The sequence below is a fragment of the Brachyhypopomus gauderio genome, chromosome 12 (assembly GCF_052324685.1).
Source record: "Brachyhypopomus gauderio isolate BG-103 chromosome 12, BGAUD_0.2, whole genome shotgun sequence".
Taxonomy (NCBI): Eukaryota; Metazoa; Chordata; class Actinopteri; order Gymnotiformes; family Hypopomidae; genus Brachyhypopomus; species Brachyhypopomus gauderio.
Window position 1 is genome coordinate 1,671,574 of NC_135222.1, and position 140,111 is coordinate 1,811,684.

The 140,111-nt window shown below is 42.5% G+C and overlaps 5 protein-coding genes and 3 long non-coding RNA genes across 11 annotated transcripts; 6 read left to right on the forward strand and 2 right to left on the reverse strand.

Annotated features, from left to right (window-relative positions):
• The first annotated feature begins 32,054 nt into the window (after positions 1-32,054).
• LOC143528486 (uncharacterized) lies at positions 32,055-33,446 on the forward strand. The gene is made up of 3 exons (XM_077024178.1): positions 32,055-32,651; positions 32,755-33,023; positions 33,143-33,446. Exons 1-3 carry the CDS (start codon positions 32,328-32,330, stop codon positions 33,255-33,257), a joined length of 708 nt encoding a protein of 235 aa, XP_076880293.1. The 5' UTR covers positions 32,055-32,327; the 3' UTR covers positions 33,258-33,446.
• Positions 33,447-40,622: 7,176 nt separating this feature from the next.
• LOC143528467 (uncharacterized) lies at positions 40,623-58,701 on the reverse strand. The gene is made up of 5 exons (XR_013134462.1): positions 58,398-58,701; positions 46,373-46,520; positions 44,721-44,971; positions 44,318-44,585; positions 40,623-41,420 (listed from the first exon to the last, which is right to left on the reverse strand). It is a non-coding gene; the product is annotated as an uncharacterized LOC143528467 (long non-coding RNA).
• Positions 58,702-59,304: 603 nt separating this feature from the next.
• clcc1 (chloride channel CLIC-like 1) lies at positions 59,305-65,994 on the forward strand. The gene is made up of 10 exons (XM_077024319.1): positions 59,305-59,919; positions 60,017-60,136; positions 60,565-60,675; positions 60,755-60,979; positions 61,174-61,314; positions 61,541-61,640; positions 62,034-62,131; positions 62,218-62,364; positions 62,600-63,142; positions 63,940-65,994. Exons 1-10 carry the CDS (start codon positions 59,770-59,772, stop codon positions 64,030-64,032), a joined length of 1,728 nt encoding a protein of 575 aa, XP_076880434.1. The 5' UTR covers positions 59,305-59,769; the 3' UTR covers positions 64,033-65,994.
• A 781-nt stretch (positions 65,995-66,775) lies between these two features.
• On the reverse strand, positions 66,776-75,568 carry LOC143528568 (uncharacterized). 2 transcript variants are annotated; one of them, XR_013134491.1, is made up of 3 exons: positions 75,467-75,568; positions 71,509-71,644; positions 66,776-68,345 (listed from the first exon to the last, which is right to left on the reverse strand). It is a non-coding gene; the product is annotated as an uncharacterized LOC143528568 (long non-coding RNA). The 2 variants fall into 2 exon arrangements; XR_013134492.1 differs by lacking the exon at positions 75,467-75,568 and having other exon boundaries at positions 71,509-71,768.
• Positions 71,273-72,704, forward strand: LOC143528566 (uncharacterized). Its single transcript, XR_013134490.1, has 3 exons — positions 71,273-71,311; positions 71,390-71,442; positions 71,521-72,704. It is a non-coding gene; the product is annotated as an uncharacterized LOC143528566 (long non-coding RNA).
• Positions 75,569-75,745: 177 nt separating the features above from the next.
• On the forward strand, positions 75,746-84,279 carry mcoln2 (mucolipin TRP cation channel 2). Its single transcript, XM_077024320.1, has 14 exons — positions 75,746-75,909; positions 76,502-76,661; positions 76,845-77,018; positions 77,212-77,365; positions 77,570-77,648; positions 77,734-77,830; positions 77,933-78,032; positions 79,217-79,329; positions 79,527-79,676; positions 80,583-80,684; positions 80,883-81,005; positions 81,314-81,520; positions 82,074-82,234; positions 84,037-84,279. Exons 1-14 carry the CDS (start codon positions 75,872-75,874, stop codon positions 84,071-84,073), a joined length of 1,695 nt encoding a protein of 564 aa, XP_076880435.1. The 5' UTR covers positions 75,746-75,871; the 3' UTR covers positions 84,074-84,279.
• Positions 84,280-85,124: 845 nt separating this feature from the next.
• lpar3 (lysophosphatidic acid receptor 3) lies at positions 85,125-92,717 on the forward strand. Of its 3 annotated transcripts, none has more exons than XM_077024322.1 (3): positions 85,125-85,651; positions 85,992-86,771; positions 89,831-92,717. In XM_077024322.1, the coding sequence occupies exons 2-3, from the start codon at positions 86,030-86,032 to the stop codon at positions 90,163-90,165; spliced, it is 1,077 nt and encodes a 358-aa protein (XP_076880437.1). In that variant the 5' UTR covers positions 85,125-85,651; positions 85,992-86,029; the 3' UTR covers positions 90,166-92,717. The 3 variants fall into 3 exon arrangements, with proteins under 3 accessions (XP_076880437.1, XP_076880438.1, XP_076880436.1); XM_077024323.1 differs by having other exon boundaries at positions 86,015-86,771; XM_077024321.1 differs by having other exon boundaries at positions 85,277-85,651; positions 86,012-86,771; positions 89,831-92,714.
• A 30,263-nt stretch (positions 92,718-122,980) lies between these two features.
• On the forward strand, positions 122,981-125,540 carry LOC143528415 (uncharacterized). The gene has a single exon (XM_077024127.1). It carries the CDS (start codon positions 123,108-123,110, stop codon positions 125,538-125,540), a length of 2,433 nt encoding a protein of 810 aa, XP_076880242.1. The 5' UTR covers positions 122,981-123,107.
• Positions 125,541-140,111: the final 14,571 nt, after the last annotated feature.

Here is a 140,111-nt window from a genome sequence, read left to right on the forward strand (position 1 = left end):
AAAATGGCCAGAGCGTGCGCTCCCTCACGGGGGTGGGGATGGGCTCTCCTCCACGCCCGCAAAACCAGCAAGCTGATTGGCTGTTTCTCCTGAAAGGCGGAACTTTATCCTTGAAGCGGCACTATGATTGGCGTCAAGAGATTTCCTATTCTCACAGCAGCACATTAGCCTCCTCATTAATAGGAGGCTGAGCGAAAAGGTTCGGGGCTACTGGATAATCATTCGGGGCTGAAGCCCCGGAAGCTCACCCCAGGCGATGCCCCTGGCACTGAGGCCTAGCCTAAAAGTGTTTTGTTGTGCTGTATAACCCTGTTTCTAAGGGAGGTAGATTCTGCCAATATTAAAACTGTAATGAAAACACTAAAATGAAAATGAAAATACCATTTGCCATTTCTTTTACATGTGTGAAAATATTATGACAAAATTAAAAATAAAATGAAATCACTTAATTTGCAATTTAATGTTTCACTCGAGCACGGGTCATATGTGACAAAAATAAAATTAAAATAAAAAAGGAGGATTGGCGCTACCTGCTGGTGGTTTTCTTTTTCATTTCCCACTTTTCATTTTCATTTTCCACTTTTCTTTTTCGTTTTCAACTTTACCAGCATGCACTTACAACTGTGATTGGCCAGGTAGTATTCATGCTGTGCAGTGATTGGCTAGATAGAGGAGGGCCATGTACTGAGTTAAACTACAACACAGTCACTAGAGCTGCCTCAACAAGCCAAACACAGGATTACAGCTGCATGTATGAACATCACACACTGATAATGGAGTCAGACTGTGTTGTGGTGTTTTATGTGAGCAATGTTGTGTGTAACCGGCTGGTACCCGCACAACAGCGGGAAATACAGTGGTGGATAGTTAAAGTAAATACAGAAATCTGGAGCGCAGAAAAGAAAGGAAAACATTTACCTGACGAATTTTAATGTTGCATTTAGCGCTGTCAATTCCAGGTGCCGCGATTAAAAGTCCTCACCAGGATTTTGCTCAGGCTTCCTGGATTGTGGTGATTCCACTAATTTTACCTGGATTGCTAATTAGAAAATCTAGCAAGCTTGAGCAAAATCCTGGTGAGGACTTTTAATCGCGGCACCTGGAATTGACAGCACTAGTTGCATTGTGTTCCAGGATTGAAAAGTGCTGGAATTTAGGCTAAAGTACTTGAAAATGCTTGAAATTGTAACTACTTCGTTTCACAACAAATAGCTGTCTGACTGAACAGTTCTCGTGAAGACGTTAAGATTGGGCGTTTTGAAAATAAACAACCATTAAATAATGTGATAAAAAGCGAATTATTTCGAGTATAGGTATAAATATTTAACTTAATTAAGTTTAACGTGCTGGAAAATATTGAAATGGACCTTTAAAGTGAAGTACAAGTGCTTTAATTCCACATTATAAAGGTGTATGAACCCTGCAAACATGACTTTGTTCATTGCGCTGAAGCGCGTTGCGCGCGAAGTTACAAAAGTCAAGAGGTGCACGACCTCGCGAATGGACAGCGCCCGAGGCCCTCGCACACGGGCGGTGCCACTGCGATTACGTCATTTTCGCGCGAACCCTCGCGCTGCTCGCGACGCGTAAAGTATAAACCAGTCAGCTGTCAGAAACAGCTTTGACGTGTGGCTATATTGACACAATAATACACGAGAGGGAGTGCTATAACGGGTAATATCGGCACTGCTGTGCTGCGGTCGTAGGCACGAGGCCGCAGGCCCGTTATAGCACGAACCTCGAGTGTATTATTGCGATTATACCACAGTTCCATTATCGCTGTTTATTGAAAGATTTTGAGTAAAAGAGGACGAGAAAATACGACCTGTTTGGTTAAAAACACTCCGCCAGTTAAAATAGTTCCATTCAATGGCTCGCTGCTAAACTTACACAACACTGGAACAGCCTTACCCAATAATTATTATAGAGGTAAATATACACAAAACAACTGTTGATAAAGTTGTATTTATTAAAAATAAAGTACAATTATTGACCATCCACGGCTGATTCGTTCAGGTATATGTTCAGTCCAGCTCTAAACCAACGAAGCTGCTGATGCCATATAACTCTCCCTTCACGTTTCTGACGGATCCATAAAAACGTTGTAAAATCTGATTCATTTCATTTTTGTTGATAATACTAAAATCGACTGCAGTGTTGTTGCTCTTTAACCAGGATGTAAATACGTTAAGAGCCCAGGATGTTTGTTTAACGGTATTAATTTCGTTTTTCTGCATTTCCAGCTCATCCAAATCATTATTTGTAAGCATGACAAACCTTGGAGGCTCATTGGAGGAATCAGGCTGGTCATTTATAACGTCATCCTCCAGTTTCAGATCGAAACAAATGGTTTCGAAGCCAATTGATTTAATTAAATCCGTGTAATTCATTTTGATACTTTTGATACTTGTTTGTAGTTGCGCTGTTTGGCTTGTAAACGCCGCTTCGTTGCTAGGTTACCTGTATGTGGCGGAGTAATACATGGAGAGCTTCGGTTACAGTGCTATAACATGTAATATTGGCACTCCTAGATCGCCTCTCAGCCAATCACATTGTAGGGTCGGAACTAACTGTGGTATAATATATACTATATGTGGCGAGCAGAACTAACAAAACCCAAAAAGAAGATGCACGACTACGCCACCTAGGGGAATTTCACCCCAAGGAATTATACTGGGGCAAATGAAAGCCTCAGCACCAACTAAGACCATTAAAGAAAAGGACACAAGTTCAAGACCACTGGACCAGAGAGGTAGTTCCAATCATTTCTTTAATATAAAAATATTATTTTGAGCAACTCTTTATAAAAAATATAATTTGCACAGACTCACAATGACAAGTAAAACAAGAGGGAACAGGGCTGCAGCCTTGGTAATTAAGATGGGAGCTAGCGGATCACCTCTATACTGTACGCTCATCGTGACCACACTTCACACTCAATACTCTTCACTCCCTACCAAACCCGTGCACGAGATTCCACCACCTGGGACATCTGCCTCTGTCCGGCCTGCAGCTCCTGCCCTGCACAAACAATCAAATAATTACACAAAACCAAGACAATGAGAGGACCAGTAAATAAACAAACAAAAGAAAACTTCCTCAAACACACCAACACGACACCCTTCACAAACACGAAAAACCAAACGCTTTGCAGCGCAGTTTGGCACAAACACTATTTAAAGAAACCACGAAAGAAATCACACCACCAAATCACTGCAAACGAATAAAGGGATAAAGAAATAAAAACCACACACACTCAACCACATCAAACATGTAAACTAAGAAAAAGGTCGCCGCCAAACTAAGCCTAAAAACGTAGCAAGAAAACAAATAGAAAACACGAAACACACGATCACTCGGACAACGCCCCCAAACAAAACACAGCACAAAACAAAACTGACTAAAAACGAATCAAAGCAAAACAAAACAGCAGCACTGCTGACTACTGGAACCACGCAGCAAACTATCCTTGGGTGAAAGTCTATAATGCTGTTGTCTTCTTTCCCCATTATGACTGGAATCCGCTCATTGCTCCGACAGCCACTGCGAATTCTTCAGAACAGCGTGATGACTAACCAGGTTGTTCTCAAAGGGCATATAGCAACTGCCCACCCGTGGTAGATCAGCGCAGTAATTCTCATGACGCGCCCACCGAACTTGACGGTATTAAGCTGGTCCACCAAAGGAAGCCAGGCCCAACAACAATAACTTGGCACCACTAAAGGTGCTGGAGAAGCGGGATGACAGAAGGGAGTCTGCCCCAGTAACCACACCCCCGCTATTTATAACGCCAGGATAACCCTGCCCCGCGACTCGCACGGCTCCACCGCAATTTATAATTAGGGAGGGAATTAGTGAGATTGCCCCAACAATCTCACTCTGCCACATATATGACCTAACAGAAGGATTGTCAAATGACGAATTTCAAATGACGTGCGCCGGGGGGAGGGGGGGGCACATTAAACTTTCTTGTCCCGGGCCCTAGCAAGACTGTCAGCGGGCCTGTGTGTGTGTGTGTGTGTGTGTGTGTGTGTTTCCCCAGGATCTGGTGTAAGAGTAGACACAATGCATAGGGACGTCAGATACAGTTTGTGAGCCACTGGAGAGTCACTACTGTACTGAGCAAGTCCGGGGCAGCTGTACACAAGCAGAGAAGCACACGGCATGCAGCCCTGGACACTACATACAGCAGGAACGTTGGTGTAATGTACCTGCTGTAAACTCTCAGTCATACTGTGGCACTTTTTAAATTTACTGGGTAATAAGAGCTGCCACATTATTCACTCTGACCCAACAGACCTGTTGTGTGTGTGTGTGTGTGTTTTTGCAGGTACAGCCCTTAAAGACACTGTATGTGATGTGTGTACTGCTGGTACCTACTCAAATTGCTCTCTTCAAACCTGTCAGCCACATCCAAAGTGAGTTCACTTGTCTACTGTCACTGAATTATTACAGTGATCAGTTGTGAATTTTCCAGTGCTGAGTAGTTTAGAGCTGTGGTATGCTGGGTGTCCAAGGACTCTATTGATATTATAGAGGACTACAACTACAGTGTAAATACAGTAATGAGTAAAGAGAGAAACAGGATCATCAGAGATGCAGCTTGTAGTGTAGAAACTGATCCCATCAATGATTTCGGAACCAGTACAGGCAGAAATCTTTGTTATACTTCATACAATTTGTATTCAATATTACTTCATTATGCTTTTGATTTCACTCTGACAGATGTGAAGATTTTGGTCTTGTAGAAAAAAAGCCAGGAACCTGTTCTATTGATGCTGAATGTGGAAAGCAAACCTCTTATTCTGTAATAGCTACAATCCTATTTGGGGTTGATGTGGTGATGGTGGTGGTGGTGGCAGTATTCATGGTTCTTAAAAAGACGCATAAGCCCGTCCAACATGCAGGTAATGATTTGACACTTATGTAACTCTTAATTCAGTGTCTTTTACATGCTATTGTTAAATTATGGAACTTATTAATGGGATTTTAAAGGAAACGTTTACATTTACGGCATTTAGCAGACGCTCTTATCACAGATGCTGTGTCATCATCTGTGGATGAAGACAAGTTGAGAAGGTGAGTCTCTGATTGTGAGGAAGTGTTAAGTATTTTTTTCTTGGTAGAAAAAATCAAATAAATAAAAAATCGAAACAACTATGGAGATGGAGCCAGTCATGACGGTGTTGTTCATATTATCTACATAATCAGTCAGTGGCTTCAGCAGGATTACTGCATGCCTTGTATATTTTATTTCAGAAACCGGAATTAGTTTTCTAGTTTTCATACTGAATTTAGGCTACAGAAACATTTTATTTGTGAAGATGTCACAGAAAATCAGCTCTCTGTAGTGCAACTTACCATTCCTTTATGTTGTTTTAGGTTTGTCATTGTTTGTCAACAAACAAACTCATCAAAAAACAGAGGAACAGCTACTCCTGTCCAACTAAAGACGAAAGCCAGCTACAGCATGAGCAGAGACACCACACACCCTGGACACTGGATTCACCCTCCACGACAAAAGTGATTTGACCTACACAACTAGCTGAGATCAGCACTAGAGACAAATTATGACAAAATTTGTCAGATTAAAAAAAAAATTTTTTATACCTTCTGTGACGCCGAAGGCGTCGGGACAGAGGCAGCCGGAGACGTGGATGGAACAGTAGGGTGTTTATTCTCCATGACTCAAACCGGTAATACTCGTAGAGCAGTAACGACAGCGAAGCCTTAGTAATGCTCGCGGCGCGTTCACACACACACAGCGATGCTTTAGTAATGCACGTAGCGTGTTCATCAACAGAGAAGCTTTAGAGATGCTCGTAGCGCAAACACGGGAAGAGAACTCTTGTGAAAAGCTCGCCGGATCCAGAGACGCTCGTAACGGCAATGTGCAGCACTGGACCGGTACGACCTGCGGGCTTAAAAAGAGCAACATAATAGAGAACAGGTGTTTCAGTACTCTGGTGATTGTGACTGTGGGAGTGGTTGCGTGCTCGGGGGTGTGTGCTGGGATCGGCTGCTGGCCGGGATGCGCGCCGTCCTGTGGCGACCCGGCACCCTCACCGTGACACCTTCAAGTAGCAGAAAAGAGCTTACACAATTCAGTTTCCCACAAATACATAATTAGATAAATTGACATGACACAAAATATACAATTTTTTAAATCATTTATTGCAGCCACTTCTCATTGGCTACAGAATTTCATCAACTTTAATAAAATATTTACTTTGCAGTTCAGATTTCCTGACAATAACAACACAACTTTGAAATCCAACTAAAACACAAAATCATTCTTCTCAGAACGTTACTGGCCTTTAAAAAGAACCAGGTTTGTGTACTTCTGATGCAGCTTCTGCTTCTGCAGCAAGGAAGAACGTATCCATAATTATCCATAATGTATCAAAGTATCCATAATTTATGAAATTAAACTATTTGTGTTTTTCTGTATAAAACATGATTACTCCATATTCTGTGCTGTCCTTTAATGCTTACTGTGCAGTTTATGTACCTCTATGTGCAGCTGATGCTCCAGTTCAGAGTTTATCAGGTCTTTCTCTGAAAGCTGTTCCAGCAAAGTCTTGCAGAGAGACTTTGCTCTTTTTTCTCTGCCTTTGCCATTTTTTGCCTTCTTCCTGAGCCTTTTCAAGTCTTCTCCCAGCTTGGATACCTGATTGCTGCGAACGGAATCTTGGTCATCATTTTGATAGGTATGTTCCTGCAAAAAATGACAGTATGATCAAGAATACTTGATCATTAGTTGTAAATGCCAAGCTTAAAAGCAGCTCTCAGAAAGAGGTCTAATAAATGATAAAAATTCTTGTTTGAAGTTCTAATTCTGGTGTCTGCCAATCTTTGATGCAGATCTGAGCACTGTCATGGACGGAGCAAAGGTTAGTGATGGGCTAACCATTGCTCCATCTAGTTGCTGACAATAAAACACAACCCTTACCACACATATGTATAAAGTACTTGGCTCACTGCATTGAAGGGGTATCAGGGCACATGCACTGTTATGGCTCCTTCTCTTAGCTGGTAGCTTTTGCTGACAGAAATATGAAATAAAATCCTTAAGTTGTATGATAACATGGATGACACCAGCAAAAATATTAATAGTTAAAAACACGGTAAAAATGTTAGGAATACTACCTGCAAATGGTGTGGAAGGTTGAAAATCTGCGGCACTGCTCCTTCTCTAACATGTGCCCTCTTCAGTGTACGGTTGATGATATCAGTGGGCAAGCAGTGAGCACTGCATATCCTTTCTGTGGATGACGGTCCTCTCAGACGTCCACACTTTTTCACCCACAAATTGTACAGCTGATATTTTCTTTGTTTGTTGGGAAATCTGTGTAGAAAAATGGCATTTATTAAAAAAAAAAACCCTGTATTAACCTGTTCATTTAAAAAATAATTATGACAAATTTAATTGACTTAAATTTTCATTCGGTTTCATTATTTATTCAGTTTGTGTGAGAGAGTATCTATGGGACATAATGCCAACTGGACTGAACATCGCTTCCCAGTAATACAGATTTAGAGATGATTTTAATGAACATCGTATTTACAACATTATCCTAACATGATATTAATAACAACACAATCATTTGTTGGAACAGAAAACTTGTTTTTAAGAGGGTTTACTCGACATAGCTTTATCAACATCAAGCTAGCACGGACAGTCAACATCCCTCGTCTCCGCTACTATTATTGTTTTTTTTTTTTAATAAAAATTGTTTTACTGACCTGTGAAATGTGATACCCTTTGATCTTGTGATATTGTTGTAGTTTTGACAATTTATTGCAAAACATTGAGTCCCTCTTTGGTTTTCCTTACGTGACTGTCTGCTAGATCTCATTTGTATGTCCATCCATGAATCCATGACACGAACGGAGTGAACGGAAAGTAGCTAGCGGTGGTACGCTAACGACAGCTAGCGTCGCCACAGCGGCCTACAGTTAAGGGGGCCCAATAAGACGGAAGATATGATTGGTAAATTTAGCTGTCATTTGAAACTGGTATTGAGCTGAATTATAACTGCTTGGCCCTCTGTAAACGAACAGCGGGCATCACCGTTAGCTCCTTAGTTTCCTGTTTACTTCCTAGAAACGTCAGAGGGCGTAATCAGAGCCGTAGAAAGAGAGAGTTGCGACACTCCCATAGACTCCTATTGTAATTCAGGAATGCGGAAGTAAACGTGCCATGGGGAGACCAATAGTTCCAAACATGCTATAGTTCCAGCATTGAACTGCGTATATTTGAAGCATTTCCGTTTTTGACTGAGTGGTCCAAGCAAAGTCTTGACAACAAAAGTTCTTTTAAAATGATTTATATAGAATATAATTGAATGCAATATAATAGAAGTATACGTGGTACAAACTCTTCAGTGCACTGGTGCTAGTTGCCTAGGAATCTACCTAACCCAAGTGGATCTCAGCAGTGTCCAAGCGAAAAGCCTCTCGTGCTGGGCGATGTCCTTTCTTTCATACTCTCTGTCCATAAGTTTCGATTTGTTAAGTTTCGATAACTCCCCAATCCTGGCTGCTCTCCATGGAAAATCACCTGCTCCTCTTCTCCCAGTCTGTGTGCCTGGTTATCTAAAAACTGCTTGCTACACATCCTGCACTGAATAGGCCCCTTCTGTTCTCCTCAAGGCCACTGAGGCCTCCTTACTCCTGCTTTCCCACAGTCTTCCTGAAAAACACTAAATTGACACATCAAGTTATTAGCCTTTAATTTTCTTTTTTCCAACATTCCCCCTTTTAGACCAAAACATTGGTCTAACTCTAGTCTAATACTAAAATCTATCTAGCCCAGTGCACTTATTAAAAAGAAAGACAATCATAAAAATCCCTAAATGTGTATACATTCATAGTGTGACTATGTCAGTTAGTACAACGTCTATGTGTTCTTTTATGTGATTGGTGGGTTCTGGATCACTCCCCAGTCGTGGGCCGAGACCTTTCAGACTATTCGGAGATGCCCCCCTTCATCTCCCACGGTCTCGTGACTTGACGTTGTCCCCGAGACCCAGGTCCCGCCTGGTGGGAGATCACCTCGACCCGTTCTATTAATGTGCCCATGTGTCATGCATATTACTTTTAAACTAGTGAATCAGCTTTCATGTGCTGTTGGTTGTGCTCTAATGTGTGGTGCGTCTTCATTCTTCATCAGTCGCAGACGCTGCCAATACCTACAAAGCAAGCATAATTAATCAAAAACAACAAGTTTTTCACACAGAATCGTCTTCTTCAGATGATATGTCATCATCATCCTCCGCCATCAGTGGCATAGTGTATGGTGGTGGGTTCTTTGCGTCCCCCTTCTCAATCGCGGCTGTGATCAACCTTTGGGTGAGAGATCTGATACATGGTATACAACAACATCCACAAATAACAACAATTGCAATAAACACTGCTACTGACATAAACAAGGACATAATTAGTGCCTTCCATTTCCCAAACACCTTCGTGAACCACTCCTCCATGGGGTTACTGATACCTGAGGCCTCCTGCATCTCCTTAGATAAAGCCTTCAGTCCGTCCAGAGCTCTGGTCACCGACCCGTCCGGTGCGGTGTTATTGGGAATGAAGGTACAACAGTTGTCGCCAAACATGAAACATACACCCCCTTTTTCCGCCAGGAGCATATCTAGAGCCATTCTGTTTTGTACGGCCATCAGTGAGGTAGCTCTCAGTTGTTCGCTCAGCCCCTCTATTGCGTCTCTCGTTAGGTTGGTTAATCTCAGTACATTGTAATGGACAAAGTTGATCCTATCTACATTCTTGTTCGGTGTTACTGGAAACAAGGCTGATATAATTGGAATGTTCTCAAAGCCTGTAGCTATTTGATCAACTAGCTTGTATTCATTGGGAACCCCCCGAGGCACTCCTATGGAGTCAATGTATGTTGGTGACCCTATGGACAAATCAAAGGCATCACGCTTCTTTCTCCCTTGGGCTGTAGCAGGCTGCGGTGTGATTTCCCTCAGCCCTATCATTGTTATTGGTGTGATTAGTCTAACCATAGCACAGATTCCTTTAGCTTTTCCTGGTATTAATGCCAACAGAGTGTGTCCTCTGCAGTACCACCAGATCCCTGCCCGGGCTACTCTCCCTATCCCCGGGACCTTCGTTGTGGCGTTACACCAGTCAGGCTCTATTTCTCCCACACTTATGATTGTGTCTTTCTCGGTCAAGTTAAAACATTGGTATTGCCCTGTAAGTTTTACTGGCACGAAAGGAGCGTTACCTTCCAAATTTTTGACATACGGAAAAATACTGTTTTTGGGGTTGTAATACTTTTCACCTTAGTTAAATTCAACATACACTGATATCCTACTGGATCTGTTTCAGGATTCAGTGGGGCTGGTGAGGTCATTAACGCGGGTCGGGCCGCTGCACAGGCCACACAACCTTCTAACCCATTTTCTCTACTGTTTTGTTCTAGCCATGACAACCACAAATTCGAGCCGCTGTAACCGGTTGCTAATTCTATTAACTGCTGGGACGATAATTTAGTGAAATCTGTGGTTAGAGTGAACTTGTCTGCTGAATCCTCCACCTCTTCTATTTCTGCCTCAGGTTTTGCTGGGCTGAGTGGCTTGGGTTTGGCTAAATAGCTGAGTTTAATTATTCCCCATATGTCACGTCCTGATTGCTCCACCCCCAGGGTGAAGTACAACGGTCTGTTATTACCCCATATCTGCCCATTCCATTTGACAGAAAAAGTTACTGGATTTTGGGACACGTGATAATCTCGCTGAAACGACACATCGACCCACCATTTGCTCAAAGAGGTCGTGGACGGGTTACCCTTCTTATCTCCTAATGTCGGTTTCCATCTCCCCGAGTACTTTATCACTGACCCCCAACCAGGACACCAGTCTGCACTGTAGAAACCCCCCTTCCTTGACAGCCCGCATTAACTTGATTGGTCCAACATATGTACAAATCACATCCTCTGTATGAGGCATTGGCTCCCCCGCAGTCCACTACCTCACATAAGTCAAAAGTCCAGCTCGAGGCTGTACCATCTCTATAACTCAATTCCACACCTCCGTATGTCCGTACACACCGGTCCTTGGATTGTCCTACTGGCCTGGTTCCAGCTTCTCTTGGTTTTCTTACTTTAAAGTCTATTTTCTCTGGTTTGGTCGCGTTTACTAGCGGGTTAGGGCTGTGGATCTCATCGGGCCTCACCTCTTTGCAGACAGTGTGATTGTCGTCCCACTGACACAAAGTTACGTTCACGTTATTGGGTTGTTTCTGATTTTCTACACTAAATATTACCACCGCTCCTATTATCACCGCGGCTAGAAACGTTCCCCCCCATAGCCAAGTCCATGTTCTCAAAGTTAATCTCCCTACTCTAACATATTGTTGGTACTGAGCCTCATCTGGACGTCCCACACGTCCCGACAACATGTCTCTTATTTCCCACAGTTCCATCCTAGGATGGAAGATGATGCACCACCACCTTGGTACCGGTTGGTTTAAGTAAAGTTTTAATGATTGGTTTCACAGTCCTCCAGTCTAATCCGTCTAGTCCACAACCCAGCTTCGGTATGGCTAGAGTGTTAATGTTCAATGATATTAACAATGTGGCCAGGTGTTGTATGCTTGAAATCAGATCTCCTAATTCTGGCTTCTCCCTGTAATATCTTTTGGTCACTAAATGGAATATGATGTGTGTCTGTGTGGTTTGTGTGGCACACTTGCCTATGGGCACCTTGGCTATACCTGTAGTGCCAAACGCTTGTCTGATCTGCAGAGCCACTCCAGCTCCCAGGTTCAGGTCTGCGCTCACACAGTGTGCTATAGCCTCACAGTCAGTCTCCAACAGGTCTCCTTCAGCTTCCTCCCACCAGTCCTCGGCTGTGATGTATTCTCTGTAAAAAGCTACACTGGGGTCGGTACTTACCACCAACTCCTTCCCTGGGGCTTCTCCTGTCTCCTCCAGGTGTGTCTTGATCTCTCCTGTGGTTCTTGTTGGTTCTTTTGCTGCAACACAGTGTGAAATGTGGTACCAAGTCTTACCTTTGTCTTTCCTCACTTTCACTGAGTGCTCGTTGGCACCTTCGACCTCCCACGGGCCTGTTCACCGTGGCTCGTTCCACTTCCTTTTGTGCACCTTGATCCTTACCCAATCTCCTGGATTCACCTTCACCTTGGGTGATTCCAGGTCTTCTTCTCCTTTTTCCTGTTGAACAGACTTATTGATTTCACAAAGCAACTTGGTTAATTCTCTCATGTACTCTGACATCTCCTGTTCCTGGATTTCTAAAGCTGGTCCCTCAATCCTTGGTCGAGGGCACCCTGGCATGGGTCTTCCTGTCATGAGCTGGTGTGGTGAGAGATTGTATTCTCCCGTGGGGGTTGCTCTCATGGACATCAACACTAGTGGCAGCGCCTGAACCCAGTCCATGTCTCCTGCTGCGCACACTTTGGCCAGTTTAGTCTTAATGGTCTGGTTGGCTCTTTCCACCAACCCCTGTGACTGTGGGTGGTAGACAGTGCCAAACTTGTGGGTTAGGCCCAGCTTTTGTTCTACTTCTGCCAAGTGTTTGTTATCAAAGTGGGACCCATTGTCACTCCTAATCACTTTCGGTAGGCCGTACCTGGGAATCAACTCATTTTGCAACCATTTTATAACTGATTTTGAATCTTCCTTTTTGGTGGGTATAGCTTCTACCCACTTGGTGAATCTGTCTACCATGACCAACAGGTACCTGTACCCCCTTACCCTGTTGTCTGGCCCCATGTCTGTGTAATCGATCACAATCTCCTCAAATGGCCCCGCGGGCACTGGGTATCCTCCAATTCTCACCCGGTATGGTTTCTTCACATTGTATGACTGACAGATATCACATTCGCTCACGTATTGCTTCACATGGTCTCTGAGGTATGGATGCCACCATAAACATTCTAATTTGGTCACCATGGCCGACACTCCGGAGTGAGTAGGCCCATGTGCTTCGCATAGTATCAATTTCATCTTCTCTAAGGGCAAAACTACTCTCCCCTCTGGACTCCTCCAGAGTCCTTTAGTGACTGTGGCTCCCCGGTCTATCCACAATTGCTTCTCATAGACCGTGGCTTGTTCTTGGATCTGTGCCAGGTGGCTCTCTGTCAACTCAGGCATGTTATGAGTTTCCAGCAACAACAAGCTCTGTGGGTTGTACCCTCCAGCAGCTTTGGCTGCTCTGTCAGCAGCTTCATTACCTCTAGAAACAAAACTGTCATTACCCTGATGTCCTCTTACCTTTATCACTGCCACTTCTTTGGGTAACATGATAGCTTCACTCAACTCATGTACTGCTCTCAAATGTTTGATTGGCTGTCCTGTGGCGTTAGTGTACCCATTATCCATCCACCTGACTAGTTCATGGTGGATGACCCCGTGCACGTATGCTGAATCTGTGTAAATGTTCACAATCTGTCCTGACGCGTGTTCCAGTGCTCTAGTGAGTGCGACCATTTCTGCCAGCTGAGCTGAAGCTGGTTGTGGAACCACTCTTGATTCCACCTCCTCCCACTCTTCCCCACATGCTTGTACCACAGCGTAAGAGGCCTTCAGTTCGTTACCTTGTCTCCAACAACTCCCATCTGAACAGAGTTCCCATGCTCCTGGTTTAGTAATTCTGACCTTGTGCAGTTCTGGTCTGAGCTGAATGTATCTTTCTGTGGCGTCAGCGCAGTCATGTGGTGTCGCATCTTCGGCTACTTCAATGTTATCAGTCAGATTCACAAGTTTTGACGCAGTGTTGTACGTGATGTGTGGCTGTGTGAGTATGGCTTTTATCTTGTTCTGTCGTGCTCTTGACAAAGAAAAGGCTTGTGAGTTTATGAACGCCATTACTCCGTGATTGGTGCTGACTATTAGTGGGTGACACATTACCAAGTGTGCTGTCTTCTCTATCGCTGTGGTGAGTCCTGCCATGTATGTTGTGCATGGTCCTGTTCCTATCACTGGTTGATCTAATTTGGAACTGTGAAAAAATAAAATGTTCCTTCCTTCACTCTCCCCCTTCTGAAAGAGACAAGCATGAACATGATTGTCTCTTACAGAAACATTTAAATGAAAAGGTTGTGTGTAGTCTGGTGCTGCTAATTCAGTAGCGCTAGCAAGTGCTTGTTTCAGAGTTATTAAATCCCTCTCTGCCTCAACCGTCCAGTCAAGCTCCACCTTCCCGTTACTCAGACCTTTTGACACTGCGAGTTTTCTGAGGCTGTGCGCTAAATCACTGTAGTTAGGTATGTAGTTGTGGCAGTAGCCTGTCAGGCCTAAAAATGACATCATTTGGGACACTGTAGTGGGCTTTGGAAATGACAGTATTGACTGTCTCTGATTTGGAGTCAGGATGTGACCTTTGTGTGAGATGTTTCTCCCCAGAAAGGTGACCATCGGCCTGGCCACCTGGAGTTTTGACTTGTTCACTTTGTAACCTAATTCAGCTAACAATGTTAGAATGGTTATGGTGTCTCTAAGGCACTTATCAGGTGAAGTACTAGCTATTAACAAATCGTCCACGAACTGTATTAGTACGGTGTTAGGGTCAATCAAATCATTGTCAGTTAATCTAGACAGATCTTTCAACAGACATTGATTGAAGATGCCTGGTGAGTCTTTGTAGCCTTGAGGTAGCCTGTTGTATGTGTACTGTTGACCTTTAAAGGTAAATGCAAAAATGTCTTTCACATTCTCATCAATTGGTATAGAAAAGAAAGCATTAGCTAAATCTATGCATGAAAAGCTGCAGTGTTCAGTCGTTAGGTTCTGCAAAGATCGATATGGGTCAGGTACTGGTATGTTCTCAGTTACAGTGACATCATTAATGCGCCTCAAATCATGCACCATACGATACTCATCTTTTCCAGGTTTTTTAACAGGTAGTATGGGCGTGTTCCACGGTGACGTCGTGGGTTTCAGAACTCCAACTTTGATTAAATCTGCAATGGTGTCTGTAATACCTGCCATGGCTTCTGGCTTGATTCGGTACTGTGGCTGATGAACGACTGTTTCTCCTGGCTTTAACCTAATAGGAGCCATGTGGTGTGATGCACATCCTACATCTACCTTTGTCGTGGTCCACAAGTTGGCTGGGACCGTCTCTAGTTGTTCTTTGGCCTGGGGGTGATCCAACAGTGCTCTGCCGTGTGTGGCTGTCAGGGGCTGGTTACAGAAGTACGCCAAGTCACTGGTGTCACATGCGACTCTCCAGTACTTACCATCCGACGTACCCTCTACCCCTGGCAGACAGGTTGGGCGAAACTGTTCCTTCATGGCAGTGGCCAGCATGGGGCCCAGCTCACGAGGTTCGTGTCCAGCCGAGACCAACAGCGAGACATGTGGTAGTGAATCCTGCTGGTCCGGGTTTCTCCAGTACATCATCTGTTCTCCTGTTAACACAACTAGTGCAGCCACACCTTCAGGTCCAACAATCATTGATTCACAAATTATATTTTGTAATTGACCTTCAATGTTATTCCACAGCTGTCCGTAAACCCCATCCTCCCCTCTGATGTAATTAAAAGTGCAGTGTGTGCTGTCTATTGGTGGGGTCATACTCTGAAGTGACAGGAACCATGGTTTCCATAAATTAAACGTGTAAAGCAAATTTTTAGCAGTTGCTTGTTCCTCAGGATGTTGTAGTGTGGCCCAGTAAATGTGAGCTGGGCCGTCCGCTGCTTGTTGATTAAGTATTCTGAGGCGCTCATCGTGGTTGGTGACAGAGACAGCTAATTTACCTTCACTCGGTGTGCATTCAATAATAGCTGAAAATTGACACAACAAATCTCTACCTAACAAATTAATTGGGCACTGTTCTGAAAATAAAAATGTGTGCTCGACCTGTGGGCCTGAGCCCACTGACACCTTTAGGGGCACAGTCAGTGGCTGCAGTGTAGTTTTTCCCAGAAATCCAGTAGTGGATAGTGACATCTTCGACAAGTAGCTTTTCCACTTCCTGTCTGTTAAGACTGACGTGGTGGCTCCCGTGTCGACTAAAAACTCTTTGCACCTATCTAAGTACGACATCGGGTCTTCATCTTCTTTAGGTTTAACTCCTGATAAGGCTGCCGTGTCAAACGTGTCCTGATTCTGCAATCTCAGCTGTCCCCACAAATCACTTCTTATTCTACCGAACGGAGCCTCATCGGCCAGATGCTCTGTTCCAGCCGCCTTCTCGGCTGTAGACAACATACTTAAAACTCCCATGGCTTTAAACAATGTTCTTATGTCTCCCAAACCCAACATGTCCCCAGCCGTGTACTGTTCAAATTTAGACAAGAAATACTGAATGCCCTTTTTAGGATTGGGTAATTTATCTATCATAGTGTGCAAATCTCTGTGTGTCCACGGAGCGTATGTGTGTGCGTAACTGCTCCCTGGTACCGCCATTATCGGATAATGACCACCAGGGGTCGACGTGTTCTTGGCTTTTGATCGCGTGACCACACCGTGCCTGTCATAGTAGGCGGGCACTCTCACCCATTGCTCGGATTCAGTCAGGTTAATAATACAATCATCTCCCACCTCGCTCTCCTCTGAAGAGGGAGTTTTCACTCGTCTGCTCGCCACACCCTCGTCATTCTCCACTTCCCATTCTAAATTTTCACCAGTCACAATCAATGTATCTCTTCTGTCAGGTGCACCTCTATCTCTCCTCCTATCATCCGCAGCGCATTCCTCTAGCTGTCTCGCATGCTCTTTTTCCAACTTAGCTTCTTCTTGCCTGATGGCTTTCTCCACATCACAGACCACTTTCTCTGCTCTGTTCAACGTCTGTTCGAACCGGGTGGGGGCACTCAGACTCAAACTCTCATCCATTCGCTGTTCAATTCTTTGCAATGCATTATTTATCTCTGTTTCTCCAGCTTTCTCGCGATCACGGTCTTCGAGCCTCGCTAGTCTACTCTCTATTTTATCCATAGCCACATCACTGACAACCTCCATTACCACTTGTCTCCCCTCATCACATTCACGCTCTCTCACTGATTTTGGACGTGCAGAAGCCCCGTCCACATCAACGTCACTCATTTCACTCACAGACACAGGCGCCATCAGCGCTGCACGCGGACATTGAGGAGCACTGGGTTCACATGCCTTTTCTGCATAGGGAGGGGGCACAGGGAGTTCTGTCTTTTTGGTTTCAACTCGTTCTTTATCATTAATCTTCTGACAAATTTTCCGAAATGTTCTCACATACGACAAATAAGTTTCAGCTTCTTCCAGCTGGATTTTACGCTTTTGCTTAGTTAGGGCTCCGCTAGCCTCTAATCTTTTTTTCTCTTTATTAACCTGTGTGACCCAATGCTTCTCGATCTGCTCCCAATCAACCTGAGACACACCACGGTCGTCCGGGTCTGGCCACAACCCTTCGGATCGCATCTTCTCAAAACATTTTTTCACATACATCACCGTGTCAGACCTCATTCTCGGCACAGCACAGCACAGCACAGCACAGTTTCTCCATAGTATCAACCAAATAATCCTCCAAACCCTTAATATTATCCATGATATAACTCCGATTTTTAAACTACTTCCAAATTACTTTTTCTTCGATTCAGAAAATTTTAAAACTTTTTCGTTGTACTCACTAGCACTTTAATACCCACAAATTAATTCAGTAAACTTTATCACTTTATCGTCGTGTTCGCAAGCGCTTTAATTCGCCAGCGCGCACCCCAAGAGCAGACAGACACAAGTTAATATCTCCACACTCCAAACAACTCCGGCTCAACACAGCTCGCGCGAATTTCACTTCCAGCACTTAAATCGTACGTTTACGGAGCGTCATAAACCAAATTATAATTTCATGCATGAAAATATATAATTGTTTTACACTTTAACCTCTTATGAAATGTTTCTCTTGTGCTTGTGTACACAATGATGAACGTCTTTCTTGGGGGCTCATGCAATTTACTCAGGGGTTCAAATGTCCTCACATAAGAGGCTCATGGATTTATGGGCGTGGGTTTGTAAGTCCCCCAATGAAAGGCTCTCAAGTTTTATTATAGCACGTATGCTCAAACAATTTATACAGGTCTTTATTCAACATAAAACCACACGGTACATGAAAACCAACCCAACACTGCAAATTTGCAAACACGCATACACAGATACAGCTGTAGTTTCACCAATCACGCACGCAATTTCAACAAAACACACGGGGGCCCCCCAAAACCGGCTGAGCGCATCCTCCGGGATTTCTTTTGAATAATCTATTATTCTTGGAATCCCAGGCTACCTACTCATTCATTTAACCGTGACCGAGCGCATTCTCCACCGTTCTCTTTTTTTTTTTTTTTTTTTTAGAACAATAGTTCCCCTTTTTTTTTTGAACGTGGGCTACCTACTCGTCACCTGAGCGCGTCCTCCACCGTTCTTTTTTTAGAACCAAAGTTCTTTTTAAGAACGTGGGCTACCTGCTCTTTCTCTGGGCACGTCCTCCACCGTTCTCTTTTAGAACCAAGGTTCTTTTTAGAACGTGGGCTGCCTACTTTCTCTGAGCGCGTCCTCCACCGTTCTCTTTTAGAACCGATGGGCTGCCTACTCTTTAACCGTTTACTGCAGTTACAGGGTGTCCTCCTCACGACTTTATGAGTCGTAGGGCAATCCTCCTGTCTATATATCGAGTTTGTAACACGTATACAATTTCAATACTAAATTTACAGAGAGTATTTCGCCTCGACCATTTAGTGACTAAACTTTAATTTAGCCTATGACGTAGTAACATCAGCCAATAGGAGAGAATGGCTCCTTACCTTTTTTCAGACCGCGCGGTTTAGTTCAGTCACCTCACGGACGGATTGACCTCCTCTCTTGTCCTAATTGCAGAATTCGACTCCAGCCAAAAACCATCCTCTGCTACCAATTTGTTGGGAATTTTCTTCTCCGACCCAGACGGGCCCCAACACCGCCCCGATGAACCGACTGGTTTTTGACTGAGTGGTCCAAGCAAAGTCTTGACAACAAAAGTTCTTTTAAAATGATTTATATAGAATATAATTGAATGCAATATAATAGAAGTATACGTGGTACAAACTCTTCAGTGCACTGGTGCTAGTTGCCTAGGAATCTACCTAACCCAAGTGGATCTCAGCAGTGTCCAAGCGAAAAGCCTCTCGTGCTGGGCGATGTCCTTTCTTTCATACTCTCTGTCCATAAGTTTCGATTTGTTAAGTTTCGATAACTCCCCAATCCTGGCTGCTCTCCATGGAAAATCACCTGCTCCTCTTCTCCCAGTCTGTGTGCCTGGTTATCTAAAAACTGCTTGCTACACATCCTGCACTGAATAGGCCCCTTCTGTTCTCCTCAAGGCCACTGAGGCCTCCTTACTCCTGCTTTCCCACAGTCTTCCTGAAAAACACTAAATTGACACATCAAGTTATTAGCCTTTAATTTTCTTTTTTCCAACATAAGTTAATGAATTATTCATCGTTTCCTATATAATCCTCCATAAATGTGATTAGTATTACTGTTATAGTTAAGTGGTCACTTGTTGTTAGTTTATTTCTGCATTTTAAATGCCGTTAGCTTAAATTACACTTCGCTAGCATTAGCTATGCTATTAAAAGCAGGAATCGCTTAGCGGTGCATTAGCCTCAGAGTATTCAGTCATTAGGATAATTGTTAAATTCAGTAATACCTATATAGATTTGATCATATTGTAATTAATGGTAACTATCTGAAGTAGAAAAGATGGTTGGATTGTAGTGAAGTTGCTCTTTAGTTGATTAATTAATTAGCTAGTGTTTCAGTGACAGGTGATATAACCAGCAGCTTGTACATGGATGTCCACTATTTATACAGGATGCAACAATCAACAGGTCTATATATAATCTCAACACAATTTAGTAACAAATTTTTATTTAATTACGTATGATGCTTAGGATTGTCATTACCATCATAACATTTAAAATATTTTTTTTAGGCCGGTGGTGTGATGACCAGACCAGTGGAGCAATGCAGATTGGTGATTACTGCAGTAGCTGGTGGAGTGGGGATGAGAAAAACAGATCCTCCATACCTACTGAAGTTTAAGTACCACTGGGTGGCAGGACATTTGTAGGAGGTAAAGACAGACCAAGCACATTCATGGTAACAATGAAAGTATTTGATGGGGGTGTATTTCCAGGTGTTACATGGTTTTGCTGGCTTTTCTTAGCCATTTTCATCTGGCTTTTACTTCCAAAATGCCCAGTTTTAGACAGTGTGTGTTTTTTCCTCTCAGCCTGGATGTGCTTTGCTGCGATTCTCAACCTCAGCCTGATGTATCTGTTAGTTATTTTTTGTTTAACATCATGGCATGAGGTAAGCCTACTGTCTAAGAGCCTAGCCTCTATCTCCATTAAATGTTTTGCATTAGGGAGTGCCATAAGTGAGGCACTGGTCCTAGTTCGAAACAATTGCTCGATTTTCCAAACTAGATCAAAAGCCTCCTGTGATGGTCGACAAAGTGCACCTGACTTGAATTCCTTCAACTTTAGTAAAATACTGTGCTCTTCTTCAGGGCTCTCGTTTCTGTACTTAATTGCAATTTGACATTCATTACAAATTTTGGAATATTTGATTACTTGATTCACAATGTAGCCTGTCAGATGATAGAGAGCACAGGTCTCCATTTTTGTGTAGTCAGGTGAGGGTGTAGGCACAGGGTTGTGCTCCAACAGGTCATCCACTCTGATGCCAGGACTGGGAAATTCCTCTTTAGCATCCAGGAAGTCTGCCAATAGGCTACTGTCATCCTCCTGATAGCTTCCTGATTTTAGTGTAATAAGAAACTGTCCAACTGATATTGATCTTAGTGCCTGGTGAAACTCTACAGGAGTTGGGACTGGATTCCTCTGTCTTATGCAGCTAAACAGGTTTTCAAGACAGTCTTGTGTACACCTGCTTGTCAACACAAAAAAAAGTGTCCCTGGGCCAGCATGTCTTCTTGGATTGACAATATTGTGGATGTTGCCATAATGATGTTATTTTAGTGTTGTAATGTGGCTAATGAATTAATTTATGTATTTAATGATGTTATTTTAGTGTTGTAGTGTAGACTACAGAATAAATCTATGTATTAAATGTTAAATGTGTTTTTAGTGTTGTTTTGTGGACTAAATAAATCTATGCCTGAACCTTTAATAGTGCAGGCTGCTTCAACAGGCTATTTGTAACTCTAGTTTTGTTCAAAGATACTATAATATATATATATATATATATATATATATATATATATATATATATATATATATATATATATATAATATTTTTATCAATAAAAAAATATATATTTTTTAATATATATATTAAAATTATTATTATCAAGTTATAAATTATCAAATTATATTATCAAGTTGTTCGTATGTGGAAAATGATAATTAATGCATATTGTGTTGTAATATTTACCAGAAATACGGTAACCGCTGATGTCTTTCACGCTTAAAACCATTCAGTGCTCGTGTTTGATTGGAACTATACGGGCCTCCATGAACCACGTGACCTCTGAGCGGCGAGATCACAGAGTGTCGCAACTCTCTCTTTCTACGGCTCTGGGCGTAATATGCCGAGTTGAAGCTGATTGGTTTAGGAGCCTCGCTATGCATTGTGGTAGCGAAATGTTGTTTTGCACAGGGAAAAAATGGAATAATGTTTGAGAAGTTTATAAGACTCTGACCTATCATTTGATAAATACATAGATAATACTACTAGGATAGCTTTTCTACATCTCCGCAACATTGCTAAGTTAAGAAATGCATTATCACAGGATGACGCGGAAAAATTGGTGCACGCCTTTGTTAGCTCCAGATTAGATTACTGTAACTCACTACTCTCAGGATGTTCAAATAGGAATTTAAATAAACTTCAAATAGTTCAAAATGCCGCAGCCAGGGTTCTGACCAGAACTAGAAAATTTCAGCATATCAGTCCAGTCCTATCAGCCCTGCATTGGCTCCCAGTTAAATTCCGTATTGACTTTAAAATTCTTTTATTAACTTATAAAGCACTACACGGGCTTGCTCCTGAATACCTCCAGGAACTTATTTCCTACTATGAACCCCCACGTCAACTAAGATCACAGGGTGCTGGTCTGTTATTAGTTCCACAAATTAACAAGGTAACAGCAGGGGGAAGAGCCTTTTCTTATAAGGCCCCCCAGCTTTGGAATAATCTTCCTAAATGTGTCCGGGACTCTGACACAGTAACAATCTTTAAGTCTAACCCACTTATTTAGTTTAGCGTTTGATAATTAATATCCCCCCTTAGATAAAGGTACAGATCCAGGGGTTCATATACGAAGGGTTTTATGGTAGACTGGGGTGCTGGTGCTGTCATTCTGTCACTGCTTGTGGTCACTCAAGTTTGTTGACAGTGCAGTGGATGGATGCCATTGTCTCAGGATGCCCCCAAGCCTGTGTTACCTTCTGGTTCTGCCTTTTTTTAGCTAAGCTGTAATAGTTTAACTTAATGCCGGAGTTGCTGCCACACTCCAGAAATGTTTATCATTTCACCTGTCCTGTATATGTCCCCATGCAGCGCTAATTTTCCCTGTTTCATTTCTCCACATGGCTGCCCGCCTGCTTGAGGAATAATGAGATGAGGAGACCAGTGATCCATCCTGGGCCAGCCACCTCCTGCCTAACCGGATGCCTACACCATGATGGACATTATTACATCTTTTTCCTTTTCTTTCTCTTCTTTCTGTATAAATTGTTGTTGTTGTCATGGTGACCGGTGTCGGCCAGAGGAGGATGGGTTCCCCCCCTGAGTCTTGGTTCCTCTCAAGGTTTCTTCCTCATGCAAAAAACTAGGGAGTTTTTCCTTGCCACTGTCGCCTTTGGTTTGCTCACTGGGGGCTAGGACCCGGCACTTGTAAAGCTGCTTTGTGACAACAACTGTGGTAAAAAGCGCTATATAAATAAAATTTGATTGATTGATTGAAAAGTTAATGTAGAACTAAAATATATGTGATATAGAACTATTCTGTTTCCTAAATATATATTTAGTTTAATATACTTTTTTGGCATACCATCATCGAGACATATATGAATTTCCAGTGCTTTATATAGAGTACAAATGATTATGTCTATTGGGCATTGGATAGTGCGCTCCCTTGGAAAGCAATGGAGTGGCGGGGAGCTGATGTGTAAGCACCCAATGCCCAACCGTTTTTTTTCTAGTACAATGCGCAATTGTAATCTCCACATTACGATCACGTAAGGATACTTTGTTTCATTCGTTTTTACCTACGACAAACCTCCAGGCTGTGCACTTTTCTACACTGTGCTCAATGATTTCAAGCCCGTGTTGGCTGCTACAAATCTGATCTAGAGCACAAACAAAAGTCACTCAACATTTGCTTTGTCACGTCCAGCCCCTCCCTCGTCCCTGGTCCCGCCTAGCTCCCCGCTCCCATTCGTTCCTCCCTCTGTCTGTCACACCCTCGTCATCAGTCCCTTACACCTGAGTCTCGTTTCACCATCTTGTTTCTGTGTATATAAACCCCCTAGTGTTTTACTCTCTCGTCGGTCATTTGTTGTATGTGAGTCCCTCGGTTCTCTCTGTCTTACTTCTTGTCTGTTCATGCCTTGTCTTTTGTTCTTGCTCTTAGTGCCACTCCTAGTCCTTGTTTGTTGGGTGATGTCTCTTGTGTGCTAGGTTGTGACGGTCGTGGACGGACCGCACATTTACTCCATCTTTTCCCTTTTTATTTCACGCACACACACATACACACACACACGTATACGCACATGCTCATACGTTTGCTCACATGCTGATGTTGGCGTTCAGTTCCCCAAAGGCGCTGGATGGAAGTGCTGCTCAGAAACGCTATGAGCTAATCGGCAACCGAGAGACCTTTGTCCCGCTATGGACTGCGGCGGAATGAACGAAATATTTAAAATGAAAAGAGGACGCTAGACAAATTGTTCCAATGCTTGTCTTTTATTGTGCTTACAAAGTTATTGGTGTTTCTTTTAGGTACAAAAAGAGAAAATAACGAGAGTTCATACCACTGTTTGTTCTGCAGGGGTGGTGGACTTGCGGGCGGCAAAAAAAGGGGTCGGCGAGGAACAAAGGCCTGTTTATTTGTTCCGGCCGGAAACGGTCCGGTTCAGCTTGCCGAAATGTCAGGGGGTTGACGGAGATGGGTTGTGGCTGAAGGGTCGTTTCTTAAATGTTGGCTGTAATGTTAGATTTGGATTTTCATTCATGTAAATTGTGTTTTAAATTGTGTGTAATGTTTTACTGATGCATCAGAGTCTGTCTAATGTATGTTTGGTCAGGTGAATGTTAAGTGTTCCCCTATTGTGTAGGAATGGTGCTGGCCACCTTCTTTATATGTGTAGTCTGAGTCCTATGTGAAGGCCAAGCATTTGATCTTGTATAGGGACCGACCCTCTTTTTGAATTCCGCTGCCATAGTGGTTTCTGACTCTTGGAGAGAGACTCAGCAAGTTGAGATTTTTGAATAGTATGTTTCTTTTGAGATGTTGATGCTTGATTATTGTTATTATTTTTGAGTAATTATTTGCACAAATATTCACTTTCTAAAAGAAAAATAATAAAAAGAAGAGAAAAAGAGAATTTTTGCTTGGACTTTGTGCTCCCTCTGCTATCTTGGCCTGATCCACTTTGCATTTTTTGCAAGTGCTCGTCCAATCCTTCACAGCTGGTGTCAGAAGTGGGATCAAGGCTATAGAGGGTAGCAGTTTTTTTTGTTAGTTCGTTTTGTCTTTTTCACTACCCTGGATTGCTGTGGCTTCTCAAAGTGCATGAGATGGGTCCCAAGAAATGCAGCGCTAATCAATCTAGCCGAGCCAACCAATTAGAAGGTGCCACCGGTGGGGAGGATGATAGTGGTGCTGACCCGGAATTAGCTGCGGTGGCTGAAGACTTGTCAATGCAGGAGCTTCGTGATATGTTTCGTGCACTGATGGCAAGGCAGGAGGCACGTGAGGACCAGCTTGAGCAAGAAGCGGTACGACAGGAGGGTCGATGGAAGTCCATACAACACCAGTTCAATATGCTGCAGAGAGAGGCCCATACCCGAACAACTCCTGAGCCAGACCCTGTCATCACTATACCCATAAGTGGCGCTAGTGCCGATCCGGCGGCTCCCTCGCTGTCTGCGGTGCCATCTCGTCCAGCTTCAGTTGCGCCACCCCGTCCGAACAACCAGGGGCGGACAGTTTTAGAGAGAGAACCTAAGTTGCAGTGCTTAGGTGAGCATGATGACATCGAACATTTTTTAGTTACCTTTGAAAGAGTAGCGGTGGCGTGTCAGTGGCCGACCGTGGACTGGGCAGTTAGGTTAGCGCCCCTCCTGACGGGCAAAGCTAGGGCAGCGTACGTTGCCATGGACAGCGCTGAAGCCCTGGATTACGAGAAAATGAAGGACGCCATAATGGCCGAGTTCAACATTAATAGGGAGACTTATCGGCTTAGCTTCAGGAACACCGAGGTAAAAGGAGAAGAATCACCTAGGGAGTTGTATGTCCGCCTACGGGACCTTTATCAGAGGTGGGTCCAGCCGCAGAAGAGAACCAAGGAGGAGATCGGGGAAATGATCGTCATGGAACAGTTCTTTCGCTTGCTGTCACCAGACCTCCAGGTGTGGATTAAGGAACGCGACCCGAAGTCAGCGTTAGAGGCTGCGTCCTTGGCAGATGTCTTTGTAGCAGCCCGACGAAAGAATGAGCCATGGACCTATGCCCAATGGAGAGTAAGCAAAGACCCTGGCAGACCCCGCCATCAGTTCCCACCACCAAAGAACAGCACGCTGCTAAAAGCCGGCATTAGCAACAGCACGTCTGTAGGTGGTAAGAATGCCCCCCCCTAAGTTTACCTCTGCTTTTAGGGCTAGCCCTACACCTAGACCTAGTAGCCCTAGAGTACCGGTGTGCTTTCATTGTGGGGAGGAAGGGCATATTAAACCTAAATGTCCCAATAATCCTGCCAATCAGTCCAATATATGTACAGTATCAAGGGATAGCGCTCCTTTAAAATCAGAAGCTCTTAGTTTGCATACTGTAATATTAAATGGGCGGGAGGTTGAGGCATTGGCAGACACGGGCAGTATGCAGTCTTTAGTCAGGGCAGATGTTGTTCCGGTACATCTCTATGATTATTCGGTAATGACAAATCTTAAGTGTGTGCATGGAGAGGAGAAGGCGTACCCCACTGCCAGCGTGCATGTGAAGGTGTCAGGTCAGGTTTTTTCGCTGGAGGTTGGGATAGTGGATAACTTACCATACCCCATGATTTTGGGTCAAGATTTTCCGCTTTTGTGCCAGCTTGTTGCTGGTGTTAACGAGTGTAACGTGGCTGTCACCCGAGCTATGGCTAAGAGTAGAGAGGAAGAAGCTCCACTTTCGGCCTTGCCGTTTTTCAATGCAGACATTGAGGCTCGGCCGGTTAAGTCCAGAAAGTCAAAGAAACAGAGGAGGCGAGAGAAGTTGCAATTTGGAGGTGTTGGGGAGCAGGAGGATTCTTGTCTTGCTTTGGAAGGTGTACCGGTAGAGATTTCCCAAGGCAGTGGTTCCCAAAGTGGGGGGCGCGCCCCCTAGGTGGGGCGCGGAGCTATTGCAGGGGGGGCGCGGAGCTTGGAAGTAAAACGGGATGCACCGATTCCGATATTAATATCTGAAACAATTCTAGATCGGGTATCGGTGACAATGTGACCGATCCATAAAAACAGATCTATTCAGTCTAATTCTATGCTTGTATTGCTTGCTTTTCGGAGTTAGTTCAACCTTAAATATCCACTCTGTCCCGGATAGAAGTGAACCTGGACAGTTAACAGTGAACAGTTAACAGTGAAACGCGAAGCACACAGAGGAGAGGTGAATCACTGACTCGTACTCACGCTGGTGCTATTCCACTTAGTCCGTTTATTTGCTGGTTGACCAAATTAAACCTGGGCTCCAGCACTACTTGACTGTTCATACATGAACTGGTGAGTTGCCCAAAGCTCATTGAATGCGTTACTTACAGAAATGAAATAATGATAAAATAAAGAGCAGTGGTCTGAGTCAACAATATTCCATACGCGCACTCAACTCGCTCCCTTAAAGAGACAGTACACATATTTCTGGCCGTTACATGCTTTGTGCTCTGCGTGATGTCTGCGCTTGCAAACTAGCCGCATATGAATTGCTGTTTCTCTTATTTCATCTCCTTATTTATTTTAAATTATATTTAGAATTCTTGAACCATTTAAAAGGTTTCTTGCAGTTTATTTTTTTCATGTTTGACCAAAGTTGTGAACCTATTGTTTTTGTAAGTTTCAGGTTCTTTGGTATTATTTATTTTACATTCAATGTTATATTCATAATTTCACTGACTGAACAAATGCAAGTTGTGTTGTTTTTACATGTTTTTGTGTGTGTTTAAGTGTGCTATACTGGTACAGAGTTTTCAATAAACTTCTAATTCAGTATGTCTGTGTTTAAAAAAAAAAATGTTTTAAGTCGATTCAGCACAGTTTTACTCTATCGCCGATACTAAGCCTCAGATATCTGAATCGGTATCGGAAGTGAAAAACGTGAATCGCAAAAATATTCTCATCTACTAAAGGGGGGCACGGCAGAAAAAGTTTGGGAACCACTGCCCCAAGGTATGGCGTTAATGCAGCAGCAAGACCTTGATATCGGCCTTTTGTATCGGCAGGCCCAGGGCAACGTTGATGCGGGTGAGGTGTCAGGGCAGGATTTTGTTATTAAGGATGGAGTATTGTACAAAAGTGAAGGAGCTAGTTCTAGGATGGTGGTCCCCTTGGAGGCTCGAAAGATAGTTCTTGAGTTGGGCCATTCCATACCTTGGGCAGGCCGTTTGGGCAAACATAAGACTGTGGGCAGGATCATACGGTACTTTTACTGGCCAAACATGGCAAAAGACATCGCTGAGTTTTGTAAGACGTGCCCAGAATGTCAGAAGACTGCTAACAGGTCCCCTCCTAAGGTCCCCTTAGAACCGCTTCCGGTTGTGGGTACTCCCTTTGAGCAGTTGGGTATGGATGTTGTAGGCCCCCTTGAGCGTAGCAAGTCTGGAAATAGGTTTATGCTTGTGATTACGGATTATGCTACAAGATATCCTGAGGTGTTTGCTCTTAAAGCCGTCAAGGCTAGGACTGTTGCCATGTGTTTGATCCAGTTGTTCTCGCACGTCGGGTTCCCCAAAGCTATAATAACGGATCAGGGGTCAAATTTTATGTCAAAACTCCTCAAGCAGGTGTATGGGTTGTTAGGTATTAAGAGGTTACGCACCACGCCTTATCATCCGCAGACGGATGGCCTGACTGAACGTTTCAATCAAACTCTCAAGCAGATGCTGCGCAAGTTTGTGGATGAGTCAGGCGCGGATTGGGACAGTTGGCTTCCTTACCTCCTCTTTGCCTATCGCGAGGTGCCACAGGCCTCAACGGGATTTTCACCGTTCGAGCTGCTTTATGGACGTGAGGTGCGGGGCCCTCTGGCACTGTTGAGGGAGACTTGGATGAGTGAGGAGGACCCACCTGTGCGGAACACCCTCACGTATGTGTTACAGATGCGTGAGCGGCTGAAGAACATGGCCGAATTGGTGCGGCAGAATCTGGAGCAAGCCCAGCAGCGACAGAAGTTCTACTACGACCACAAGGCTCATGCTCGCAGTTTCAAGGTCGGGGACAAAGTGCTGGTGATGTTGCCAAGCGACACCAGTAAGCTGTTAGCCAAATGGCAAGGCCCTTTTGAGGTGACCCGGAAACTGGGGTCGACTACTTATGAAGTCAGTGGGCCGGGTTCGAAGCGTTCCAGACGAGTGCTGCACATCAACCATCTGAAGGAGTGGAGGGAACGGCCAGGTACGAGTGTGGAGGCGCTGCTGATCCGGCGGGTGCAGGAAGAGGATGAGGTTGAGGAGCAGTACCTACCTTCACCAACAGAGGGCACCCTTGACCTTAACCATCTCTTCCCTGAACAGCAGGCGGCCATCAGGCACCTATGTACACCCACCCTGTTCAAGGAGCAGCCCGGACACACTCAGCTCGTCAGTCATCACGTTACCCTGTGTGAGGGGGCGGCTCCTCGCTGCATGAGTTACAGGATACCGGAATGACTTCTGGTCGGGCTGCGGAAGGAAACTGACCAGATGCTGGCCCTGGGGATCATAGAACCATCACATAGTGAGTGGTGTAGTCCGATAGTCCTAGTTCCGAAGAAGGACGGTAGTCTTCGGTTCTGTGTTGATTTTAGATATTTAAATTCAGTGTCAAAGTTTGATTCCTATCCTACTCCTAGAATTGATGATATCATTGATTCCCTTGGTTCAGCAAGATGGGTGACAACTTTAGATTTGGCAAAGGGATACTGGCAAGTCCCACTGAGTGACTCGACCAGAGAACTCACTGCGTTCCGTACCCCTTGGGGCTTGTTCCAGTTTTCAGTTATGCCGTTTGGGCTCCATGGCGCCGCTGCAACCTTTCAAAGACTGATGAATCAGGTGCTGGAGGGTACACAGGGTTACGCGGCCGCTTATCTTGATGATGTAATTGTGTACAGTGCATCTTGGGCGGACCATCTACAACATTTGAGTGAAGTCTTCAAGAGGATTGAGAGGGCAGGCCTTACTATCAACCCGGCTAAGTGTACCATCGCTGAGAAGGAGGCGGAGTACCTGGGGTATGTTATTGGGGGTGGAGTGGTCAGGCCGCAGGTGCAGAAGTTGGAGGCTATCCAGCAGTGTCCTTTACCCCAGACTAAGACCCAGGTACGGTCCTTTCTAGGCATGGCTGGCTGGTACAGGGGGTTTGTGCCAAACTTCGCCGATAGGGCAGCCGCCCTTATAGACTTGACCCGGAAAAGTTCCCCAGTGCATGTTCAGTGGACTGAGCCAGCTAAGAAGGCTTTTGAGGACATTCGGAGCGCCCTTTGTAATGAACCTGTTTTGTATTGTCCTAACTTTGGAAAGACATTTGTTTTGCAGACAGATGCTTCCGATACAGGTTTGGGGGCGGTGCTCCTGCAAGGTGACCCAGGCGAGAGACATCCAGTGGCGTACATCAGCCGGAAGCTCTACCCGAGGGAGGTGCGGTACTCAACCATTGAAAAGGAGTGCCTGGCGGTGAAGTGGGCCCTCGACGCCTTCAGGTACTACCTCCTTGGCCGTGAGTTCCGGTTGGAGACGGACCACCGGCCCTTGCAGTGGATGGACCGCATGCATGACTCCAATGCGAGAATTACCAGGTGGTACTTGGCCATGCAGCCGTTCCGATTCACCGTCCGCCATATTCCTGGGAGGGATAACGCCATTGCTGATTTCCTCCCCCGCCTGCCGACGTGAGACAAGAGGTGGGGGGGGGGGTGTGTGACGGTCGTGGACGGACCGCACATTTACTCCATCTTTTCCCTTTTTATTTCACGCACACACACATACACATACACACGTATACGCACATGCTCATACGTTTGCTCACATGCTGATGTTGGCTTTCAGTTCCCCAAAGGCGCTGGATGGAAGTGCTGCTCAGAAACGCTATGAGCTAATCGGCAACCGAGAGACCTTTGTCCCGCTATGGACTGCGGCGGAATGAACGAAATATTTAAAATGAAAAGAGGACGCTAGACAAATTGTTCCAATGCTTGTCTTTTATTGTGCTTACAAAGTTATTGGTGTTTCTTTTAGGTACAAAAAGAGAAAATAACGAGAGTTCATACCACTGTTTGTTCTGCAGGGGCGGTGGACTTGCGGGCGGCAAAAAAAGGGGTTGGCGAGGAACAAAGGCCTGTTTATTTGTTCCGGCCGGAAACGGTCCGGTTCAGCTTGCCGAAATGTCAGGGGGTTGACGGAGATGGGTTGTGGCTGAAGGGTCGTTTCTTAACACTGGAGCTCCTGAGATTTCAAGGTTCTGAGGACATCACCCCTCCTTCTCCTGCCCAATTAGCAGGACCATACACATGTTAATTTCAGAGCAAGACAGGAGCAGAAAGACAGGCAGGAGCTCTGTGGCAGGAGCTCTGTGGTGCACCAGGTCTAGTCTGTGTGCAGTCTGTGTGCACCAGGTCTAGTTTGTAGTCTAAAATAAATAAATAAAGTTTAGCCCTGTTTCGGCGTTATGTGTGAAGCGCTACATATTGACATAAGTATTATTTAGAGCGGTGAACCATTATCATTAGCGTGGTATTGGCGTTATGTATGAAGCAAGCGTCCCAGATTTTCTTGTGTATGCACTTCAATAGCGCCACACATTTACATGGCTGAACCAACCATTATCACGGGTCCATATTGTTCCCGTGAAACACATTATCATTAGCGTGGTATTGGTGTTATGTATGAAGCAAGCGTCCCAGATTTTCTTGTGTATGCACTTCAATAGCGCCACACATTTACATGGCTGAACCAACCATTATCACGGGTCCATATTGTTCCCGTGAAACACATTATCATTAGCGTGGTATTGGCGTTATGTATGAAGCAAGCGTCCCAGATTTTCTTGTGTATGCACTTCAATAGCAGCAACAAAGTAATAAAGGTATAGTAAAGTAATATTTATTTTTACATTTACTTATTTTTACTCATACAGCATAGTAACATAATATTTTTTTGCAGTGTTTATGCTTGTGTTTGACTGATATTTCGTTTGTGTAAATAAGATATTTCGTTCGTGTAAATAACTTAGCGTCATTTATTTATTTTTACTCATACAGCATAGTAATATATTTTTGCAGTGTTTATGCTTGTGTTTGATATTTCGTTCGTGTAAATAAGATATTTCGTTTGTGTAAATAACTTAGCGTCATTTATTTATTTTTACTCATACAGCATAGTAATATAATATTTTTTGCAGTGTTTATGCTTGTGTTTGACTGATATTTCGTTTGTGTAAATAAGATATTTCGTTTGTGTAAATAACTTAGCGTCATTTATTTATTTTCACTCATACAGCATAGTAATATAATATTTTTTGCAGTGTTTATGCTTGTGTTTGACTGATATTTCGTTTGTGTAAATAAGATATTTCGTTTGTGTAAATAACTTAGCGTCATTTATTTATTTTCACTCATACAGCATAGTAATATAATATTTTTTGCAGTGTTTATGCTTGTGTTTGACTGATATTCACGGATTGCCGTGAACCATTATCACGGGTCCAATCACCTTTTATTGTTCCCGTGTATGCAGGGGATTAGCCCGGTTTCGGTTTCGGCGTTATGTGTGAAGCGCCACCTATTATAATAAAGTATAATTAGTATGCGCTGTTGTGGGTGTGTTCTTCAGAGTCATGATAAAAGCTGAAACCCAAAGGCAGGCGACTTACATTTTCCCTACTATCCTGTGTGGAGACGACGCAAAACACCATGGCAAGACAGAGGACGTTCACCGGTCAAGAAGTTGCGGCTTTGCTGACCAACGAGGACTGCTGTGAGTCCGATGCGGGAGAAGGACCCTCCTGTTTTTTGACCAGCGATTCATCCGATGAAGAAAGAAGCAGTACATCGGATGAGGTACAACAGAGCCCTCCAAGGAAGAGACGGACACAGGCTGACACCACACCTGCACCAACCGTACGGGCAAAAGATGGAACTGTTTGGGAGAAGGTTGGCATCGCACGCTCTCGTGTCAGCAGCTGTTCGCCTAATTCAACATTTGTTGAGCCGTCCGGGCCTACAGAGCATGCAAAGGTATAGTAACTTCATATTTCTTTCCAGTGTTTCTGCTTGTGTTTGAATGATATTTAGTACGTGTAATTTACCTAGCGTCATTTGTTTACTTTTACTAATACAGCGTAGGATCACAAGCAGACTGCAGAGTTTTCTGTGTTTGCTCGACATGGAGATGCTGCGAATCATCACAGACTGCACTGTCCATGAAGCCCGCAGAACAGACAGCAGCTGGAGTTTGTCGGTCAGCGAGTTTATGGCATTCGTAGCAATCCTATTTCTACGAGCAGTCCTCTGTCCAGTTGGAGCGATGTCGGACTGTTGGTCGGCAATGTTCGCTGTGCCTTCGATCCAGGAGACAATGGCACGGGACCGCTACCAAGAAATCATGCGGTACTTGCGCTTTGATAATAAGGACACCCGTGCGGAGCGTGCAAAGAGCGACAGATTTGCTGCGATTTCGGACATCTGGCAGCGATTTGTGAACAACTGCATTTTGTGCTATACCCCAGGCAAGGAACTGACAGTCGACGAGCAGCTGTTTCCGACCAAGGTTCGCTGTCCATTCACCCAGTACATTGCCTCAAAGCCGGACAAGTTTGGAATAAAGTTTTGGGTTGCTTCTGAGTTGAACACAAAGTACATGTGCAACGCCATTCCATACCTTGGAAAGGACCCCGATCGTCCCAAGGGGGAAAGAGTGTCCGAGAATGTGGTGATGAAGCTTATGAAGCCATACCTGGGCAAGGGCAGAACTGTAGCCACAGACAATTTTTTCACATCTCTTTCCCTGGCTAAGAAGCTGCTGGAATGCAACACGACTCTGCTTGGGACAATGAACAAGATTCGCCGAGAAGCCGTGAGAAGTTGTCAACGGAGGTGTACAGATCCGATGATGCGCTTCTGACGGTGTATGCCTCCAAGCCCAACAAAACAGTTTGCGTTCTGAGCACTATGCACACGCACGTGGAGATTGCAGACGACCGCAAAAAGAAGCCAAACACTGTGACGGACTACAACCGGACGAAGGTATGCATGTGTTGGCATTGATAAATCAATTTATCATACATGAATGAATTTATTCAAAATATAACATGTACTTCTTTGTATTTGTTCTTTGCAGTGCGCCGTTGACATCATGGACCAGAAGGCGCGTGCATACACAGTGCGTGCAGGAACACGCCGGTGGCCCGTTGCAGTGTTTTATAACATACTTGACCTGGCAGCGATGAACGCGCATGTTTTGTACACGGCATGTACGGGGTCCACAGAGAGTAGGAGAGTTTTTATGTGTACTCTTGCTGAGGAACTCCGTCTTCGTTTCCTACAGGAAAAGGAGTTGAAGAGAACGCCACGTCCTTCGCCTGCTCCTGGAAAGAAGACTACGTGTCAGGTGCAGACAAACTGCAACCGGAACCACAGCATAACCCTGTGCGCTGCATGCGGCAAGTACACCTGTCGCAAGTGTAGGGCAGAGTGTCCCTGGCTGTGTGGCAACTGTGTACCTAAAAGTACATGAAGGTACGTCGATAAGTATATTTATATATATATGAATGAATTAATGTTTCAATTTATATAGCGCCTTATCTAAATACCCAAGGCGCTTTACAATTGTTAACATAGCTACGTTACAGACAACCAATCACACACACATATATATACACACACACTATTATTTGAACATAACCAAAAATCTCTTCTCTTTCTGTTCCACAGTCGCACATCATGAAACCCGGTGTCACGGTCTGCCCCGCATCTCCTGCCATTTCATGTCTGTTTCCGTGTTAGTCCTCTGTTTATTTCTCGTCGTGGTTGCTGGTTATTTTTCTCATGGTTGCTGGAATTGGATTCCCGTTCTGTTATGACCCATGCCTGTGATATTTTCACAGAATCAATTTATACATGAATGAATTCGTTCTAAATATAACATGTACTTCTGTGCGTGCATACACAGTGCGCGCAGGAACACGCCGGTGGCCCGTTGACCTTGGCAGCGATGAACGATGAACCTGCCGCAAATGTAAGAAAGAGGGTCCCTGGCTGGTACACATGAATAAATTCGTTCAAAATATAACATGTACTTTGTTCTTTGCAGTGCGCCGTTGACAGACATCATGAAGGTGCGTGCATACACAGTGCGCGCAGGAACACGCCGGTGGCCCGTTGCATGCGGCGAGTACACCCTGGCTGTGTAGCAACTGTTGGCTACAACTACATGAAGGTACGTTGATAAGTAGGCCTACATACGTAACACCACATATGTTACGTATTTTTGTCTTCTGAAAGATTTTATTCAAAATGTAAGGTGTACCTTGAATTGTTCTCCACAGCATCAACGCGTGTGTTGCATGCGGCAAGTGCATCTGGCGAGTACACCCTCAACTTCAAGACACCCTCAACTTTCTTGACATTCCACTTCAAGAAACCCGGAATAGACATCCATGTTTGATCAAAATAAAGTTGTTTTACAGCACATGAATTTGTTCTTCCTGTCTTTTCCTCTCCTTTTCCAGTCTGCTGTTTAGATCACAACATTTATCAGCCATATATATAATTGCGCCATATAATTTCTTAGCTTTTCAAACGCGAATTCAAACGCGGAAACAGAAAGTGTAACAAATATTATATAGTGTAGTAAATATACAAAGAGCTTCAAACAATATATAAAGAGGTTCAAACTATTTTATTTGTTTTTATTGTTTGACGGGACTCATTTGAGAAACTGTCGTCTCTACGTGCGCTTGAATTGTATCTTTTGAAACACGAGTCTACAAAATTTCCGCTGTTTGTTGTAGGATCGGTAACATATACAGTCTGCTTGTTTGTAACCAAGTTTTTCGTGAAGTATCACGTTTGGTGCTTTGTATGAGCTTGGAGGTGAGCCGCTTGTGCTTTGGCAGGCGTATGAGCTGGGGGTGAGACGCTTTCACCGCATTACCAAGACAATGGGCGTTAATCTCTTCACAGCAGGGGAGTGGGCTACATGGACCTTACTAAGCCTTGCGAAAATTTTCGCGGCCGTCGGGTTCCTAGTGTTAAATGTTGGCTGTAATGTTAGATTTGGATTTTCATTCATGTAAATTGTGTTTTAAATTGTGTGTAATGTTTTACTGATGCATCAGAGTCTGTCTAATGTATGTTTGGTCAGGTGAATGTTAAGTGTTCCCCTATTGTGTAGGAATGGTGCTGGCCACCTTCTTTATATGTGTAGTCTGAGTCCTATGTGAAGGCCAAGCATTTGATCTTGTATAGGGACCGACCCTCTTTTTGAATTCCGCTGCCATAGTGGTTTCTGACTCTTGGAGAGAGACTCAGCAAGTTGAGATTTTTGAATAGTATGTTTCTTTTGAGATGTTGATGCTTGATTATTGTTATTATTTTTGAGTAATTATTTGCACAAATATTCACTTTCTAAAAGAAAAATAATAAAAAGAAGAGAAAAAGAGAATTTTTGCTTGGACTTTGTGCTCCCTCTGCTATCTTGGCCTGATCCACTTTGCATTTTTTGCAAGTGCTCGTCCAATCCTTCACATAGGTTGTGTGCTTGTGTTTCATTGTTGTGTTCCCCATCATTGGTAGCCATTGGTGTTTGTTACCTCGTCGTCTGTTTAATTGTTTTGTTTATGCTGTAGTTCACTTCTTCCTTGTTGCCCTGTAGTCATTGCTTCTCCTGTGTAATGCACACGGAAAGTTTGGTGCGGTTCCTGCAAAAGCACAAGCCATACAGACAAAGCCTGCAGAAAGAAAGAGCGCGTGCAAAGCTATAAGTGCGCTCGTGCTGGAGATAGCGGCAGTCGTGCAGCGAGTGGTGGAGAACGGATCGGCGCGCGGAGACCCGCGGGAAACGACACCACATTCCGGGCGGAGACCGACGACACCTGCAAGCCAGCGCAGCAGCGGCAGATCGAGGAAAAGAGGCTGATCGTCGACACAGGCGCGACATCCCACATGCTGAACGACAGAAGCCGGTTCAAGACCTTCGACAGCACATTCAAACCGGAGAGCCACAGCATGGAACTGGCCGACGGGAGGCGGACATTCGGTTTGGCGGAAGGCAGAGGAGATGCACAGGTGTGTCTCATCGACAGCGATGGACAGAGATGTACAGTGACTCTTAAGAACGCCCTGTACATCCCTTCATTTCCACAAGAACTTTTCTCCGTAAAGTGTGCCACTGCACATGGTGCCAAAGTACTCTTCAAGGAAGGTAATGATGTTCTTATGTCACCTAATGGCACAAGGTTTAACATTCAAGTGTGCAACAGAATGTTTGTACTTACAAAACAGAGTGTGATGAAAATGATGTGTGCAATGTTAGCCATGATATCCAAACCTGGCACGAGATTATGGGGTATTGTAACTATGATGATATACTAAGACTCCAGGATGTAACCGTAGGCATGCACATTAAAGGTGCAAAGCGTAAGCCTGACAAAGAATGTCATGTGTGTATAGAGGGGAAGTTTACTCAGACGAGAAACAGAAATACAACTGACAAGGTGAAGACACCACTTGAGTTGGTGAATACTGATCTAGCTGGTCCAGTGACCAATGGTTCAATTGATGGTTACAAGTATATGCAATCTTTTACAGATGTGGGCACAGGAGTAGTTTTCACATAATTTCTCAAAGCAAAGAGTGATGCCGTACAGGCTACTGAAAAGTTCCTGGCTGACTTAGCGCCTTATGGTAATGTGAAATGCATTTGCTCAGACAACGGGACAGAGTTTACTAACAGAGAGTTTAAGGCCTTTCTGAGAAAGAACAAAATCAGACACGAGACGTCCTGCCCTTACTCCCCACACCAGAACGGGATAGCTGAGAGGGAAGAGCGCACTCTATTTGAGATGGCGAGGTGTAAGCTTATGGACAGCAACTTACCTAAGAGCCTATGGCATTATGCTGTTCAGGAAGCAGCCTACGCCAGGAACCGATGCTTTAACAAGCACACCGGCACAACACCGTACACAGCACTGACAGGGAAGAAGTGTGATCTAGCCAAGATGCACAAATTCGGGTCAGAATGCTACGCGTACCAACAAGACAGGGGTAAACTAGATCCAAGGTGTGAGAAGGGACTCTTCGTAGGGCATGACAAGGGCAGCCCTGCTTTCCTAGTTTACTACCCCACCAAGGGAAAAGTGCAGAAGCACAGACTGGTCACGTTTATCACAAAGACCACGTGTGAGAGCGAGACTCAGACTCAGGACCTAGGATTTGACCCCATTATAAGTAGTGAGAAGACAGACACATCTCAGCCCAGTACTACGAGCACAGACATACAGACAGACAGTCCACAATCCCCAGGAGACCATGGCGAGGAGCACCACAGGGTGACGCCACAGGTCTCAAGCAGTGGGAGATACCCCACTAGAGAGCGTAAACCCCTGAGTTATCTTAGTGACTATACTCAGGAAGATAATGTTGATGATGATAGTACACTCACCAGTGTTGACTATTGCTACCGAGCAGTGTGTGGTGTGCCACTGACCTTTAAACAGGCTATGGCATCACCACAGGCAGGTGAATGGAAGAGGGCAATGGACGAGGAGATACAGTCACTGGAAGAAAACCAGACCTTTACTCTGACCAAATTGCCAAAGGGCAGAAAAACAGTGGGAGGAAGGTGGGTATACTCTATTAAAGAGGGTGGTGATGGACGTGAACAGTACAAGGCCAGATTTGTGGCGAAGGGATATAGCCAGAGAGCGGGGATAGATTACGGCGAGACATTCTCCCCCACGGCCAACATGGCCAGTGTGCGTGTAGTCATGCAAAAGGCAGCCCAAGAAAATCTAGCACTACATCAAATGGATGTAAAGACGGCGTATCTACATGCACCCATAGACCGAGACATCTATATGGATCAACCAGAAGGTTATGAGAAAGTGGGAGAAAACCTAGTGTGTAAACTAGAGAAGTCCATTTATGGTCTGAAGCAATCAGGGCGTAACTGGAATGAGATGTTACACAGATGTTTGATAGATGACAACTTCATGCAGAACCCAGTGGACCATTGTGTCTACACTAAAGAATCTGAACAGGCAGGGAAGGTGATAATTGTCATTTGAGTGGATGATCTTATCATAGCGGCGAACAACACATGTAGTTTAGAGCAAGTGAAGGCAATGTTTTCCACCAGGTTTAAGATGAAGGACCTAGGCAGGCTGAAGCACTTTCTAGGCATAGACTTCAGCCAATCTGACGATTGTATAACAATGTCACAACAGAGGTATTTTGAAAGGATTCTCAACCGATTTGAGATGCAGGAGTGAAGAACACGTGAGACACCATGTGACCAAAAGGTTTACTACACTGATGATGCACCTAAGATGGCTGATGTAAGGAAATACAGGGAAGCTGTAGGTAGTCTCATCTACTTAGCTACTTGTACGAGACCTGATCTATGTTTTGTGGTAGGTAAATTATCACAACATTTTGCAAATCCCACAGAGGAAAATTGGATTACAGTAAAACATGTACTGCGTTATCTAAGAGGTACCACAGACAAGCAGCTGACTTTCAGGAAAAGCAGATGGTTTAGGCCTCCGCGCATACAGTGACGCAGATTGGGGGGCAGACACAAGCGACAGACGGAGCACGTCTGGCTACTGTGTGAGCATGAGCAAAGGCAGCTCACTGGTATCTTGGAGAAGCAAAAAGCAACCCACAGTAGCATTATCGACATGCGAAGCCGAATACATGGCTTTAGCGCTAACAATACAGGAATGTATCTATTTAGAGCAGTTACTGAAGGGTATGGATTCCTATGAATATGCTCAAACTGTTGTTCATGAGGATAACCAGGGCACTATTGCACTTGTGAAAAACCCTGTGTGCAGACAAAGGTGCAAGCACGTGGACATCAAGTATCATTTCATAAGGTCAACCATTAAAGAAGGAAAGATGACACTTGTTTACTGTCCTACAGATGAAATGATAGCAGATGCTATGACCAAGCCTGTCTCAAAGGTTAAATTGATTAAATTTTCGGGAGTCATGTTTGGTACAAGTGTCTGATGAATTGTAAATGTGTTAAGTACTGTATGTACTGTAAACATTTGATTTATTTCTGGGTTTATTCTGATTGTTAAAAACTGTACAGGATACAAGTCACTCATAAGTGGGAGTGTTGACGTGTATGATTGACTGATGTATTCTGTAATGTATATAAGTTCACACCACAAGGGGGGGTTATCGACTTAATGATTGTACCATGACTGGTGAAGCCACGCCCTCATACACATATATATGTATGTACTGCACTTGATGCTCTCTCTTGGCCTTCTCCCAACGTGATAGCAGTTAGAGTGATTTGTTATAGCGATTTGTTCATTAAAATGAATATGCCCTAGAGGCAGAGGAAAAATATTTCGTCCTGTTTATTTCTGTGTTGCAACCATTGAATTCCTGCTGTGTTAGTGGTGCACCTGCTAACAATTACATTTACGTTTAATAATATCTAAATATTCTGCATACGCAGTCATTAATACTTCAAGCTACAGTGGTGTGAAATACGATGTTCGGCTGATTTTCGCGTTTAAGTCCATGATTAATCCTATTTATCTGCGTTCCATTAAGAATGCCTTTAATAGTTACGCGTGAACGCGCTTCTGTCTGGGTCAACCTACTCAAGAGTTGAGCGACCCTGATTAATTTAACGCCGATCCGCCGTTTTGGAACCGAAAACTCTGAGTATGTCATATCGGGGTAAGACAACTCCGAGTTCAGGGTTAAGTTTAGAGTTTGTTAAACCCGCTTCTTGGAATACCCCCCTGATGGCAAGCATCTCATCCGCTTACTCTGGATTTGGTCAGATTTGAGCCAAAGACAAAATTTACTTTTCTGTTAGCAAAGCTTTATTTGCATTTTTTGTTTAATAAAATAGGTGGGATGTCATACATGCATTACTGTTAAATTCAATTACTACTGTTCAATTAGAACAACATTCAAATAAAACATTTCATTTACAAAAAAAGCATGTTTTTAAACTTAAACATCCAAAATGTCAAAGCCTGGAGTTGCAGTAGGTGTCAACAACGTTATCAAAGCAGAAAAACAACCAATATGTGTTTACCCTGACAGAAGAAAACACCACCATAGTAAGGAAGTGTTGTTACACTGAATTGGTTTAGAGAACTAAGGGCTGGAGTCCAGCGCAGTTTGTAGATTTCTCCGCTCCGACCAGACAACTGAGAATTACTGCGGAGTTGAAAGGGGAGATTTAGCAGAGGAATTTGGGCAACTATGCCAGAATCCAGGAATTTTAAATCATACCCAGTTTTATGCCACCATCACACATAATGAGACTACCTTACTAAAGATTTTTTTAAATGTAGCTTTGGACCAAAATTTTTAACTTAAAATTTTAATACAAACATTTAGCCAGCATGTGTGTTTTTTGTGAAAAGAACGAATACATACACTCAGTAGCCACTTTATTTGAAAAATGTATAAGACATTTCCTGCTGGTAATGGCAAAGGCAATGACCTCAACATTTATGATCCTTCAACAGGGTAGGCTACTAGGTACTATAACAGATGACCTCAACATTTATGATCCTTCAACAGGCAGATGTCTGCCTTTTAAACATCTGAAAGTATATCTGTTAACATTACAACTGTCTCACTGTACAAATTTAAAGCATTGGAAAAAGGAACTTGTGGATTTGGCAGTCTCTGCACTTCCATGTCTGATAGTGGCCGAGGAAGCTGAACCTCAGGAACTGCGACTCCTTCGTGGTGGTATCCATGTGGATCTTCCCAGTCAATACCATACTCCGTATCAACCTAGAATTATATTTAACATGAACATGTAAATGTTCAAAATGTACATAAAGAAGCACATAAAGAACAAGCATGTTTTAAAACATGTAATGTAATTCATTATGGCCAGCTTAATGGCATGCTTGAAAAGGCATAAACTGTAAGTAGTCATTGAACATTTCACTAATAATTTGTGGTAAAGCACATAATTGCTCTATTATGAACTACTTAATACATGAAAAATGCTGGTCACCATTAGTAGCAATCCAAAATCCTTGAACTATCTATAGAGGTTTACGTCTAGCCTTTGTTGTGATTGGGGGTTTTTTTGCTTAGCAATTAACACATGCTTTGTTTATTCTTTTAACATAATACAGAAGCGAAATGTAATCACTGTTTAAAAGGAGTGAAGTGTAATCATTGTTTAAGGTAGAAGTAAAATGTAACCACTGTTTAATGTAGAAGTAAAATGTAACCACTGTCTAAGATGTGTCCGAGCTGTGAACCCTAGGGAGAGGATGTTGAGCAAACCACACTGTAGAGTGAGATCTAAAAAGCAGAAGGCGTAGGCCTGATTGTGCCGATGTTGGGGAAATATGAATTTACAGCATCTTCATGAATGGTGGCCTCTTGCCGGCCTATCAGTCCATACACAGGAACCATATGTCCATGTTGGGATTGCAGAGAAGAAAGAGAAGTATTGTATGCTTGAAGAACAACACCATGTAAGGTATAGAAGAAGATCTAAGCGTTTGGGGGCGGAGAAATCATATATAAAGACGGCATGCTCAAACACTTGTTGGGTCTCTCTGATGTAAAATGTTAGAATGTGAGATCCCCAGAGATATCTCTGTTTTAATAAAGGCCTTTTTGGTATTGCTATAATTTTGGTATGGTGGTTCCTGCTATCTCCTTCCCATCAAACGAACACGCTGGGCTAAGGTGGTAGGTAGAAGTTTACAGCCCAAAACACCTTGTTTCAAACATACCTGGGGAGGGTCTTGATACGTCTAGCCTTGTTTCAAACATACCTGGGGAGGGTCTTGATACGTCTAGCCTTGTTTCAAACATACCTGGGGAGGGTCTTGATACGTCTAGCCTTGTTTCAAACATACCTGGGGAGGGTCTTGATACGTCTAGCCTTGTTTCAAACATACCTGGGGAGGGTCTTGATACGTCTAGCCTTGTTTCAAACATACCTGGGGAGGGTCTTGATACGTCTAGCCTTGTTTCAAACATACCTGGGGAGGGTCTTGATACGTCTAGCCTTGTTTCAAACATACCTGGGGAGGGTCTTGATACGTCTAGCCTTGTTTCAAACATACCTGGGGAGGGTCTTGATACGTCTAGCCTTGTTTCAAACATACCTGGGGAGGGTCTTGATACGTCTAGCCTTGTTTCAAACATACCCAGGGAGGGTCTTGATACGTCTAGCCTTGTTTCAAACATACCCAGGGAGGGTCTTGATACGTCTAGCCTTGTTTCAAACATACCCAGGGAGGGTCTTGATACGTCTAGCCTTGTTTCAAACATACCCGGGGAGGGTCTTGATACGTCTAGCCTTGTTTCAAACATACCCGGGGAGGGTCTTGATACGTCTAGCCTTGTTTCAAACATACCCGGGGAGGGTCTTGATACGTCTAGCCTTGTTTCAAACATACCCGGGGAGGGTCTTGATACGTCTAGCCTTGTTTCAAACATACCTGGGGAAGGTCTTGATACGTCTAGCCTTGTTTCAAACATACCTGGGGAGGGTCTTGATACGTCTAGCCTTGTTTCAAACATACCTGGGGAGGGTCTTGATACGTCTAGCCTTGTTTCAAACATACCTGGGGAAGGTCTTGATACGTCTAGCCTTGTTTCAAACATACCTGGGGAAGGTCTTGATACGTCTAGCCTTGTTTCAAACATACCTGGGGAGGGTCTTGATATGTCTAGCCTTGTTTCAAACATACCTGGGGAGGGTCTTGATACGTCTAGCCTTGTTTCAAACATACCTGGGGAGGGTCTTGATACGTCTAGCCTTGTTTCAAACATACCTGGGGAGGGTCTTGATACGTCTAGCCTTGTTTCAAACATACCTGGGGAGGGTCTTGATACGTCTAGCCTTGTTTCAAACATACCTGGGGAGGGTCTTGATACGTCTAGCCTTGTTTCAAACATACCTGGGGAGGGTCTTGATACGTCTAGCCTTGTTTCAAACATACCTGGGGAGGGTCTTGATACGTCTAGCCTTGTTTCAAACATACCTGGGGAGGGTCTTGATACGTCTAGCCTTGTTTCAAACATACCTGGGGAGGGTCTTGATACGTCTAGCCTTGTTTCAAACATACTTGGGGAGGGTCTTGATACGTCTAGCCTTGTTTCAAACATACCCAGGGAGGGTCTTGATACGTCTAGCCTTGTTTCAAACATACCCGGGGAGGGTCTTGATACGTCTAGCCTTGTTTCAAACATACCTGGGGAGGGTCTTGATACGTCTAGCCTTGTTTCAAACATACCTGGGGAAGGTCTTGATACGTCTAGCCTTGTTTCAAACATACCTGGGGAAGGTCTTGATACGTCTAGCCTTGTTTCAAACATACCTGGGGAGGGTCTTGATACGTCTAGCCTTGTTTCAAACATACCTGGGGAAGGTCTTGATACGTCTAGCCTTGTTTCAAACATACCTGGGGAGGGTCTTGATACGTCTAGCCTTGTTTCAAACATACCTGGGGAAGGTCTTGATACGTCTAGCCTTGTTTCAAACATACCTGGGGAGGGTCTTGATACGTCTAGCCTTGTTTCAAACATACCTGGGGAGGGTCTTGATACGTCTAGCCTTGTTTCAAACATACCTGGGGAAGGTCTTGATACGTCTAGCCTTGTTTCAAACATACCTGGGGAGGGTCTTGATACGTCTAGCCTTGTTTCAAACATACCTGGGGAAGGTCTTGATACCCCTCAATTTGGTTCTGCATCCACAGTTGAAGTGGTGACTGATTCTCTTCTGTGCGCAATCTATGGTGGTTCCAGCCATCCTTGAAGAACTGCAAATGCCTCTGAATATGTGGAAGAAAGGTCCAGTGCAGTGAATAGATGTGGATCTCTTCATCTGGGTTGAGTAAGCCCTCCCTCTCCAGGTTGCAGAAAATGGTGTAGAAAAGATCTAAAACTCCCCCAAAGACATCTCTCCACAATCTTTCTATCCTAGGTAGAGTGACAAAGAAAATGAAAAACGTAGTTGATTAAATCAAAGAAAAGGCTTTTAAGTTGTACACTACACCAAAGTCAATTTGAAAATCTACTGTATGTGAACACAAAACTTATACAAAATGGTATTACCTCTGATTGTGTGTGCTTCTTCCAGTGATGTGGGAATTCCTATTTAGGCCTCTAGTAGACACCATGAAATGTGCAACCTGAACATTTTCTCCTCCTTTGTCAGACCCGACACGTGATGGCACTCCATAGGTATTGACTGCTTCAAAGAAGCTCCCCATGACTGTTGAGGCCCGGTTGTTGGTGCCACCAATGTACTACTATTCGCCATCTGTAATTTGTCGCCAATGCCACCATGTACTACTATTCGCCATCTGTAATTTAGGAAATTGAAAATCATAACATATTCAGAAATAAAACTACTTACTAGTAGGCATTAGTTTTTTTTTTCAATCTAAAAAACCGTACTATGAAACACATACAAACCGGAAAAATTTGGGACACTAAACAAATTTAAATGATGTGGAGGTGCCATCATCTAATATTTTATTTAGAATAGAACAAAAATCACAGATCAAAAGTTTAAACGGAGAGAATTTATCATTTCAAGGGGAAAATATGTTGTTTCAAAATTTCATGGCATCAACAAATCCCAAAAAAGTTGGGACAAGGCCATTTTTACCACTGTGTGGCATCCCCCCCTTCTTACAACACTCTACAGACGTCTGGGGACAGAGGAGACCAGTTTCTCAAGTTTAGAAATAGGAATGCTCTCCCATTCATGTCTAATACAGGCCTCTAACTGTTCAATCGTCTTGGGCCTTCTTTGTCGCACCTTCCGCAAATGTTCTCTACAAGTGAAAGATCTGGACTGCAGGCTGGCCATTTCAGTACCTGTTTCCTTCTCCTACGTAGCCATGTTGTGATTGCTGCAGAATGTGGTTTGGCATTATCTTGTTGAAAAATGCAGGGTCTTCCCTGAAAGACACGACGTCTAGATGGGAGCAGATGTTGTTCTAGAACCTGAACATATTTCTCTGCATTAATGGTGCCTTTCCAGACATGCAAGCTGCCCATGCCACAAGCACTCATGCAACCCCATACCATCAGTGATGCAGGCTTCAGAACGGAGCTTTGATAACAACTTGGGTTATCCTTGTCCTCTCTGGTCTGGATGACATGACATACTAGTTTTCCATAAAGAACTTCAAATCGTGACTCATCTGACCACAGAACAGTTTTCCATTTTGCCACACTCCATTTTAAAAGACCCTTGGCCTAGTGCAAACATCTGAGCTTGTAGAGCTTGCTTAGAAATGACTTCCTCTTTGCACTGTAGAGTTTCAGCTGGTCACGGCGGATGGCATGGTGTATTGTGTTCACTGACAATGCTTTCTGGAAGTATTTCTGAGCCCATTCTGTTATTTCCTTGACAGTGGCGCCTGTTTGAGGTGCAGTGATGTTTAAGGGCCCGGAGATCACAAGCATCCAGTAGAGTTTTACAGCCTTGACCCTTACGCACAGTGATTGTTCCAGTATAAACTAAGGTTGGCTAGGTGCAGTCCTAGTGATTTACAAAGACATTTTTTAAATCAAAACCTTCAGGAGCATTTGAAAATTACAACCAGAAGTAATGAAACTAAACTGTCTATATTGCCTCACTAAGAACAAATATGGGCAGCACTGGAATAAATAAAACCATACATGCAAAATGATTATATGATTTTACACGGTATGAGTTGTATTTAAAAACAGTTCATATAAGCACATCTTACCGGATAAGCTTATGGTTGCCATCTATATGCCACAAACTGTTGGGAGCAGGCACAGAATACCTTCTGCGGCGCACTGAACGCAACTGAAGAGCACGTATTTCAACTCCTGCTGGATCTTCACGGCACATAGATTCTTGAACGCGATGCCCTTAATAAAAGTAAATTTACTGATTTTAGTTAAATGTTTACTTTTCATATAAATTAAGAATACTTCTAAAGCTCATTATATGAATGTCTATTGCACCAACCAAAAATGGCCTTCATCTAGAGATGACACTGATATAATACCAGGTACTTGTTGTAGGTTGATATAAGTAGAAAATGTTGAAGGGCTATAAGTGGGAAATTAATAAACTATATAAAATCATACCTGAAAATTAGATAATTAACAGCTTATGAGTTTTCAAAGAAAACATATTAAAAACTATGTCTGTATGCGTTGTACAAAAAATAAAAAAAAAGTGGTATTATGGCAACTCCATCTTCCTCATTAGTCTATGAGGAAGCTGAAACTACTATGGTTCCATACATTGTCCCATTACCACTAATAGTATAGAAATTTTAGTTTTAAAATGGATTTTACATAATAGATAACCTATTTACACTTGTACAATCAAATAATTGTCATTATTATTTTAATGCCTGCAAAGAACCACTCACTTTGTATCAGAATGCCTCGAGCGTTCAGATGGCCAACCATCATCTTATATCCTGTATTTGAAGAGTTTGGTTCCAAAACGCTATAAATCCATTTTGATCAATTTGAGTAAAAATGTGTTTTCTTTAGCAAGAAAGTGGTAGGCTGAAAACCACTGTTTTCTGTTTCAAACTATCAAATACCATACTAAGGTTAAAAAAACACAAACAAATCAAATCAAGATTTTAATATTTAAAGATTTATTTAAAAAAAAAAACAATTCGTTTTTTCGCAAAACGCAATAAATCCATGCCATGTTTTTTTCAAAATGTCTTGTATATCCTTTGGCATCAATAGAAATTTTTTTTTGACTGAAAATGTGCAAAATACAATAACAAATAACTGTAAATTGTACATCTTAATATAATAGTTTGACCATTGGGCCTAAAAACACAAATTTCAAAACAATTCATTAACGAATAAGACATTGTCACGCTACAGCCCCGAACCCCGAGCGTGTGTTAATGTTGTCCGTGTCTTTATATGTACGTCCGTTGGTGTGTGTGTGTGTTCACTTGTCTCGTTAAGACTAATGTGTTTCACGCGGTGCTTGTTAGGCTACTTGTATATAGTGTGTGTCATGCAATGTTATAGTTACATGGGAAAGTCAGTATATTTAGTGGCATATTTACACCGTGTGTTCCTATTGGACTGTGGACTGTTGATCAGTAACGAGACAGACATTGGGGGCGGGACCAGTGTTGTCTTTCGCGCCCTCCACGCCAGTGTATTGGTGTTATGAGAGACGGTGGCTAACTGTTCGCTAACTTGAATAAAAGTCTAACTGAGACTGAATTAATTTGTCACGCTTCATTACATGGTGTCAGAATCGACGACTTCACGTGCCTCAGGGGAGAAAAGGAATAAAGAGCTGTAATGTCGAAGTTTCACGCACCTGAATCATTTGATTTCACCCAGCCGGCGTCATGGCCGGTCTGGAGACAGCGTTTCTCCCGCTTTCGGACAGCAACAAAGCTTGACCATGAAGACGGTGATGTACAAGTTAATTCTCTTCTCTATGCAATGGGCAAAGAAGCAGAGCCTATTTTCAGTACGTTTATATTTACTGCAGAGGAAGAGGCTAACTATTATGGAGCTGTGGTGAAAAAGTTTGACGACCATTTTGTGCCGCGACGCAATATAATACACCAGCGCGCGTGCTTCCACAAACGCGCACAGCGGAGTGGAGAGAGTGTGGAGGCCTTTGTCAAGAGTTTGTATGAGATGGCGGAGCATTGCGAATTTGGAGCAATTAAAGATGAACACATACGCGATCGCATTGTGATTGGGGTGTCTGACAGCGATGTGTCTGAGAAGCTCCAGCTAGAACCTGAGCTCACTCTGGAGAAGGCAATACAGGTGGCACGCCAAGCAGAGTTAGTTAAAATGCAAAACGCAGGCATGAGAGCACAGTGCGTGGACCAAGTGGGACACAAGAATAAGCCGTTTAAGTCACAAGCCAGTGGGAAAGGTAAACCTCACATAAAACGAGGTGAAGCCAGCAACGTGAGAAGCTGTTCAAGGTGTGCACGTACGCATGAGCCTAGAGCATGCCCCGCATGGGGGAAAAGATGCCGCAAGTGCAATAAAACTGGCCATTTCGAAGCAGTGTGCAAAACGAAGGCTGTTAAAGAGGTCACTGTCACCCAGGAGCTAAGTAACAGTCAGGATTCCTGGTTTTTAGGCCATATCTCAGAGGATGCTGACGTTAAAGATGATTGGCAAGTTGAGCTGCAGCTAAACGGCACTGCTGTGTATTTCAAAATTGATACTGGAGCAGATATTACCGTAATGTCCGAGGACGAGTTTACCAGGTTACCACAGCAACCCAAACTAGAATCAATCAAGGCTAGTGTGTGTAGTCCTGGTGGACAGTTGAACTGTCTAGGCAAGTTTCTGGCTTCCACTCAAAGAAAGGGGCAGACTTTCACCTTTTGGGTCTATGTAGTAAAGGGCCCATATACAAACAATCTGCTCAGCCGTAAAGTTGCTTGCAGTATGGGGCTAGTACAGAGACTAGAAGAAGTTGAAATTGAAAATGACTTGTTTGGGGACATAGGCCTGTTAAACTGTGAACCAATTAAGATTGAGCTAAAACCTGACGCCAAGCCATATAGCCTCACCAGCCCCCGCCGCGTGCCCTTTCCAATGCTACCAAAAGTAGAAGAGGAGTTGAAACGCATGCAAAAATTGGACATTATTGAGGAAGTCAAGGAGGCTACAGACTGGTGTGCACCTATGGTGCCTGTGATGAAGAGGAACGGGAAAGTGAGGATATGTGTGGACCTAAAAAGGCTGAACGAAGCTGTGAAAAGAGAGATGTTCATGCTTCCTACTCTAGAGGACATAGCACCAAAGCTGTCTGGAGCTAATGTTTTTTCCACACTTGACGCATCAAGTGGATTCTGGCAAATACCCCTCGAGGCCTCCAGCCAGAAGTTGACAACATTTATTACTCCAGTGGGCAGGTTTTGTTTCAAGCGGCTCCCGTTTGGAATAACGTCAGCTCCCGAAATTTTTCAGAGAGAAATGCGTACGCTCCTGAGGGGTCATTCTGGCACAGTGGCAGTGATGGATGACATTTTGATCTATGGAAAAGACAAACAGGAGCATGACAAAAATCTCAGGGCCGTGCTGCAAACAATAAAGGAGTCTGGGCTGAAGTTAAATCGAGACAAATGCCAGTTTGGGAAAACAGAAATCCAATACTTTGGACATATAATTGGGAAGAAGGGCATCAGACCGGATCCTGGCAAAGTCAAAGCCATAACTAATCTTCCCAGTCCAACTAACATCACTGAACTGCGCCAAGTGCTAGGGATGATTAACTACCTGGGCAGGTTCCTTCCAGGATTGTCAGCTGTCCTGCACCCAATCACTGAACTGCTTAGGAGTGACACAGTGTGGATGTGGGGTGACGCCCAAGAACTAGCATTTACCCGGGTTAAGGATATGCTAGTTTCGGCACCTTCCTTGGCATTCTATGACAGCAGTAAGCCTACCGTGGTGAGTGCGGATGCAAGTAGCTACGGTCTTGGGGCTGCCCTACTACAAGAGCAGGGAGGAGAACTGCATCCAGTGGCTTTCTGCTCTCGAACATTGACCCAAACAGAGCAGCGGTACTCTCAGATTGAGAAGGAGTGCCTGGCCGCAGTGTGGTCATGTGAAAGATTTGCACGATATCTACAAGGTAGGGACAGATTTTGCCTCCAGACAGATCACAAGCCGTTGGTCCCCCTAATAAATTCATATGACCTGGACAAAGCACCGCTTCGATGCCAGCGCCTGTTAATGCGTATGATGAGATTCAGTGTAACAGCAGTCCATGTTCCAGGAAAGCAGCTAGTGGTAGCAGACACACTGTCTAGAAACCCACTCACGGAAAGCAGTGTGTCAGACACGGAAGAGGATGTGAAAGCATATGTACAGGTCATTATGTCCACCAAGCCAGTGACTAGAGACAGGCTGGATGCATTCCGTACTGCGACCCAAGAGGATGCTGATTTAAATGCAGTGGGCAGGTATATCCAAGAAGGCTGGCCCAGGGCAGCATATCGCCTGTCACCCTCTCTGTGTGAGTTTCATGCTGCGCGGGCTCACCTGTCCGTTGTGGATGGACTCTTGCTTTACGGTGATAGAATTGTTGTTCCAGCATCGCAAAGGAAGGATGTGCTACGCAAGATCCATGAAGGTCACCAGGGCCTCACAAAGTGCAGAGCACGAGCCAACATGTCTGTGTGGTGGCCGGGAATAGGACGCGACATCACCAGGACAGTCGAAATATGCAAATTCTGTCAGCAAAATAAACCCACACAAAGGAAGGAGCCATTGATCACTACTCCACTGCCAGAAGGCCCTTGGCAGAAGATAGCAGCAGATATATGTGAGCAGGATGGTAACAAGTTCCTGGTTGTCGTAGACTACTACTCGCGTGACATTGAAATAGCTCACCTGCCGACACTCACTAGCCAGCAGGTGATAGGCTGTCTAAAGAGAATGTTTGTCAGATGGGGAATCCCATATGAGCTGGTTACCGACAATGGAACTCAATTTACCTCTGCGGAATTCGTGAGCTTCACAAAGGTATACGATTTCACCCACACAACCTCCAGCCCACATTACCCGCAAAGTAACGGTGCAGCGGAGAGGAGTGTTGCCACAGCGAAGCGAATCTTGCGACAGCCTGACCCTGAACTGGCACTCATGAGCTACCGAGCCACCCCGATTAATGCCACGGGGCTGAGTCCTGCAGAGCTGATGACCGGACGGCAGATTAGAACGACTGTTCCACTGCTTCCTAAAAATCTGAAGCCACATGCCATCGATTATGAGAAGGTGCGCAAGAAAGATCAGCGAACTAAAAAGGCATACCGATTTTTCTATAACCGACGCCACTCTGTGCGTACGTTGCCGATTCTGCAGCCAGGACAGAGTGTCGGAGTCAAACTGGATGGGGAAAGGAGATGGCGTATGCCTGCAACAGTACTCGCTAAAGCATCTGAGCCCAGATCGTATCTGGTGAAAACAGACAATGGCACTATAACACGCAGGAATCGGAGACATCTGCAAAGTGCCCCGTGTTCATCTGAAGGCGACACAGAGCCTACAGGAGATTAGGGCTGTCGCGGTGAAAGAATTTCCCCTGCGGTTATTTATGGTGGCTCAACACCGCGATATGCGGTATGACGCGATATGTGTCATTTGTCGTCTAAAATCTTAATTTTAGAGCTATATAATTGTTTTATTGTTTTTATTGTAAAGGGGTTCTTATTGTTTTTAAATTGCAAAGAAGACACAGTTTTAAGAGCAGTTAAATATGTGTTTATTGTCAAATAGAGAACACAGAAGTCAAATGAGATGCAGTAAGAACCCATGCTCTTTCGCTTTCTTAAAACTGTAGGGTAAATATTTTAAACGAGATTTTAAACACAAAAAGAGAATTTAAATAAATAAATAAATAAATAAAACGAAACCAGAAGAACAACGTCTCAGCTTAAACCTGAGTTGTCACGTCCCTGTTGCGCGCTAAGAAAACCAACATATTCACCTTATGTGGTTTCAGTGAGGAGCGGAAAGGGCTAACAATATTCCCGGCAGTACTAAAAACTCGCTCTGACGGTGTGCTTGTTGCACAAATGCACATGTACTTGCGGGCGAGTTTGGAGAGCAGAGGAAATCTAGCCTCATTGACGCGCCACCAGGCGAGTGGATCTGCGTTGGAGTCTATGGGCTCCTCCTGTATGTAGCGCGTGAGTTCCATGTCTGCTCGAGCTCTCTTGGGTATGGACACGGAGGCTGCTGTGCGTGCCTTTAGCAGGTCTCCAAGCGTTTTCTTTTTTGCTGCAGGTGGCATCAAAACTTGCGAAGTGGAAGCTTCGTCTCCACTTGCCGACGCACCGGCACTGCTCCCTCCGCCTTCCATTCCCAACATCTCTTCGATTAGCGCGTGTTTTATCTCATCAGTATCATCGACATGATTCCCCCGATACCTGGGATCCAGCCAGCAGGCCTTTGACAAAAGCTCTTGTAAGGCAGGAGCTTCGTACTTCTGCTCGAGAACACTACACATCTTCAGCTTGAGGTCTGATGTTAACGCGGTGTCCTCCTCTGATGGATTTAGAACATCATCAGTCAAGAGTTTCAGGACGGGCTTGACTGACGACACCGTAACACAGCTCTCGCCAGACAGCAGATCCGTAAACTCAGCCACGGGTTTCAATGCCGCGTTCACTGACTCCAGGACAGCGATGTCCTGCCAGGTTGGAATTAAATGCTGGTGTCGCCGGTCATCCAAAACTCTCTTGATAGCAGGGATTTGCTCCAAGACTCTGTCCACCATTTTCTGTTTGGTACCCCATCTTGTAGCGCAGTCCTGCACAGAATTATGGCAATTAAATTAGTGGTGGAATTTGTCAACTTATTATATTTATTAATCCTAAATAATTTACGTTGTTGGCTACTTTTTAATTTTTATTCGTTTTAAATATATTTTATCAAACGAAAAAAATAATTGAAATAATCATGACAATACATTTAATATCATGACATTTTTAAAATAAAAATCCAATTTGCGAACAAATAAAAGGTACATATAATTACCGAATAACTAATGTTCGTAACTTACCGATATGAGGCCATGCTGGGGTATCTGGAGCTCCATTTGGGCTTTGGCCAGATCTCTTCTCTTCAGCCAGCTCTGAGAGAACTTACTGACCAAGGTGCGACACCAGGGGCGTCGCCTGGGGTGGGCTTCCGGGGCTTCAGCCCCGAATGATTATCCAGTAGCCCCGAACCTTTTCGCTCAGCCTCCTATTAATGAGGAGGCTAATGTGCTGCTGTGAGAATAGGAAATCTCTTGACGCCAATCATAGTGCCGCTTCAAGGATAAAGTTCCGCCTTTCAGGAGAAACAGCCAATCAGCTTGCTGGTTTTGCGGGCGCGGAGGAGAGCCCATCCCCACCCCCGTGAGGGAGCGCACGCTCTGGCCATTTTTGGCAGCAGGTTGCAGGTAGCTGACGGTGAAAGAAAATGGATATACGGCGTTTTTTCAAGGAGAAAGGCAACGGTAGTTAACTATGTAAACCATTGACTGTATATATAATGGACGGTACGTCACCGTTGACTCCCATTGTGAGTTTTTGAAGCCACCAAGATGGCTGCACGGACGCTGCCATCTTGAAAATTGGAGCCAGAGCATGCGCATTAGAACCGGTAGGCAGGACAGTATCTCCGCCAGAAACCTATCTCCGCTCCGACATTCGTTAGGATACGCCCACCAGTATAGAAACTTTTGACGTTTTACAAAATAAACAAACGTAAAAGGTTTTAATACTGCTGTTGAGAGTTTTGCTGACGAGAGCTTTGATGTTGAGCGCGTTCACGTTTGAGCATCTGGTATTACATGTCAACCAACGCAGCTATTAACTGTCAATCACCTTATCGCCACACCCCTTTATATAACACTTAATAACTTCTATAAAATCTGTTTATCATAGAGAAAAACACTGGGAGAGATACTAACGCAATGGGGTGTTATATAATTGACAACATATAATTGCTCAAAAAACTTATTTTACGTGTAATAAAAATTCAAAATTTCTCGTCCGGCCCATTCACTTACATGGGAATGGGCGGGGTTAAAAGTTGTACTGCAGCCAGCCACTAGAGGGCAGCTGACTCACGGAGGCTTCACTTTTCACTCGCGTCGTCCAGCCCACTTAAATATACAGTCAATGATGTAAACTGTGATGACATTGTTTGTGGAGCTATCTGATAGCTGGTTAAAAACACACGTCTCCGAATCAAAACACACAGATCAAACCCACTGTGTGCTTAATAAAATGCAGCTTGTCACTAGTCAGCTTCAGAATTAGTTAGCTAACCTAGTTAGTTAACCTATCTAGCTAGTTAACCTAGATAGCTTAGGTAGTGAAGGTTTGAGAGAAAAAAACTTATATAGCTAGTTATGTTATAGCTAGTTATAGTTATAGTTAGTATGTTCAACATGCCCCGATGTACCTAATAAGCTAATAACTATTTCATTTTCAAATTGTGTTTAATAATTTAGGATTGTAGGACTGTAAGCTATAATGAATGAAAATCCACTTAGTTAACTAGCAATTAACTAATTAGCTAGAAGGTGGACGTTGTGGATAGCCAAAATTTTGTACAATACTTTATGATGGTAGTTTAAAGCAGTTTCTTAACCCTGGTCACTGCCCTAAAATTGTGTGTTTTCCACTGGAGCCAACTGATCAGCTAATAAACAATCCTTTATTGAGTTTACACAGCACAGCATATCACCACTTACTTTATTAAGTGATTTTAAAAGAAAACTTTAGAATATGCATAAATGAATGAATGTTGCAAAAAATAATTTACTTTTAATAGTTGAGGGTTAGGGTTTGTTAGAGTTTGTTCAATCTCAAGTATTGTGGTGTAATTTATTTCCTAATACAAACAGAGAACTTGAGAGGAGAGAACTGGAGAGGAGAGCAGAGGACTAGAGAGGAGAACAGACAACAGGAGAGGAGAGCAGAGAACAGGAGAGGAAAGAGGAGAGAACAGGAGAGGAGAACAGAGTAGAACTGGAGAGGAGAGGAGATGGGAGAAGACAATACAAGCGGTATGGAAAACAATGCCTAATAAACACATTATTAATAAAATACACGTTTTTAGTACGAAGACTAGCAAAATAATGCCAGATGTAGTTTGTTTTAGCACAGTCTTTTGTATTTAAAATAATTTTTCCAGCTGTATTTTAAGCATGCTTTCCTGAATTACTATTTAACAGGGTAGAAGAGAGGGTGGAGAGAGAGGAAATGTGGAGAGACCTGAAATGAACTGAACTGATCAGGACTGGACTGATCTAAAGAAAGAACAGGTTAGAACAAAAACATACAGGATAGATAATAAGTAATTCTTAAAGAGTATTAATTGTGTAGACCCCTTAGCACTAATAATTATTAATTATTAATATTTCTTTCAACAATTTGTTTCAGTGTGTCATAAAAGGTAAAAGAACAATTTAGAAACAAGTGAACTGTTTACATTATTACACAGTTGCATGAAATCCATTGTTGACATACTGTTTTGCATACTTTATTGAGGAATGGATTTACTGATGGAATATACCTGGTCGATGTCCTTTAGTAAAAGCTCACTATCACTATTTAGGTCACCAACAGTCATTCTGCAGAATTGGGTGCACCCTTTGTTAAATATATATATATATATATATATATATATATATATATATATATATATATATATATATATATATATATATATATATATTATATAATTAATTGGGCTGAGCCCCGGATCCTTACGTACCCAGGCAACGCCCCTGTGCGACACAGTCCCATTGCTCGGGCTGTGCGATCCTTAGCACTTGCTAGTGCGTTTGTCACTGCCAAATGTAAATTGTGACCAAAACAGTTAAGCCATGACCACTTCAACTTTTTTATTGCTGCTACAATGTTTGCTCCGTTGTCCGTTGTCATACAGGCTAGCTTCTCTTCATCCAGAGACCATTCATGAAATGCGTGGCGGAGAGCTTCCGAAATATTGTCAGACGTGTGGTTCTGGGGCATAAACACTGTTTCAAGGCAACGTGACCTAAGAGTCCAGTCCGGGGTCAGATAATGCACCGTTAAACTCATAAATGGAGTCATATTGACACTCGACCACATATCAGTAGTGGCGGAAAAGTAGTCGACATTCTTGATTTCGCTTTCCAACAGAGCCTTTACTTTGTCGTACATTTTAGGAACAACAGTCTCTGAGAAGTAGGTCTTGCCAGGCAACTCATACTGTTTGTCGAATTTTTGAAGCATTGACTTGAATGCAGGTTTCTCCACCGTTCGAAACGGAACCATTTCCTCAACTAGATACTGCGCAACAGCGGCTGTAAGGTCTTTATGCCTGTTACTTTCACGGCTGTATTTGGCGGTTCTTGCAAATGATTCAGCTACTCCTAACTGCCGGCTGCACCCGGCCTGAACTGTAGCTTTAGAGGCTGCTCCACGACCTGTTGGTGGGGGAAGTTGCGCTTCTATAGCAGGATGGTAGGTAGCTAGGTGAGACCTCAAGTTTGACGTGTTTCCCCGTTTAACAGCTACATTTCTGCCACAAATTCTACATGTTGCCTCATCTAAATTAGCTGGCTCTCCTTTTTTATTCGGCTTGAACCCGAAATGCTCCCAAACCGGTGAAGTCGCGTTTTGTTTTTTGACCAGAGCATCTGCCGTAGTTTCCATCTTGGAAAAAGGAGACGGATTGTTGATCAGCCGCCCGATAACAGGGGGTTGATGGGAAAATGACTTTAATTCTTGCACAGGCACTTTCCCCTCGCATGGGAAAAAACACCAATATCGCGGTTGTTGCGGTTAATTCCCGTACGTTGCGATTTTCTCGTCAATAGCGCGGTATTGCTATACTGCGGTTATCGCGACAGCCCTACAGGAGATAGCATGGAAACATCTTCTGCTACAAATCCACCTGTGGCCCCTGATGCACCGCTATGGAAAGACCTGTCTTCAACACCAGTGTCCACCGAGCAACCAGCAACACAGCAACCCATCCCTGATTCTACTGTGGCCAAGAGACAGGTCAAGCCACCCGGTTGGCTAAAAGACTATGTTTGTTCATAAGCAACTGTTCCAGCTGGGGGAAAATACAACATGTTCAAGGAAAATGTTCTCATGTTCGCTGGGAAAATATCCTTTGCAATGGGCACTATGCAGATTTTGTATTGTTCTCTTGTCCACTGTTGGTATAGAACTGCATGTCCCTTTTGCGTTTCTGAGAGGGGAAGAAGTAACTGTTTTAAGGGGGAGATGTCATGCAATGTTATAGTTACATGGGAAAGTCAGTATATTTAGTGGCATATTTACACCGTGTGTTCCTATTGGACTGTGGACTGTTGATCAGTAACGAGACAGACATTGGGGGCGGGACCAGTGTTGTCTTTCGCGCCCTCCACGCCAGTGTATTGGTGTTATGAGAGACGGTGGCTATCCCTGTTCGCTAACTTGAATAAAAGTCTAACTGAGACTGAATTAATTCGTCACGCTTCATTACAGTGTGTGTGTGTGTTTGGTGCTCGTCTTTAACGTGACATTCGTTGTGTGTTAAACCGTGTCAGCACGCCGTGAGCGTGTACTGTGTAGTGTGATTGACAGCTGTTTCAAGACGCCGTGAGTGTGTCCATCGTCAAGCTCAATACACGTAGCCTTTGCACGCACCTCGTCGTTGCATCCTCGACTCCCTCGGACCCGTTACAGACATAAATAGTAAAATGGTATAACTATTAACATAAATAGTATAACTCCTATACGAACAGGCTCCTCTATACTATCAAAACCGTTCATTTTCGCGGATTTTGAGAGTGAAAAACGAGATATATTTTAACAAAGTAGGCTACAAGAAATGCCGGGCGGCTCAACAGGTCGCGTTCTATGGTGTTTCCATATGTGGTGGTGCGCTGTGATTGGATGAGTGGAGATGTGGCGTTCTGATAAAAATTTAATATTGGCTTTTCAAGAGTGGTCATATACCATTCTGATTCCGGCTCTAACTCATTTTTTTAATGGCGTTTATCGCGTTTTGGAACCAAACTCTTCATTTGGATGACAACTGAGGATCTCACGTACTGTTGCATCCAGCTCTTCATTATTAATATTAGTAAACATGTCAGACACCCTTAAAGTAAGAATTTAGTTGTGTGGTCAGATGACAAAAAATACTTCATTAAGAATTAATTCTTATTATGCAAGAACTTTGCACTTCTTCAAACAGTTTTGAAAACTTTGCATGGACACGTACCTCAGACCATGTTCTGCCATTAGCCGGTACACTGTTCTTTCACCAACTCCAAAAAGAACTGCAATGTCCCGGACAGACAAACCTGCTCATAAATAACTTTCAAGGGCTTCCGCGGGCAGTATGTGAGAAGGGCGTCCTAGCTGGGTGCCATCTGAGTTTTGCAATAAAAGAACCACCTCCTCCAAAAATTTGAACACTGCAGGATTGACCTCTGTATCAGCAGATGCCGCTAAATGGAACAAACGGTCCGCCAAAACCACGACACGAAACAATAAATAATCCGGACTTGCAAGCAGCCATTACTGTCCGGTCTCGTCCTTGGTTACTGCAGATTGAACAAGACATGAACAATCATCTATAGCGTCTGATATCGATCAACCAATAGGATTATAAAGACACAGTAACATCATTGATTGACAGCTTCTTCATTAGCATACAAGGACAAAGAAATACAGAAATAAATAAATAGAGAAATAAAAACGGACAAGGAAATACAAAAATAAATAAATACAGAAATAAATACGGACAAGGAAATACAGAAATGAATAAATAGGGAAATAAATACGGACAAGGAAATACATCAATAAATAAATAGAGAAATTAATATAAATGACAAAATAAATAAATATTATGTAAGGTTTTGTTCATTGATATTTTAATTTCGAGGTGTATTTATACATTTTTATATTTATATTCATTATTCTTTGCTAATTCGAATTCATTTATTTATTTCCTGACTTATTTATTTATTTATTTTTCGATTTGGCAGACTCGGTCCTCCATAGTAGTATGCCAGGTCCTACAAAAATATACCGCACAAATTCAGTGTAAAACCCGCCCTTCAGAAGCCTAAACTAGCCCAAATCCTAAAGTTGTCGCGTGAAAACCGCGAACCTGGCAACTATGCTAATGCATGATGATTTCGCGCATGCGCGGTTTTGGGGGAACAGGGGGACTGAATTGACCGTAACACCGAAAGTGTGCAGTGTTTCCGGAAGTTAGCTGGAAGGCTTGTTTCGCTGTCTGTGCGATTTTTGCTCAGTGTTTAAAATCATATAACAGTTTCATTTTACTACAACCAACATTTCTTTAATGCTGCTTAGGTAGCTAGCTGGACTGTTAATTTCTTGACTACTTTTCATTAGTCATTAGGTTAGGTTTTTATAGCTAAATTGACAAACGTTTTAAGTTGTAGTTTAATTCTGGAGTCAGGATGGTAACTGTCTTTGGAATCTCTTGTTAAATATATCGTGGCTTCTTAACACGAATAATATGTTTGCATTATACAGCATGAAAATCATATAGCATGAACATGAGTATGTTAGTTTGACACGCTGTCTTTATCACTGGCTTTATCTTGATACGAATAATCATGAGAATATCAGCTGTTGGTCTTTTGGCCACTCACTCACTTGTGCTCGCTGTCTGCTGCTCTTTTGTGGCGGCTGACGACGAATGGATCGATCCGTACGACATGATCAACTACGACGCCACCACAAAAACCATGAAAAAACCCAATGAGGTCAAATATCTTTTTGATACTTTTTTGAAGCCCCGACATGTTGCTCGAATGCGGATTATGAATTTATTTTGTTGAAACTACCGCTAATTGTTTATAGGCTTCCAGCTACAGTAATGTACCAACTAAAAGAAGAGGATTCATTCCAGATGATGGTCAAGTAGATCAATACCCAGACATTACACAGTGTACCAACAAGGTGGACAGGTTACAAAGAGATGTGAGTCTTTTAGGCAACATATGTATATGTGTATCTGAGAGAACCATTTTATTTATGTATACTTTTATTTAGCCTGTTCCAGGAGATCCAACATCCAGATTTTCTGACCAAAATCTTAGAAAAGTTTAGAAACCGTGTATACCTATGAGCATGCAAGACACCATATGTGAATATGTAAACCTTTTTGGGATAATATGTGTCTATCTGCTGAGAACGGAGGAATTATGCAAGAATTTTTATGGCTGTTTTCTTCATGTTTGCCGACCATGTTCAGATACAATGATGGAACCTTAATCACACTCAGTGCAAGTATTACAAATGACACGTGTGTAAACTATTGAGTTAGCCTATATAGTATCATATAGTCAGTTTGGTATAATCTGCAACGTTTTGGGTCACTGATAATATTGTCTTCATGTCTCTTCTAGCTTGAAGAGTACAAAAGGAGGCAGACTATATCCTCCCAGCAGCCAGCATGCAATCCAGTGTTCAAGCGCTTTCTCTCAAAGCTTCTAAAGGAAATTGAGAAACTCGGCTTGGTACGCTGCCACTAGAACTGTAAGTCAGTACCTCTTTGTATTTCTGTACAGCTCACCCACTGTTTATTTGAAATTGCAGCCTAGTTACGTCAGTGCCGACATGCACTACGATGCTGAAGTAAAGCTGTCCGAGCAAATGGTCGCAGAAATTCAGAAATTTCTGAAAGACGATGGAACCTGGACAACTGGGGCTCTGGATGATGCTCTGAGTCAAATACTGATCAACTTTAAACTCCATGACTACGAGGCCTGGAAATGGCGCTTTGAGGATACATTTGGTGTGGAGCTTGAAGCTGTCATTAAGGTGAAAAAAGCAGGTGGTGATGTGTGTATGTACTTTGACATGTGAACAAAACCTAATGGTAACTTTTTTAAGTTCATTTAATGAACAGAAATTAGTTGCTACAGAAGTCTGTCAGTGTAACACCTCTGTAGTTAACTGTTTTTATGCTGCTGTTTTTGTAATATATTCATATACATGTATATATTCTTATACAGGTGTCCTCCTTTATCCTGATAATTGTACTCATTATCACCACTGAGGTGTGGTCCACAGTCTCCTGGTTTCTGCAGTTTAGAAGAATGTTTGTTATATGCTTCATCATCAGTTTAGTGTGGAACTGGTTCTATCTCTACAAGGTAGAGTCTGCCTTAATCCCTTAGACTCCTTACTAGAATGCCTTGCTAACTTGTATGCTTTTAAAACATAGATCTGATTATTTTAAAATGTAATTATTATAAATACTGTATACGATAGCTATACAGATAAGTTAACATTTTCTTTTTGTAGTGTAATGAGGTACACTTGTAGCGTTTGACTTTAAATAATTATAATGTTGGCTTAATTTGTATTGCTGTTTGCCAGATCGAATTTGCTAAACATCAGGCCAATGTTGTAAAGGTGGAAGATGTGAATGACAAATGTGTTGGACTGAAAAAATTCGACTGGAAAGACAATTTCAAGGGTGAGACCTGGACCATGAATAAGTGTTCTGCCTTTGCATGGATGACATGGTGCCTGTTTAGGTAAAGCAATATGCAAAATCAACAGATCAGTCTGATACTCTGGTAGGCCAGCCCCTCAGTCTCTTACCCTGGTAGGCAGCCCCCTGTTTTTTCTCCTGTGTAGTGCTGTGTGACCAGTACTCTTAAAGAAATAGTATTTGACTTCACATGCTTCAAACATGAGCATGTATTGGCTTTCATTGTCCTAGAATAGATGGAGGTATTACCTTAATGGTACAGTCTCACACTAATGGCAATTGGATAAGAAATGTGAACCTTTATTCAAAATAGAAAAAAAGAAAAGTACAAATTTACTGTCACATGTATTTAGCATCGTCTGAATATCTTCTTAGAGTGGTTTCGGACCACGTGGACTCTTCAGGACGATCCTTGTCAGCAATACTACGAAGTTCTCATGGTGAACCCCATCTTGCTGGTGCCTCCAACCAAGGTTCATGCTGTTTTGTTACCCTGTTTACGTATTCGTACAGAAACAATACTACATGACATACAAACCTGATTTTTCTGTCTTCATAGGCCATCAGTGTTACCATCACCTCATTCTTTACAGACCCTCTGAAGCAGATTGGACATGGCATTAGTGAATTTCTCAGAGCCTTGCTGAAAGACCTGCCTGTCCACCTGCAAATACCTGTGCTTCTCACTGTTGTGCTCAGTATCGTGGTAAGAAGTGATCAAACATTGCTGATTGGCTTTGTCTTTAACTGCAACAATAGCAATAACTATTATTTCCATTAAGTTTCCTCAAATAAAAATAAGTGCTTACTCTGTTCATGGACCACTGTAAGGTGTGACGATGCATTTTCAACAGTCAACAGCTTGTCCTGCATACTTGTTTTTGTCAAGCTGTTTCCTTTCAGCACAACTGCAAAATACACACTCCTCTTGACCTCCTCAGGTGTTTGTGTATGTCAGTGCCCAAGCAGCTGTCCATCATGCTGTTGCAAGGCCACTGCGAGGTGGGCGAGGTGACCCTCCACCCCCTGCTGTGCAACAGCCTACTCGCCCTCTGCTGAGGGAGCAGAAGGAGGAGGAGGACAGGGACCCCTGGGCACAAGGGGACGCTGATCGCACCCTGCAGCCCAGACCAGACCCACGCCAGGAGGGTAGCGCCATAAGTCCGATGCAAAATCAAGGGAACAGCAGGCCTGAGGTTCAGCAAAGGAGACACGTTAGACCCAACGAAACGATGCAGAGGGTGTACGTGGAAACCTTGCGGAATGCGGACGACCTGTACAGCGGTGACGAGACAGACATTTGGCAGGTGGACAGGGCTGAAGGGTCATCTCAGCCCCAAGAGAGTGAGCTTCTCAACGGAGATGTGGCAGAGGAGGGAAATAAGACATCAACACACACATCGATGAAGCCAGAGCTCTCAAAACCTGCACCCAAGGAGCCAAGTGCTAAAAGCGATGATGCTGAAAACCAAACGACGAGAGTTGTAAGTATTCGTAATGATAATGCTGTAAGTGTTAGGTTTGTTGTTTTTTGTCTCTCGAATAATTAGGAAGCCCATGGCTCTAACAAAGAGCAGAGTAGAGAAGTGCAATGTGAAGCCAACCACATGGTAGATTTAATGGTAGATGTTCAATAACCAAAACAATAGGCAGAATCCAACAGGAGATATAGTCTAAAAGGAAATTTGATTATTCAGTAATCCAATAGGCTGTTCAAACTGAGCAAACTAAATGGACAGCGAGGATCTAAAACTCTGAGGTCTGAGTATAAAAATGAAAAATGTGACAACCAAAGGAAACACACTATATAAAAAATGCTCAGAATTGCTCAAAAAAGCAATAAGCAATACCTCAAAAAAAAAAAAAACATTTCAAGGACACAACAGGGACAGTAAATATATTCAAAGGGAATCAAATGTATAAGATATTAAGATGGGTGAGCTAATTTCCTGGTGAAGGTTCCCTCTGGTGCCTGGAGAGGGAAGCATGATGATGGCATTGCCTCATTTTGCATCATTACATTTGATATATTTTACATATTTTATAGATATGTTGTGTGTTTGTTATAGTATCTTGTAGCATGTTGCAGTTCACACATTGCTGATTGCATTATGTGGCCTCAAACACTGTCTGGTTGGTCACGGTCCCAGAGCTCCTGTGTCTCGCCTATGTCATATTTCTATACCATCATTGTGTCCTTTTTCCTTGCTGTTTAACTATATCAAAACATGTATGTTTTGTCTTATTGTTTCATTATTATGTTTTTTGTGCTGTTTTGTAGTTGGATGAATCAACAACTGTCTTGGGAGCAGCGTCCAAAAAGGAAAATGTGGAAACTATTGGGACGCCAGTCCAAAAAACGGTTCAGTTTTAGAACCAGCTGTTTCTCATATTCATTCTCATATGACTCACCCCCAGATACAGGACAAACCTGGGTATATATTTGGGAATTGCATATGAAGGCAATAGGGTGGCTAAAGGAACCGCAGACAACCGCATGGCGGACCATACAGTAGGGAACTGGAATGAAAACAAAACAAATCGCGTGGCACTCAACACCATGGGAACCGGGGGATGATGCCAAAGGGTGAATCCACAGAGGGTCAGGCTGACTTCATGTGCCAGAAAACATTTACTGCAAGTGATTTGCAAATTGCAATTATCTTACAATGATCCGGAGGTTCCCTGTTTACAAATCTTTTTTAGGATGATTAATGCTGGAATATCTCTTTAAAGTTATTCCTGAAATAAATAAAATTTTCCATGATATTAAATTTTTTTTGACCACCTGTATGTTTTAGCTTCCTTAGTGGCCTACACCAGTGGTTCCCAAACTTTTTCTGCCGTGCCCCCCTTTAGTAGATGAGAATATTTTTGCACCCCCCCTATATTGACTAGGGATGCACCGATTCACGTTTTTCACTTCCGATACCCATTCAGGGTTGCAACTACATACTTTCTGAGGTGTATGCAAACATACTATCGGCGCCCCCCGCACTCCACCCCCCACCCCCACTAACTCAGCAAATAATTTTCTGGCATCGATTTGGCGCCCCCTCTAGTGCAGCGCCCCTATGGGCCGCATACGCTGCATACCCCCTTTTTGCGCCACTGTACCCATTCATATATCTGAGGCTTAGTATCGGCCGATACTGATCCGATACCAATGTGATAGAGTAAAACAGTGCTGAATCGACTTAAAACATTTAATTTAAACACAGACATACTGAATTACAAGTTTATTGAAAACTCTGCACCACTATAGCACACTTAAACACATAAAAGCATGTAAAAACAACACAACTTGCATTTGTTCAGTCAGTGCAATTATGAATATAACATTGAATGTAAAATAATACCAAAGAACCTGAAACAGACAAAAACAATAGGTTCACAACTTTGGTCAAACATGAAAAAAATAAACTGCAAGAAACCTTTGAAATGGTTCAAGAATTCTAAATATCATTTAAAATAAATAAGGAGATGAAATAAGAGAAACAGCAATACCTATGCGGCTAGTTTGCTAGCGCAGACATCACGCAGAGCACAAAGCATATAACGGCCAGAAATATGTGTACTGTCTCTTTAAGGGAGCGAGTTGAGCGCGCGTATGGAATATTGTTTTTTTTTGGCTTTCTGCCGTAGACCGACTCAGACCACTGCTCTTTATTTTATTTCTGTAAGTAACGCATTCAATTCACCTCTCCTCTGTGTGCTTCGTGTTTCGCTCGTCTGTTAACTGTCCAAGTTCACTGTTCCGGGACAGAGTGGATATTTAAGGTTGAACTAACTCCGAAAAGCGTTACAAGCATAGAATTAGACTGATTATATCTGTTTTTATGAATCGGTCACATTGTCACCGATACCCGATCTAGAATTTTTTCAGATATTAATATCGGAATCGGTGCATCAATAATATTGACATATGTGCACATGTTTTACTTCCAAGCTCCGCGCCCCCCCTGTAATGGCTCCGCGCCCCACCTAGGGGGCGCGCCCGCCACTTTGGGAACCACTGGCCTACACGATGAACAGTCCGCCGGGCTAAGTTTTGTAACCACAGGGGGCGCTATTTCACAGTACTGTATCTGTTCACACACACGAGCTCTTCACGAACGCTCCGTAAACGCTGATGCGCTTCTTTTTCTCGTTTTGCTGCTGTCCGCGTTCCAAAAGATGACAGACGCTTGTATTTACACTTTATCGTCTCTTAATTACATAAATGTACTTAAAGAGGAATGTTTACAGCATTTTACACGTGCCGACATTTGAGTAGTCTGGCTTACCATCCCTTCACTTTTACAAAATAATAATAAAATAATAATAATACATTTTATTTATAAAGCACCTTTCATGAGACCCAAGGACACTGTACAATAAAAAATTAATAAAAATGTTACTATAAAATAATAAAGTACCAGCAAATGATTACATAAACAATTGCTCGCCCATGCTAGCTGATATAGATGAGTTTTCAGACTGATTTTGAATGACGGTAATGACTGACAGGTACGTAACTTTAACGGGAGATCATTCCAGAGTTCCAGAGACACTAAAAGCCCTGTCAACTAGAGTATACATTTTTGCAGATGGAACTGTTAAATGATGTGAGTTAGAGGAGCGTAAAGTGCGTGTCGGAATATAATTCTCTAAAAGGCTAGCCAGGTATGAGGGGGCAAGGCCATGACGAGATTTAAAAACCAGTACCAGTATTTTATACTGGACTCGCAACTGTACTGGCAGCCAGTGAAGATCCCTCAACACTGGTGTAATGTGTTCCCGAGATCTTTCATGGGTCAATACCCTGGCTGCAGCGTTTTGGACAATAAAAATAAAAACCATGAATGGGATGGACAGGTGAGCTTTTTAACTGGTGTCACCAATTCTGACGGCTGCCAACGGAATATGTGACCCCACTGAATAGTACATTTCGTTTTTCAAATAGAATTGTTCTTAGGAAAAACTATAAAAAATAAGGAATTTTCTTCCTTTCAGTGCAATTCTGTTTTTCTTAAATAAACAGTGTAAAAAAATCACTCAACACAACTTATAATAAAATCTTCTGAGGTAGAGGGACGAGAAACCACAATACAACAAAATTAACACACTACAACAAATACTGTAAACTATTAAAGTCTTTTTTCAAGTCGAACAATACAAGAAAATAATACAAAGAATAAGGAATTTCTTCCCTTCAGTGCACTTCTGGCTTTAAACAAAATAAAAACAATAAGTGAAAATTAAATAAAGTATAAATAAAGAAAGATTACGTGAAGGGCCAACTGCTACACTGTTGAGAACAAAGGATGAGAGGTTTTTAAGAACAGTATCATGTTCACATTTTTGGGTTTCAGTTAACTTAAGTGTTTACCTGCAAGCAATTGTCAGTTTACTGTAAAACACTAAGAAAAAACCTTTTAAATAATCAAATGGTTCACAAATTATTAGCTGGCTCATTAGCTCTCATTTTAAAACTGAGCAATAAAAGTGTGCAGTTGCTTTCTAACATATTTATATGAAACTATATATTACATTTTCCCATTGATGTAGAAAGTGGGCGCGTTGCATGACGGGATACAGTACACCACGACGAGGCTTTGAATATTCTGGTTGCATACTGCATACTGATTTGGGGCCCAATCAGTACGCAAGTATGTAGTAGGCTTTTTCGAATTTTAGTACATATTTACATCATAGTACAGTCTGTATGACGTACTTCTAAGACAAACAAAGCATAATTTATATCCCATTAGGAGTCTGTTCTGCTGGATAAGGATCATTTACAGGTCTAACTCTGAATACGTACATTTACCTCTACAGAGAGTGAATTTGGTGAATCACCAGTACAGACAAAGATCAGAGTATCTGATAAATGCACTGGAAAAGGCTACTGGATAGGAATAACATACACAATAATATTTGCAATGTAATTCTAACATGTTTCAATTATTTTTTTCACTTAATAGGATTGTATTTCAATTTATCCCCAGAGATGGAGGTTATGAAGGCCCCAAGAACATCACTAGCAGTCAGGCAAAATGAAAAACTAGGGCAACAAGTCGCTCAGCATTTTCAGTTTTCAAAGGTCCAAGAGAAACACATTGTCATATAGTGTCAACACTAATTGGGAATGGGTTGACTGGGGTCATGCTTTGGGACATGTGCTCCCTTGAATTCCAAGTTCGTTTTCCAGGTGTACGGTCTGGGGGCAACACAGTGGGAGATATTCGACAGAACGACAAAAGCACTTGTGAAAGATGTTCTCAAAGGAGAAAATTCTTTGGTTTTCACTTGTGGAGTTACCAGTGGTGGAATAACGTTTACGTTTTTAGGTGAGGTTTTGTTTATGTGAGGTCTTGTCACGCAGCACAGCTCTTCTGCAATATAAAGGCATATTGCATGTTTTTCCCTCTTGATTTTTAAGGCCCGGAAGCTGATGGGGGGGATTCTGCTCACTCACTATTTTCTGACGTGTTTCTGTGGCCATGAAAAAGCCTGCATGATAGTTAACATCAACCAGTGTGCTTCTATGTACAATGAAACCCTAAACATCTTCAGATTTTCTGCAGTGTCTCAAAAGGTCAGTCAGGCTACGGCATCCTCCACCACCTCCACACTTGCGTCGTCTTATTCATAGCAACCCCCACCACCTCCACACTGAGTAGCTGCAGAATAGCAGATTAGCATCTGTTGTTGGAGAAAGAAGGAGCTAAAATGAGACTAGAAATACTTAAGAATGTAATCAACAAAACTCTTAGTGGCTTGGCAGCCACTAGTCCTGCTGACGACACCACCAAAATGATTATCACGGTAATATACCTCAGTGACCTATACCTGTAATCAGAACATCTTTTGTTTTGGTGACCTCTTTTATTTATATGATAGCCAGGTAGTTTCTGTTTCTGTCGTTTAGTCCAAAATGGAGTGTCTGGACGGGATGACGGAAGTGTTGCAGGACAACCTGGCTGAGATAAAGCGAGATGCTGAGGTGACGCACACGTGTCTGGGGAACACAACCAGGTCCCCTGGGGTGGTCAAAAGCCCGAGGGCACTCCTGGACAAAATAGTGGAGGAACTTCTTGCAGGGTTCGTACGGTCATGAAAAACCTGGAAAAGTTATGGAATTTGAAAATAGCAATTTCCAGGCCTGGATAAGTTTTGGAAAAATAAAAAATACTCAAATGTTTTGGAAAAGTCATGGAAATTTGCTTGACACAATAAATGTATGTTGTTCTGATAACCGGAAGAAAAAATTAATAAATATAATATAGCCATTTTTTTTCATTGTGCGGACCGCTAACGTAACTTCACACATTAGTTCACTGCGTTAGCGTCGGACTCCAAGCGGAGCTGTAGATTGTACTTTGATGTAAATCAGCATAATGCTGGTAAATGCCGATTAAACAATGACTGCTTCAGTTGGACAAATACAAGCTATGGCTTGTGAAAGACAAGGACACGGGGCGTGCAAAATGTGCACGGTTAACGATGGGGTTAGAGACTGAAAAGTCCGTCATAAAGCAGTTTTCGTCGTTAAGCGCGACCCTAGATTTAGATACGTTTTGATCGTAAACACAGTATAGAAAAAAAACTAACGATGTCCTCGTGCGTACAACGCGAGAAAGAGCGATCGTGTTGCCGAGATGGGCTGCAGTGGAGCCTGTGCTGCCTCAGCTTATCGTACACAACACTCCACAACACTCCACTGTGCTGCCACTGCTCCTCCGTGCACGCGCGAAATAAAAAAAAAAGTAGGTCGTACAGTTGTGATCAAATTTATTCAACCCCCACTGAAATAAAGTGTTTTGGCCAGTTTGACATTGATTTTGATCATTTCAGTCATCTTATTTACAATTATATCAAAGAGGCACTTATAAATTAGACAAACATAACATAATATTTATGATGGAATAATCACAAATGTCTTTACTGTGCTCACATCATTATCAGTTTTATTCAACCCCCTAGTGACATTATTTTTTAGTACTTAGTACAACATCCTTTTCCAGTTATGACAGCTTTCAAGCGTGAAGCATAGCTTGACACAAGTGTCTTGCAGCGACCTATGGGTATCTTAGCCCATTCTTCATGGGCAAAAGCCTCCAGTTCAGTCACATTCTTAGGCTTGCGCACTGCAACTGCCTTCTTTAGGTCCCACCAGAGGTTCTCAATTGGATTTAAGTCTGGTGATTGCGATGGCCACTCTAGAATGTTCCAGCCTTTCATGTTCAACCATGCTCTAGTGGACTTGGATGTGTGCTTCGGATCATTGTCCTGTTGGAAGGTCCAACGTCTCCCAAGCCGCAGGTTTGTGACTGACTCCATCACATTTTCCTCCAAGATCTCCTGGTACTGAAGGGAATTCATGGTACCCTGCACACGTTGAAGCTTTCCTGTACCATTAGAAGCAAAACAGCCCCAAAGCATAATTGACCCCCCGCCATGCTTCACAGTAGGCAAGGTGTTCTTTTGTTCATAAGCCTGGTTCTTCCTTCTCCAAACATAGCGCTGGTCCATTATCCCAAACAGTTCTAATTTAGTTTCATCTGACCACAGTACACTGTTCCAAAACCTTTGTGGCTTGTCCACATGACTTTTGGCATACTGCAATCGACTTTTCTTGTTCTTTGGAGTCAGCAAGGGGGTGCGTCTGGACGTTCTGGCATGGAGGTCTTCGTTATGCAGTGCGCGCCTTATTGTCTGAGCTGAAACTTCAGTGCCCACATCTGACAGGTCTTTTTTCAGTTCCTTAGCAGTCACGCGGAGATTTTTCTCCACATTACGCTTCAGGTAGCGCACAGCAGTCGCGGTCAGGATCTTCTTTCTGCCACGACCAGGTAACGTTTCCACTGTGCCCTTTAACTTGAACTTGCGAATGATACTTCCGATAGTGTCTCTTGGAATATTTAACAACTTCGCAATCTTTTTATATCCATTGCCATTCTTGTGAAGAGCAATAACCTCTTCTCTTGTCTTCTGGGACCATTCTCTTGCCTTCACCATGCTTGGAAACACACCAGTAGATGTCTAGAAGGAGCTGAGTATCACAGTCCTTTTAAATCTGCCTAATTGGTGCTTATCATGCTTGATTGCTGCTCGTTGACATCCACAGATGTTTTCAATACCTGATGGAAAACACTGGAATGAACCTCTGTTCTTAGGAGTGGTAGCCGTAAAGGGGTTGAATAATTGTGTCAATGAAGAAATCACAAAAAGGCCATTTAATACTTTATGACAAAAAAAATTGATGCTATCTTAGTTGCATTTAGTTCTTTAACAAGTCCTTGTAAGATTTCATTATGAACACAATTACAAATGTGCACTGAATTCCATAAAACCCTTCGCAGCATTGGGGGTTGAATAAATTTGATCACAACTGTAACTCCGGTTTATATTGATATTGAAAATACGGTAAATGTTTATTTTTTCAATTAAACCACGTGGCTTGTCATTAATTTATGATATACTGTGGAATTTTGGCCTGGATTTTTTCTTATTTTTCATGTCTACACATATGTTTAGAGAATGTATAGTCATTAAAATTTGCCTCAAAGTCATGGAAAAGTCATGGAAAAGTCATGGAAATTGATTGTCAAAAAAGTGTATGAACCCTGTTCTTGAACGCCAGAAGCTCCTGGGCACCAAAACTGAAGGTGCGTTTCCTCGCTCTGGTGAACTTCGAAGCACGCTGGTGTTTTGCCTGTCTGACTGAAGTGTCGACCTCATTTCAGAAATGGAAACAGTGCTCACAAAAACCTGCGACCAGCTACTGGAAGCCCACAAGGTTGGTCTTGTGCACAGCATAATGTGTCATTACACATTATAATAGCATTTCTATGTGTTTACTAACCCCTTTCTGCAGCCGGTCAGCGTGGATGCTGCCCTGAAACATCTCTCCGTGGAGATATGAGATGTGGTTCTCCTGCAGCAGATGGGCACATCAGCTCTTCATTTTATCCCAGTCATCACACATCTGCGTCTCCAGCCTGTAACCATACCATACAAACTGCTGTGCTGATACTGTGTTCGGCCAACCGTTTCATCTTTTTCCTGGCAAATCGTCATGAGCTCCTTATACTTCACAACCTGATTCTCATAATTCTATGAGAAAAATAATTAATAAACAAACCACGGGGTAAAAAAAAATCAACATGGCAGGCAGAGTGGGTGGCATTAAACCTAATGCGTCGGATCACCCTGTCGTCCCCCTTAAGGTCACGGCCCTGACTGGAGGCGTCTAGGAGCTGAGAGGGAAGCGACATGACACGGAGGGGGAGAGGGACTGAGCTCTCAGCGCCCTGTGGAGTCAAGAGCAAATCATAGTGCAGCCGAGGACTGTGAGCGCCGTTCATTCAGTCTGGTGATCTTTCAAACAGGCTTCCTGCGTGTTTTCTCATTGCTTTTTCCATGTCGTCCACATGAGCAAGTTTGGTCACAACAAACTCTCCAGAAATACCAAGAGATGTGTCAGCATGAGCACTTTAACACAAACATCCCACAGTGCAGCAGTACTAGTGCTGAGACCTTGAGAAGGAGCTGATGATTGTAGAGACGCCTTCTGCTTTAGACCTCTTGAGCCGGTGCTGTCATGCAGTGTGCTCTAGTATGTGAAATAAGGGAAGAAAACCTCAGCTGGCGTTTGATCTTTTTATAGCTTACATTTTGGATTATTTGTATCACCTGTATGAAAATCTTGGTAAGGTATTTGTCTGTGTCCATTTCCTTTTTGCACCATTAACTTAACCACACATTTACATTATTTATACTGAACATATGTAAATTGCAGAGTGATATGATTTGCTTGTAATTTGAACGCAAAAGAGGAAGTATGGGGATAAATATATACCTAAAAGTATCTTCGCCTAAATTACTCAGTATTAATAATTATTAATACTCAGGTACAAAGAATTGTATTTTTTGTGATAGAGTTTATGCTAATGTATGTTTCTGCACCATAACTGCGATTAGACACTGTATTCCATTTTACACTGACCTGAATTTGTGAAGATTAAACCAATACATTAAAATGTGCAGAAACCTCACTGATTAACAATGAATATGTACTCTTTAAGATCAAAATATAAATTTCATTTTGAAATATAATTATTAAATTTTGATAATAATAACGTGCAATCATTCCAAACTAATAATTACAGTACTCAATTAAATGTATAAAGATATGATATGATATGCTACATCCACAGCAATTTAATGGATAGGACTGCAGCGGAACCTTGTTCCTCAATTCAGTTTCCCGGATGGCGAGACTGACATCACGCTGCTCAGCCAATAGAAGCGGTCCCGCTAAGCTAAGCCTCAACTCTAGCCTGGTACGGAGCAGGTTAGTTCAAACGTATATGTTGCTGTAGTAACAGCACGTGACAGATATGCAAATCACGTTTTTAAAGCAGGACGCAGTATTTATTTTAATCTATAGGCCCTTTTCACACTTCCGCATTTTTTCTTCCGGAAGCTCTCGTTGCAGGGTAAAGTTACTTCCGTTACACATTAAACAATGGCAGAGTCCAATAACAAGAGCTTTTGCAGTGCACCAGGGTGCTCGATCTCGAAGCAAAAACAGTCGTATCTCAGTTTCTATGGTTTTCCGGCTGACGACGAGCAGAAAAGAAAATGGGTTTGTGCAATTAGGAGGGATGAAGGGGAAAACTTTGTGATACGGAGCATCTTTGTGTGTAGCCAGCATTTCACTGCTGCAGACTACATAGCAGGAAGCTCGCGGCTAAAAGTTGGTGCTGTTCCCTGTTACTGTTACTGTTCCCAGTACTGTTACTGTTCCCAGCCGGTTTCAGTGGAACAGTTGCTGTCCGCGTTTGAAAGATCAAGCTCTCGGCTGGGAGTACACGTACGTCCGCTAGCATCTAGCTGTTACCCGCTAGCATCTAGCCCCGGTTCGCTAGCTTCTAGCCCCGGTCCGCTAGCATCTAGCCCCGGTTCGCTAGCATCTAGCCCCGGTTCGCTAGCATCTAGCTCCGGTTCGCTAGCTTTTAGCTTCGGTTTGCTAGCTTTTAGCTCCGGTTCGCTAGCTTTTAGCTCCGGTTCGCTAGCTTCTAGCCGTCATCCGATAGCTTCTAGCCCCGGTTCGCTAGCATCTAGCCCCGGTCCGATAGCATCTAGCCCCGGTCCGATAGCATCTAGCCCTGGTTCGCTAGCATCTAGCCCCGGTTCGCTAGCATCTAGCCCCGGTTCGCTAGCATCTAGCTTCGGTTCGCTAGCTTTTAGCTCCGGTTCGCTAGCTTTTAGCTCCGGTTTGCTAGCTTCTAGCCCCGGTTCGCTAGCTTCTAGCCCCGGTTCGCTAGCTTCTAGCCGTCATCCGATAGCTTCTAGCCCCGGTTCGCTAGCTTCTAGCCGTCATCCGATAGCTTCTAGCCCCGGTTCGCTAGCTTCTACCCGTGATCCGATAGCTTCTAGCCCCGGTTCGCTAGCTTCTACCCGTGATCCGATAGCTTCTAGCCCCGGTTCGCTAGCATCTAGCTGTGATCCGATAACTTCTAGCCCCGGTTCGCTAGCATCTAGCCGTGATCCGATAGCTTCTAGCCCCGATCCGATAGCTTCTAGCCCCGGTTCGCTAGCTTCTAGCCGTGATCCGATAGCATCTAGCTAGAAAAGAGCAAGCTCTCGGCTGGCAGTACACCACGAACATCTACTAGTCGAGAGTTTGCTCTTTCAAATGCGGACAGCAACTGTTCCACTGAAACGGCTCTGAAACTAGTTGTGATCCGCTAGCATCCAGCTCTGCTCGGTAGCATCCAGCTCTGACCATCACTCTGCTGTCGACTATATTGGACACTGAATAAACAATAACACGTAATAACTTGGTGTGTGTCATGAACTTTATTGATACTGATGTAAACCAGACAATCAATAGCTGACGTCCCTTGGCTTGCTAAAGCTGGGCGTACACTGTACGATATTTTAAATCGTGTACTCAGCTCCAGCTCAAACTACGACTAAATCGCAGGGAGAGTCGGCTCGTGGAGCTGCTTCAACAGTGAGATACTCTCACGAGGAGCGATTTGAATTTCAAACATGTTTGATATTCTTGCGACGCTGCGATTTCTGATCGAGAGTTGGTCGTGAGGTGTGAATCGCTCCTCGTTTACCTGTGTAAACTATACGATGCACGACACGCGATTGAGCTGAAACTCAGCCCGATCGCAAAAATAGACGCACGAGTGAAAAATCGGCTGAAAATGGGCCAAAAATCACAGTGTACGCCCAGCTTAACCTAGCTAGATATTGTTAACTAAAGCTGTCAGTATCATTTGTAATATAATATATATCATAATAATATAGACTGTTTTACCACTCCGTAGGATGACTAATGGAACCAGCTATACCTTAAATAATAGTTAGTTACCTAGCTAGTGCTAGCTGGTGTCAGCTTACCCTGGTATAAGTGAATAAATTATTCTACAAACAATTTGTAGCCTCTATTTAACTTGGAACCGTTCGTTGTTGAATGTTCTCCAACAATACTGGAAACGTATTTAAAATTCAGTCTCGGCAGCGACGACAGGGATGAAGTAAACACACGCTCCATGCTGAGGTGAATTGACAACAACTATCTTCTGCGAGTACCGGAACTTGTTTTACCCGGCGGTGACGTATTTCCGTTTTGTTGTGAAAAGGGCCTATTGATTACAGGACACACGATTATAAAGGAGTGCGTGTATAAAACATAGTGTGTGTATAAAACACATATAGTATATAAACCTAAAATGTTTATGTATTTTTTTTACTTTTTACCCCAGACCCGAAGATCAAACAGGAATAAAAAAATCACTCACGCACAGTCACTCTCATTGAAAATGAATGACTTCCGGTCGCCGTGTCGCTCTCGTCGCCGACGACGAGGATGAACGTCCGCTGTGGTATCCTGCAGATCCCCGACGGAACATCAACTATCTGTGTATTGTTTTGACGACATTTCCAGTCTATGATCACGTGATTTAATTTCTTGGAAAAAATGCTTTTGTAAAGCTTTTTATGTGCTTTAGATGTTGAAAGGTGTACATGCCTTAGTAATGCAGTTTAATATAAATTGGAACGATTTGTTTTGGCTTCTTGAAAAACACGACACATAGCTACTGAAGTTTGTGATAAGGCACCGACTAAGTGGAGTCGGAAAGATGTTTATTCAGTTGGCCATACGCCAATGTACAGGTACAAATTTGCGTGACATATAAAATGTCATGGAACTGCTTGCAAGAGACAAAATTGAACCAAAAAAGTAAGTAAAGTGTTGTTAAAATGAAGAGCAGTTTTATCGAGTGATTAATTGGTCGCACGTTATAACGTAGAGCTCTGTTAAACCATGACATAGGCTATTTAAAATGAAATTGTTATACCGAATGTTCTTAGCGTACGTATAAAGATATTCCATAGTCTGAGTTTTAAAACGTAACCAGAAACATTCTCAGTATTTTTGATTATTCATTTCTAACCTTGGACTTTTCCCATATGAGAGTGCTGACAGTGCGCTTAGGGCTTAAAGAAAAAAAATCAAAACGCATAAATGTAAACAGCTTCAGTGGGACTTAGAAACTTCACACTGCACTTCCATTCTTGTATGAGGAAAAATTTATCATCTTCCTCATTTTGAGAATAGTCCTGTCACATGGAAATGTGTATGCTATAAAAGACTACTGCCTGTTATAAATGTTTTTATGACTGATAAAGTTGTAAGGTTGCACTAGGTCGCAACCAGAAGAAGAGCAGCCTGGCGAGCTGTATTCGGCTGTTCCTGTTAAAAGCACCAGCGTTGATTTAAACTGATCGGCAATAACCTGTTAAACAGCTGCTGGGTGTCTGTTTCGGTGTAGAAACACCATGTTTGTGACTGTTGACCGGATTGAGGAAGAAACGCTAAGAGATGACCTCAGATATTACTTCATGAGTCCCTGCGAAAAATACAAAGCTCGACGACAAATACCATGGAAGCTAACGGTGCAGATCTTAAAAATAGTCATGATTACTACACAGGTATGAAGACAATATTTACAATGTATAATTTAAGTACCACCTCAGAGTGCAGCATGTTAACCTACACAATAGAAGGTTTTTCCTTTTGAAATGACTAATCACTGTACCACTGTCACTGTATTTGTTTGCAGTCAAATGCAGAATGGTGACCAATGTCTTTTTCTTTTAAATGTACTTTTCAAGCTAGTGCTCTTTGGGCTTAATAATCAGCTTGTGGTGTCCTACAAAGACGAGAATTTGATAGCCTTCAAGAATTTGTTTCTGAAGGGCTATAGTGGAGTTGATGACGATGACTACAGTATGGCTGTATTCACCAAAGAGAGTGTCTATGATAACATATTCTATGTTATAGACCAGGTCTGTTTTGTCTGCTCTTCTTTATTTTCATACACTACAGTTATTTTGTTCCTTTAATGTGTGTATAATGTCAACATCTAAAGACATGGTTATTTGAGATAATAGTCTAACATAATCTAACATCTTATACCAAATTGTTGACCAAAAATGTATATTTCATTTATGTGAATGAATAAATACATCTGGCTTTCAGTATTTTCAGATAGGCCAGTTATCTGTGGGTCCTATTAGCTATGCTGAAGACGATGGGAAGCCACTTCCACTGGTTATATGTAAAGAATACTACAGACGGGGCAGTGTGGATCCATCAGAGGAATACTTTGATATAGATGCCCACACTGAAACAGGTCATTCATTTTGAACCGCCACTCATGTCTGTGTTTTGTTGTGTATTTTTTTGATTGTTTTTTTTTTTGGATTAGGAGGAGTGGATCTCCTTTCTGAGAAAACCCATTTTATGAGGAATTGCTTGCTTAAGACCTGACTAACTGAAACATGCTACATGAGAAATTAGTTATTTTAACCAAATATCTTTATATCTCTTTATTCAGTGTGCTTAACTGTGGATCCCAAATTAGCTACAGCATGGAAAACAGACAATGCCTCTTTTTTTGAACTGGACTTTTATAGGTATGAAAAAGAAACTGTTTTTCTGTGTTTATTATTTTTTAATCTATTAGTTACTTAGATTCTTTGTATTTGTTGTTGAATGCAGGCTTATCTCTATAGAAATCTCATTCCAACTTAAAGGAATAAATCTACAAACTGTGCGCTCATTTGAGTTGCCTGATTGTTATACTTTTGCTGTGACGGTAAGATATGCTTAACCTAAACATATGGGTTGGTATATTAATAAGTGTGTGGATGTCCATTCACTGAGTGAGTAATAAATCTGTCGTCTGGCTTTTCTTCAGGTTACGTTTGACAATCAGTGCCACAGTGGAAAAGTGAAAATAATCCTTGATATTGATGCTGTCAGTAGTGCATGCAAGAACTGGAAGATTTCAGGAACTGGTATGGGAAGTAATGTTTATTCATTCATTGTGACTCATATTAAGTAATGACTACATTTACATGTAAGGACTTACAAAGAGCTTTGCATCTGTTCACTGAATTCATCCTGGATAATAGCACAGATAGGCCATAATTCAAGATATCCTTGAACCAGACTACTACTAATATCTAGTATTTAAATTAAACAGACTCACTTAAACAGGAGTTAAACTTTTACCAAGAAGCACAAATAACCATAGATAGAGATAGATGTACAATTTAAGAACAAGGACAACAAGTGCTATCTGCTGAGTGGTCATTTAAGTACTCAACAAACAGATGAGTCTTCAGTCTACATTTGAAGATGGCAAGAGACTCTGCAGTCCAAGCAGCTAATGGAAGATCGTTCCAACATCTTGGAGCCCGGACAGAGAATGTCTTAAATTTTGTCTTCTGTGAGACTTTGCGTGATATTTCGAGTCGAGCCATGCTTGATATTTGGAGTGCTCGTGGTACGGATCGGGCTTTGACCATGGACATCATGTAGGGAGGGGCTTGTCCATTTTTAGCTTTGTAAGCAAGCATCAAGGTTTTATATCTGATGCGTACTGCTCCTGGAAGCCAGTGAAGAGAGTGTAGTAGAGGAGTCACATGTGAGAACTTGGGGAGATTGAAGACCAGTCGTGCTGCAGCTTTCTGAATTAGTTGTAGAGGTCTGATGACCCGTAGAGGAAGACCTGCAAGTAGGGAATTGCAGTAGTCCAGCTTAGAGATTACTAGAGACTGCACAAGCACTTGAGTAGCTTCCTGTGAAAGGAAGGGTCGTATTCTCCGTATGTTGCAGAGGAGAAATCTGCAGGATCTGGTCAGCTTTGAAATGTGTTGAGAAGGACACCCAGGTTACACCCAGGCTTTGAGCAGTTTCTGATGGTGTTAACAGGGTGTTCTCAAAGGGAACGGTGAGGTCATATATATATCGAACATTCATTCATTCATATATGAGAAGGCAAATAAAAACGTCTTGAATGTCTTTTAAGGATATATAAGTTGCATTCATAGGAGCACACATGTAAACATGCTAGTCAGTAGGCCTACAATTTGCAAACCAAAATGCATTTGAGTTTGTTTTTCTTTTTTTTTGTGGGTAACTCAACAATTAGTATGAATAACAGCAACTAATGCACTAAAGCATTTCTCTTTTGTAGCTCACAAGAACACACACTACCTGCTGGTCTTTGACGGCTTCGTTATTTTGGTGTGCCTGACCTCCGCAGTGTTATGCATTCGCTCGATTTTCCTTGCAATCCGATTACTTCAGGTGACCTCCCATTTACGAGGAAGCTGACACAGAGCATGTGTCACAGATGTGTGCAAACTGATGATTCACCCTGTGTGGAGCTTTTAAGTCAACATTAAGTTTGCTCCACGTTGTTGATTATATGGTTATGATTCATGTTGCTTCTGTGTTGGTTTAAACTTTGCATGAGACATTTCGTAACACTTTTTTTTCTTCAGAGATTCTCCAAGTTCTGTCTCAAAAATTATAACCATAAAGCATGTGAGGATGACCAAAGGGAATTCCTAAATGGCTGGTACATTTTGGTAATTATCAGTGATGTTATGGCAATCACAGGATCAATATTGAAGATGAAAATACAGGCAAAGGTGAATATGGACATCAAAAATATAACAAGCAATTGATCTCTTGGACTTTTTGCAGGAAATGTAACTAACTCAGTGATATGCTTACATTTATAACGCTTCATTTAGTAGAGGGGAAAATAGACATTTTGGTTCTCAATACTAAGTTTATACTGTATACTCTATATAGTACATCATATTTAAAATGTGTTTTTGCATGTTTTCATTCATTCATTTCATCAGACAATTATAGTTTCTTACATCGTTCTAAAATGTTATAATAACATTTCTTATATATGATGACCAAGCATTAGATGTCAAAGGTCTGTTCACCCCATCCTAAGTGTGAAGTTCAGTCATTTCTGCAACAGCCATTGCAGACAAGCATATAATATCAAGCACGTAGCCATGGAAACTCTAGAATTGAAAGAAGAGCACAAAGTACAGGCATCAGGTTTGAATGCTCTTTCCCATTCTAGCAATAGGATTCTAGCAACTCCATTTTAATGGCCTATGGTGTCCAAATACTTTTGGTCATATAGAGTATTTAAAGATGTATTAAATAACCATTTAGATTCAAAGTAAATGCAAGTAGTTAACCTTGTTTAATTGCTATTTCTTACTGTCCGTTGCTCACTGAATTGCTACTTGAACAAAGACAGGATTTATATTATGACATTAGAGGCTAGGTTTATTGATGTCGAGAGTAACTATGTTACCTTCTGGACTTTGGCCTTTTCAAGCACATTTCAAAACGTATTACATTTCAAGACTCTATGGACTTTACAGTGGACTTCTGAGTTCCTTTCATTGCCATAGTTCACTGACTGTTTTGTTAACAGCAGTTAGGAAGAAGGGCCTCTTCTCAGTGACAGTTTAACAATTCACCCTTGTTGCTTTGTTAAAGTTATTCCCTTTCTCTCTCACCAGAGCCTGAACAGCTATGATGTGTGTAGCATCTTTCTGGGAACATCCACGCTCATGGTGTGGGCTGGTGTCATTAGATATTTGGGATACTTCCAGAAGTACAACGTGAGTAAGCACACATTAATCACACAGTTTTGCATACACAGCCCTGTGCTCAAAAACCATCACTGAGGCTAAATGAGACCAGCTTTTTACATATCACTGTTACATAACATGCTTAATCTTAACATGTACCTGAGACACTGTTCAGTCACATGATTGTTTGTAAGCCTGTAATAAGTTAGGTGCTCTTCCCTCCTGAAGGTCCTTATTCTCACCATGCAAGCTGCCCTGCCCAAAGTGTTGCGCTTCTGCTGTTGTGCAGGAATGATCTACTTGGGCTACACGTTCTGTGGCTGGATCGTTTTGGGGCCCTACCATGAAAAGGTAAAACATATTGCATGCTGTACCCTCATCTGACCATAAGATGGCAGTATTTGCTCAAAAGTGAATTTCCCTGCACTTCAAGTGACACAATCGCGACAATGATCTGTTTCTGTGTGGTTTTTAAAGAACTCTCTTGAGGCTTATTTTTCAGACACATAAAGGACTCGATTATATCCAATTTGTGTTGGCCAGTACACACACACACACACACACACATGTCCACGTAGATTAAATACTCCGTTTGCGACTTTCACACCTGTCCTTCATCTCCCCGTGGTCCGGTCGGCATTGCTGCATGCCGGCACCAGTTTGAAGGTCTGAGCCGCGTGGCCGAGTGTCTCTTCTCCCTCGTGAACGGGGACGACATGTTCCCCACGTTCGCTGAGTTCCAGCAGAAGAACACGCTGGTGTGGCTGTATAGTCGAGTCTACCTCTACACCTTCATATCTCTCTTCATCTACATGGTGCTCAGCCTCTTCATAGCCCTCATCACAGATGCCTACGATACCATCAAGGTAACTTCCCCAAATTCCACTAATCATAATGTCATTCAGTGTCAGTAGAGGTGCAGGGTGTCCTGTGGGCCAAGTTAATATCAACTTATTTTCAAGAGGTGGCATTCAATCCATGAGCTACTGTTAGGTTTCACTTCTCAGTTAAGGGACGAGTTTAACAACAAGTTTGGTGCCTACAAGTGTATTTACCCATGGCCAGCCTAAGCTTAAATATCTCTTTTTTATTCATTTTATTTCAAAGCATAAGAAATAACACAAAAAATGTTGAGTGTTCAAATGGTGCAAATCCAAGTAGGTACCAACATCAAATCTTTTCCTAATTGGGTAACCAAAGAAAGCAAAAAGGTTCATTAGGAACTTACGTAGCTCTGTTGCTTTGGGTAACATGACCCTTAGTGTCAAACCATTTGTGACTACAAAACCCTTAAACTACATGTGGACTGTAGCTCATAAACAAATGATCACCACTTCGCCTCATCTGGAGGCAAAGCTTTTAGCTGACTCCAGCTTTTAACTCACGGCTACACGCATATTACTTCTCTCTGTGGGCTAGCGTTACCAGAAGACTGGCTTCCCCGCGACCGAACTGCAGCTGTTCCTGAGGGCGGGGAAGGACCTTCCCCTCCTGGAGGGGGAGGAGGATGCGGGCGGCGTGGAGAATGGTGACCACGCCAGCATGGTTTCCCCCTCTGTCATGCTGTCCTGCTGCAGAAGGTACACAATCTCCAGCATCAGACAGCAGGCTCCAGCCTTGCCTCCAGCCCTGAGGTTAGGTCGCTGTGGCATAAGACATGAAACTAGTGGTGGGGGAAAGAGGAGGACACACCCAGCTATGTGCTGATTACAGAGAAATGTAGGGTTAGTTTAGGGGGCAGAAAAAAAAAACCCTCTAGAAGGCTTTCCCTTGACTGTGAGCTGCTTTTGTGATAAGCAGGCAGAAGCAGAGACAATTCTCCTTGAACAGAACTGAACAGAACAAATGATATGCTGCATCTCATCCTCTGTTGTCTGCGAGTGTCAGCACATGGTTTAAACATTTAAAGGGTGGAGGATGAAGACTACAGAATTTCATGTCAGTTTGTAGGAAACAGTGGAAATTTCAGTATCATGTAGACAGTGAGTTATAGCACATATAAAGATAGTGTTTCTCAGGTGTTTGTTTGTTTTGAGCCCTGCTTCATTACAAAGTGTGCTGTGGCCTACCAGGCCTGGATTTTAAGAAGATCATTCCCAGGACATTGTCCTGAGGACAACTGAATATTTGTCAGCTCTTCTGTCATTATAGGTCTTTCAAAGATCTACCATAAATGTGATCATTAAGAAAGAAATTCATCTTGATACCAAAGCGGCATAACCATAATGATACACTTTCTTGTGAGACTGAAGGACCAAAAGCCTTTTAAGCCTTTCTCCACAAGTGTAGGTCTGGCAGACCTCCCATAAACGAACAGTGCTCAGTGTTTATTTTGCTGTGTCCTTGTCCAGTTGGCAGCCTTTATCTGTAGGGAGTGTCAGTGAGATCCCAACCATAATTTGATGTTGTGTATAAGACTTACATAAAAGCCACTTATCCACCAAGAGGCAAAGCTATAAGGATGCTGAGTAGATTTGTGCTGAGCAAGAAAAATGGTTTTACTCCTAATTTGGGCCATAGACAGATATCATCCATGATTAGATCATTTGCAATGCTTCTGTCTGCTTAAGTGATGGCTTGTATTTCATTTTAATAATGTGATCATGAGGCTGGATCCCATGTAACTAGATTCAGGAAACCAGAAGATCAGGATCCATTTTTTCGCATTACCATTGTTCTCTCTTACTGATCAGTCATGTCCAAGGTTATTGTGTAATCTTAACCGTGTTCTTAGTGTATAGCATCGTACTCTCTTCCATGGAGACAAAACAGTCTGATTTGAACAGTCTGAGTTGAAATGCTGAAAATATTTGTATCTGACACTTATCTATGTTACTAAATTAAAAGATACACAGTTTCAGCTAGACTACTTCAATCAATAAAAGCAAGATACTAGGCTGTTGTAGGCTGTTGTTAAAGCCACTATTGGGGGTTGTTAAAGCCAATTTGTTTTACCTGATTTATAGTATGATTCCACTGATCTTTTAGCTAGTAGTGCCATTAGCTAATTTAGTATTAGTAAATGGGATTTGAAACGGAAAATTTTTTACAAATATATTAAAATATAGTACACATTTTATATACATTAATAGATTTCTATACATTGATATATTTAAATATATCATAAATTGTTATACCTAACCTATAGACTAAAAAAGCAGATCACCTGCACAGTCAGAGCTTTTTCCAGACCGTGGAGATTTGTTGCTATAAATACTAGGAACACACATGTCTTGTAGTCACTATTTGCGATGTGGCTTGGGACTGAAATTGGTAAAGGTCGGGCATTACCATAAATGATAACTCTCACCATCTCTACATTTATTCAAGATACAATAAGCCAGTTTAAATTCTCACATGTGTATGTTGTCTATCTTTGCAGAGTTCTCAAAGACGAGAGTGTTGTTCTCATCAGCTAATCTCAACTACAGATATCAACTTAGGATGAGGAAGAAATCAGAAAGGCTGTGCTCTGTGTCAGAAAATATGAATGAATTCTCTATGTTTTTTAAACAATATTTTTTGTCATTATTTTCAAACAATATACAAACATGTATTCCACGTGAAGAAGGAATATTGACTTGTATCTAAGGGAAGAGAATAAATGCGAGTAAGCTCAGCTGAAGAGGGCTCCTGCATAATTGAGACATATAATTGATGTTTGCTGTCAGGGAGGAAATGTCTAATGGATCCTAATATGATGTGCAATATTATCCCCTATCACGTGGTTTCAATGAGGTTAGGAAGTGTATTGAATGAAATTACTTATTTGGTGACTAAGGTTAACTTTTTGCATTTCCAAATGCATCATTAATGAAAATGATACATGGGGAAAATGCATTGAGGTTGCAATACATTATTAATGATGCATTCGTGAAATTACCTGAGGAAGTAATGCATAATTAATGCTAAATGTTTTGTTTTGGTATTTTCATCTTTCACCGTTGCATCCACTTGTTTAACGTCAGTTGACAACTAAGTATTTTCCAGAGGAAAACTCTTGCTTTAAAGTATCAGAAATGCGCAATTGTCAAGGTATTTCGGTCGTGACATGACACAAAGCCAGCCATCTGATGTGCCATCTGGTGTGGCTTGTTGCAGTGGCGGACTGTGTTAAACCTAATAATGACACCTTTCTAAAAGTTAATGAATATGCTTGGGTTTTACTGGAAACATAGCCATGATTTAAAAGTTAATGGTAAGCCTTAGCATTTTGAGTTTTTAACAGTTTGGTGTGTGTGTGTTGGGTGTGGGGGGTCCGATGTTTGTTTTTTCTTTTTACCATAATTTTATCAGCAATTTCTACATATCTAAAATGGTAAATAGACTACAGTAGATTCTTTCTGGAGCGCAAATCAGTAAAGTTTCATTTTCATTACACCAAGGGAGGCGCATTCTGCGGTATGTTTCACTTCCATTTGAAAACTACTTTTAGAAGTGAAACTTCTTAAGACCGATTAAAAAAATCTGTATAAAAGTATGTGGTGTACCACTGTACATATCATATTCCTGATATGATCTCGAGGTTATTCACTTGTAAGCACCCAGTTCAATGTTACGTAAGTATAACATCTTACATCTATCTTTAAGCAAAAATAATGACACAATCTACGCAACTTATGTACTGCCTAACGACGCTGAGTCGGTACCTGATCATATTTAATTAAAGTCCTCAACGATATTTTAAACATATTTTGATCTGATACTGCAACAGTAATTATGCAATCGAGTGAACTAAAAGACACTACTACATGGTGCATTGTGAAAAGGGTGTAATAGCTATCCACACCCATGAAGCTCTTAGAACACACCCTCCAGACCGCCCCAAAGAGTCCCAGCGCTCTCAAAGGAACTCAGCTAGGCGCAGCTTTGTGAACTCTTCGGTTTAGTTGCGACCTGGGAAAATACTTAACAATGAAAATCACATGGAATGGCCTACGTCGACACTCATGAACAAATGCCTTAAAACACCTGAAACAGCTTGAGTTTTTCTCTTGGTAAGTAAACTGGTGCGCTATACATTTTTGCATTGAATGCTTAGTGGAAGATTAGGCAATTTCCTCGGGAACAGACGCGCGTAGAGCGTTTAAAGATTTTTTTACCACACGTAAATATACTACAGCTTATAATGTGTGTGTGTGTGTGTGTGTGTGTGTGTGTGTATAAACTTACTTTCATCCTCTTTCTGATATCATGCATTAGGGCATACGAAATTCTTATGTCATTGTTTATTCCATACTGTACTTCTGTACATGTTGGTTCTCTTTTAAAGATTTTGTTGTTTGCTTTCACAACATTAAACCTTCATGTCTTTTTACCCACTGCATATGTACTTAGGCTATTTATTTTTTTAACAGTAGAATATTCTACACAAGATGGAAAATCAAGACGAATGCTTCTATGGCCAGCTTATGGACTTTTTCTACAATAACAGCAAACAAAAAAGTGATGATTGGAATTCCACGCAGCTCATCCTTGTCCAGTGTGTTGGATCCATCTTCTGCACTTTCATAGTGGTAGCCAATGCTATGATCATCGCAGCAGTCATCACCAACCGGAGGTTTCACTACCCTTTCTACTATCTCCTGGCCAACCTGGCCGCCTCAGACTTCCTGGCTGGAATTGCATATGTGTATCTCATGTTCAACACAGGTTCGGTGTCAAAAACCCTCTCTGTGCAGACGTACTTTCTTCGACAGGGCTTGCTGGACACGAGCCTCTCCGCCTCGCTTGCCAATCTGCTGATGATTGCTCTGGAACGCTACATCTCAGTTATGAACTGGAAGATTCACAGTAACCTCAATAAATGGAGGGTTACCCTCCTGATCGTGCTGGTGTGGGCTATCTCCATATTCATGGGAGCTGTGCCCAGCCTGGGCTGGAATTGCATTTGTAGTTTAGAGTCGTGTTCCACACTTGCACCTATCTTCTCCAGGAGCTACCTGATCTTCTGGTCCATTTCGAACCTTGCTATTTTCCTGATAATGGTGTCCATATACATAAGGATTTATATCTATGTAAAGAAGAAAACAACTGTCTTAAAAGCCCATACAAGTGGATCTCTAAATCACAAGAGGACACCAATCAAGCTTATTAAAACTGTGATGACCGTGTTGGGTAAGCATCTCTCATAGGAAGACTTCAACAAAAGTTGATCTTCAGTGACTCCGGAGACACAAAGTATTAACATATAAGGATAAAGATATAAGATAAATATATTTAAGTTATCAACTTTGTCAAAGATTTTCTCCTAAAAGTCTTTAGTAGAAATAACATCAGACAACAAGGCAACACAATATTAATGAGATAAAGGAATTTATAACTGAGAATTTAGTTTGAGAAACACATTAGTATGGATCCTTTTCTTTTGCAATAATGAAATTCTTGACTTCCAATAAAGAAAATCCTCAGTATTGCAGCAGTAGAGCATAGAGCAGCAATCATATTCAATGAAACACAAGAAAATAATATAGAACTATTATACAAAACAGTTTAAAAACTGCAAAAAACCCTTCAAAATCCCTTCTAGGTACTGTCCTGGCACAGGGAATTAGAGATATTACACAAATCATATTACAGAGATATCCTTTCTGACTTTTTGTTTGACCTCACGTTGACCTCTGTAAAGCAGACACTTACTCCTGCACACATTCCACTGTGAGGTGTCAATCCGAGAAGAAGTCATGACTCTCCAATTACTCAACTTCATCAGTAACTGCATGTATTGTATAATCTTACTCACATCACACAGTACTGCACAGCTAGGCACATTGTCCATATATGCTGAACACAGGATTTTTCATTTTCCCATTCTTTCATTACAGAACCAAGTCATGATCTAATTAAATACACGGAAGTCAAGACAATTTGCTAATATGCATAATTTATGTATGTATACTTAATCAACATCATCAGTTTAATTGACAGTCCCTTAGAGCTTGCTAAGAAGCTAAGGCTTCTTATAAGTTGGCAGAATTTCTTATCTAACAATGTCAGCACTCTACTACTGGGTTTTGCTTTGGTGAATTAAATGTAGTTTCGTAGGTTACTGCACTGCATGTGTGAATCTTGGGCATCAGGGTGTATGTCGTCATGCGGCACTCACCAGACTAGATAAGCAGCTCACAGGATATTTACTTTAAGATTTAACAGGATGTCACATTCATCCCTGCATTTCAACTGTCTTATCTGCAGATGTTTAGAATTGAGGTTTTTTACTATTTTTTGATTATTCCAGGACCAAAAACAAGCAAAAAAACATTTGGATTTAGAAAGGGCAGATTCGGCAAAGCTGGTATGCTTTACTTCACATCTGAACTTGCGAAGTGGATTAATCATCTCCTTCCTATCTGATGAGGTCTTTCCCAGACCTGTATAATTATCTTGCACTAGAATGGTCTTTGCACTTCCTGAACTGAGCCACCAGTTTGAATCACATGTGGTATCCACAGAAAGAGTTCATAACTTCATATCTGATGTGTTTTGATTCAGTGTTCTCCTGTGGGGCCAATTGCTCACACGTGTGATTGCCGTACTTCAGACGTATTGTCTGTTGTCTTTGTGAGGAGATCATTTGTCTTTATTGTGGAAGATGCCAAGAAAACTTTGTTGAGGTACAGGATAATGTTGATACATGCAGTGAACATGTCATGAGGATACATGTCATCCAGCGAACCTACACCAAAGTTCATCGAATAAAGATCAGAAGTTATGACATGTGCGTCAACTAGAGATAAGAGGAGTTGTTTGAATGTTTGTTACATGCTACATTCCATTCATGGTGCCTCTCACAAAGGTTACAGTAATCTGTTGTATGTCTAAAATGAGTGAAACTTTTATAGAATGTGCTGTGACAGAAGCTTATGAAGCCACCAGAAGAATGCAGCCGAAAAGAAACTCTTTAGTCAGTTTTCTTCATTCCTCTTGCTTGCAATGCTCCAGTGATAAACCTTTTCAGTGAGGGCCCATGAGGAACGGAGGCTTGCTTCGGCATTACTGATGGAAAAGGCCCTTTATATTTTTAAAGCAGTATTTTTTCAAAGCTAAATGAAATGAATTTATTTTATCAAGATATACTGTATATTTACTGTACAGCTATTAAATTATTAAATGTACACATAATCACTAGACTACATTAAGCACATTGTTTTATGGGTGTTTATAAAACCTTACAATGACTAATATGAACGAATATGCAAAACGCTTTACACAATAGCAAAAAAGCTAAAAAAAATAAATAAAATAAAAACACACAATAGCCCCATCTACTCTACTTGTCCTCCAGATATTTTAAAATGAGATGAGAGGGGACGCTTGCATATTTACATAGAGGAACAGACCAGTCACAGAGGAATCCCTATTCCATGGTGTTTTGTTGGAAAATGTTTCTGGCTATTTCTGCTGAATGATACAATAACTCACTCATTTATCACTCTTTCAGCAGTACCAGCACCAGTACTTTTAGCTGTTGATTTTACATTGTTGTTTTGTCTTGCTATACTGTGCTCAAGAACATTGGTAGTCGACAGGCCCCTACATGTTGCCTGCCTGTCCCTCCTGTTTGTCAGAGCTTGTTCAGTGGCTGCCTATGAGATTGCATTTCATGCCATGTTTTGCATGTACAGTATGCGCTTGTTCAACCAAAGCAGGGATTTTATTCATTTGTTCATTCCTGCTGTCTGTGTACATTCCCAATGGCTTACTGAATATACGGGTATGGGTAGCGCACCAGTGATTTAGATTCAGTTTAATGCTACATTTAGTTAAGAAGAACTCAAATTTAATTTGGAGAAGGAACTGTTAGGAGACAAGTTTGTTCAGAACATCTAGATCTAGATACATTTCCTGGTTAGAATAGCTAGAATAGTTACACTGTTGCAATTTCAGGTCTTTGTCTGCTTCCACAAAGTGCCATGTGACATATTCTCAGGAATGTTAGGAGTCAGCAGAAGCAGCTCAAAATGTTAGAATTAGAGTAGATATCTCCCAGGAACCTTGAAGTACACAACCTCCCAGAAACTCTTCTGTTTGTGTGTTTCACTCTTCACTGCTATTTCACATCACTACAATCTCTCTCTCTCTCTCTCTAAATAAATAAATAAATAAATAATATAAATATAATATATTTATATATAAAATCTCAAACATACACATTTGTGTTTTTATGCCTTTTATAGGAGTCTTTGTGTTCTGCTGGACACCTGGTCTGGTGCTGCTGCTCATGGATGGATTACAGTGTGAGGCGTGCAATGTGGTGATATTCAAGCGCTGGATCCTTCTTCTGGCCATTCTCAACTCAGTCATGAATCCCATCATCTACTCCTACAAGGACGAGGAGATGTGGACCACCATCAAGAACCTGCTGCACTGCGTGTATACAGGGACTCGCCGGCAGAGATCATCCAGGGCCAATATGCGGGCTACCAGCTCAAGCCCAGAAACTAGTAACAGTCTGCGTCTCCCGGAGGACAAGGCAACTACTGTGGACATGCTGAAAACTGAAGGACTCTGATCTGTCCTGGTTTTACACATATAAGAGTGACTGATTCCATGTGCGCACATGTCCAGACACTCCAGACACTGCCATTAATGTGTTATGTAGTGGCATGGGACATTGCCAAAGATTATTGCACCTTGTGTATTAATATGAGTTCAATGCATTTCTTCTCTGTGTGATCTTGAGATTTTTTTAATTATAATTATTAGATTATTTTATATATTTATATGTTCACCTTGAAAGAAATCAGTGTAAATTTGTTGATTGTTTTTTAGATGTACAATACATTTCTATTCATCATTGAGGAGCTCTAAGCTTGAATTGAATGACAAATTCTAAATATTTTATATTGTGAAGTGCTATAATCCTGCAAGCAGGGTAAAGTGTCTTTTTTTCATTTGTTTCATTGTTAAAATATAAATTTAATTATAAAATTCAGGATATAAAATATAAAGGCCAGAATATAAAAAAGTAAAGAATAAATCACTACTTAGTGATGGTCTTGCAGTCATACAGAGACTTAGAGGATGAGGAAAAGTCCGAATTCATTCTGAACCAGAGAGCTGGTTGAAATGAAGACACACCAGCTCAAACCACAGAGCAAGCACAACATGTCACAACAGCGAGTTGTTAGAGCAGCATGACTACACAGTGCATCTACTATGAATCAGATAGGGAGGCAGTTAGACAGAATAAAATACATAACGCTGCTGTGGTAGAAAAGGGCGTGAGAACTTAATGTCCTTTAAAAAAAACAAACAAACAAACAAAAACGGAATTGCCGTTACTTACCTTGATTATATGGCATCCTGTCACATTTAGCCTCTGTTGGATGCAAAAGTAGATATTTAGGTATAATATAATTGCGTTTATGGATAATAGAGTTTTTCCAATGTTATTATAATAGATAGTTAAAACCATTTAGAATATCTGGTCATTTTTCAAAGTTATTGTGAGTTCTGTCCTTACACCACCCAGATTCAAAGTTTCACCGTGTTTCAGCTGTTGAAGCGTAAACTGCATGTGAAATACCCTAGCCTGTACCACACGACATCGGTTGACAATCAAAGATAATCTCATTATCTCATATAAAACATCACTATCATCAAAACGAGACCAGCTAAACTCTTAGTCCTGATTTTGTTTCTTGGCAAGCCATCCAGAATCCACAAAGCCGGGTGGATCTACCGGTTATGACTATAGGCATGTTTCGAAATGGCTGTAAACCTGTTTTGTCTCTGTCATTGCTGGGGCAGTTTGAAATGCTTTATCCATTACCCACATGCTGATGTAATGCGTAGTGACACAGTAACAGGTCACCTGTGAGTCACAGCAGGTACAACAAGCCTCTGTCTGATCTTAAACATGCCATTCAGGCAGTAACTTCTCAGGAATTTACGTGCAGATCCATGCCGGAAATCACATTTAACAGCTGCATTGCCTGTAATGTATGGGGCTCTTACACAACCCTAAACAGCTCCTTATGTAAGCCACACTGGAGCATTATATACGCCCACATAAAGAGGATGATTCCCACTACTGTTGAGGACAGAAATTACACCTCCACCCAACCACGGAGCGATGCTGTCTTCAGCCGTCTTACGTCAGTATTGTAAACAAAAAATATGTAGGCCTATGAATGAATATTGCATGGAAGATGCTATGGCTAATGAAATCAATATCTAATTACTAATAGTTAGACAAACAAATTAGACAAAATTTAACTAGGATGAATAAGTTCTACCAAGCTAAAAATACATGTGCTTTATTGATTAAATATACTGATGAATGTTACATTTTATTATAGAAGCATTATTTGGTCTGGAAACTCACACAAATCAGTGTACTCATGAATGCATGACAAACTGTTTACCTTTAAAGTTTTCACATTCATAAATGTGAACTTTCAGGCAAAATGCCCTGTTTTTAGTTATTGTGTAGTGGAAACATTACAGTGATTGTATTCTGTACTATTTCAAAGAAAAAGCAATTTAAACTGCAAATACGTGTACATTAATGTTTTATATTGTGTTTTATTTCTCAATAACATAAATACACATATCCTTTTGTCTGTATCCTTATATTCATGCCGCCTATGTATATGTTGATGTATATATTTATAAAAATAGCTAATAATAAAAAAGAAAAAATATGACACACAAGCTTAATGTGGGGTCTGCTATATGCATTTTGAGGATACAAGGAGAACTGGTTCTTTTAGGTTTAGTGGGCCACAAGAGGCTTCTAATTGGCTGAATAAACGCATAACATGGGTTGCTATAGTAACTTGGATATATAGATAAAACCTCAACAGGAGCAAAAGAGGAGTGCAGGGGTGAAAAGACAGACCCTAATAGAAACTGAGGAGAACAACGTTACAGTGAAATGAAATGACACTGAAGCCAGAAATTCACACTGAAGAGAATGAGCATAACTACATTTTAAGGCTAAAGAGGTTTTGTTCAGATTTTCTTAGATGTTTGCATTGGTTTTGGCTCATTACTGGCTACATATTACAGAGATATTCTGCAGATGTTTTGGATCACAGATATAAAAGTCCCTGTTATATCTTTAGTAGTTAATATAATTTAGAGAAGTGAGATGTGCAAAATGTGAGTTTGTCAGTAAAGGGACAATTGGAGAAGTTCAATACTGAATAAAAACTTGCATACAAACAAACAAACTTGTCATTTTTTAAAACAAAAAACTGCTTTAATCATAATTTTATTGAAATATTTGTTGGAATAAGATATATATGAGACAGAAAATCTAAACATTTCCACATTCACATATCTGTAATGTCTTTGCCAAAACCTGTGAGTTAGCACTTTAATTAATTTAAGAGTGGAGTCCCAGTGGGAAGGGACTGGTGGCTAGACATAACATGATTGATTAATTCTGGGTATAATTAGATTTGATCCATTACTGATTTTTTTTGGGGTCCATTACAGCAAACATACAGCATGATCCTACTGGCCATCCAATATCAGGCTTCACAGTTTCTCATTTCTCATGTCTTGTAATATTTGTGGCCAGCTTGCTCTGGACAGCTTTACTATAATTAAAATATACATCAAGTTCCAGTAAAACAACACAGGTGGGAACAGGCATAATCTGCCGGTTTTATGACTATTTGGTCTAGGGAAATGCTGTTAGAATTACCCAGGACAAACTTTTTAATTCTGTGTCAGATAAATATGATGGTTTGGGGCTTACTAAAACATTTAATTAATATGACATAACATTTAAAAAATATATATTTATGAACCAATAACTGAGCTCTTGTTTTGGTGGAGTCTGAAGGTGAGTTGAGTCTGCTTGAGTATAGATGACATTAACATGACTGGATGTGGACGTGATTAGAGAGGCTCTCTGCTTGATTAAATAATTAATTACAGATCTATCAAGGCACCCAAAAAAAAAAAGAAAAGTGGATTCTGTGCCTATTGGCCCAGTCGGTATGTGGCGAGCGCTGACACTGACATGCAGTGTTTAATGGTTTTGTGACCCAGTGTGGATTTGCCCTTCCTCCTGATACTCCGCAGTGCTTGTGTGGTTAGCATGGCCAATGGGCCACTTTCACCCTGTGTCTCCTGCTCTGTAGGATGTCGGGGGTGATAGGTTTGTGTAAATATATGCTTTTATGTCTCACGTAAATTGTATTATAGATTATCAAACCAGAGTTCAGGGCATGTTAAAGTGTAGTCTGTAACCGAGGGAGGCAGCAACTAAAAGTAGCCCTTCGGCTTCTTTGCCTATGAAAATAGTTGTTTTTATTATGGTTTTATCTGGGACCAGGTCACTGAAGGCTGGCATGACTTGGATAATATGGAACATGATTGCTGGCCAAAAACTGACCCAGATGATTACAACATGATGAGCTGTGGTGGAATAACCTGACATTTCAGTATCAGTGTTGTGATCTGTAAGTGCAGTAATAGGGCTTTTCAAGTTTTTTTTTTTTGGCTTACTGTTTATTCCATTATCTTATCCATTATGGCAGTGCAGCATGTTGTGAGGCCCACACTGATGTGTGGCCTCTCTGAGCGCCATCGTTACAGTCCTCATCACACCCCAAGGAGGAAAGCTTTCCAGCAGTTTTTAAAAATATTTAATTGCCTAGTGTATTATTCCATAATATGATAATGTTGAAAATCCTGCCATATCAAGTGTCCTTGATGACGGACTGTTGAAAAAGCCTTGGTGTAGTCTAACCCTAATAAGCTAATGTTTGACCGGGAATGCCCCATAGGAAAGGGAAAACTCTTTACAAAAGCACATCTGACTGGGTAACTTATAAACAAGACATTCCCCCCCCCTCCCCCCACCACACACTATACAGTTTTGACAATCACTTTATCCAGTTTAATGTGGTGATACCACATCAAGACTAGATGTGGCGTTGTGTCAAGGTGGACTGATTAGGGTTTGCGAGCATGTGCAAACCAGAAATAAACTGGAGCTTGTTTATATCAGTAACTTCTCCATCTCCATCAATCAAAAAATCTCCATCAATCCACAGATCTACAGTGCCACCCTGCTTGTGACTCGCTTGATCCAAATAAACCCTTAGGTGTGGGGCAAGTACCACATGCTCATACTCAGTAAAATTATTCGCAGACAAATGATTTTTCCCATAGGATTAGAAATGGCCTGGGCCCAGTGTTCACAAGAGAGGGTTACAGATAGAGAGCAGTTTAATGTTACCTATTCTGTCTCAGCTTTGAAAGCCTTTTATGAATATGTAGTCAGGAACAGGATCTTCCAGTTCAGGTGAGTAATCTTTGTCCAACTTGGACAGAGTTTGTCAGATTTTTGGGGGAGGAATAATACATTATTTACCAAACCCTAAAGACAACTGACAAGACGTATGTTATGTAGTTCCAATTCATCTTAGAGATAAATGCTGATCTCTGATATTAATCTGTACTCATTAATTAATCTCAATATTGTCTTTTGTTTTCTTTACCTGTATTGGTATTTGAAAAATTAATAAACATGGAAACCTAAAGCAAAACTAATCTCACAATCTCATAGTGCAATCTCACAGCACTGGGAACCTCTGGACTGCTCTCTGACTGACTTCATGTCACAAGATGTCACTCTCCCACAGTGATGTCTCAGAGGTGACATCCCCATGGTGACAGCCCTGTGTGTTGCTCTGTATACCACATTACAAACAACACATCTAGCACATCCACACTGTGAGATCATCTATGGTATGGCCTGGAACAATATATTTTTATATACTGTGATTATAATTAAAATCTCTATAGTGACAGGCATTAACCCACCCTATTAATAGGATTCTGTTCTATATTTCAGTCTTAGGAAAGCTCCTACCTTGATTCCTGAACTGTCTGTTTAAATGAATTGTGCTTTTTAAAATATTTTTTTTACTGCTAATATAGGTAATAATATACATATCCAGGCAAACCAAGTTTCAGATAGCTTGGCCATTTGTGAAAATTCCTAACCTGTTCCACTCTTGAGTTTAAACTCTGAGACACTGTTTACAAATAGGGCATGGTGTTTAATGTGGCTTTATGTAAGAAATGTTTACATGGAGAACCTTAAATAACAATTTGCCCTAAATGTTTATTTTATGAAACTTGCCACCCTTCTTTAAATTATTTGATTTGTCTTAGGGTTGACTTTTACTATTTCAAAAAATAAGTAGCTCCTTCCTCGATTGTCCTTCCAGCAGCATATAATAATGTAAATACTCCTAGCGGAATAATGTAAACCCTGACAGGTTGACATATATACTGCATAACTATGCAAAAATAGGCCTGCGGGCTTGTGAGCATTAGTCTGCATGGATGCCACGGTGTGCAAACATCACAGGTCATGGAATTTTCTGCTGTCGGCTAGCAGTGACTAGGATCTGCTTAATGGCACCACACCACTCAGTTAAGGTTGCAGTCAGAGGCTACTGTAATAGTTTCATGTCAACCAGCCTCTGTCTGGGTGCTTGTGAACCTGAATATTTAGCCTGGTTCTTTGATGGCAAGTGGGTAGGTCTAAATGATCCCTTTCACCTCCACTTCTTCTAAATCTGTGGTGTACAAACTCCTCCCTCTCCTGAATCATTAGGGACTGGATTAACTCAAATTAATGTTTGAAAGCATATACACATCCCAAAAATGGCTGTTCACTATAATGTTAGAATTAGCAATCTAATCCATACTATTTTTACTTACTAATTCCTATTAGCATAAGGATAAGGTTCATGTGTATTGATAACATTGTAAAAACAACTTTCACCTGTAAAAACTGTAAAATCTTTCCACATGTGGTGCTTGTCCATTTGTCGACATCTGTAATTGCCCATATCAAACTGAAGCAGGAGCTACACTGGAGTCCAAGCTGCTTATTGTTGGTGCTTGATGGCGGTGTTGTCTGCCTTCTTGTATTAGGCTCTTAGGTTAGGTTCATTCATTACATTGGAGGAAAAACAAAATGTATCATAGATCATTTCATGAGAAATGTAGTGTTACAACCCCTTGGACTGCATTAGGTGTAGTCGTGTGCTTGTGTTGTGTTCTTTAGGTGTATGATCCAGATGTGCCTCCGCACCGGGATTGGCTGCCTCATTTCGGCGCTTCGCTGGACCGCCTATAAAAACGACATGCCCGACCAGGAAGAGAGAGCATTTCTCCGTTGTTTAGCACAGGGTTTGACTGTTGTGTGTGTGTGTTTGCTCCTTTTGACATGTTAGTTGATTGTGAGATTTGTGTGTTGTTCATTGGATGTGACTGTGAGTGTATAAATCGTTCCATGTATCTGTTGGATACATGCCATATGCCATTCTCCGTGGCAGAGAGTGGACATGATATCTAATCCAGAGGAGAGCCGTCTCACATGCCCTGCCACATTTTTTGATGTGAACACCCTTTGTCTTCAAAACAGCAAGAAATTCTTCAACACTTCCACACATTTTTTGAAGAAGCTAAGTTGTTCTGAACATCTTGGAGAACTAACCACAGATCTTCAGTAATGTAGACTTGCTCAAATCCTTCTGTCTCCATGTAATCCCAGACCTTCTCAGTGATTTTGAGATCACAGCTCTGTGGGAGTCAAATCATCCCTTCCAGGACTCCTTGTTCTTCTTTACTCTGAACATAGTTCGTAATGACATTGCCTGCATTTTTGGGGATCATTGTACTGCTGCAAAATAATTTTGGAGCCAATCAGATGCCTCCCTGATAGTATTGCATGATGGACAAAGATCAGCCTGGATTTCGCAGCATTGAGGACATTATTATTCCTGACCAAATCCCCCAAAAACCTAAACATCGTGTGTTTCAGTTAATTACTGTGTTCCAACCTACATATGAAACTGATGATCATAATTACCTTCTGGTCACACAGGTACTCAACTGTGCCAAAAACTCGCTAATCTACCTACATATACACTATATTGCCAAAAGTATTCACTCACCCATCCAAATGATCAGAATAAGGTGTTCTAATCACTTCCATGGCCACATGTGTATAAAATAAAGCACCTAGGCATGCAGACTATGTTTCCAAACATTTATGAAATAATGGGTCACTCTGAGGAGCTCAGTGAATTCCAGCATGGAACTGTGATAGGATGCCACCTATCCAGCTGTGAAATTTCCTCGCTCCTAAATATTCCATGGTCAACTCTCAGCTGTATTATAAGAAAATGGAAGTCTTTGTGAATGACAGCAACTCAGCCACTCTAGAGCAGTGGAGGCACGTTCTCTGGAGTGACGAATCTGGCAATCTGATGGACGAGTCTGGGTTTGGTGGTTGCCAGACTTTGTTGTGCCAAGTGAAAAGTTTGATGGAAGGGGTATTATGGTGTGGGGTTGTTTTTCAGGAGCTGGGTTTGGCCCCTTAGTTCCAGTGAAAGGAACACTGAATGTTTCAGCATACTAAGCAATTCCATGCTTCCAACTTTGTGGGAACAGTTTGGAGCTGGCCCCTTCCTCTTCCAACATGACTGTGCACCAGTGCACAAGGCAAAGTCCATAAAGACATGGATGCTAGAGTCTGGTGTGGATGAACTTGACTTGCCTGCACAGAGTCCTGAGCTCAATCTGATAGAACACCTTTGGGATGAATTAGTGCAGAGAATTAGTGCCAGGCCTTCTCATCCAACATTAGTAAGTGACCACAAAAATGCGTGTAAAGTACTGCGTGAAGCAGAACATGGAGGCGGACACAAATGCGGAGGAGAGCGAGATTTATTAAGGGAAATTCCAAACTCGGAGTTGAACAGAATAGCGCGGGTCAGATCGTTGAAGGAGTCCGAACATTGAACGAGTCCGAACATTGAACGAGTAACGACATACCAATACTAGGAATACTTACAAAATTAGGCAGGGAAACGGAGCAGGCAGGAACAAAATGGGGAAACATGAATACAAACACTAGAGCCAGAGAACTTGAATAGAGATACATGCATAGCACAAAATACGCGATACCGGACAAAGGAAACACTGGGACTATAAAAACATGGGACTAAACTAAACACAGGTGAAGACAATAACAACACGGGCATGGCAGACGAGGGGAAACCATGGAGACAGACAACAAGGCGGGATCAATGGGCTGGGAACAACACAGACACGAGAAAAAGGGGAAACTGGAGTGACAGCTAGGGGAAGGGGCGTAGCCCTACGTGACAATGCGCTTCTGGAAGAATGGTCAAAAATCCCCATAAACCTCCTAGTCCTTGTGGACAGCCTTCCCAGAAGAGTTGAAGCTGTTCTAGCTGCAAAAGGTGGACCAACGTCATATTCAACCCTATGGATAAAAAATGGGATGCCACTTAAGCTCATATGTGATAAGGAAGGTGAGCGAATACTTTTGGCAATATAGTGTATGTGTTTCCTGCTGTGTTATCTGGCTTCATATCTCCCAACTTGTGCCATTGATATCACCCACAGAATTGCTTACCTCCACCAGCACAAATTGCTCCATGGTCGGCTTCACTCCTGCAACTGTGGGTGTGTAAAATATCAGGTAAATAAAATCTGAAGCATGACCCAAACATTGCCTTCATTTGTATTTTTGCACACACACTTTCTTTCAAATGGACAGATTTCCTAATGTTCCTGTCCTCTGTCATGTCTGGTATCCTGATCAATTCCATATACCTCTTTGACTCCACAGATTACAGCCTTACAGCCTATAGAAGAGAAGACTCTGAGGTACTGATTAGCAGACACCAATGCGAATCATATCCTGTATAATATGGAATTTAACATTATTAAAATCGCACATTATTGCCAGATTACTGAGGAGTATGTACTGAAACAATCAGAGCATTGTAAACAATCTCAGATGCATCTTAGGTATTTTCCCTGATGATGGTTTACCAGGTCTGCCATGCAGGCATTCTCAGTTCCTGCTTGTTTTGGGGACTTTTCAGGTTCAGTCATTGGAAAGAGAGATCCGTGATTACTGCGGTTCAGGTCAGGTGCTTGATTTGGTCGAGGTAAATTTTTTTTCCCGAAAAATCCCAATGGCTGCTTAGAAGTAAATCAATCAATCAATCAATCAAATTTTATTTATATAGCGCTTTTTACAACATTTGTTGTCACAAAGTAGCTTTACAAGTGCCGAGTCCTAGCCCCCAATGAGCAAGCCAAGGGCGACAGTGGCAAGGAAAAACTCCCTAGTTTTTTGCATGAGGAAGAAACCTTGAGAGGAACCAAGACTCAGGGGGGGAACCCATCCTCCTCTGGCCGACACCGGTCACCATGACAACAACAACAATTTAGACAGAAAGAAGAGAAAGAAAAGGAAAAAGATGTAATAATGTCCATCATGATGTAGGCATCCGGTTAGGCAGGAGGTGGCCGGCCCAGGATGGATCGCTGGTCTCATTATTCCTCAAGCAGGCGGGCAGCCATGTGGAGAAATGAAACAGGGAAAATTAGCTCTGTATGAGGACATATACAGGACAGGTGAAATTATAAACATTTGTGGAGTGTGGCAGCAACTCCAGCATTAAGTTAAATTATTACAGTCTAGCTAAATAAGACAGAACCAGAAGGTAACATAGGCTTGGGGGCATTCTGAGACAATGGCATCCGTCCACTGCACTGTCAACAAACTTGAGTGACCACGAGCAGTGACAGGATGACAGCACCAGCACCCCAGTCTACCATAAAACCCTTCGTCTATGAACCCCTGGATCTGTACTTTTATCTAAGGGGGGATATTAATTATCAAACGCTAAACTAAATAAGTGGGTTTTCAACCTAGACTTAAAGATTGTGACTGTGTCAGAGTCCTGGATGCATTTTGGAAGATTATTCCAAAGCTGGGGGGCCTTACAAGAAAAGGCTCTTCCCCCTGCTGTTACCTTGTTAATTTTTGGAACTAATAAAAGACCAGCACCCTGTGATCTTAGTGGACGTGGGGGTTCGTAATACGAAATAAGTTCCTGAAGGTATTCAGGAGCAAGCCCGTGCAATGCTTTATAAGTTAATAAAATAATTTTTAAGTCAATACGGATCATCATACTGTTCTATGGTAAAATGTTAGAAGCAATAGAACAGGGATGTCAATTATTATCCAGATCCCTAGTGAGCAAGCCAAAGGCGACAGTGGCAAGGAAAAACTCCCTATGATGGTGGGGATTAGGAAGAAACCTCAGGAGGACCAAGACTCAAAAGGGAACCCATCCTCCATTGGGCATGCAATCGTCTTGGGTGGAAGCATGCAAAAAGATAGACAATACAGTCTGAGTGTGTGGATATCAATTTAAACCACCATTGATTTAAACTAGGGGTGGGATGCGATTAAAAAAATTAATCGAATTAATTCAAAGCGTTGTAATTAATTAATAGAAATTAATCGCATTTCAATATTTAACATGAGAAATATTAATTTAGGTTTGAATGTTGAATGAATCAATGAACATAAGCATAAACTTCAACATCTTGTTTATTTTTCCACCAGTCTAATACACAGACCAATAGTGCAGAAAACAGAGCAAACAGTTTTCAGAACACTGGAAATTCTGACCTAAAATGTTTAATTTTTTGTTCAGGATATTGGAATAAGAATAACTGTAAATCAGATGTTTTTTTTTTTTATTTTATTTCCCAGGCATCTCCATAGTGCCTAGAAGTGGTCTTCTGCATGCTCAAAGCAAATGACTGGATCTTCCATTCATCATCTATAATATGAGCTGTCACACCAAGATAATTCTTGTTGCTAACAGAGGTCCAGTGATCCCCAATCAGAGACACATTTGTGGCGATTTTCACAATAACCTGTTTTACTTCCCTTTCCTCGTCATACAGCTGCTGGATTTTCTTCGGCATTGTCTTTCTGGACGGCAGTTCGTAACTTGCATCAGTTGACGCAATTTGCAGCGCGTCTTGTAAAGCCTGGATTATACTTTCACTAGTGAGTGTAAATTGTTGAGGGGGGGGGGTATTTTTGGAACTAGGAGAAATCCAGCATTTTCAGAGCGCAAAGGGTGAGATGGGTTGTAGTAAGCAATGAGTTCACTCAGATATTGTGGGGTAAGACCATTTAATGCCTCTAGTTAAAAAAAGCAGACTGGTAACCATAAACACATTGGAAAGGGGCGAGTTTGAGTAATGAATGAAAGAGTTGCGAGCGTATTCCACCCAGGGGAGGTATTTATTCCAGTCATTCTGGGAGACACAATACTTACGGAGAAACCGCCATATTTCTTGATTGTATCGTTCTACCTCCCCATTGGACTGATGGTGGTAACCAGAGGTTAGACTGGCCATGATTGCCAGTAACTTACAAAAGTTCTTCCATACTTGGGAGGTGAATTGTACTCCTCTGTCTGACACGATATTCTTGGGTAGGCCATAAATGTGAAAAACATAGTGAAGATGTGAAGATCTCTTCGGATTAGTCAACACATCTTTGAAAATCTGTCCACCACCACGATGGTATTTCCCCCTGCAGCTGGCAGATCAGTAATGAAGTCGATTGCAAGGTGTGTCCACGGTCGATGAGGAATGGGCAGAGGGAGGAGCTGGCCTACAGGAAGAGTGCAGGGAGTGCGAGATTGGGCACACACAGTACAACCAAGCATGTACTGGGCCACCAGTACTGTTGTGAAATGAGGTGCTTAGTACGGGTGATGCTGGGGTGGCCAGTACCTGCAGTGTCGTGAGTGAGCTGAAGGATACGTCCTCTAAGAGACATGGATACATATGGTTTTTTCTCTGGGCAGTCCTTGGGTCCTTGTTCAGCGCTGCGTGCTTCATCCAACTGACGCTGGATGTCCCACTTTATTGTCGTGAGCAAACAGGAGCCAGGTAGTATACATTCTGTATTTTTCTCTCCCGGGTCCTTCTCGTGGGTACGAGAGGGCATCAGCCTTTGTATTCCTTGAGCCGGGCCTGCAAGACACAGAAGCAAAAACGGGAAAAGAACAAAGCCCATCTGGCCTGCCGAGGGTTTAGGCGTGTTATGATCAGTGTAGAATACGAAGGGATGTTCAGCACCCTCCAGCTAGTGTCTCCATTGTTCTAAAGTGAGTTTAATGACCAGGAGCTCTCGATTTCCCACTGTGTAATTCGTCTCTGCAGATAGTAGTTTCTTGGAAAAGTAGGCACAGGAAAATAACTTTGAAAAGACACCCACTCCTACCTACGAAGCATCGAGTTCCACAATGAAAGGGAGCTGTGGGTCAGGGAGATGCAAGATGGGTGCGGATGTGAAAGCTGCCTTGAGTCAGGAGAAGGCTCGCTCTTCCACAGCAGTCCATTTGAAACTACGCTTGTTTCCCTCCTTTGAGGAGGTTAGTAAGAGGGGCTGCTAACTCACCGAACCAACAGAAATTGACGAAGCCCAGAAAGTGCTACAATTCCTTTATAGATTGAGGAACTGGCCAGTTCGTGACAGCCTCCACCTTACCAGCATCCATGGAGACTTGCCCAGGGGAGAGTGTGTAACCCAGAAAAATGAACAGCGGTAAAGTGAAATTCGCACATAAAGTCACACTCTTTACTTATTCGAGTATCTATCTCCTGCGTCGCTTCCTGACTCATCTCAAGTTTTCCCAATCCTGTATTTCTTTCTATCCGTTTTGCCTTTATTTTTGGAAAGGGTTTTATTTTGCTGCGGCGTTTTTTGCCAGTTACTTCTGTCACGGCCTTTCCCAACAAAGGACAAAATTTATATTTCCCTGAGCCCAATTCCAACCACTACACCTTGGGGAGTCGCAAGTTGACAGAAGTGCAGAGAGAGGATGGAAATTTGCACAATTTATTTATTCAATAAAGAGATAAATTTATAACATCTATTTTAAAAAAGGATCATCCACTCCAAGTCCACCCAGTCTCAGTCCAGAACCTCAGCAGCCAGTTCAAAGAGGGACACGCAACAGTCCACTTAGTGTTCTGGATAGGCAATGCTGCAGACAAAGGACACAAAAACTAAACGCAGTCACTACTCAAAATAACTGAAATTGTAACACAATTCAACACAAAAGTGGAGCCCAAAAGATAGAGTATATTAGCTAAATAAATGTCCTCTAGACGACAAGCCCTGAGAAAATATCTACTTAGGCACCACAACAAACTATACACTCCAAATCATAGACCCCAAAATAAATCAAACCAAAACACCAAATTCCCTACACAACCAAAATCAAATAATGAAGTAGATCTATAACAGTGACCAGCCTAGTGGGAAAACAACTATTTAGCTCAACTGACTCCCATCAATGAAATAAAACAATTAAAATGTACTGCCCTAAAACTGTGACTGGTGGATGGCAGAAGGTTAAAGTCCTTCCAAAGGTAGGAGGGTTGCACTTAGCTTTGGGAAGGGTGAGTGTTCTTGCCTCTCGTGAGCAGACAGCTCCAGCAGCAGAGTCTCTCGCGTGCTCACGTCCACCCGCAGCTCAGCTGTATTTACTCCAGCACGTTCCACTTTCCCGGATCAGCGATACAACCAGCAACCACTCGGTTCACTCGGCTCACGGTTCAAGCACTGAAGTCTTTCCTTGGCCAGTGACTCACTCTGCTTCTTTGTAGTGCTTGCCAGAGTCCAGAACAGTGTTCACGTGTAGCATCCCTTGATCAAACTTCCGCACCCCCTCTGCACTCCAACAGGCTGTTTTAACTGCAAGTTAGTTCCGCCCACATTGTACTAACTCCCCGTTGCAGCTGCAGCCTATTTACAAATAATGTCTGCTTCAAGTCAGCAGTCTCAGTCCTGCTGCAGCCCATCAACATAAAAGTCCCACCTTCACAAGTAATTGGTAAAATATATACAGTGTAAAAATAAAATAAAAATATTTAAAATATTATCACCTGTGACATCCTCCCCCTCTAATGGGTTCTAGTCCTGAGAACCTCAACTCGAGGCCCAATCTCCAAATCTCACTGGTGGTTGACCCCGATTTACCCGCTGGGACCGTCTAGCATCTACCCCTGCAGGTTCAGAGTCCCCTTGGCACACAGGAACCCAACACCACTGTTCAGCCACCCTCGGATTCTCATCTACGGGGCGTACCTGGGGGATTTCTGGTAAGTGCAAACAAGGACGCAAAAGGTTACGATGGAGGGTGCGTTCAGGCCCTGACTTTCCCTCCGGCCTTACTACATAAGTGGGGATATCCCTAAGAGGTTGTCGCACAATCACATATGGTTGGGACTCCCAACGATCACCCAATTTTCCCTTGGCTCTTCGCCTGTTGTCCCATACCAACACTCGTTCTCCTGGCAGTAAAGGTGCATCTCAAACTGTCCGATTGTACAGTTGTTTGTTTTTATCCGCTGCTTTCAAAGAATGCTCAGAAACTTTACAATAGGCATAGGTTAACCGCTCGTGATGTCTCCTAACCCACTCCTGTACACCAACCTCCCCATCTTGCCTCGGCACACCCAGTGCCAAGTCAAGTGGCAAGCGTGTGTGTCTGCCAAACATCAAGTAGGTTGGGACATAACCTGTAGTACTATGCACACTGTTGTTGTAAGCATGTACAAGTGAAGGGAGGTGCTCTACCCACCGACTTTGTTGCTCACGCTCCAATGTCCCTAGCAAATCTAACAAAGTCTGATTGAATCTTTCACAAGTCCCATTACCTTGAGGATGGTACACTAGTGCGACTCTTCCTACACCCATAGAGTGCACAGAGTTCCCGAATTAAACAGGACTCAAAATTAGGCCCTTGGTCTGAATGGAACACCTCTGGACAGCCAAAAGGCTGGATGACAGTTCCACAAAACTCTAGCTGTGGTTAGCGCAGACTGATCTATAGTGGGCACCCCATTCAGTCCCCCAGGGTGCTGTGGATCCCGGTGGAGAGTACGCTGTGCGCAATTGGCTGCCACTTCTCGCCGGTGTGTGATTGGTTGTCTGAGATTTGTAGCTGTGTACACAATTGTAAAGCGCCTTGGGTATCTTGAAAGGCGCTATATAAATTGAAACATTCATTCATTTACTGCCCATGCAAATTTAGTAAAAAGATCTGTGATCACAAGTATATTTTGATAACGATTGGCAGGTCGGCCAAAAGACAGAAAATCCATAGCCACTACATTAAGAGGACCTTGAGCTGTAAAAGGAACCAAAGGAGCCTTACTTTCAGGTCTAGCCTTGCAAAATGTACAACGTGGACATGCTCGAATAAAATCACATATGGTGACTTCCATCCCCACCCAATAAAAATGTCTTTTCAAAAGTGATAGTGTTCGCTCTACCTCTTGGTGCCCAGTCTTATTATGGTAAGCCTCCAAGAGTACCCTTATGTGATGCTGGGGAACCCAGATTTGGGAGACTGGCTCATTCGTCTGTGGATTTTGCACAACCCGACAAATGACCCCGTCTTGCACAGTTAGCCTACCTCACTGACTCAGCATCTTTCATACCTGTCGGGACTGTTGCTTACGTTCAGGAGCTGCCGGCATCTTCCTGCTCTCCCAGTAGCCTCACAACTTGAAGATCAGGGTCAGCCCTCTGCAGTAGGCCTGTCACGATAACAATTTTCAGAACGATATATTGTCCCAGAAATTATTGCGATAAACGATATTGTCATTTTAAAGTGCCATTATAAATTTTTTTCTTGCTTCTGGGCTCCCCAAAGGAGCTTTAAGACAATGTGCCAAAATAATAATATAGTAGCATAATAATACAATTACACCAGTTGGCAGTAATGTATTGTAAAGCTCATGTATGGGTTCATATTTGAGCTTGACCAAATATCTGTAGTGGCAGAGTAAAATGAGATGTCTAATCTCCTTCAGAACACGCGACTTCATTATATAAGGTTGGAATGGCAGTTTGGGAGATAAAGGTTTTCTTTGGCAGTTCATACTGCATGTTAAATCTTTGCAGCATGTTTAATGTTTTCTGACTGTATTTAACGGCAGCATCTCTGGCTATATAGTGAGTTAAGTCTGGTTTAAGCCTGGTTTAAACTTGACGCATCGCGAGCCGAGCGAGGGTCTGCGCGGCGAAAATTACGTAATCGCGGTGGCCTCGCGCACTGTCGATTCGAGAGGTCATGCACCTATCGAATTTTGTAACTTCGCGCTCGCGCGCCGCAGCGCAATGAACAAAGTCATGTTTGCGGAGTTCATATTCGGGCTATGCGGAGTTTAATTCATAAAGCATTTGTACGTCACTTTAAAGGTCCATTTCAATATTTCCCAGCACGTTAAACTTAATTAAGTTAAATATTTGTACATATACTCGAAATAATTCGCTTTTTATCACATCATTTAAGGGTTGTTTATTTTCAAAACGCCCAATCTTAGAACGTCTTCACGTTCTCTCATGTTTCATCCTGGAATTGCAAGAGGCTCGTATTTGTTAACTGTTCAGTCAGTCAGATATTTATTGTGAAACGAAGTAGTTACAATTTCAAGTATTTTCAAGTACTTTAGCCTAAATTCCAGCACTTTTCAAACCTGAAACACAAAGCAACATTAAAATTCGTCAGGTAAATGTTCCTTCCACTGTTTTTGAGGGGATTTCCTTTATACTACCACATATCGTTTCAAACAACAACGCTTTAACCGTTCGCGGAGGTTCGCGCGAGGTGAGCGGAGTCGCACGCTACAGTCACTATAATAAACAACCATTAAATAATGTGATAAAAAGCGAATTATTTCGAGTCCTATTAGCCTCAAATACGTTCACGAGCTAACACATCTCCACCTGTGTGCGTGGAGGCACTGTTATTGACATTATTGAAATCTAACGTAGTTGCGGTTTATTCTCATGTAAACAAATTTGAGCGGAAACCCAATGGTCAATTATCGACATCAGCAAAAATGATCGCGGTTAAAAAAAATTCATACGATAAGTCGATAATGTAATTATCGCGACAGGCCTACTCTGCAGTTCTTGCCAATGAGCTGAATCCCATCCCCACCCAAACTCAGCATCAGCCAGTTCACCTGGAGCCTGGACCATTTCCACCTCACACACTGTAGCTTCTTGTGGAAGCATAGTTGTGGCAGGACCACCCACCCCTGATTCAGGAAGCCTTGAAAGTACATCAGCATTTACATGATTACAGCCTGGTCGATACTTAATTGGTAGTCATAATTTGCCAATTGCGCTGGCCACCTCTGTTCAACAGCTCCCAACTTAGCAGTTTCCAAATGTACCAGAGAATTATTATCTGTAATCACCACAATTTTGGCACCCCACAGATAATCTTAATTTTTCGGTCACTGCCCACTTCAAGGCAAAAAGTTCTAGTTTAAATGAAATATAAATTAGAATCATTTCTTTCAGCTGAATGTCAACTCCTACTTGCATATGCTATAACCCGCTCTATACCATCTTGTTGCTGAGCCAACACTGCCCCAAGGCCGTGATTACTAGCATCTGTATAGACGAGAAATGGTTGAGTAAAATCAGCACAGGCCAAAATTGGTGGTTGAAGTTCATTTCAGCTGATCAAAAGCCTCGTCACAATCTGGAGTCCATTTTACACTAGGAGATCCCTGCCCTTTGTGGCGACCTGTACCCCCTAACAATGCATTCAGAGGTTTAGCAATTTTTAAAAAGTCCTTGATAACACATGTAATACCCCACAAATCCCAAAAAGGATCGTACTTGCCTCATAGTTGTTGGGGTAGCCCACTCCTCAACAGCAGAAACTTTAGCTGGATCAGGGGAAACTCCTTTCCCACTTACACAGTGCTCCAGAAACTTTACCTCCTTCTGGAACAGATGACACTCTTCAGGCCGAAGTTTCAATCCATACCGTTTGAGACTGAAATGCAGCGTCCAAATGAGCCAGGTGTGCTGTAAAATCTACAGAAAAAAAAACAATTGCATCATCAAGGTAAACCAAAGTTGATTCTGCTAGCTGGCCACTTAGACACCTCTGCATCAGCCTCTGGAAAGTTGTAGGAGCATTGCACAATCCAAAGGGCATATGCTCCCACTCAAAAAGGCCAAAAGGGGTAGTGAAGGCTGTCTTCACGATCCTTCTCATCCATCTTTACCTGCCCACTATACCCACTACTAAATCTAAAGTAGAGTACCACTCTGCTCGAGCTAAGCCGGTAAGGGAGTCTTCCATTCTGGGAAGAGGGAAGGCATCCTTTTTAGTCACGCTGTTCAACTTGTGATAGTCCACACAGAATCGCCAGGCCCCACACTTTTTCTGGACCAACACTACTGGGGCAGCCCAAGGACTACAGCTTTCCCTTATAATATTTCCCTCCAACATACCTTGTAGTAGGCCACGAATCTCTCCATAAAGGGTAGGGGGAACTGGTCTATGCCTTTCCTGAATGGGAGGAGCATCCCCAGTGGGGATGGAATGTCTAACATCAGTACATCCATAATCTTCATCATGTGAAGCAAAAAGATGCTGCCACTGTCAGGGCTGGCTCGGATGCCGTGCCATCTACATCCACAAGGGGCACCCGAGCCAGTCCTAGACTCCAGTCTGTCAGGGCTGGCTCGGATGCCGTGCCGTCTACATCCACAAGGGGCACCCGAGCCAGTCCTAGACTCCGGCAACGCAATCGGCAATGATCTGTCTCACCTGTTGCCATGGCTTCTTAAGGAAGCCAGTGGAGACAGATCATTGCTGATTCGTTGTAGTTATGCCGTTACGCTCTCAGCCTCTCTTGTCTTTCTCTGTTGCAGCGTTGGCCTCTGTAGGTGTCCCGTCACCTATCTCTCCTGTCTGTTTTCTCTGTCTTTTTTCGAGTCCTCTCCTGCGTCGCTTACTGACCTTCCTCAAGTTTTCCTCAAACTGTTTATCTTCCTATCCTGTTGCTGTTTGTATGGGAAGGGTTTTTTGTTTGATTAGCCTTTTTGCTATTAGCCAGCTACTTCCCCTGGCGTCCTTGTTTTGCTTCATTTCTTTTTTACGCGTTGAGCAGTCCGCGTTTATTAAGGCGCTCCTTTTAGTTCTGTTATTGTTTTGTGGCACTTGGTTCCACCTCTCTCTCGCTCTCTCCAACACGGTGTGTGCGTCCCTACCACCGTCGTTACAGCCACTTGCCCAAAAATTGCTGTAATTGCTGCTGTTGGCCCTCATCTAGCCCTTCGCCCTGCAAAGGCTCACTCTTAAGCCATTCAGGCAACTCATCCCTTAAAGGGCTTACATCTGAACCCACCTGAACAATGTCCACCTCCACCACCCCTGGGCCCACTTCAGTCAGGACCACATCTTTCTGTTCACGCACCTGCTGAGGTTCGACCATAGACACTCTGGCCAGCTTTTGATGTCTATAGATGGACACAGGGAAAGGGTTAAGATTACGGACTCTCACCGGAATACGGCCACGCTGAACTGTTGTTGTCAGGCTCCTTGCAACTTCCACATTCTGGCACTCCCCATGCGGTTCAACAAGGACACAGCTCCCTTGGTATCCTGTCCGCCCAGGTAACCTAGCCCAGATCAAAGCTTCACTCGTAGCGGGAACAGTCACAGCATACCGACAAGCCACACAGGCAGTGTCACACCTATGTTGCTGTAAAGAAGCAGCTTTAATTCAGACACAATAAAAACTAAACGCAGTCACTACTCAAAATAACTGAAATTGTAACAGAGAAACACAAAAACCCACAAAGACAACACAAAAATGGAGCCCAAAAGACTATTTAGCACAACTATTTAGCTCAACTGACTCCCATCAATGAAATAAAACACAATTAAAATGTACTGCCCTAAAACTATGACTGTTGGATGGCAGAAGGTTAAAATCCTTCCAAAAGTAGGAAGGTTGCACTTAGCTTTGGGAAGGGTGAGTGTTCTTGCCTCTCATGAGCAGACAGCTCCAGCAGCAGAGTCTCTCGCATGCTCACGTCCACCCGCAGCTCAGCTGTATTTACTCCGGCACGTTCCACTTTCCCGGATCAGCGATACAACCAGCAACCACTCGGTTCACTCGGCTCACAGTTCAAGCACTGAAGTCTTTCCTTGGCCAGTGACTCACTCTGCTTCTTTGTAGTGCTTGCCAGAGTCCAGAACAGTGTCCACGTGTGGCATCCCTTGATCAAACTTCCGCGCCCCCTCTCCACTCCAACAGGCTGTTTTAACTGCAAGTTAGTTCCGCCCACATTCTACTAACTCCCCGTTGCAGCTGCAGCCTATTTACAAATAATGTCTGCTTCAAGTCGGCAATCTCAGTCCTGCTGCAGCCCATCAACATAAAAGTCCCACCTTCACAAGTAATTGGTAAAATATATACAGTGTAAAAATTAAATAAAAATATTTAAAATATTGTCACCCGTGACAGTTCTGCTGGTGTCCTTGGTTTCGTTTTCGCGTTGCATTTATCCGTGCTGTTTTTTAGTTACTGTTGTTATTTTGCTTCTTTCTCCCGTCTCTCTGCGGTTGAGTGTTATTTTCCACGCGTTGTATTTTCTATTTACTCCGTGCCCTCACGGTTTTTGTTTCTATTCTTTTGCGCGTTGAGTCTTCCGCGTTGTTTAGTTTGTTCGTTCTGGGTCGCTGTGTGCGTTTCCCTCTCGCTAATACATCTGACAAGTATCAAACGTCTTGCTCTTGTGAGCCGGCACTTGGGTCCACCCTTCTCTATATTATTTCACTTGGGTCCACCCTTCTCTATATTATTTCACGCGGTGTGTACATTCCTGTTAGGGTTGCCACCTAGGTCTGACAAAAAACAAGGACACTGTCATACGCGAACGTAAATTGATGACGGGGGGGGGGGGGGGGGGGGTGGTAAAATGGAAACAGTGAGAAAAAAAGACAGAAGTGTCATTTGAACTAACCTAGTGAAAACCGGGACATTAAATGATTTTTTTTTTGCCGGGACCGACTATTAAAAAGAAGGAAAACCGGGACAAACCGGGACAGCCCGGGAAAACCGGGACAGCAACGTGAAAACCGGGACACGAGCTACATTGTGTCAAGTTCGGTCTTCCCCGGCATTCGGTAAAAACCAAAATGAACCCATATTTTTGCCTTAGACGACAGGTTGAATATCTCTTTCCTCCATTTGTTTTGGAACTTTTCCGCACGAGTGTGTCCCAGAATCTGCTGCGTAATGTCTCAGGTAATTTTGTAATTACGTAACGTGAGACTTCACCACGACTTAGAATCGATTTTGGGACATTTAAAATCGATTCTGAATCGTAGTAAATGAGAATCGATTTTTGATATATGAATTGATTTTTTGGCACACCTCTAGTTTTCAGCCCTTCTCTGCCATTACACTGTGTTGTATGGTAGCTCGCCACCTTCCTCTCTCTTTATGTTTCTCTTGTAAATCCTGTCACTTATTTGAGTTTATATCTCCTGTGCCGCTACCTGGCTTATCTCAAGTTTTCCTCCATCAGTTTCACTTCCTATCTGTTATACGTTTATTTTGGGAAGGTTTTGTTTGTTGCAGTGTTTTGCCTGCAGCCAGCTACTTCCCCTGGCGTTCTTGCTTTCTTACGGGTGAGTTTTGCTTTGCATGTGTTGTGTTTGCCGCATCATTTTGTGTTCTATTTTCTCCCGAGTGTTCACTATTGAGTTTCGGTTTACACGTTGAGTTTTCCGCATCATTTTGTGTTGGTGTTTTTGCCACTGTGCGTGTGTGTGCTTTACTGTTGCACTCACTACTTACATCACGGCTTATTGTGCCAGTTCGAGCCGGCACTTGGGTCCGTCTCTCAGTTTATTCACGCAGTGGTTACGTCACCATACCCACCATGTTACAGGGGGAAACTGCGTCCCTTACATACATCATAAGAAAGGGAGAATGTTTTGTTGTTGTGTGGATCTTTGATTGTAGGGAAACAGTGTAGCATCCAAGAAGACATCCAAGTCATCCTTCTTCTCATTTAACAATTTTGTGAGAGCTCTAAGACGTAAAATAAAAATCACAAGATAAACAAAATTAAGTCTCTCACGTTTCCTGCTCCAACAATGCACTGCAACATTGCAACATAATTTAAAAGATTTAAACATTTATTTTGTTTTACATTTCAACATTTTTCTTAATAGCTGTTGTATATTATATAGAGATACCGCTGGACAAATTCCAAGACCTTTAAGAAAGTTACTGTTAATATTTATGCAGATTTCACCATCCGATCCAGAAGAGTTAGATAGTCTAACCGACTGCATAGAGAATACCTGCAGATTAACTCTAGATATCATGGGCACAGTTGGAAATTCTGAAGTGAGGGGGACCAAGCTGTACAATATATATGCTTGTAGATGCTAGATTACGGATGGGGTCAATATAAATCTGGAGGGGACATGTCCCCCCCCCCCCCCCCCCGTCCCCCGTCCCCCGTCCCCAGTGCCATCTGCGCCCCTGCTAGATATAGTAGCTCCACTCAAATACAAAAAGGCTAGATCCAAAAAGCTCGCCCCATGGTACACTGACCAAACTAGAAAAAAAAAAAAAAAATAGCACGTAAATTACTGCAAAAAATGGCGATCTACTATTCATTCATTCATTATCTGAACCGCTTAATCCCGCTAGTCGGGATCACTGGAGCCAATCCCAACATCTCTGGGCAAAGGCAGGGTACACCATGGGCAGGTCGCCAGTCCACCGCATGGCCAACACACACGCACGCACTCACACCTACGGGCAATTTAGCATGATCAATCAACCTAACACGCATGTCTTTGGACTGTGGGAGGAAACCCACGCAGGCACAGGGAGAACATGCAAACTCCACACAGAGCAGCCCACACCGAGAATCGAACCCAGACCGCCTTGCTGTGAGGCGACAGTGCTAACCACCACACCACTGCGCCGCCGGGCGATCTACTAAATTGGAAGTATTCCACTGTGCCTGGAAGGATAGCATTATTGAATACAAACAGGCACTCACTAAAGCACGCTCAGCATACTTAGCCTCACTGATAGAGAATAATAAAAACAATTCTAGATTTCTGTGCTATCTAATTATAGACCCATTTCGAACACATCATTTATATCCAAGATCATAGAAAAAGCTGTTGCCCAGCAATTATGCCTATATCTGCATATAGGAATCACATATTTGAAAAGTTCCAATCTGGTTTTAGGCCCCATCACAGTACTGAAACAGCATTAGTCAAAGTAACAAATGATCTCCTCCTTGCTTCAGATCAAGGCTATGTATCTCTGTTAGTGTTTCTTGATCTTAGTGCAGCTTTCGACACAATAGATCATAGGATCTTGCTAAAGCGGTTAGAATGCTAGGTTGGAGTCTCAGGCACAGCCCTTTCATGGTTTTACTCTTACTTACAGTAACTAATCACTATCAGTTTGTAGAGCTAAATAATATTCCATCCAAACGTACAAAAGTGAAATATGGGGTCCTGCAATGCTCCATTTTAGGATCACTATTATTTACATTATATATGCTACCATTGGGCACAGTTTTAAACAAACATGATGTCAATTTTCACTGCTATGCAGATGACACTCAACTTTACATATCAGCTAAACCTGACGACAAACTCAGTTTAGGAAAAATTGAAGCCTGTGTAAGAGATATTAAATGCTGGATGTCTCTAAACTTCCTCCAACTAAATGAGGACAAAACAGAAGTTCTCCTTCTGGGCCCTAAGGTCTCAAGACAGAAAATTCCAGATCTAATGCTTAACAAAAAATGCAATGGGTCCACCACACCCAGCCGGACCCCAAGGGTGACGAAAAAGCCTGGATTTTATCAGGGTTTTTAATCAACCTACCAATAGTAGACGAACCTTTTGCACGTATAGCGATGGATATCGTAGGACCATTGCCACGTAGCCGATCAGGTAATAGGTACATCCTCACTTTATGTGATTATGCAACTCGTTATCCTGAAGCATTCTCTTTGCGTAAGATTAAAATGAGACAAGTGGTAAATTCAGCTCTAATTCAGCTAATTTCAAGGGTAGGGATACCCAAAGAAATTATAACTGATCAAGGTACGAATTTCACGTCAAAACAGCTTAGAGATGTCTTTAGTTTGTTAGGCATTAAGGGTTTAAAAACTACCCCATATCACCCGCAAACTGATGGCCTCGTAGAACGATTTAACAAGACATTGAAGGCAATGCTAAAGCGTTTTGTAAATGAGACGGGGTCGGATTGGGACACATGGCTACCTTACGTTCTGTTTGCATAACGCGAAGTGTCACAGGCATCTGTAGGATTTTCCCCGTTCCAGTTATTATATGGGAGAGAGGTTCGCGGTCCATTAGATGTCTTAAAAGAGACGTGGGGAGGACAGAGACCAGACCTACAGTTGAATATTCTTTCCCATGTGTTAAAGATGAGAGAGAAACTCGCAAATCTGTCTCAGTTGGCGCATGAGACTCTGGAACAAGCGCAAAGCAGACAAAAGAGCTGGTATGACAAGTTGACGAGGAAACGAACACTGACACCAGGTGACAAGGCATTAGTGTTGCTACCGACGTCTGACACAAGCCTTCTAGCAAAATGGCACGGGCCTTATGAGGTGTTGAGAAGAGTGAATGAGACCACTTATGAGCTGTCACGTCCCGAGTGTTAAGAAAACAAAATAGACTTTTCATATAAATATGTTGCATCAGTGGCATGAAAAGGAAAATGGAACTACAGAACATCTGTGGGTGAAAGCTGTCAGAGAGGAAGAGGAATGCGAAGAACAGTATTTCCCTTCAGCTACAAGTCAAGAGGAGACATTAGAACTGGAACACCTCTCTCCAACGCAGATGGAGGCGCTTAGTAGCGTTATACCGACTGGTTTGTTCAGCCAAGATCCAGGGAGGACGACAGTGATGGAGCATTCTATCCATCTCCGGAATGAGGAGCCGATCAGGCAGCCTCCAGCATGGTTGTTCCAGCAAGGTTGGTCCCTGATTTCAAAGGTGAAGTGGAGAAAATGCTCTCAGCAGGGATCATTGAGCCATCAAAAAGTCAGTGGTGCAGCCCTGTGGTTTTAGTTCTAAAAAAGAATGGTGAGCTACGCTTTTGTGTAGATTTTTCAAAATTGAACACCATTTCAGAACAATGCAGGCATGAATTCCTAAATTTATCCCTAGTGGGATAAAAAATTATTCTGGAGGCACCGTCTAGTGGACAGATGTAGACACTCCTTATCCACAATCTTTCGTATTGTAGTGACAGTGAGGAATGATGCAGAGAGTAAGCCATTGCTCTTGCTTTTTCTTTTTCTTTTATTAAATAAATCTCACTTACATCAAACAGGGGAAAGAAAGGAAACACACCCACTAGTGGGGGAAGAGGGGAGGGAGAGCACTCCCACACACAACACACATATTCAAGGTGGCATTAACTAACCGCCCACTGCCCTCTGGGGCCTCACAGACCCCACCCAGAGGTTACCTATTGGCATGCGCTACACAGTATTATTCTGCTGAGTTAACACAGTTAATAACAGAAAGACATTGATTTTTATTGTTGATTCTTTAGTTAATTTTTAAATTATACTTTACTTGATTTTTAGTTGACTCTTTGTAGCTTTTCCATGCAGTTGCTTTACATTAAACTAGCTTCTGCAAAAACAAAATATTGCTGCTTTGAATTGTGTCTGTGTGTGTCTATAAAGTTATAGTTACAAGTTACAAGTCAACACAAAGAATTGATCGCGATATAATACTCAATTTGTCTCCATTTTACACTCGCCAGTCGCCACTCGCGGTTTTTTGTGTTGACTTGTAACTCCCGCGGTGGCCCAACTCAAAAGTAGCCCAAAAAACCGCACCCCGCCACCCCAGAATTTTTACCCACGGCTGGATTTTCAAACAAGCCCAATTTGGCGTGAAAACCACGAACCTGGCCACACGCTAAAACTAGCGCACATTTCTTGATCACAAGATTTAGGTTAACTGCATTAAAAAAATAGGGCCGATTTAAATGTGAAATATCTTTGGACTGGCTTGATCAAATTTGACAATTGAGGCATCTTTTTTTTAGATTGTGCTGCATCTAATAATACTATTTTAAATGTGATTAAATAATTTTGAAGAAAATGTCCAAGTCCCTACTAAGTAGCCTACTACATAGCCATACCAAATAAATTGTTAAAATGTATGATGACGGTGTTACTTTATTGAAGTACTTTAATGTCCACACACTTTACACACTTTATCTAACTCATCTTACAGTTTTCTTTGCATTCCAAGGCCTATTGCAGAGTAAATTTCTTCTGTCAATTGGTGGAAGTATTGAGACATTTCCTTCGCAAGTCAAAGAAATACATCTGCACTGATGTGAGTTGGTTCAGGCTGTATGAACAATATTTGTGTTTGACTTTGATAGGACTGATGGTGGCTGTTGGCATGAAGATGCTACACTATTATTTGTTTGGGGACATAGTTACTGAGGTATTTGTTCTAAGTAAATAAGTAAAGCTTATCTAATGCAGTCATCTAATTTCCAAAACCTACCAAACATCATTCCTCCTGTCGTCAGTGGCTGTTAGACATGTTTACTGTCTGTCAGCATTCTGTCAACAGAACTACCTATTCTCATGTACTGATAGAACTACCTATTCTCATGTACTGACAGAACTACCTATTCTCATGTACTGATAGAACTACCTATTCTCATGTGCTGATAGAACTACCTATTCTCATGTACTGATAGAACTACCTATTCTCATGTGCTGATAGAACTACTGTGACGGGCAGGGTGAGCAACTCAAAAAGGAAGCGATCACGCCAAGTCTCAGGGAAAGAGCTTTAATAGAAAGTGTGCAAACCAAAAACCCGTGCATTGTTCCAAATGAAGGAAATAATAACCAGCAGTCAACTGGTACAAAGACAAGACGTATATAGACGAACAAACGACCCTCAGGTGAGACGGATCACGGGTCCCGCCCACCTGAGGGACGAACATCACGTGACCAAAAACAGGACCGCTGCCGCTGTAACCGGGGGCGACCGGTAGGGGGCCCCCCCACTACGTGACAGACCCCCCCACCAAAGCCGCACTCCCCTCCAGATGTGCGGCTTACAGCGGCAGCACACAAAACACAACAAAGGGGCGGGAGGCCGGGGACAAGACAGGGACCCGTTCCCTGCCGTCCTGAGCTGAAACACAAAACACAAAACACATAAGCTCCTCGTCACAGGACGCAGACAAGGCAGGGACCCGTTCCCTGCAGTCCTGGAGCTGAAAACATAAAACACATAGGTTAGCTCGCCTCCTGGGCGGGACCCTGGACCGACCGGGCCGTCAACAAGACGATAACCACGCCCCGGTCGGTCACAGGGCCCTCGCGCCCTAACCGGCCTTAGGCCGCTTAAGCCCCACCGCTGTGTGCGGACCGGGAGCACATGGCCCAACACACGTCACAGGTGTGGATGTGTGCAGGCCGCCACACTGGGGTGCGGCCACGGCTTCCACAAACACCTCCCGAACCTACCTCCTCGCTCGGAGCTGACCCCTGCCCTTTTCGCTAGGGGTCACCCCAGACTCCTGGGGAGTGAACCCCTCCCCGGGGCCCCTCATCTCAAGGTGGACTCCTCCACCCAACCCAGGAGCGCCAGAGACCAGGGCCCTGGCAATCCGCAACAGGGACACGCTGGTCACCCCGAGCTCGAAGGAGAGGGTCTCCTCCTGGAGACCCCACTAGGTCCGGGAGTACCGCAGTCCACCACCAGGAGCGACCTGCAACACATCACACACACACGCACACAGACAACACATAACACAAAACGCGCACTGCTCCGACCACTGATCCCCCTTTTACACAGGGGGGAAGGGACCCCTTCTTGGCCTGAGGAGACACCCTGTCCTTACACCCCAGGCGTCCTCCGCCTACAAAGGGGTACAGGGGCTCCTCTTTGCTCAGGGGTCCCTCCCAACCGGTCAGGTCTTCTGATGGAGCAGTGCCTTCTGAGCCACATGTCGTGGCTCAGGAACCCCATAGCTCCCCCCCAAAAACATATTTAGGGGGGGCCCCTCTGGGGAATAACAAAACAAAAAACACAGACACAACATACAACATACACGCACCCAGGATGCCCTCCGTGCCACATCCAGTGGTACGGGACCTCTAATGGGCCCCTCCCCACACACCGTGAAGAGGGGCGCAAGAGAGGAATTACATAAAACAAAGCACGCTACACTCTAGGACAATACAAACACGCAAAGACAGAACACAAACAAACGGACAGGACCCACCGATGCGCGCGCTCTGCGGAGCGTGACGCGCCTACTCCAGCTCTCTCTCTCACCGTTTTCCCCACGGGATCCGCAGATCTTTAGAGAGAGAGAGGTATACGCGAGCGGCTTGCGCGTCACGCCCACAGCGACGCGTCTCTCGGGCGCAGTCGCTCACCCCCGTCACCACAGGATATCGGGTGAGCGAGGCAAAAGGCACAGAGAGACCCTCGCGTCTAACGCGGTCTAGCGTGCGGCACGCACCGGTGGACCCGACTACATACACACACGAACACCACCAGCGAAACACACACCACGGCACACTCACACACTCGCTCACGTCCGCGTCGTTATTAAAACAAAACACTACAACGTACATACACACACACACAGAGACGATAACGGACAACGGACGTGCGCAATGTGAGGCACCGGTAGTTTCGCTGGGCGAGAGCGGAGTCTACCGGTCCCCAGCTCTAGTCACCGCCGTGTGATTTACGGGTTTAAACACAAACAACATTTAAACACGGCGGGACGAGTGGGGACAGACTCAACGCTCTCTCAGACAATACACAACAAACACACAGCACGTAGACAAACACTTACCACGAGACATGACCACGAACGAAGGAGAAAGCAAAGGAGACTGGCGGCTTCCGAAGGGTGGCTGGTTATTCTGTGACGGGCAGGGTGAGCAACTCAAAAAGGAAGCGATCACGCCAAGTCTCAGGGAAAGAGGATGGTTTAATAGAAAGTGTGCAAACCAAAAACCCGTGCATTGTTCCAAATGAAGGAAATAATAACCAGCAGTCAACTGGTACAAAGACAAGACGTATATAGACGAACAAACGACCCTCAGGTGAGACGGATCACGGGTCCCGCCCACCTGAGGGACGAACATCACGTGACCAAAAACAGGATCGCTGCCGCTGTAACCGGGGGCGACCGGTAGGGGGCCCCCCCACAACGTGACAACTACCTATTCTCATGTGCTGATAGAACTACCTATTCTCATGTGCTGATAGAACTACCTATTCTCATGTACTGACAGAACTACCTATTCTCATGTGCTGATAGAACTACCTATTCTCATGTACTGATAGAACTACCTATTCTCATGTACTGATAGAACTACCTATTCTCATGTACTGATAGAACTACCTATTCTCATGTACTGATAGAACTACCTATTCTCATGTGCTGATAGAACTACCTATTCTCATGTGCTGACAGAACTACCTATTCTCATGTACTGATAGAACTACCTATTCTCATGTACTGATAGAACTACCTATTCTCATGTACTGATAGAACTACCTATTCTCATGTGCTGATAGAACTACCTATTCTCATGTACTGACAGAACTACCTATTCTCATGTACTGATAGAAGTAATGTAAGAGCCAGTTAAGGGTTAATTCATTGTATAAAATAATTTAGTTAAAGAGGTTAAAATATGATGAAGATAATTAATAATAATAATCCATAATTGTTGCATTCTCTAAAATGAAAACAGAAATTAGTAATGTATAAGTTTGAAGAAATTTCTGTACTTTCAGCTTCCGTCAGTAACCCTTTTTGTTTCCTGCTTAAGTTAGGACGGCCAGACGTCAGTTGGAGTTTTTGGAAGCAACACAGTTTTTGGACCGAGTCATGTTGAGTTCAGTGTAATGTCTGATGTTTATAAGTAAACATTTAAAGAGGATTCTATCTCACTCGCGTCTTTCAATACTGGTTGTTACTCAGAGGCAAAGGTGGCACAAGAAACTGGTGAAAGAAACGAAGCGCCTCTACATTAGTCCAAAAACTAGCTAACTCGGAGCCTCGCTGAATTAACCTGGATAGCGCAGTTCGGAGCTCGCCCAGAGAATCCGTGAAACGGGTTATCCTCTGAAGCATTCTCCAGGAAAAGGTATCGAAAATTCCTCTTTACCTCTAAGCTTTGTGAAGAAAGTACGTTGTATGGATTCTAAGATGGTCCACGAGTTCGGACGAAAACGAAAGTAAAAAAAAAACAAAAACAAAAGGGGGCTAACCAAAGTTAAAAGAGCTAGCGCGTTGGATCTCTTCCCTGTAAGAACGCTCGCGAATAACAGGATTGGATTCGGTCAAGGTGGAGTTTTGCGATTTGGAAAGGTTGTGTGCACTCGGCTCGTTAAGAAAGACAACTGAGAAGTGTTTTAAAACCCTTGTGCGCGCAACGTGAGCATTAGCTCCACGAATTGTAAGATGGCCGATGAAAATAAAAACGGACGTGGCAAAGACAGAGTGGAGCAGGGAAGAGCACGCAAGCTAACTGAGAAGGGTATAGATGAAAGATTACAAAGGTTCATAGCATTGAGGAGACGAACTTTGGGAACTCTAACTAGCCGAATGAAAGAGATAGAGGCACTGATGAGTGCAAAAAATTTAGAAAATGTTAAAGATATGATGGAAAGTGAATTTGCACAATCCCTAAATGAGTTCAATAGTCTCAACAACGAAGTTGGCAATCTGTTGTCTGAAGATGAAAAAATGCTTGACCAGGATAATTGGTTTGTACCAAAAATGGAAGTTATCAAAGACTTTATGAAAATAACTAAAAGATGGATTGCAGATGAGCATGAATACACAATGAAGGAAAGCATGCAACTGGAAGAGCAGCATGTGATAGATGAACAACAAGATGCCATTCTACCGAGTGACAGTGTTTCACAGGTAAGGGTCTGCAGAGCTGTAAAGGATCACCTGCGTGTGTCTCGTGTAAGTGGAACATCATGTGTATCGTCCACACGTGCTAGACAAGAAGCAGAACACGCAGCTCTGCTGGAACGTGCAGCAGCGTTAAGGAAAAGACAGGAGCTTGAATTCGAAGCAGCTAGAATTAAAGCTGAAAAGGAAGAGCTAGAGCTGGAGACTGCATTAGCTGAAAGCCAAGCAAAACTAAAAGTGCTTAGAGAATATGAGAGGTCCGAAGATGGTTCCAGTTGCCATTCGTCAGCGTGGAAATCACTAAGCGGGAAAATGAATAAGGAAAGAGATGCCATGATGCTACAGCAGCAAGCTCATGTGAATGTTCATGTACCAACGCAAGTGCAGCACTCCAGAATACCACAGCAGCCACAGCCAGCTTCCAATCAGAGTCCTAGAGCTCAAACGAGCAGAGGTGATGACATCTTTACAGTCATACAAAAACAGAATGTAATTACCGAGCTACTTGTAAAACAACAACAGCTTTCACAGCTACCGAAAAAGGACATTCCCGTGTTCAAGGGTGACGCGCTCCAGTACAAATCTTTCATAAGGGCGTTTGAGCATGCAATTGAGCAGAAGACTGACAACGATCAGGATAAGTTATACTTCTTGGAACAGTACACGGATGGCGAACCTCAAGAACTGGTACGCAGCTGCGTTCACATGACACCTAGCAAAGGCTATCACGAGGCAAAACAGCTACTTCATAAGCATTATGGGGATGAGCTTCGCATAGCCAGTGCATACATTGATAAAGCGCTCAAATGGCCACAAGTGAAGTCGGACGACAGGACAGCGTTGAATGCCTATGCAATGTTTTTGATTGGATGTTGTAACACTATGGAGGACATTGAATTTTTAGAAGAGATGGACAATCCAACCAATCTACGGACAGTAATATCCAAACTGCCGTACAAAATGAAAGAACGTTGGCGTGCTGAAGCTTTCGAACTTAAAGAGCGAAGAGGAAGGAGAGCAAGGTTTGCTGATTTGGTGAACTTCGTAGATCGCCAAGCTAAGATAGCTATGGACCCCCTCTTCGGTAATATCTCAGACAGCCGCACAACCGCGCGGGAAAACAGGCCAGCAAGGAAAGAGGTGCGTGGAAGCAGCTTCGCAACTAATGTTGCTGCTGAAAGCAAAGTGTCCCAAAAAATACATATCAAGCCTGCTAACATGAGTACAACAGTGAATGCCTTTGATAAACCATGTTTGTACTGCCAGCAGTCTCACGCCCTTGCTTCATGCAGTATGATCAAAGGTCGGCCACATAAAGAACGACTAGACTTTCTGAAATCAAAGGGCCTATGTTTTGGATGCTTGGTTCCTGGCCATCTCAGCACATTCTGCAAAAGAAAATTAGAGTGCAAGGAATGTGCATTAAAGCACCCTGATATTCTGCACAAAGTTAAGGATGAAGGTTCTGTCTCTGTCCCAGTAAAGAAAGATGGTGCTCAAATTAAAGAGGTGCCCTGCGCAGAAGCTCCCATCTCACAAGAGTCCTGTGGCCTTACGGGGGCCGGAGAAGCTGATTGTGTGCTGTCAATTGTACCAATAAAAATCAAGTCAAAGAATAGCGACAAACATATAAAAACGTATGCTTTTCTGGACCCGGGAAGCACAGCAACCTTCTGCACGGAAGACCTGCAAAGGAAATTGAACGTGAAAGGGAAGCCCACAAGAATACTTCTAAGCACCATGGGCCAAGATGAACCAGGTGAACGAAAGCTCGTGAACAGTTTTGTGATATCTGACCTGGAAGTGTGTGGGTTGGAAAGCAACATGTTCATTGAGTTACCCAAGGTGTTTACTCACAGCAGCATACCTGTTCATGCCGGGAATATACCCAAACAGAAGGATGTTCAGAAGTGGCCATACCTCCACGAAGTGAGCTTGCCAGAGATAGATGCTGAAGTGGGACTACTTATTGGAGCAAATTGTTCAAGAGCATTAGAACCCTGGCGCATCATTAATGGTCAGGCTGGAGGTCCCTATGCTGTGAAGACGGCCATTGGCTGGGTCGTGAACGGGCCTATAAGGAAAGACCTGAATGAAACAGAGAATGAACCGCGACCTTTCTCAGTCAACAAAATCTCTTTGATGGAGATTGAGAGGTTATTGGTCCAACAGTATAATGCTGATTTTCCAGAGCGCAGCTATGACGACAAGAAAGAGATGTCTCAAGAAGACAAAATATTTTTGCGGTGTGTGGAGAAGACGTCAATTTTAGAGAATGGACATTATACCATTGGATTGCCATTCAGGAATGAGAAGCTCCAAATGCCTAATAACCGTTGTGTGGCGGAACAACGTATAGCGTTTTTGCTTAGGAAGTTTAAGAGGAATGCTGAATTCTTTGAAGACTACAAGGGATTCATGGAAACCATCATTGGTAAGGGCTATGCTGTCCAGGTTCCTACACACCAACTGAACAGAGATGACAAAAGGGTGTTTTATATACCACACCATGGCGTCTATCACCCAAGAAAACAGAAGTTGCGGGTGGTATTTGACTGCACGTCCTCATTCCAGGGTAGGTGTCTAAATAGCGAACTGCTCCAGGGGCCTGACTTGACCAGCACATTAGTCGGAGTCCTTCTGAGATTTCGTGAGGAGTCAGTGGCAGTAATGGCAGACATTGAGTCAATGTTCTACCAAGTTAGGGTGCCGGAACATGATGCGGATCTACTTCGTTTTCTTTGGTGGCCCAACGGCAGGTTGGATGAGCCCATGGCGGAGTTCCGGATGACCGTGCACCTCTTCGGAGCCAACTCTTCACCAAGTGTAGCTTCTTACGCACTCAGAAGAACAGCAGAGGATCACAGAAGTGTTACTTCTCCATGTGCGGTTCAGACAGTCCTGAATAATTTCTACGTGGATGATTGTCTGAAAAGCGTAGCTACAGATGAAGACGCAATTACCTTAGTCAATGATCTTAGAGCCTTGTGCAACAGTGGAGGGTTCACCTTAACAAAGTGGATGAGCAATAGCAGAAAGGTGTTACTGTCAATCCCTGAGGAACACAGAGCCAGTAAAATGAAAGACCTGGACTTACGACACGACGCTCTGCCAGTGGAGAGAACACTCGGTGTTCAGTGGGACACAGAAATGGATACTTTCACATACAGCATGAAACTGCAAGACAAACCGATGACAAGAAGAGGCATATTGTCAGTCATTAATTCCATCTATGACCCCCTTGGGTTTTTGGCCCCAGTCATCTTGCCTGCTAAACTTTTGTTGAAAGAGCTCTGTAAAGAACAACTTGGTTGGGATGAGAACATTGGTGAAAGGCATGCTGAAGATTGGAGGAGATGGGTGAAAGATGTTACTCACCTCACCAACTTCCACGTGAGTAGGTGCTTAAAACCCACCAAGTTTGGATGCTCTATTGCGGCGCAGTTGCATCATTTTTCAGATGCCTCAGAGTATGCATATGGCACTGTGTCTTATCTACTGCTGGAAAATGAGCAAGGCGAGAAACACTGTGCTTTCCTTATGGGGAAATCAAGAGTGGCTCCTCTCAAACGTGTCACGATCCCTAGACTTGAGCTGACAGCAGCAGTTATCGCGGTGAAGGTCGACAAGATGTTACATCAAGAACTTCAAGTTCCACTGCAACAATCTGTCTTCTGGACAGACAGCACAACGGTGCTCAGATACGTCTTCAGTGAAGCTGCTCGTTTCAAAACGTTTGTTGCGAACAGAATTTCCTTGATCCGAGAAGCAACCAAGCAATCTCAATGGAAGTACGTCAGAACAGACGAAAATCCTGCAGATCAAGCCAGCAGAGGCCTGAAAGCGAAAAGCTTGGTGCAAGGAGGAACGTGGATGAGTGGACCAAATTTTCTGCCGAACGAGAATGATTGGCCGGAACAGCCTGTGCTGTGGAAGGAAAGCCTGGACGAAGACCCAGAGGTCAAGAACTCAGTCACTGTTAATACAGTCAAAGTAGAAGAAAGTACAGAACCAATGAGCCGGCTGATCGGCTATTATTCAGATTGGAATAAGCTTAAACGATCAGTGGCTTGGATTGTAAAAATAAAGGATGCTCTGTGGAGATGGAAGGAAGAAAGTAAAGAGGCATCAAGAGCAATCGATCAAACTGAAAAAGACACTGGAAAGCGATGATTAGAGCTAGAACGGCATATGAAGAAATTTAAAGCTACATCAGGAAATAAATCGCTTACCTTGGAGGACTTGGACACAGCTGAAGCGGAAATAATACGGTTCAGCCAAAGACAGCATTTTGGAGAGGAAATCAAAGTTCTGCAGAAAGGCAACAATCTCAGTCGCAGTAGTGCGCTGTTTAGACTGGATCCGACTCTCCAAGATGGCACCTTGAGGGTTGGCGGAAGACTTAACAAGTCCGCTATGCCAGAAAATGCTAAACATCCAGCAATTCTTTCTAAACACAGCAAAGTTGCCACCTTGATCTTGAGAGACATACATCAAAGAACAGGACACTGTGGACGCAGTTATGTGTTGGCACAACTGAGATGCAGATATTGGATTCCACAAGCCAATAACGCAATCAGGAAGATCATTAACAAATGCACAGTCTGCCGTAGGATGACGGGAAAGGCTGGTGAGCAAATGATGGCAGACTTACCCGAAGATCGCCTCCTCCCGGACCAACCACCTTTCACGAACACCGGCGTTGATTACTTTGGCCCGTTTGAAGTTAAACAGAGACGGAGTACTGTTAAGAGATACGGGGTGATGTTCACTTGTCTCTCTCTCCGAGCCGTGCACATTGAAGTTGCTGACAGCCTTGACACGGACTCCTGCATTAATGCAATACGCCGGTTTGTATGTAGGAGGGGTCAAGTCAACACCCTGAGGTCAGACAATGGGACAAATTTTGTGGCAGCTGAAAGAGAGTTAAGGGGAGCCATTCAACAGTTGGATAATGACAAAATTGAAAGAGCCTTTCATCCAAAGGGAATAAAGTGGATATTCAACAGCCCAGCCGCCTCCCATCAAGGCGGGGTTTGGGAAAGACAAATCCGCAGTGCGCGAAGGATCCTTAATTCCCTGGTGAAGGAGCAAGCAATGAACGATGACTGTCTTCATACAATAATGTGTGAAGTCGAAAGCATCATCAATGGAAGGCCACTGACGAGTGTCTCGGATGATGCAAACGACATCGAGCCTTTAACCCCCAATCACTTATTGCTTCTGAAGTCCCAGCCAATCATGCCTCCAGGCACCTTCTGCAAAGATGACATGTATGCAAGAAGAAGATGGAAGCAAGTCCAATATCTTGCAGATTTATTCTGGTCTAGATGGACACGAGAATACCTACCCCTTCTTCAGGAGCGCCAGAAATGGCTGAAACCTAGAAGAAACTTCATGATGGGAGATGTCGTGCTATTAGTGGATAGTTCTTCCCCTCGCAACTCCTGGGTCATGGGGAAGGTAGTTGAAACAATGCCAGACTCCAGTGGAATGGTGCGGAGAGTGAAATTGAAGACAAGGACCAACACTTTGGAAAGGCCTGTAAATAAACTGTGTCTGTTGAAAGAAGTGATGTAGACGACTAACAAAGGAAGACAAGTTGGTCTTCATGAACATTTGAAGTATAGGTAGTAGGCTCATAATGTTTAAGTTTGTAATAGCTTAGTCCTCCTGCCTAACCAATTAGGGGCCGGGTAATGTAAGAGCCAGTTAAGGGTTAATTCATTGTATAAAATAATTTAGTTAAAGAGGTTAAAATATGATGAAGATAATTAATAATAATAATCCACAATTGTTGCATTCTCTAAAATGAAAACAGAAATTAGTAATGTATAAGTTTGAAGAAATTTCTGTACTTTCAGCTTCCGTCAGTAACCCTTTTTGTTTCCTGCTTAAGTTAGGACGGCCAGACGTCAGTTGGAGTTTTTGGAAGCAACACAGTTTTTGGACCGAGTCATGTTGAGTTCAGTGTAATGTCTGATGTTTATAAGTAAACATTTAAAGAGGATTCTATCTCACTCGCGTCTTTCAATACTGGTTGTTACTCAGAGGCAAAGGTGGCACAAGAAACTGGTGAAAGAAACGAAGCGCCTCTACAACTACCTATTCTCATGTACTGATAGAACTACCTATTCTCATGTACTGATAGAACTACCTATTCTCATGTGCTGATAGAACTACCTATTCTCATGTGCTGATAGAACTACCTATTCTCATGTGCTGATAGAACTACCTATTCTCATGTGCTGATAGAACTACCTATTCTCATGTGCTGATAGAACTACCTATTCTCATGTACTGATAGAACTACCTATTCTCATGTGCTGATAGAACTACCTATTCTCATGTGCTGATAGAACTACCTATTCTCATGTGCTGATAGAACTACCTATTCTCATGTACTGACAGAACTACCTATTCTCATGTACTGACAGAACTACCTATTCTCATGTACTGATAGAACTACCTATTCTCATGTACTGACAGAACTACCTATTCTCATGTACTGACAGAACTACCTATTCTCATGTACTGACAGAACTACCTATTCTCATGTACTGACAGAACTACCTATTCTCATGTACTGACAGAACTACCTATTCTCATGTACTGACAGAACTACCTATTCTCATGTACTGATAGAACTACCTATTCTCATGTGCTGATAGAACTACCTATTCTCATGTGCTGATAGAACTACCTATTCTCATGTACTGATAGAACTACCTATTCTCATGTACTGATAGAACTACCTATTCTCATGTACTGATAGAACTACCTATTCTCATGTGCTGATAGCACTACCTATTCTCATGTACTGATAGAACTACCTATTCTCATGTGCTGATAGAACTACCTATTCTCATGTGCTGATAGAACTACCTATTCTCATGTACTGATAGAACTACCTATTCTCATGTACTGATAGAACTACCTATTCTCATGTGCTGATAGAACTACCTATTCTCATGTACTGATAGAACTACCTATTCTCATGTACTGATAGAACTACCTATTCTCATGTACTGATAGAACTACATATTCTCATGTACTGATAGAACTACCTATTCTCATGTACTGATAGAACTACCTATTCTCATGTACTGATAGAACTACCTATTCTCATGTGCTGATAGAACTACCTATTCTCATGTACTGATAGAACTACCTATTCTCATGTACTGATAGAACTACCTATTCTCATGTACTGATAGAACTACATATTCTCATGTGCTGATAGAACTACCTATTCTCATGTACTGATAGAACTACCTATTCTCATGTGCTGATAGAACTACCTATTCTCATGTACTGATAGAACTACCTATTCTCATGTACTGATAGAACTACCTATTCTCATGTGCTGATAGAACTACCTATTCTCATGTACTGATAGAACTACCTATTCTCATGAACTGATAGAACTACCTATTCTCATGTACTGATAGAACTACCTATTCTCATGTGCTGATAGAACTACCTATTCTCATGTGCTGATAGAACTACCTATTCTCATGTGCTGATAGAACTACCTATTCTCATGTGCTGATAGAACTACCTATTCTCATGTGCTGATAGAACTACCTATTCTCATGTACTGATAGAACTACCTATTCTCATGTACTGATAGAACTACCTATTCTCATGTACTGATAGAACTACCTATTCTCATGTGCTGATAGAACTACCTATTCTCATGTACTGATAGAACTACCTATTCTCATGTACTGATAGAACTACCTATTCTCATGTGCTGATAGAACTACCTATTCTCATGTACTGATAGAACTACCTATTCTCATGTACTGATAGAACTACCTATTCTCATGTACTGATAGAACTACCTATTCTCATGTACTGATAGAACTACCTATTCTCATGTACTGATAGAACTACCTATTCTCATGTACTGATAGAACTACCTATTCTCATGTGCTGATAGAACTACCTATTCTCATGTACTGACAGAACTACCTATTCTCATGTACTGATAGAACTACCTATTCTCATGTACTGATAGAACTACCTATTCTCATGTACTGATAGAACTACCTATTCTCATGTACTGATAGAACTACCTATTCTCATGTACTGATAGAACTACCTATTCTCATGTGCTGATAGAACTACCTATTCTCATGTACTGATAGAACTACCTATTCTCATGTACTGATAGAACTACCTATTCTCATGTACTGATAGAACTACCTATTCTCATGTGCTGATAGAACTACCTATTCTCATGTACTGATAGAACTACCTATTCTCATGTGCTGATAGAACTACCTATTCTCATGTACTGATAGAACTACCTATTCTCATGTACTGATAGAACTACCTATTCTCATGTGCTGATAGAACTACCTATTCTCATGTACTGATAGAACTACCTATTCTCATGTACTGATAGAACTACCTATTCTCATGTACTGATAGAACTACCTATTCTCATGTACTGATAGAACTACCTATTCTCATGTACTGATAGAACTACCTATTCTCATGTACTGATAGAACTACCTATTCTCATGTGCTGATAGAACTACCTATTCTCATGTACTGATAGAACTACCTATTCTCATGTACTGATAGAACTACCTATTCTCATGTGCTGATAGAACTACCTATTCTCATGTGCTGATAGAACTACCTATTCTCATGTACTGATAGAACTACCTATTCTCATGTGCTGATAGAACTACCTATTCTCATGTGCTGATAGAACTACCTATTCTCATGTACTGATAGAACTACCTATTCTCATGTACTGATAGAACTACCTATTCTCATGTACTGATAGAACTACCTATTCTCATGTACTGATAGAACTACCTATTCTCATGTGCTGATAGAACTACCTATTCTCATGTGCTGATAGAACTACCTATTCTCATGTACTGATAGAACTACCTATTCTCATGTACTGATAGAACTACCTATTCTCATGTGCTGATAGAACTACCTATTCTCATGTGCTGATAGAACTACCTATTCTCATGTGCTGATAGAACTACCTATTCTCATGTACTGATAGAACTACCTATTCTCATGTACTGATAGAACTACCTATTCTCATGTACTGATAGAACTACCTATTCTCATGTGCTGATAGAACTACCTATTCTCATGTACTGATAGAACTACCTATTCTCATGTACTGATAGAACTACCTATTCTCATGTACTGATAGAACTACCTATTCTCATGTGCTGATAGAACTACCTATTCTCATGTGCTGATAGAACTACCTATTCTCATGTACTGATAGAACTACCTATTCTCATGTACTGATAGAACTACCTATTCTCATGTGCTGATAGAACTACCTATTCTCATGTGCTGATAGAACTACCTATTCTCATGTACTGATAGAACTACCTATTCTCATGTACTGATAGAACTACCTATTCTCATGTACTGATAGAACTACCTATTCTCATGTACTGATAGAACTACCTATTCTCATGTGCTGATAGAACTACCTATTCTCATGTACTGATAGAACTACCTATTCTCATGTACTGATAGAACTACCTATTCTCATGTGCTGATAGAACTACCTATTCTCATGTACTGATAGAACTACCTATTCTCATGTACTGATAGAACTACCTATTCTCATGTACTGATAGAACTACCTATTCTCATGTACTGATAGAACTACCTATTCTCATGTACTGATAGAACTACCTATTCTCATGTACTGATAGAACTACCTATTCTCATGTGCTGATAGAACTACCTATTCTCATGTGCTGATAGAACTACCTATTCTCATGTGCTGATAGAACTACCTATTCTCATGTACTGATAGAACTACCTATTCTCATGTACTGACAGACTCCATGTGGGATGCTGTGTTGGATCAGCAATATATATTTTTATCCACATGTCAAATAATCAACCATAATAGTAAACACAAAAACAGATCAACCATAATAGTAAACACAAAAACAGATTACCATAATAGTAAACACAAAAACAGATTAACCATAATAGTAAACACAAAAACAGATTAACCATAATAGTAAACACAAAAACAGATTAACCATAATAGTAAACACAAAAACAGATTACCATAATAGTAAACACAAAAACAGATTAACCATAATAGTAAACACAAAAACAGATTACCATAATAGTAAACACAAAAACAGATCAACCATAATAGTAAACACAAAAACAGATTACCATGCCACAGGTGCCCATTGGTTATGATGCCATATTGTCTTATATGTGGCAGCCTTGAAGGTGAAGTGAGTCTGCAGCTGAGTGGATACACCGTGTGGGAGGCTCGCTATGGCATTCTGAATGTGAAGATAAGATAGTTTGAGTTATTCTACTTGTGTGCTGTAATTCCATTTGTTTTAATCATAAGGGCCAAACGAAACATGTGATCGTGCGTCCCAGTTTTTTCTTGTGGTTTTTCTTTTGGGTGGTACATGCAAGAATTTGATCAAGGCTACACTCACATGTTATACTGTTGTCAACTTATCAGGGCAAGATTTTTTCATGAGTCACCATGGTTGCCATAGCAGTCTGACCTCTTCTTATGACCCTATTCCAGCTTAACAAATGATTTCTGCCTTTTGATATTTTTACACCTAGAAAATTGATATGGAACTTATTGTAACTAATTGTATTGTTACATGTTTTTTAACATTACATGTTATGGCTACGTGTGTCAGAGAAAAATGCATCACCCACACAAGTATTTAAGAAAAGCATCAACCGTCCCAAGAGACATAGCGGAAGGTCCTGGCTCAGCTGTGTCTTGACTTGATTACAACTCCACCTCTGGCCTTGGGGCCTTTGCTTCTATGACCTCATTTTTTATTCACAAGCAAACACGCCCTCCCCAGAATTGCAGAGTAAATGTACTCCTATAGGCCTTGGTGTAAAACAGAGGGATAGGGGAGATTTACTGTGTGTCTGTAACTCTTTGTCTTAAAGGGCAAAGGTGAGATGACAACGTGGTGGCTGGAGACAAAAGGGGCTCCAGAGATACTCTCCTTCCAGATGAAACACTACACTCCAGATGAAACACTACACTCCAGATGAAACACTACACTCCAGATGAAACACTACACTCCAGATGAAACACTACACTCCAGATGAAACACTACACTCCAGATGAAACACTACACTCCAGATGAAACACTACACTCCAGATGAAACACTACACTCCAGATGAAACACTACACTCCAGATGAAACACTACACTCCAGATGAAACACTACACTCCAGATGAAACACTACACTCCAGATGAAACACTACACTCCAGATGAAACACTACACTCCAGATGAAACACTACACTCCAGATGAAACACTACACTCCAGATGAAACACTACACTCCAGATGAAACACTACACTCCAGATGAAACACTACACTCCAGATGAAACACTACACTCCAGATGAAACACTATACTCCAGATGAAACACTACACTCCAGATGAAACACTACACTCCAGATGAAACACTACACTCCAGATGAAACACTACACTCCAGATGAAACACTACACTCCAGATGAAACACTACACTCCAGATGAAACACTACACTCCAGATGAAACACTACACTCCAGATGAAACACTACACTCCAGATGAAACACTACACTCCAGATGAAACACTACACTCCAGATGAAACACTACACTCCAGATGAAACACTACACTCCAGATGAAACACTACACTCCAGATGAAACTCAAAACCTCAATGTCCAAAGGAAGCATCTCTCTATAACTGACATGTTAGTGATGTGGTAACTGTTCAGTGAAGTGATGTTTCCAAACATGCAAATTGCTTTTACCTCAGGGTGTCCGCGGGGTTGTAAAAAGTATTAAAAGGTAGTAAATTCAGTTGACCAAAATTAAGGCCATTAAAAAGTATTAAGCTTCATCTGACGAGGTATTAAATTTTCAAACGCTCATCCAACTGCCTAGACGTTTTTGAATTTGTGTTAAGTGCAGGCCTTTCTCCTAAAATTAATTAAATTAGATTTATTTACATGTTGCTAGTAGTGATGTGTCGGTCGCGAATGAACCGGTTCAAAGAGCCGGCTCTTTTAAGTGAAGGACAAGAGCTGGTTCCCCTCTAAGACCGAGCCGGTTCCCCTCTAAAGTACCCCCCCCCCCCAATTTGGGAGCCATTTGGGAGCCAAAAGAGCCGACTCGTCAGTGCTGAGCTGAGCGAGGTCAGTGATAAGAGCAATGAATAGCTAATCATATGACCATATATATGACAATAAAATAGCTTTATTGTAATGTGCTGTTATGGTAACAGACTAGGAGGGTTTGGGTTAGCTAACGTTTATATTAACACTTGTCAGAAAGCTCTCTGAAATGTAAAGTTACATTACTCTCTGGCCACGTCCCAAACTGCGGACTGCTACTACACTGAATGTGTAAAAAATTACACATTAAAATATAATAAATAAAACAAATAAACAAACGAATAAATAAAAGGACACCATGGTTTGAAGTGCTTTCAGTAGTGCAGTATGTAATGTTCCAGAGTGTGTTGTTTAGGACACAGCCTTACTGTCCAACATTAATGTTAGTCTTGTCTAGTCAGGAAACCTTAACATATATTTTTTGTCATTTCATTTCAGCATGCCACCAAAGAAAAAAATAAAACCACAGGACACAACACTCCTGAGTTTTTTAAAAAAGAGTGGAAATAGTTTAAGTATACAACAGAGTTTAGAAATAATAATAATAAGGCAGATGCTATTTGCACCCGGGTATATGCAGCAGTATGTGTTATTTGCACCCGAGTATATGCAGCAGTGTGTGCTATTTGCACCCGGGCGTACATAGCAGTGTGTGCTATTTGCACCCGGGTATATGCAGCAGTGTGTGCTATTTGCACCCGGGTGTACATAGCAGTGTGTGCTATTTGCACCCGGGTATATGCAGCAGTGTGTGCTATTTGCACCCGGCTATACGTAGCAGTGTGTACTATTTGCACCCAACATTTTGATTTATCAAAGATTAGTACTATTTTTTTGTGTTCCATTTTACTTACAAATTATTTTACAAGAAGTGAAGATACTTTTATTTGGGGTTATGGGGTAGACCTGTTTGAATTTTGTTTTTCACTTGTGAGTCTTTTTCTTTACCATGCTTAGAATTTAAATAGCAATTTAATTATCCTAAGTCGCTTACCGCTAATGGCAGTAATCACATGGTAAATACTACATGTAATATACACTGCCAGTGATAAATAATGTTAAAACAAAATGTAACACAAGTTAATATCTGTCTGTAGCACCCTGATATGTACACCACATTGTATGTGTCACGTTACGGTTCCCGACCCCTCCCTTTGGGCGTGTGTTTACGTCGTCTGCGTCAGTGGATCTCCGTGGGTGCGGTTGCGTCCTGTGATAATTCGTTTTACCTGTGGCTCGTCTCGTCATCACGTGGGGTTTATGTAGTTTGTCTATTTAATGTGCGTTCGCGCAGTGTCTTGTGCTCGTCGTTGTTTGAGTCTACGTGTCTCTATATGAGTGTTAAACGTGCAGTCTGCGCTATATGTGTAAAGACAAATAAAGTAACGTCTGTAGCGAACAGGATTCTGTGTCTCGTCCTTCACCCAGTCGCCAGCGTTACAGTATGATGTATACAAATATTCTTCCTGCCAGTACATTATCAGCCTCTTTAATTTTATTTAATTTCACAGAATGCAGAAGACAGATTTGACTTTTTAATTCATTTTTTATGGATGGTTTGTACATTTTTAAAGAAATAAATTGGGGTTTTTATTATTTACATCATGTTTAAATAAATTTTAATTTTGTGCATTGGATGGTAGCCCTCTTCACTCCATAATCTCAGTGCTCTCTGGAATTCCTCACAACTGTCGAAGGAGTATCCTTCACAAATGTTCTTTAGCTTTTCTTCCTTCTTGGGAGAAAACACAAATATTAGCTTATATAAAATAGTCATTACATTATAAGTCTGGCATATTGACTCTGTCATGCAAAAACCTTAATTCAAAAGGACTGTACATCTTTTGTTATACACATTCATGTCCTTTGTGTGTACTGAAACTAGAGGTCTGCGCGGGACTGCTTTTTTAATCCCGCTCCCGCCCGCTCCCGCTTGTTTTAGACCCGCTCCCGCCCGCTCCCGCCAAAAAATCGCTTGTTTTAATTCCGCTCCCGCCCGCACCTGCTTGTTTTAATCCCGCTCCCGCCCGCACCGGCCAAAAAATCGCTTGTTTTAATCCCGCACCCGCCCACCACATACACATTTCTGTCGCCCCCGCCCGCAATCCTAATATGAATTGAATTAATTAGATTTAGTACTTGAAATTTTCTTATGTATTTATTAAAACAGCAATATAGCGATGGATCGCGCTGTCCCATTTCTTACCACAGTCCAAACACATCCCGTTAGGTGACGTACACCAACACTTTCTGACATGTATCACAACAAGCCGATTTACCTCTCCATTAATTACAATGGAATATGACTTCCATACATCAGACTTTCCTGTAGTTGGCTTAATTGTGGTGTATTCGCCTGTTTTAATAGAATTTTCCACAGCTGAAACTGGTTGACCGTCTACAGCAGGGGTCGGCAACCTATGGCACGCGTGCCACCATTGGCACACCGAGGCATAGTCACTGGCACGCGACACGCTGGACCAGCATCAGCAAATATATATATTTTAATATAAATTATTATATTAATGGATTAGACTTTCGCGAGTGACCGTAGCGCGCGACTCCGCACGCACACCTCGCGCGAACGGCGGAGGCGTTTAAACTTGGCGATCGATTGCGATATAATACTTTTTGTGTCGATTTACACCTCCCCCCTCCTCGGTCAACAATTTAAACTCGCCGCCATAGTGGCACACTCATTGACTGGACATGTTAAAGTTGGCACTCCATGTCTCAAAGGTTGCCGACCCCTGGTCTACAGTCTCTGCCATTTCTGTATCAAAATGACAAAATGTGGTCCCGCTCCCGCATCGCCTGGACTAATTCAACTCCCGCTCCCGCCAATAACAATTAAATTCTGTCCCGCGCCACAAGATATTCTGTCGGGTCCCGCGGGACCCGCGGGATTACCGCGGGAGTGCAGACCTCTAACTGAAACAACACAAAAATAGAGAACAAAAAGACAAAATTATATAATTTTACACAAAACTCAAAAAATAGACTGGACAAAATTGTTTTTGTGAGATAGCAATGCGACTGTCACGTAGGGCTACGCCCCCCTCTCTGTCACTTCGGGTTCCTGTCCTCGTGTCTGTGTTGTTCCCTGCGTGTCTGTCTCCATGGTTTCCCCTCGTCTGACACGCCCGTGTCATCAGTGTCTTCACCTGTGTGTCTAGTTTAGTTCTGTGTATGTATAGTCCCAGTGTTTCACATATCGGTTGTTTTGTTCTATTTGGTTAGTTTGTGCTCTTGTTATTCATGCTCTTTGGTCGTGTTGTGCTCTTGTTATTCATGCTCTTTGGTCGTGTTGTGCTCTTGTTATTCATGCTCTTTGGTCGTGTTGTGCTCTTGTTATTCATGCTCTTTGGTCGTGTTGTGCTCTTGTTATTCATGCTCTTTGGTCGTGTTGTGCTCTTGTTATTCATGCTCTTTGTTCAGTGTTCTACGCTTCCTGGTCTGTGAGTTCTACTCATTTCGTTGCTCAGTCGTCTGTGTTTTCTGTAGCCTGATTTTCTAGTTTGTATGCGTTTACCCCGTGTTTGGTTTAAAGTGTTCGTTCGGTGTCTTAGTTTAATTCTTAGTATCGTCATGCCTGTTTATTTGTCAAACCTGGATGGCTCGCCCGTTATGACCCCTGCCTGTTTGAACGACTTTGATCATGATCATTCCTCTTAATAAATCTCGCTCTCCTCAGCGTTTGTGTCCGCCTCCAAGCTCTGTAGCGCCAGTTAGTGTTGCCACCTGTCCCGGTTTTCACGTCGCTGTCCCGGTTTGTCCCGGTTTTCCTTCTTTTTAATATTCGGTCCCGGCAAAAAATAAAAATCATTTAATGTCCCGGTTTTCACTAGGTTAGTTCAAACGACCATTTAGACTGTTTCTGCACACTTGAAATCTGTCTTTTTTTCTCGCTGTGTCCATTTTACACCCCCCACCCGGTAACACTTTACGTTCGCCACTATTATGCTCCTATTAGCTCAAAAATATATCAGTGTTCGTTGGATAATAATTCTCACACTATTTCTTAAATATATATCTTAAAATGTAAAGTTAAATTGAGTGATGGTCCTTTATACATAACTATTAACCAAATTCTGCTTACCGTTTCCTACTGTCTCCGTTTCGGTTCCTTTGAATTTGCGCCTTTTCGCTCCCGCGCGTTCATTGGTAGACATGCGCAGATGGGTTCGCTTTCTTTTTTTTAAATTAAGGGGTGAAAATAGCCTCGCTGTGTGGCAAATGCTACTTGTACCCGGGTGCAAATAGACACTCCGTAATAATAATCATCAAACCTGTTGTTATATTATTTTAAATATTATGCATCATCTTATTAGGAGAGTACTGGTACAAAGATACAGTAACAGTGCAGAAGCTGCAGAGATCATTTGTGCTTTGCCTTCAGAGGTACATGGATTATTTGGGCAAGTGGAAGCTCTGGTTGCTTTTAGTAGTCCATGTTTCATCCTCTGAGGCAGAGAGAAGTTTTTTTGGTTATATCTGAATATAATCCATACATTGCATGCATAATTTATTTAAAGTTTGTGGACAACAGTATCATGTTGTATTTTGTTTATTATTAGCAATTTACCGTAATTCCACAAATGTTCTATGTCACTATACATACAGTGATTAACTACCTTACCTACAGTGGAATCAGTTTATATAAATATTTTAGAGGATAGGGTGGGCTTTGATTTGATAGCAAATGTGTCGTCCCCCCATGTCAAACCCGCTCCTAACACCCTTGCATAATGGTAATTGCCGTATCCCCATGCCATCACCTGTCATAACCCCCCCACCGGTCTTCTCACCTTTTTAACCCCTGACCCATTTTCATGCCTGTTTAAAGACTGGTTTAGGCCAGTGGTTAGCAACAACCGAGAGGCCACTTCAGTCGCCGCTTTAAGTCATGCTGGTATTAAAAAATATTTTGTAGGTATTAAAAAGGTATTAAATTCAACTTAAGAATCTCTGTATATACCCTGTACCTGCAATTAAATTTGGGACTCTATTTAGGTGCATACCCTGTCTAAACTTTGATGTGATATTATGACTATGTATTGATATGTAATATATTGTTGGCCTTACAAAATGATGCACATGTCTTTGTATTGTGGTGTATTTACACACTACAGTAGGCATGCAGATCGCTCTTCTCAGCGATTGTGTCCGTCTCCTCGCTTCGTGGCGCAAGCCACGTTACATAATACCAGACCTTACAAGGACACAATCGCTGAGAAGAGCGAGATTTATTAAAGGGAATACCATACTCATCGTCAGAAAGCCAGGCAGGGTCGATCACAGGAGGGCAGTCCGAAAAACATGCAAACACGGGCATTACAAAACAGGGGAACACGAGTGACAGGCGAGGAATCAAAAGACAGGGACACAAAACGGTCGGGTAAAACGCTGAACAAGAACTTCGTCACAACAATCAAACAAAATACCAGACAAAGGACAAGGGAGACTCAGGGGCTTAAATACAAGGAATCTAACGAGGGGCAGGTGATGACAATGACAGGGGTGTGGTAACAAACGAGAAATCAAAACCAACGAGCAGGGTGGGACAAACAGGCAGGGAACACGGACATGAGGGAACCCAGAGTGACAGCTACGAGAGGGGGCGTTGCCCTACATGACACAGATATTTAGTTTGCTATAGGGCTCCTAGTACTGCGGCTATAATGTAACACACTCTGCACACATCCAACATCTTCAATAAGTTTGCAGACGACACCACTGTGATTGGTCACATCAGGAATAATGATGAATCGGCCTACAGGGAGGAGATCCAACACCTGACTTCCTGGTGCACCACCAACAACCTCATCCTGAACACAGACAAAACTAAAGAACTCATCGTGGACTACCGGAGAACCAAGGACTGCACACACTCTCCTGTCTACATCAACGGAGCAGAGGTAGAATGTGTCTCCAGCTTCAAGTTCCTGGGAATCCACATTTCTGTAGACCTCTCATGGTCCTTCAACACCTCCCATCTGGTCAAGAAGGCACAGCAGCGTCTTTACTTCCTGAGGAGGTTAAAGAAAGATCGTCTGTCTCCTCAGATCCTCACAACCTTTTACCGCTGCACCATTGAGAGCATACTGACCAACTGTGACCCTGTGGTAGAGTAGCTCCACTATGGCGGAGAGGAAATCCCTGCAGAGGGTGGTAAAGACCGCTCAGCGCATCACAGGCACGCAGCTCCCTGCCATCATAGACATTCACCACCAGCGCTGTGTGCGTAGAGCACACAGCATCATTAGGGACCCCTCCCACCCCACACAGCATCATTAGAGACCCCTCCCACCCCACACAGCATAATTAGAGACCCCCCCCCCCACCCCACACAGCATCATTAGAGACCCCTCCCACCCCACACAGCATCATTAGAGACCCCTCCCACCCCAATCAGCATCATTAGGGACCCCTCCCACCCTACACAGCATCATTAGAGACCCCTCCCACCCCACACAGCATCATTAGAGACCCCCCCCACCCCACACAGCATCATTAGGGACCCCTCCCACCCCACACAGCATCATTAGAGACCCCTCCCACCC

Coding starts and splice junctions, on each gene's coding strand:
- LOC143528415 (XM_077024127.1), top strand. CDS start 123,108: ATGGGCCAAGATGAACCAGGTGAACGAAAGCTCGTGAACAGTTTTGTG.
- mcoln2 (XM_077024320.1), top strand. CDS start 75,872: ATGGAACTGCTTGCAAGAGACAAAATTGAACCAAAAAA. Junction 75,910..76,501: donor GACAAAATTGAACCAAAAAA/GTAAGTAAAGTG, acceptor GTTTCGGTGTAG/AAACACCATGTTTGTGACTG. Junction 77,366..77,569: donor AGATGCCCACACTGAAACAG/GTCATTCATTTT, acceptor CTCTTTATTCAG/TGTGCTTAACTGTGGATCCC.
- LOC143528486 (XM_077024178.1), top strand. CDS start 32,328: ATGGCAAGACAGAGGACGTTCACCGGTCAAGAAGTTGCGGCTTTGCTG. Junction 32,652..32,754: donor GGCCTACAGAGCATGCAAAG/GTATAGTAACTT, acceptor TTACTAATACAG/CGTAGGATCACAAGCAGACT. Junction 33,024..33,142: donor CGCTACCAAGAAATCATGCG/GTACTTGCGCTT, acceptor GCTATACCCCAG/GCAAGGAACTGACAGTCGAC.
- clcc1 (XM_077024319.1), top strand. CDS start 59,770: ATGAGAATATCAGCTGTTGGTCTTTTGGCCACTCACTCACTTGTGCTC. Junction 61,641..62,033: donor CTGGAAAGACAATTTCAAGG/GTGAGACCTGGA, acceptor ATATCTTCTTAG/AGTGGTTTCGGACCACGTGG. Junction 62,365..62,599: donor CTGTTGTGCTCAGTATCGTG/GTAAGAAGTGAT, acceptor TGACCTCCTCAG/GTGTTTGTGTATGTCAGTGC.
- lpar3 (XM_077024322.1), top strand. CDS start 86,030: ATGGAAAATCAAGACGAATGCTTCTATGGCCAGCTTATGGACTTTTTC. Junction 86,772..89,830: donor AACTGTGATGACCGTGTTGG/GTAAGCATCTCT, acceptor TGCCTTTTATAG/GAGTCTTTGTGTTCTGCTGG.